We start from the raw sequence: 132,540 nt of genomic DNA, 5'->3' as shown, positions 1-132,540 counted from the left end.
ATTTTTCATTGCTCACTTAAAATTCAAGGAAAAAAAAAACAAGCAAAGGAGAATAAAATAAGTACATTACAGCAGGAACACGTTAGAACTAAACGGAAGCATTTTTGTTCGTTTCCGCTTGAGTTATTCACTATCTGAGGCCGATATCTTTAAAAGCGTTGAAAACTAATAAAAAGACACTCTTTTCAGTACTTAAAACTTTTTGCGGAATCGCTTTGTGCGAGAATGACAATTAGTAACAGAAATGAAATGTGTAATTAAATGTTTACTATGTAGCAGGTGTTCCCTGCTTGTTTTTTAAAAGAAATGGGCGCCTTGAGAACTCATCAACAAAAGCAAATTAAAGGGATAAAGATTAACTCTTGGAGTTCTGTTAGCGGATAAGAAGGTTGAAATAGAGATGTATTGCCGGTTTTCACTGTCACGCTATCAACATGGGGGCCGAAATCCGGATTCACTGTTCTGCGCATGTCCATAAATCAAAATACTTTTTCGCCTTTGTTCGCTAATTCGTTTTTTATGAACCACTCGGAAGGGAATAGGTAACTCGGGTGGTATTTTTTTTTAATATGAGAGCCTTATTTTGCATGCAAATAACTGTAAAAACATTAATCCTTCGGGTCAACACTAAATTCAATATCGACAATATGGGTACAATCTACTAGCATTTTCTGTGAATTTTGGTCATCAGTCATTTTGCTTGGACTAATTATAGAATGTGATTACTGAAGGACATGTGAGTGGGATTTTTAAGGTCATAAAGTTGGTAAGAAAGAGAAAAAAACCATTCAGATTCATGCACATGCGCTGAAATGTGAACCCCTCCCTTTAACTGTACTTTTGTCAACAAACACCGCTTTCGTAATTAGCACAACAACATGAAAATAACGATTTACTAAGAAAATAATGATAAATTCCACTTACCTCGTGATATATCAAGAACTGGATATTTCAAAATATATCAAGTTGCAGTTTCAGCAGGTCACAGCCACATTTTTTATGATTTGTTGTGCGAAATCACTGTAATACACTTCAGCCGTTTAAACTGAGTTGAACTCTTTAAATCCGTCAGCTGCGTCAGGACATGTATTTCGACTCATAAGCCGCCCTGTGCAAGGAGTCAAATATGGCTTATGAGGCGAAAGACAATTTTTTGGGCTGATGGCTGTCCTGACGGACAACTCAGTTAAACGGCTGAAGTGTATTACAGTGATTTCGCACAATTCAATTCAATTCAATTCAATTCAATTTTATTTACCCTTATTACAACGAAATACAATATATCTTACAGTAAGATAAAAAAAAATTAAACGTACAGAGCAATTTACTTAATGATTTTACTTTCTACGGAAGAAGTGCGTAGTGGCCAAAGGAGTAAGGCTTTCGTGTTGGCCACTACCTCTGTGCAGTTAAATAAAATAGGGGGAAGAAGAATTGATAATACTGGTTGAAAAGCTCTGCTAGTTAAATTAGGCTTGGGTTACGAAAAACAACAGATCATCACAACAAATCATCAAAAATGCGGCTGTGACCTACTGAAACTATAACTTGATATACCTTACTATAGGAAATAAACGCCTGTGTTAATTAAGGTATTTGAAATTAACGCGGAATGAAGGAAAAATTACTTCCCAATAAAGGAAATTAACGCGAAAGAGCTGCTTAAATTTCAAAATGAGGGAAATTCAATAGGGAAGAAATTACAAATTTTGTAAAAACAAAATCAGATCTCGATCAAATTCTCAAAAAAGCCCCTCAACCTAACAACAATTACAAACATTTGCTTGTCTCAAGTAATGAGTTTTTGTTCGGATTTGTAACGTTTTCTTTAAGGCAAATTGTTAAAAGTGTGCCCTAAAATGGCCGCTGAAAGCCCTCTCAGAGCGGCAAAACCAAGATGGTCGCACTAAAGCTAAAATACGAATCGAACTGAGCTGAAAGTTGTATTTATGTGAATAACTTATATAGACCATTCTTATGAGATAGTTTGAGGGATTTCATTTTTTCTCGTCCAAACGACAATAGTCGATATTTTAACAGAGGGCGGTTCTTACATATTCTTAATTCGTCGATCAGTAGGGGGTGTATCCAATACGAAAATATATTAAAGCTATTACTCTTGTTCTTATAAAATTAGGGTTTGATAAAAATAATAAAGAAGAAATATACAGGTCTTTTTTTATTACTATTTTGTTGTCATTCAAGCATTTCGATGACAGAAGCCACAGCCTCATGCACCTACTAGGTACATATTAATCTTTTTTTGGATGGAGGTATCTTAAAGCAAATATACTTGGAAAAGAGGAGCAAGGGAGGGGAGGACAAGAACATGAAATTGGAAAAACAAAATGCAATCGGCCCCACTTTTGTGACAAAAAGTGAGACACCTTACCACCCCAGCCGTCTCTTACTTACTTTCAGTTGAGGTTATTATATGGAACTTACGAACGCAAGATGGCAGTTGCAATGCCAACGAAAACGTCACTTGAAAATATATCTTTGTTTTTTGCTACTTCGCAATTATCTTAAGTCGCTCCTGATAAACGTCTATACAAACGACAAACTACCCAGAATCCAAATTGGTAGGAGAGGCGTTCAAGGTAAGAAAGAAAATGAAAAATTCACCGTCTTGTGTTCACGTTCTCTACAAAACCTTGATTTTGGTCATTTCACGACGTTTTTTTTTTACAGAACACAGCAGAGAAATGTACCAAAACTTACAACGCATGTGCAAAGCGATTGTTTTTGCTCATTAAGCCTTTTGTTTTGTGGCGTTGTCGTAGCTATCGCCGTTCGTAAAGTCCCCAATAACGTGGCCCACCGTACGTTCAAGTTGACTCGATAAAACTGCTGTGTCAAGCGATGGCTCTAAATTTAAACTTGTTTTTTCTCGTTTCCTACCAATTCCATACTTCAGTGCCACTTTCATGAAATATATCACTCTTTTTTCTTATCACACCAGTTACAGTACTCCAAAAGCTATTCTTTCTCCCTTCACTGCGCCTTTCAATAACATACGGACTCTGAAATTCAAACCCAAAGTAACGATATACGTGTTTTACTTCTGTCAATCATAATTACGGCGAAAACAAGCTGACAACAAAAATGCAAAGTGGATCGAAATCCACCCGGCAATCACAGCGAACATAACCTTTTGAACCCATTGAGCGAAACGTTTTTGTTTTCTTAGAGGTCCGCTGAGTGATTGACGGCGGTGAAAAGCGAAACGGTTGGCTGAATCTTGAACTTCAGAGTCTGCACGTTATTGAAACGCGCAGTAATTTGCTTCTGCTGATGAGTTGGAAGAAACTTGCCAAGAACACCTGCTACATAGTACAAATTTACTTTCACATTTCATTTGTGTTACTAATTATCACTCATGCAAGCACAAAGCGATTCCGAAATCAAACCTTTTAATTCCGAAATAACGGTCTCGTTTCATTATGTTGAACAACGTACGCTTTTAAAGGTGTCGCCCTCAACGGCTGAACTCCAGCGGAAGCGAACAGAAACTTTCCGTTTTATAATGGTCCTTGGAAGTTATTTTCTCTACTCTCTTTTTAGTTCTGACGTCTTCTGCTGTGATGTACTTCTTTAGTCAAAGTTTTCTTTTTTTCCTTTAATTTTAAGTGAGAAAAGAAAAAAAATGTAGTCTACCTATAGCTGCAGTGTCTTCGAGCCCCAGACTTTGTAGCTATGCAATGTTTACATCGTCGTAAATTCATTTCCATGGTCTGAAGCTAAACAGAATAAGAAATCTATACCACTTTAGGAGACATAATAAATTCAGTATTTTTATACTGAAGACAACAATTAATCTCAAAGAACTTGACGCGGATTTTCTATCAGTCACCTCTATTGGACATTGATTGCACTTGTTCTCAACGCCTACTATTGTTTTTATTCACCAGTACTACACTTGTCACCTACCAACAAAACTACCCTAGAAACGTTGGATTGCATTTAATTTGTTGTCGCCTGTGTCGAGGTGGAATAGCGCAGGATTTATCCCTGAGTATGATCCCGCCTTTATCGCTATGTTTGGTTCACTAGCCATTTTGAGATATTTAAATGTATTTGTCCTCATTCCTTATGTTGCTGGAGAGCAGTCTAAAACACTGAAAGGATGTTTGAGATCTCATGTAGAGAACCATGCTGAATTTATTGAGCACGTTCATAGCTTCCTCGACATACCACCCGTGGGTTCCATCAAAGTACACGACTCAATGACTTGTACTCTTCATTGCCTTAGGAATGAACAATGTTACTCCGTCAATTTTGCTGTCGACTTTGATGACCAGGGCCATGTTTGCAACTTGTTGCCGTCAGACAAATATAATTTTCCCTACAAGATTCAACAAAATGTGGACTCTTTTCACCATTACAGCATTGCGGTAGGTTATTATAGTGTGTTTCCTGAACTGCCGGGGAATTGTCTTGTTATGCTGGTGGAAAAAATTACTTATTCAAGTTATCTTAAGGAGCTTAAGCAACGACCACGGCAATGGCAACGAAAACGTCACCTAAAAATATATCTTTATTTCATTTGTGCTACTTCGCGATTGTATCAACCCGCTCAACTCTTAGAAATATGGCGAACTATCCACGAACCAAATTGGTAGGAGTGGTGAACAAGTTAAGAAAGAAAATTAAAAATTCACCGTCGTTTGTTCACGTTCTCCAAAAAAACCTTAAATGTGGTCATTCCACGTTGTTGGTTAGCAGAGGACGGCAAAAAAAAAAAATGTACCAAAATGTAAAACGCACATGCCACATGGTAACGCACACACAATTCAATGGCTTGTACTCTTCATTGCCTTAGGAATGAACAATGTTACTCCGCCAATTTTGCTATCGATTTTGATGACCAGGGCCATGTTTGTGACTTGTTGCCGTCCGACAAATATTATTCTCCCTACAAGTTTCAACAAAATGTTGACTCTTTTCACCATTACAGCATTGCGGTAGGTGATTACAGTATGTTGCCGTAAAGAATTAGCACACTCTTAGATTAAAATGCATTGGGAATGTTTTTGTGTTGGCGAGAAAAATGCCAAATTCAAGATATTTTTCCATTTTTTTTGAACGACGGATGAGAAAATTAATAAACGAGAGACCATTACATGAGCGCGCCCTCAGCGGTTACTGCTTTTAAGCATTAACTTAAAAGTTGCGTTACAGTATATTGCCGTGAAGGATTAGCACACTTTTATGTTAAAATGTACTGCGAATTTTCTTACTATTCCTATGTTGGAATAAAAATATATGAAATACATATATTTGAACGACGGAGGAGAGAATGAAAAAGAACATCAGTTATGAACGCAACCTTAGCAGTTACTACTTAAGTCCCGTAAAAAAACTGCGATGATCACTCCATCGTTTCATTAATGATTTTTGTTTTGGGTTAATAACTTTAAAGAAAGCGAAGGGAAGCTATTTATTTATCACGAGGCTTACCAAAACCAGAACAAATTAAAACTTATTTTTCATCCAAAACGCAGATATTAGATACATATACCCCAAGATTAGAAGTACCGTAGTTTAATATATGGCAAAACATGCAGTCCACTCTTAAAATTATACCGCTTTGTTTAATTACAAAGTTCTTCATTAGTGTGTTTGTGCACATTGTAACCTTCGTTTATCTCTACCAGGCGAACCGAACGATTCATGTGGGTGGATATTTGCTTGGCAGGCTAATTCCTATCAGACATGATAACTTAGTTTAAACTGAAGAACATCTAAAATCAACTCTCTTGTAACCGACCACCCTTGGTGCACGACAAAGTGGTCGCTTACGGGAGGTGGTCGCTTACGGGAAAGATCAACAAAATTAGCGTAATCTTACCTTAGCAGCTAAATTAGGCAAATAGAAACTAATTTATTTGATTTTTTCACATTTATTCATTCTTCTGATGACACTTTGTATAACATTTCGGAACAGATCTGTCCCGTTTACCTACAGATCTAATTATGGCCATCTTTTCTGTCTGTAAACTGTTATTATCTGTCAGCAGTCCGTTCAAAAATTGAACTTTTGTCACTTTTAAGTAATGATTGACTAACGATCATACCTGATTATGTTGGGTGGTCGCTTACCGGAAACAGAAAACAAAAAAATATGTGTAATTTCTGGCCTAAAAAGTGGTCGCGGTCTCTAAAGAAATTGATTGGCGGTCGCTTACGAGAGAGCTCTTAAAACAGTATTTAACTGAGAAACAAAACGGTTGTTTACGAAGTGGTCGCTTACGGGAGGTGGTCGCTTACGAGAAGTGGTCGCTATGAGAGAGTTGACTGTTTTCTTCGGTAAATTATTAGCTCAAACCTTCTTAATACTGCAAAACTAATTCCATTTGTATATCTCGTTAAAATGCGAAAATTAAAGACGCCGGCTGGCATTTTCGTAGGGATATCAATAGCTCGTAAGTTCTAAAAATAAGATTCCGTTTCCTAAAACTTTCTGCTTGACTTCAATTTTCAACTAAATCGTCCAAAAAGACCATACTGTATTAGCTTCCGCAATTTGAAGGTTTAAAAACCTTCAAAAGGCAACCAAACGATCTGGGAGAACAGAAGAAAACACTTTAAGTGTTTTGCTTTGATGTTCTCGGTTTTACCGAATTCAATAGGCCTTATCACGGTTTTGGAAGTCTAGTTTTTGCCTCCCCAAAACCTCCTTACGTTCCTTGTACTATAGTCTAGTTTACCCTTACTTAATTTATTGTGTTTCTGTGTGGGGATCGACGTATCAGTCTAATTTAAATCGGATTATTGTTCTGCAAAAGAAGATAATTAGAATAATATCAAAAGTTTCTTTTGATGCTCATACCGGTGTTCTTTTTAAAGAACAGGAGATTTTAAAATTCTCTGACATTTATTTATACCAAATAGGTAAATTTATGTATCTTTTTAAAAGAAGCTTACTTCCAAATTATTTTCGTGATATGTTTACTCTTGCAAGTCAAATACATTCTTATAAAACAAGAAATTCCAACCTTTTCTATATACCTTATTGTCGAACTAATCTTCGAAAATTCTCAATTCGGTTTCAAGGTCCTTCGTTTTTCAACTCGCTAAGTCGTGAAATTCAAAACAGTGAAACTATCAGTTTGTTTGGCAAAAGACTTAAAAAATTCCTTCTATCTAAGTTAAATTGACTCTTTGTTGAGCTACACACCTTTTCTTTACCTTTTCTTTTTTTTCTTCCTTTCCTTTTTTTTTTTTTTTCTTCTTTAAAAAAAAAAAATTTAATTGGAAATTTCAATCAGTACCCTTAACTTCTATGGTTTATCCAATAGTTCTAGGAAGCCTATAGTTAATAAGCCCCCGGCTTCTATATAGGCTTCCTAGCCTTTAACACATTTATTATTGTAAATAGTCAAGTATGAATATTGTAATAGTAAGAATATTGTGTGTCGTCTATAATGTATTTATGTTGTATTTTTTTGTTAAGGGCAAATAAATTGAATTGAATTGAATTGAATTGAATTGGACGCCATTTTGACGAGTAGGCAAAATCCAAATCCGATGTCAAATAATTTTCATAAAACATCGCTTCTAAAAAATTCATGAATTGGAAATTTTTGGCACTAGGAGGAATGTAGCTGTGCCAGAAAGCGTCCAGTCGTGTTTTGAACTTTCCATACATTTCCTTGTATTTTTTTTCCCGCGAGCTATTTTAAAGCAGTTCACGGCTGGTTCGCTAACAGACAAATGTATGGAAAGTTCAAAACACGACTGGACGCTTTCTGGCACAGCTACATCCCTCCAATTTTTTTCTTAAAATCCTTTTCCTATTGCCAAAAGTTTTCAATTCATGAATTTTTCAGAAGCGATGTTTTATGAAAATTATTTGACATCGGATTTCCATACAAACACTGTTATTTGGAGCCTGTTTGCCTACTCGTCAAAATGGCGTCGAAAACCGTGATAAGGCCTATAATGTAATTATTTGCTTTAGCCGGTTAAGATTTTTTTAAAAACGGAAATAATCACCCGTTGCTAGAGAAATTTTAGCTTTCGTTGTTGAACAGTTAAGTAATACTCGAGAAGTACGCGAACTACGAAGGGTGTGATTTTCTTTATTGCTCTGGATTCTCCTTCTCTGAATCTGAAACGGCGACATTAACATCGCTGAGCGGTCAGCGGTAATAAAATACCAACTTCATACAAAATACTTTTATCATTGTCAGGTTTGGACATCGCGATTCTTAGATAAGCTCATCTTGTGAATGAAAACTAAATAAAAGTAATCACTGAGCGATCAAACTCGGTCACTAAGTCGTCAATTTTAACGTTGCTTTCTTTAAAATTAAAATAATTTGGTGAGAGGAAGAAGTAATAGAATTAAATAATTACGTATGTATAAAACATAGGGGATTCGTGCTTATTCCTTTTTTGTTTCTAACACATTCTGTTCTAACTAATTTTTACCTTAGAGTCCGTGTGAGAATGACCCTTGTGAAAAGGGAACCAAATGTCTGCCGCTGTATCGAAGCAATGGCTTTCTATGCGAAGGGTTTCAACGAAAAATAGAAGGAGGTAATATGAATGGGATTGTAATTATAAAATTAAGCTGCTCATTTACTCTAACTAGACCGGGCTTTTATTTTATTTTTTCGTCTTCCGGGGCTGGGTGGAGGATGGGGTGGATTCACCCCACCCCGCCATAACTTTTCAATTATAAAAGATGAGGTCTGAGGTCCGCAACGAGAAGTGATGCTGACGTATGACGCTGTAATGACATCATGATTGCCAAATGGCGGCCATCTTGGATCTGCGATCTTGAATTTCTGGATTTGCAGAAAACTTCAGGAAAGCGCCGAAATAGAGCGAAAAGTAATCAAAACCAATTCTGGAACACTTACATGGGCCAGTAACATAAAATGTACGGAACGAAAAGTAATTTTCTTCATTTTAAAGAGATTTTCCATTTCCTGAAAATATGACCTGATTAAAATATGTTGCCACGGCAACATCAAAGTCGATGATCAGTTACCGACTACATGAATTTGTTTTCACTCGGAGATAAATTACTAAAAAGTCCTGAAGTTTCAAGCCGTAAGCTCAAAAAAAAAAAAAACGTTATTCAGAATCAAAGTCGCCACTGGCAGAATACACGCACTCCCCTAGTCTACATAGTTTTAATCTGGAATATAAATAACATTACAGACAATGCAAATTGCGTCGGTGTGATTATTGCCTTGTTTGTTTCTTATTTACCTCGTCGTTACTATTGCTGGTTCCATTTTCCTGGTAAATGTTACATATAAGAACATGTCCTTTTCACTTGGTGAACATACGTATTTGGATTTCTCATTTTTCTTACGTAATTACAGACGTTTATTGTTTTCATTCTATACATTTTTGTTTTTGCACATATCAACAGCTAGAATGCCTTGTAGAAACTCTGTTAATAAACTACTGCTTTCATCATCAACATGATCATCATCATCACCATCATCACCATTCGTTACAATTACTCTCTAAATTTATTCAATTTCAGCAGTTCCATGGTTGAAGGTCGCTGATGACATCTGCTTTGGAGCCAAAAGCAACTCATACGCCATATTCACTATTCCTTGGAGTGGAGCCGTGTTTTCTGTAAAGCTCCTTTATGTGTCTGGTTACATTAAATGCCAACTAAAGAAAAAAGGAAGCTATTGGGGATGCCACAGAAAACAACGATTGACAACTCTAATCACAAACAAAAACAACGAAGTTATCTTCCCTGACTACGAACATGAAGGTGTTTATACTCTGCCTGATTACCATGCCAACTCAACTGAATTGGTTTTTCGCGCACTTAAGCCTCCGGTACGAGTGGCTGATGGTGAGGAATTTCGAATTTGGAATCTTCAGGACTTGCGTGATAATAGCGAGCACAATAATGTTGGGCAAACGTGTACTAATGTATACATATTGATTGCCTAAAACAAACCTTTTAACATCAATATCATTAATTTGTTCCTAGATAGGTTCTGACTTATGTTTAAGGCGATTTGCTCAAATTTTAAAAAAAGTTGTTAAGGTTCAAAGTGGGGGCAGAAAGCACTTATAAAGCGATAAACTTAACAGTTTCGAGCTCGTGTACACGCTCGAACAAACAACAACTATCATGTGAATCACGTGACAATTTAGCCTGAGCCCACAGTTAACATTTATTGCATCTCCGTTTATGGAGAAACAAAGTGGTTCAAACTTTTTATTACCAAAAATTTATTGAAAACAAAAAGCACACACCTGGGACTCGATTAGGATTAAAAAAAAAAAAAAGAAAAAAAAGTCATGACCCTTGACTTATCAGATAACTTGAGTCGCAGTGGCGTCCATTTTTCAAAACAAGCAAGGAACACCTGCTATAATGTAAAGTAAAAAATATATTTTCGCATTTCAATTAGGTGACTAATTGTCACTCGCACACAAAGCGATTCTGCAAACCTTTTAAGTCCTACTGAAGTCTCGTTTCATTACTTATCAACGCTTTTAAAGGTGTAGGCCTCAGCGGGTGGATAACTCTTGCGGAAACGAACAAATCCCGTTTTATAATGGTCATTGATAGTCTTTTTACTCCTCTATTTTTAGTTCTGGGGCCTTTCTGCTGTAATGTACTTCTTCTAGTCGTAGTTAATTTGGTTTGTGTTTCATCTTTTATTTCGTTTAATTTTAAGTGATTAATCCTCCTATAGTAGTAATCCTCCGAGAATTTATTCACGTGGATGGCGAAGCTAAACAAAATAAAACATGAAATTATTTCACACTACCTTATTCTCTTATTATAACTTTCAACCCATTGCGAAGTTAATTGCCACTATTATTACTGGAAGAAATCAAATCTGATAAGGGAAAATGGATTCAGTATTTTTTATACTCGAGACAACAATTAATGTCAAAGAACTTGACGTGGATTTTCCATTAGTCACCTCCATTAGACATTGATATTACTTGTTCTTAAAGGTTACTATTGTTTTTATTCTTTAATCCACTAATAACCTACCTACAAAATTAGGATGACATTTGTCGTCGCCTGTGTGAAGAATAGCGCTGGGATTTATCCAGTCTAATCCTCACTTTATCGCTGCCCGCTTTTTGACCAGAAAATCATAGAAATGTTAGGTTTTCACGCCCTTTTGAGATGTATAAACGTATTCTTCCTCATTCCTTATGTCGCTGGAGAGCAGTCTAAAGCACTGAAAAGAAGTCTAAGATCTGATGTAGAGAACAATTCTGAATTTATTGAGCTCGTTCATAGCTTCCTCGACATATCACCCGTGGGTTCCATCAAAGTACACGATTCAATGACTTGTACTCTTCATTGCCTCAGGAATGAACAATGTTACTCCATCAATTTTGCTATCGATTTTGATAACCAGGGCCATGATTGCGACTTGTTGCCGTCAGACAAATATAATTCTTCCAACAAGTTTGAAAAAAAATGTCGCTTTTCATCATTACAGCATTGCGGTAGGTGATTATAATGTATTGTCATAAATGATTAACACACTTTCAGATAAACTACCGGCGAAATGTTTTTTTTTTAATGCTGGTCTGCACAATTCCCTATTTAGGTTACCTTTGTCATTTTTATTTTGAAATTGGAATTTATGTAATACATATATTCGAACGATGGAGGAGAGAAACAAAAAGGACCATCAAAGTTATGAACGTAACCTAATCAGTTACTGCTTAAGTTTCGTAATTAACCGAGATGGTCGCCCGATCGTTTCGTTATTCATTATTTTTTTTTACGTGTTGCTATGGTCCGTTTTCAAATTCCAAGGCCACGGTTTGTAAATAGCCAACTGGTTGCCTCCCACCAGTTGGGATTGTTAACACATCTTATGTTCAGTTTGTATATTCATTTCATTGATTTATAGTGTCCACAATTAGCACAATAGTGCTAAATACTTCGACACTTAAATTAAAGTCATTATCATTATTTTTAATATTATTATTATTACTTATTGTTGTTGTTGTTGTTGCTATTATTATTATTATTATTATTATTATTATCATTAATATTATTATTATTATTATGTCGCCCTCTTCACTTGATTTGTTGTTTTTGTTGTTGTTGTTGGTTTTGTTGTTTTAAGCCGTTGCTGCTCTTTTTCTGTTGGGTCAGTAGGTTGAAAGAAAACGAAAAGTAGCTTACAATCACGAGGCCAGAACATATTATGTTATCATATGTTATGTTTAACATTATTTCGTTGCTGATTAGTTGAGCAATATTCGAGAACAACGTGAACCATCAGAAGTACATGAATGTTTATCGCTCCTGCTCCGTCTAAATAAAACAGCAATACCATAATTAACGTTGTTAAGCTGTCAGTGAATCTTTTAATGGCAATACAATGCCAACTTCGAAGAAAATAATTAACTATTTACACATTGCAATCCTTAGAAAAGCTCATTTTGTGAATGAAAATCTAACTTCAGGAAAAAAACTAAATGGCATGCAGATTTCACGTTAGGATTAAAAACAATTCAATGAAAGAAAGCAATAATAGAATTAAATAAATACGTACGTATAAAATATAAGGGGTGGCTTTGTTTTCCTAACGCATGCATATTCTGCATGTTCTTTATTATTTTTGTCTTAGAGTCCGTGTGAGAATGGCCCTTGTAAACAGGGAGCCAAATGTCTGCCGCTGTACCGAAGCAATGGCTTTTTATGCAAAGGGTTTCAGCAAAAAATAGAAAGAGGTAAAACAAAAAGACATTATAAACTCGAGCTGCTCATTTAGCTGGAATATAATTATTAGAGACAACGGATAACGCGTCAGTGCGGTTTTGCTTTGTTTGTTTGTTTTTATCTCCTTGTTAGTATTTCCGTTTCATATTTCCTGGTAACTTATGTTATCCTTTAGAACATGCCCTTTTTACATGACTTTGAACGATAAAACTATCGAGCAAGAAGCGAAATAATTACACTAGGTATATATAGTAGTATGTTGGAGAAACAGATGATATCCTTTCTGATAGTGAGAAAGGGTTTTGTGTAAAACGAGCGCTTTAGCTTTTAAGTAATTCGATAATGACCCATATATCTCGCACTCGAGAAATGAAAAAATGCTTAATATGAACAACGATCATGAGTTTAATTTTCACTTACTTTGTCTAACCTAGTCCAAATACAACTAGAATAAGGTCTTTAAATATTGTAACCGTTTATTTCCAATTTTTACTTAGCTTTTTGCCGCCCCTGAAGAGGGTTAGTATTGTCTAACCAAAATATTGGGCAATAAAATTATTTTAGCAGTCCGATCAGCCATTATCATTATCATCATCATCATCATCATCATCATCATCATCATCATCATCATCAACATCATCATCATCATCATCATCATCAACATCATCATCATCATCATTAGCATCATCATCATCATCATCATCATCACTTTCGTCATTACTATGATAATAATCATCATCATCGACTTCGTTATTATTTATGATCATCATCATGAGCATCACTTTCGTCATTATTTTGATGATCATCATCAACGTCATCATCATTATCATCATTACAATGTACATAGTCATAATCTCTCTCTAAGTTAGTTCATTCAATTTCAGCTGTTCCATGGTTGAATGTCGCTGATAACATCTGTTTTGGAGCCAAAGGCAACTCATACGCCAAATTTACCATTCCCTGGAGTGGAGCCGTCTTGTCTGTAAAACTCGTCCATGTGTCTGGTCATATTAAATGCCAGCAACACAAGCGAGGAAGCTATTGGGGATGTCATGCACCAAAGCGATTCACAACTTATATCACAAACGAAAAGAACGAGGTTATCTTCCCTGATTACCATGGTCAAGTTACTTATGACCTATCTGGTTACCATGTCAACTCCACTGAGGTGGTTTTTCGCGTACTTAAGCCTCCGGTACGAGTGGCTGCTGGTGAGGAATTTCGAATTTGGCACCGCCAGGACTTGCTTGATAGTAGCGAGGGCAATAACGATGGAAAAACGTGTACTGATGTATACATACTGATAACCTAAAAGAAAACTTTATTTTAATCTTATTTAGTCTGGCCGGCTGTTTTGACTTCCTGTGCCATGGACAACTTTGCTAACACCCCCCGTTCCCTTATTACCGTCTTTAAGAAATTTAAAGTTCTGAAAATGAAACTTGGAGGGGAAAAAAGCATGTTTGTTGCAAGAATTTTTAGGAAAACTAACAAAGCTTGGTATGATATCTACAAAACGAGTTATGAATGTTCAAAGTCTGCGTTGTACTTTGTGTCCCGCTGATGACTGTATAGAGTTAACCCTATCTACACCGGGGCTGGGGAAGGAGGGGGGTGGGGGTGGGGGGGCGGATTCTGCCCACAGCGACTTTGAACCTGAATAACTTTATTCTTTTATATTTGAGCAAACGGCCTGAAACTTATGGAAATTTATCTGAGAACAAATTTATGTCATCGGTTACTATTCATCGACTTTGATGTTGCCATGGCAATCAATTTTTTTTAACAGGCCATGTTTTTGCAGTAAATGGTAAATCCCTTTGTAAATTAGTAAGTAAGTAAGTGAACTTTATTTAGACAGGGTGGCCCAATCAGCTACGGGGCTGTTATCATGAGGGGCCCAGTAATGAAGAAAAATTACTTTTATTTCTGAAACTTATATGTTTTTACCCCTTATCAGTGTTCCTGTATTGCTATTTATTTACTTTTTTTACATCTCTGGACTCTCCTCCAAGTCTCATTGTTATAGCTTTTATACTTGCAAAGTTATTGAGGGGTGGGGGGGGGGGGGGGGTATTCCTCCCCTTCCCTGCTCCAGAAGACGAAAATATAAAAAGGCCGGTCTAGATAAGTTTAAAGTTTAGAAAAGTTTACTCAAAGTGCGAACAAACGGTCGGTATAAATGTCAAAAGTAGTCGAAACAGGGAGGCAAAAGTGTAAAAAAAAATTAATAATAAAACACGCACAAAGACTTTTTAAGTACAATTGTGAGCACAAAAAGGAGGAAATATTGGAAGATTTAAAATGAAGTAGTAATAACCTTTTTAAGGAATGCTTGAAATTGTAGAGACTAAGTCTCTTTAAGGATTCTTTTTCATATTACAACAACGACATTAAGCAGCGACGATGTCAACCCTAACGACAACGTACATCCAAGTTGGCTCGATAACACTGCTCTGTCAAACGACGGTTATTGATTTGAATTTGTTTCTTCTCGTTTCATAACAATTGTATACTTAAGTGCCACTTTAATGAGAAAATCATGTCCTTTTTTTCTAATCTCATTACAGAGCTCTATGAGTCATTCTGATCTTTATCTCTTTAATTTTCGGCTTATGTTGATTAATTGCAATGGCGTCCTTTTTTTTAATTTGTAAGGAACACCTGCCACAAAGTAAAAATTTATTTTCACATTTCAATTAGGTGACTAATTGTCACTCGAGTACAAAACGATTCCGAAAACCTTTTAAGTCCTACTGAAGCCTCGTTTCATTATTTTTCAGCACTTCGTAAGGTGTCGGCCTCAGCGGGTGAATAACTCTAGCGGAAAGAAACAAAAGTACTTCATGGTAGCCATTTTTTGTGTCACCTAATTTTAGTGTCAAAATGTTTAGCCAAAAAACGTATTTGTTTCAATGGAATCGTTAGAATAGTGGTTGAGGTTTGTTAACAATAACTCTACTGGTGTACAGAAAATAGTATGAATTACGTTTGGCTGCAGATGGCTAGGATGGAAATGAATTGCAACTTGAAAATATTGGCCATGTTCTCCCTTCATCAGTTTAGGGAAGTCGCTAAAAATTAATTATGGATTTTTCTTTCTACGAGAAAAACATTAATATTTTATTCCTGGTGTTGTAAGATTAATTGCATGTTACAGAGCGGTTCTTAGGCAACGATTTGGGCCGTTTTTGACCAAAATACAGCAAAATCGTTGGAAAGAAACTGTAGGTGTAGTGTCTTCGAGCCCCCGGCTGACTTTGTAGGTATATAATCTTTTGTACATCGTCGTTAATTTATTTACATGGCTTGGGAACTGGCTTAAAATTCCATACTACTATATGAGACATGACAGGCTAAGTATTTTTATACTTAACTACAACAATTAATCTCAAAGTTTTCATCAGTCACCTCTATTGGGCATTAAGTGCGTTAGTTCTCAAAGGCTATAATTGTTTTTATTTACCCGTACACTCAGCAATTGCTTACCTACAAAATTAAACTAGAAACTTTGGATGACACTTGTCGTCGTATGTGTCAAGAGTAGCGCTGGGATATCGATTCATACAGTTTAATCTCGACTTTTATCGCTGCCGGCTTTATCAATAGAAAATCATAGAAATGTTTGGTTTTTATGCCCTTTTAAGATGTGTAAATGTATTTGTTCTCATCCCTTATGTTGCTGGAGAGCAGTCTAAAACACTGAAAGGATGCTTGAGATCTGATGTAGAGAACCATGCTGAATTTATTGAGCACGTTCATAGCTTCCTCGACATACCACCCATGGGTTCCATCAAAGTACACGATTCAATGGCTTGTACTCTTCATTGCCTCAGGAATGAACAATGTTACTCCGTCAATTTTGCTATCGATTTTGATGACCAGGGCCATGTTTGCGACTTGTTGCCGTCAGACAAGTATTATTCTCCCAACAATTTTCAACAAAATGTGGACTCTTTTCACCATTACAGCATTGCGGTAGGTGATTATAGTGTGTTTCCTGAACTGCCGGGTAATTGTCTTGTTATGCTGGTGGGATAAATTCCTTATTCAAGTTATCTTAAGGAGCTTAAGCAACGACCACGGCAATGGCAACGAAAACGTCACCTGAAAATATATCTTTATTTCATTTGTGCTACTTCGCGATTGTATCAACTCGCTCAACTTTTACAAAAATGGCAAACTATCCAGGAACCAAATTGGTAGAAGTGGTGAACAAGTTAAACCTGCGTTCACGTTCTCCAAAGAACCTTAAATGTTGCCATTTTTCGTTGTTGGTTTGCAGAGGACGGCAAAGAAATGTACCAAAATGTAAAACGCACGTGCAGAGCGATTGTTTTTGCTCATTAAACCTTTTGCCGTCGTCGTTGCTTAAGCTCCCTATTCTCCCAACAAGTTTCAACAAAACGACTGTTTTCACCATTACAGCATTGCAGTAGGTGATTACAGTATATTGCCGGATAAACTGTCTGAGAATTGTCTTTTATATGGTAGAAATTCCTTATTCAAGTTATCTTCAACATTTTTATTTTAGGATATTAAGGAAATGCATATATTTGAATGACCGATGAATGAATGAATGAATGAATGAATGAATGAATGAATGAATGAATGAATGAATGAGGGACCATCACAGTTATGAACGCAACCTTATCAGTTTCTGCTTAAGTTTCGTAAATACCCGCGATAGTCACTGGATCGTTTATTCATTAAATTTTATTTGTTGGTCTATTCGCTTGATTTGTTTTTGGTTTTGTTGTTTTAAGCCGTTGCTGCTATTTATGGTTGGGGCAATAGATTAAAAGAAAACGAAAGGATTAAAAACTATCTTTCATTGACCCAAAACGCAGATGTTACATACATAAACCACAAGATTAAAAGTACAATCACTATTACACATGGCAAAAAATGCAGTCCTGTGTTAAAATTACACCGCTCTTTTCAGCTGCAAAGTTGTTCGTTAGGGCGTTTGGTAACCTTAGTATCTAGATGCATTCTAAACGGAGTAGGAAGTTGCCATGTGGCAGGCTGCTGTCCACATCAAACCATCATTTTTCTTTACAAGGGGCGCATAACGATTCATTTGGGTGAATATCTTTTCTGGCCTTTTTAACCCTCCTCAGAAATTCATATTTAGTTTAAAAGAAAATCATTAGTCTTCTGCGGTGAAATTTCCGCTTAAAATTTCGCAACACTGCAAAGCTTTCCCTTTTGTCTTCGGAGGAGAAAGCATCTTGTTTATAAAAGATTTCATAACCACCGAAAATGATGGAACAGACGTCTTACTCATTCGTCGCTAGTGAAATTTTAGCAATCGTTGTTGATCATTTGAGCAATAATCGAGAACTACGTGAACCATGAAGGGTATGAATTTTAATTGCTCTGGCTTCTCCTGATCATTAAAAGTGAATAAAACAGCGACATTATCACCGCTTAGCGGTCAGTGGGAACAAAATACCAGCTTCATACAAAATACTTTTATTATTGTTTACACATTGCGATTCTTGAAAAGCTCATCTTGTGAAGTTACTGTCATTAAGATTAAAATGTTTCAGTGAAAGAAAAAGGTAATATAAATAGCTACGTATAGAGTGTGTGCACGGCGGCCATGTTGGAGGACTAAAACAATAGAAGATATTTGCATAAAAATAGAATATATTTCCCAAAGGAAAATCGTTGTATTGTTTTGGTCCTCCAACATGGCCGTCGTGCACACACTCTATATATAAAATGTAAGGGCTTGGTTTTTATTGCTTTGTTTTCCTAACGCATTCTGTTCTAATTTACTTTTACCTTAGAGCCCGTGTGAGAATGACCCTTCTGAAAAAGGATCCAAACGTCTGCCGCTATACCGAAGCAATGGCTTTTTATGCAAAGGGTTTCAGCAAAAAATAGAAAGAGGTAAAATGAATGGGATTGTAATCATAAAAGCAAGCTGCTCATTATAATTAAGCTGGAATATAATCATGACAAGCATAGCAAAGATGCCCCATTGTAGTTTTTGATTTGTTTTCTTTGTTTGTTGCTTTTTTTATGTCACCGCTACTGGTGTTGTTTTTCCTTTAAGTGGTAAATATTATATTTTAGAACATGTCCTTTTCACTTGACAATGAACGAAAAAATATCGAGAAAAAAGCAAAGTAAACCAGTAGTGTGTTTGATATTCTTTCTGATAATAAGCAAAGGTGTTGTGTAAAAGGATCGCTTTTAATAATAATAATAATAATAATAATAATAATAATAATAATAATAATGGTGATGATGATGATGATAATGATAATTATGATGATAATGATGATATTAATAATAATAATAATAATAATAATAAAAATAATAATAATAATAATAATAATAATGGTGATGATGATGATGATGATAATTATGATGATAATGATAATAATAATAATAATAATAATAATAATAATAATAATAATAATAATAATAATAATAATAATAATAATAATAACTCGAGATTGAATGTGAAGAACGAAAGCCATAACAACAAATACCAGTAGTGATGGTAGCCCTGGGACTTGTAAAGAAAGGGATAGAGAAATTTATGAATGTTCGAAGTAAAAAAAGAAAAATGTACACTACCTTCAAACTGCACATTGCCCAAAATTTCAAATATACTCAGCCCCAAAACACTCCCCTTTCCACCCATGTGCTTTCCACACCCTACTGCAAGTACTAGCCCACCTGCACTTAGCCCTCCCGCAAGGTTTTGTGGGAGTATCAAGCTATGTGGCAGTATCAACCAAATGAACATCAAGCTATGTGACAGCATCAACCAATCCACGATTAAGCTATATATATGTGGGAGTATCAACCAATCCACCATTATGCTATGTGGGAGTATCAATAAATCCACCATTAAGCTATGTGGGAGTATCAACCAATCCACCGTTATGCTATGTGAGAGTATCAACAAATCCACCATTAAGCTATGTGGGAGTATCAACCAATTCACCATTATGCTATTTGGGGGTATCAACCAATCCACCATTAAGCTATGTGGGAGTATCAACCAATCCACCATTAAGCTAACCGTGACCGAGTTTTTACTAAATTCTACAACATAGTGGTGGTGAGTATTCGGCAGCTCCGCAGTCTTTCGAAAAAATATGGAGCCTGGTCTGAAATGTGTTAATGTTAGTTGGGCGCTTTCCATTCCGGCCTGAAGTTTCCAAAAATTTACTGCACAGATAAACAGCAAGAATACCTTGTGTATCATCATTATCATCATTATTATCATCATCATCATCATCATCATCATCATCATCATCATCATCACCATCACCATCACCATCATCATCGATATCATTACAATCACTCTCTAACTGCATTCAATTTCAGCTGTTCCATGGTTGTAGGTCGCTGATAACATCTGCTTTAGAGCCAAAGGCAACTCATACGCCAAATTTACTATTCCTTGGAGTGGAGCTGTGTTGTCTATAAAGCTCGTCCATGTGTCTGGTTATATTAAATGCCAGTCAAACAAAGTAGGAAGCTATTGGGGATGTTCTTCATCAAAGCGATTCCAAACTTATATCACAAACGAAAACAACAAAGTCATCTTCCCTGATAACGATGAGCTAGCTGCTTATGTGCTTCCTGGTTACCATACCAACTCAACTGAGATGGTTTTTCGCGTGCTTAAGCCTCCGGTACGGCTGGCTAATGGTGAAGAATTTCGAATTTGGCACCGTTACGACCTGACTGATGGTGGCGAGCGTAATAACGATGGGGAAACGTGTACTGATGTATACATATTGATTGCCTAAAACACTCCTTTTAACCCCCTCTCCCCCCCCCCCCATTCCCTAGCTTGTTACCTTCTTCAAGACCTTTAAGGCTCTAACAATGAAACTTGGAGGGTTTATAGCATGTTTGTTGCATGCAAATTTGACTTATTAACTGACACAGCTTGGTGTTATAATATCTAAAAGAAAGTTATGAATGTTCGAAGTAAAAAAAAAATGGACACTGCCCTCAAACTGCACATTGCCCAAAATTTCAAATACACTCAGTCCCAAAACACTCCCCTTTCCACCCATGTGCTTTCCACACCCTACTGAAGTACTAACCCACCTGCACTTAGCCCTGCCGCTAGGCTTTGTGGGAGTATCAAGCTATGTGGCAGTATCAACCAATCGAACATCAAGCTATGTGACAGCATCAACCAATCCACGATTAAGCTATGTGGGAGTATCAACCAATCCACCATTAAGCTATGTGGGAGTATTAACCAATCCACCATTATGCTACGTGAGAGTATCAACCAATCCACCATTAAGCTATGTGGGAGTATCAACCAATCCACCGTTAAGCTATGTGGGAGTATCAACCAATCCAGGATTAAGCTATGTGGGAGTATCAACCAATCCACCATTAAGCTATGTGGGAGTATCAACCAATCCACCATTAAGCTATGTGGGAGTATCAACCAATCCACGATTAAGCTATGTGGGAGTATCAACCAATCCACCATTAAGCTATGTGGGAGTATCAACCAATCCACGATTAAGATATGTGGGAGTATCAACCAATCCACCATTAAGCTATGTGGGAGTATCAACCAATCCAGGATTAAGCTATGTGGGAGTATCAACCAATCCACCATTATGCTACGTGAGAGTATCAACCAATCCACCATTAAGCTATGTGGGAGTATAAACCAACCCACCATTAAGCTATGTGGGAGTATCAACCCGAATCCACCTTAAGACCATGAATGTAGGGTGTCACCAAAAGTTTTCTTCCGAGTCACTCAGCCTAGGAAAGGAACCAAGTTGAATTGTAGGGGCAACTAACCTTTATCTGTTTTAATAAGCGCATTTTTTTTTACCATTTAACTGTAATATATAATGTGGACTTTTGGGAGTAGGCAATCTCAGCTTAAAAGGGTTTCCAATAAAATAGTGATGTCGTTCGGCGCTTTCTCGAACCTCTTTAAAAGCATGATCACGACGAACATCAAAATATGATGACCAAGTTTTCACTAAATTCTACAACATTAGGTCGTGAGTATTCGGCAGTTCGGCAGTCTTCCGAAAAAATAGGGAACCTGGTCTGAAATGTGTTAATTTCGGTTGGGCGCTTTCCATTCCGGCTTGAAGTTTCGAAAAATTTACTGAATGGAACGGTATTTTCCCCTAAATCGTAACCGATTTGATAACATAACCTTTCCATTCAAGAGTTTTCCTTTAAAACAATGAACTTACGTCGGATAAACTGGACTCGAGTAGGAATAGCCAAACACCCGAATAGAATGATATTTTCCGGTTGTTCCGATTTTCCGGAACGTTACGACAACCTCTTGGGGTATACCCAAAATGCCGGTATTTTATTCCAGAAAATTTCTGTTCCACTTGATTCCTAACCTGGAATTTCCGGAATTTTTGATCGAATGGAAAACGTCCCTTTTTTAAACCTATTTAGATCGGAGAGGAGTGGATTCTTCTCGCGGCGACTTTGAACCTGAAAACCTTCTTTTAATATTTGCGCAAACGCCATAAGACTTCAGGAATTTTTTCGGAAATATATCTGGCAAAAAATTAATGAGGTCGATTAGTGTTCTTTGTCTTTGATGTTACCATGGCAACCAATTTTAAGCGTTAATAGCCTTGCCTGACAAACTGGGGGCGGAATACATCGAGTAGACGACCCAAAAAGCAGGTCTTGGTACATAACTGTGACTAAGTGGTGTTTTTTACCTGGAGTAGTTCTTGTTTTGATTGCTGGCGACTAAAACTGAGAGGATCGTGAAATTTTGCTTAAGCTTTTTCAGTTGAAAGATGAAAATGTCGCCTGCTGAAAATGAAGGCGGAGGGAAAGTATCCACCGAACTATACTTAGACACCTTTGGACTTAAGAAAGTTTATTACTTTAATTATCAACACTTCCTAAACTGTAAAAGGAGCGGGGGTGGGGGGGGGGGGGGGTTGCCGCGACGACTTTTTAACAAGAATTTTTTTCTAATATTAAGAAAAAAAAAATACACACTCTGAAACTGCAAGACTTTTTCAGAAGTCAATGTGGGAAAACTATAATGTGGTTGGTTAATTTTTTATTGACTTTGATGTTACCATGGCAACCAATTTTTGACAGGCAGTTTTTGTGAAAACGGAAAATCCCATCTAAACAAGAAGAAAAGTTTCTTTCTAGTGTTAGTTTTACGTTTATAACTATTGTCGCGATCCTGGGTGATCTTATTTCGCTGGGGCGACGTTATTTTGCTGTTGTCTCAAAATGGCTGTTTCTGACTGGTTCAAGCATGTAAGCATGGCAGCAAGGCAATTAATGGGTTCGTCGCGCACTTTTCAAAATTTTACTTCTGTAAATAAAACATGCGACGTTGGATGGTATTGCATATTATTTTTTATTTGAGTGTACAAAGCTTCTGACACTATTCAAGGAACACTAATAATATTTGTCTTGTGGTGAACATGTACCATGAACAGCGGATACAAATTTTTTCTTGAAGGAAACGATAAAGAGTGATTATAAATTCGATGAAGAGAAATCTGCTTAAAAGCCCCTTTTCCTTGCGTGTAAAAACGCCAACGGTAAATAACAATGAGCTTAAATACCAATAAATTATGGCATTTTGAAAGCAAATGAATCTGATTTATTTGGCCTACTTCCCTTTTCAGACGCTTTGAGATGCGACTCCACCGAATACGGAATATATTTTCTCCCAACTAGCTGTCATTATAAAGCTGTAATGTCGTCTCAAAATCGAATTTAGTTTATAGTATCTCTTTAATGGTTTTGATTACTATCCGTTCAATTTCGGCCGTTTCCTGAAGTTTTGGGGGAATTCCAGAAATCCAAGATGACGGATACAAGATGGCCGCTATTTGACATTCATGACGTAAGTACCACGTCATGTGGCGTCATCACTTTCCGTTGCAGGCCTTAAATAAAAACAAATTTGGACTCAATATTTATTCTCCAAGTCTCATGATCATTGTCATAGCTTTTATACTTTAGAAGATATGTAAGGGCGGAATCCGTCACCCTCCAGCCCAAGAAGACAAAAAAAAAAAAAAAAAAAAAAAAAAAACAACAACAAAAGAAGTGACCGGTCTTGATAGCGTTAATAAATATTGTTAGACCTAGCGCCACCAACCACAATTCATGACTTTCTAGGACATTTATCTGGAAACAATTTGGTGAAGATAGTCAATTTTCATTGAATTTGCTGTTATCATTGTAACCGATTCATGTTTTCCTCTTTTTCTGATTATTTTTTTGTTATTCTGTTGGTTTTTGATTATTTGTTTTTATATCCATGGGATTGGTGGCTTTTCGAAGCTTTTTAAGAAATTTAAGATGGTGGATCCAGGATGGTCGCTGTTTGGAAATCTTAACACCGTGACCATACCATAAATGGAAGAAATTCTGTCCAAAACTCAATGTGCAGAAAAACTGGGACTGTCGAGAAATGGTATCGTATCGTTGTGTTATTCTTCTCTTAAACTACAATACGTACGAGGCAAACATGATAGCAAAAATATGAAAGGAAAACGTTGTTTAAAACTGGTAACTTTATTGTTAAACACGCAATACACTTAACATGTTCTATATTCTGAAAGTTAATGTTTTTATACGACAACCTGTGTTAATAAAAATGTCAGGGAGATATCAAACGTTCAACGAGCTATTTTTTCAGTCAGTGGAAAACAAAAATCCGAGTTCTCCCAAAAGTTGTCGAACCGATTACTAGTTCGGACGCTCTACCACTGAGCTACAGGAGACTCGTGGTGGGGGAACTAGCTATAGGCCATTAAACTAGGCCGCTACAAGTGACAAACCGATCCTGCTTAGGACCATGGGTTACTTAAGCATAACGTGGTTCTACTTCGTTACATTTGCACCAGAGGTGAACGTGTATTAAGCAATAATGGCTAAGTGACTGCTTTTAGAATAAACGTCAGACGCAGTAAAAATGGCCAGGGATTTAATTTTATATAACGTTTGATCACTTCATGCACAGTCTATGCACTGAAGCTGGTGACTCACGAAATCCCTTACTCGGTGAAAAACTGCATAAAATAGTATGACAATGGAGAACATGGTATATAAACGGAGTAATAAACATTAACGCCGAGATTGTACAGTCAGTATTGCAAATCATTAGAAATTCAATTGCCTAACACGCTACCACTACGCTTACCATATTTGAGAAGTTTCCTTTTAAAACAGGCTAAGATGATAGAAACAGCTCGCTGGGACTTAGTAAAAGGCGACAGTGACTGCTTAATAGAAATGACCGTTTAAAAGAGTTCAGAATTACAGTAACTAAGGGAAGTAATTTTTCGGGACTTTGACAACTGACCGCTTAATACAGGTTCGATTGTATTTGTTTCGCTGGAAATCTCATGACTTCCTCTATACAACAAGGTGTGAGAAAAAAAAAACGGAAAGAAAGAAAGGATCCTTCACTTGTACAGTCCAAAAACATCGGTACATGTATGGCCATCGTTGTCGTCCTCAACGCCATCTTTGAAATCTTCATGGTACCAAATTCTAAACTCCTCGCCAGCTGCTACCGTCAGGGGAGGGGACATTCTGCTAAACACCAGCTCGGACGAGTTTGGATGGTAGCCATTCAATGTGTAGGAGATATTTTGATACCCTTGTGGGAAGATTACTTTGTTATTCGCATTAGTGACAATCGTGCCCATGATTGAACCATTCTTACAGGCCCAATGGCTTCCATACGGGGCATTCTTTTTGTTGCACGTGACGAAGCCTGAGCGGTATACGAGCTTCAACGCGATCAGAATTCCACTGCATTTAATAGTGAAATTCCCGTACGAGTCGTTCTTTGCACCAAAACAAATGTTCTTGTTGAATTGAACCCATGATGTAGCTGAAGAATCGAATAAAGAGAGAAAATAGATGTCAAAATAGAAAACATTTTCCCAGTGCCCAGTGTAGTGCTATAGCAACACAAATAGGCGTTTGAGAAGAAGATAAACTCAGTGCTTAATTATAGCTGATGAGTGGTCGGGGGAAAGGGGGGGGGGGGGGAGGTGGGGGTTCCCGAGACTCCACCCGAAAGGGGTACATTTTCAATTAAATAAAGAGAATTGAGTATTTCTTGATCTATTTATTGCGCGCGTCTCAGTACGTTTTATCACACCGTAGCATTTTGCATAAGCGTAGTTGTGTATCCTTAGCGATGAATTTTAAGATTCTTATCATTATTGGTCTAAAAGTAGGTTGCTCGGTTTACGTGGTCACCGATTATGGATTAGTTTTACAAATTAAAAATTTACCTTGTTCAATACTTCCAGGAGCCCGTTCACATAAAAACCCATCTGTCGCATATAGCGGTCGGCATGTTGCACCATTTTCACAAGGTTTGTGTTCACATGGGCGCTGAAGTAAAGAAAAATTAAAACAATTGGTAAATGTTTTCTTCGTTTACTTGTAACCATAGCAGCAAAACAAATAACTCAAGTGCCAAGAGTTCCAAAAGTAACGAGAAAGGAGAAGGCAAAAATTAGGTGTTCAGAATACAGTCAACTCCCTTTATTGCGGACACCCTCGGGACCGCGAGTTTAGTGTCCTTAATAGCTGGCTAGAGTCTGTTAAAGTGGGAATTTATTTGTCAAACTTCTGTAATTTATTTTTGCGGGAGATTTAACTGTAGTCCGTATTATCGGGGTGTCCGGCGTAATAGCGAGGTGTCCGTAAGGCGAGAGTTGACTGTAACAGTGCAATACGAAATACAAAGAAGCTAGGCTTCACATTTCACACGCACTAACAAAATATGACAAACTGCGACTAACCACATACAGGGACCAAACAATTACTTCAATATAATACCCCTGATGTAAACCTACATCCGTTTTTCTTGAAAAGCTCGTCAGACGTATAACGGCAGACATTAATAAATTCGCCAAGGATTTCACCTCTTAATTCGCCGGCTTTTGATTGAACATTAATTTCAATATATATTTTGGGGGAAAATAGAAAAAATTATTATTCTTTAGCAAGTATTATACGACCTACCATGATGCTGTAATGGTGATAGAAGGGACTTGGCTCAAACCTGTCCGGTATATTGTACTTGTCTTCGTGTAGCAGTTTGCAATTATCGATGCCAAGGTAAATGCCGAAGTTAAACGAAAAGCAAAATTCTCGTTTAAGGCACTCTAGGGCGCATGCCGTGGAGTCATACGTCGTGAAAGATGCGCTCGGCAGTACGTTTAGAACGAAATTGAGCTCTTCTACGAATGTTAATCCTTGGCTTCTTTCCTCAAATGAAGGATCGACGCGTCCAAGAGAATTTCTCGAAAGAATTAAAATTGTGGTAATGAAAATGTAACCGTACAAAATTCTTCTGTTAAACCATATAGGCGACATTTTGCTGGCTGATTTTTGAAAGCTTCTTTCTGAGAATCTTAAGACACTGGAGACTTCACGTCAGAAAAAAATAAAATAAATTAAGGTGTAACTTAAATAAATATATAATAATTGAAAATAACTGACGTGTGGAAGTCAACCGAAATTAGTGGGCTATGTAAACAATTGACATAGAGATGTGCTGATATTTCTAGATATTTCAGTGAGGTCTAATGCAATTTTATTTTTCGGATCGAGATATTCCGATGAAGAATAAAACGCAAACGAGAGCATGAGAACCACAAGAAGTAAAAGGCAATAAAATAAATAGAAAAAGTGAATGAACAAAGAATGACTTGCTCACCTGGCGAATGTTCTTTGTTTTGTTCTGAGCTTTTGAGCAAGAACTACAAACACAGCGACAGTAATTTTTTATCAGTTTCGACGTTTCCTTGATAGCTTGATATGAGCAAACGCTCTGAGTTTGATTTAAAATATATGCTGCATCATGGACCAAACATTTTTAGCGATTACGCTGCAAGGTCAATGATTTTATCTTCCAAGACTTCAAAGAATAAAAAATAACCTATACTAGTAATAATATAAAATACAAGGTAGTATCCCTATGCTATTAGTTGCAGAATTTTCAAGCATCCCAAAAACCTTTTAAATATATATAGTCAACATTTGAAATGACTTCTCAAAAGAAGCCACCTTCATGAAAACGAGAATGAAAAATTATGATAATTAACGGGAAGTTTTTCAAAACCATTGTAACGTTTACAGATCGTTATCGAGTGTGAGAAATAATTAAAATTAAATATAGACTGGGACAGATTTGGACGTGTCCGTCAAATTTTGTAACCAGAATTAATGCCAGAGTCACTTCAAAACTGAAGCGTGCATAAAAGGACCACCTGTTTTTGCCCCGTTCTTGAGTATTGTTGTCTGTTTTCCATCACTCTCTTCTACACTCAGTCCCTTCCTATCCTTCCTTCCTAGTGGTAAAGGCCTTAGCTTATACCCGGAATCTCGGCAGCCGCCGTCCGCATAAGCTCCCCGTCACACAAGCTCCACTTTACAGACTTCTTTTCTCCCAGGCGTTAACAAAAGCACAAGTGCATGAAAAGTTTAGCAAAGACAATCGCTCTGCTCGTACGTTTTTACATTTTGGCTCATTTCTTTGCCGTCCTCTGCAAGACAGCAACGTCAATGACCAAATTCTAGGTTTGGTGGGCACACAACGGTGAATTTTCCATTCTCTTTCTTAGCTTGAACGCAACTCCTATCAATTTGGTTCCTGCAGTGGGTAGTTCACCTTTTCTTTATAAATTTGAACGAGTTGAAATAATCGCAAAGTAACAAAAGTACATTTGATTTATATTTTCGAGTGACGTTTTCGCTGGCGTTCCTGTTGTCGCTTCTAATGTTTCCTATTATATTCCACGTACGCCCACTGACCGGTTTAGGATTAACTCTTTTGTACAATCTTCGTGCAGCAAGTAGCCTTCTGAACATGTTTTAACGATTTCTATGTAATCAATAGATTTTAAGTTAGCTTATTTTATTCATCCTTGCTTTTTAATCGTACACTGCAGGGTTTTCGTTAGTTAATAGGCTCCTTTTGACATATAAAAATTCAGCTTGACAATAAGGCCAAGAGGACACAAACAAAGAAAATTCGATAATCATGATTATTTATTCTGTTGTTTGTGTCCTCTGTAACTTGATATCAAGTTAAATTTTAATATTTCGAAAGAACCCTATTAATTATAAATTTGCGCAATTCACCCTATTTTGGGCTATAATGTGACTGTTATTGTTATAATTGAACTACCAGCTACTACTAGAGAGCTGTTCCTTGGCCCCTAGTGTGGGCAATCTCAGTGTTCTGACGTCACTGAGTTCAGGATGGTAAGTCCAAGATGACGGATCTGGGGAAACATTGCCTAACTCAAATATAGATATATTTAGGGTAATTATATTTATATATATTAACTAAGACTTAGCCGCGCCCGTTCTGATTGGCCCTTGTCCATGATCTTTTGAAGGACATACATACAATAAAGCGATGTCATTACGTGTGCGACGTGGGCGCGATCAGGATCCAGAGTCCAAGAACCGATCCTGACAAAGATTCAAGAAAGACCCTCGCAGTATTTACACAACTTAAGCAGTTGCGAAAAGAGAGCCTGAAAAAAACAGTTGAAATATATCTTTCATTCATTCACATTAATTTAGTCGTCCTTCACGGGTACCCGCAGCTCCCAGTTGGCTTGATAGCTCAGTTGGTAGAGTACTGAACGGGCATCGCAGAGGTCATGGGTTCAAATCCCGTTCAAGCCTGAATTTTTTCAGGCTTTTTTTCGCAATTGCTTAAAGTGCCCCTAACCCTTCAATTTGTTTTCTTTTGTTAGATTTCCATATCTTTCAAGAACTGATTTTCGAAAAAAAAATTGAAAAATATTGAATCCTTTTCTTTTTACGAGCGGTAGAAGTGAAGGCAGTCTTGTCGACATTTTCACCTATCGTTCGCATTAGTCCCCCACTCGGCCAAATGTGTCCAAATATGGAGCGTGACGTAAGAAAAGGACATCGTGCAAAAATATCCGAAGATTCGCGGTAATGCTTCAATTGTGAACAGAGAAAATGGTTGAACAATGTGTGGTTTTTGGATGTAGCAACTCTTGAAATGTAGAGTGAAGGAAACAGCATGCATAAGATTCCTTCTGAATCCCTCTGGTGTCCTTTTCTTACGTCACAGAAAGTGTCAAATATAGGACGCTTTTCATTGGCTCGTTCCTAATGAGCCCGCGAGACCAATTTTTTTTCCAGCGGGGCTTAAAGCGCGCAAAAATTAAAAAATTTCAGTAACTTTTAGCGCTCGTAAAAAACAAAGGATTTAATATTTCTAAAAAAATTTTTCGAAAATGAGTTCTTCACAGATATGGAAATCTAACAAAAGAAAACAAATTGAAGGGTTAGGGGCACTTTAAGTTGCTTACCTGTGAGGGTCTTTCGTGTTCTCATCACCCGACTGACCAAATTTTAAAAACCATAAAGAATCCTGGATTTATTGCCTCTGCTCCCAGAATTTTCTGTTTGTTAATGTTTTTTTTTTTGTTATGAGACATCAAACCGGCAACTGTCTAATGTCTTCCGGAAGCAAGAACGGATGACGAACAACAGCGCAATGTTAGTGTTGTGACCTGGCAATGTAAAATGTCGGGCATTCATTTTGTAGAGCGTAGATGTTTTGTGAATCTTGTCCTCCAGGCCCCAGTTGTTCAAAGGCCGGATAACTTTATCCGCTGGATAAGGCACTTTTCAGCGTCTAAAATATACTTCACGTTAAATGTTGTAGGTTTTCGTACACTCCCCAACTAAGCTCTGGTTAGAGTATGCATATTCGCCTGTGCACGGGGAAATACTGAAATCTTTGCACAGATTGAAACTGTCGGATAGTGACTTATCCACTGGATAAAGTTATCCAGCCTTTGAACAACTGGGGCCAGGCGTCTTCCTGTCTCTCCAATATAAAGCTTCCTGCAGGCATGATAATTAATGTAGGTACATTTGTTTTGCTTGCGCGGCTCTTTGAAGGATTAACCGTGGATAAACATAGTACGACTATGACTATAAACAGGTGATCTAACAGTGATCAGCATCAAATTTCTCCTTGTAGTATCACTGCTTATTCAAGCTTTGACGTCATGAGAATTAAGGTTATGATCACCCACGGTTAATTTTCTTGATATTTGAATAACGACAATAACGTCTCCCCAGTACTTTCGTAAGAAAAGTATGGGAACGAGATAGGAGAATTTGGTCTTTGATATTAGGGGTTAAAGGCCTCCCTTACTCAGGTCAGATTACCGGCCTTTTGTTATGTTTGAGCATCAAAAACGACATGAACCGTCCATCAAGTTATCACAATATTTCAGTTTATTTGACAATTTAACTCAATACGTTACACGTATCACCAAAATCAATCTAAATAACGTAATTTAAACTCTTCTCATAACTTAACCACATCACATTACGTAAGGATCTACATGTAAAATGGTTCCCATTATAAAATCTTATATATTAAGCATATACCCAATTTAAAAGGTAACTTATAAAATAACCTCAAATGAGCGCGCGCTCTGATGTGTGACTCCCCGCTTTAATTAGAAATTGTTGCCTTTTAGACCAGACCATTAAACGTATTCAATGTAAAATGAAATGAGTTTTTCAGCCGGATTTATAAATTCTTTGGAAACACGATAAATTTTATAAATTAGAAGTAGGAAACACTGTAGAAGCATGCACCTAGGGCTCGATTCCGTAACACTTCGTCGAGTTCCCAAACTTTTAACAGTGTTTCCATCACTTCATATAAATAGTTTCTTAAAAGTCTAACTCTTCCAGCCCTCATGAATGCAATATAAAAGTTTCCCTTTATGCATCGATCCCAACTCAATGCGTTCAGTCATACACGATAAGTAAATATCTCAGGAAAAGGTGGTCACTCCCCAGTTCGCTCCTCAACGACGTGATTATCACTTTGGTGGAAAACTGGTGTTAAAAGAGCTAAAAGGAAATAGAGTTACCAGGAAAAGTAGATAAGGGGCGCTTCCACCATTTGATCTGACAAATTATTAAAACCAACGGCACCAATCAACGCGTAAAATAAAACTAGGATCACCAGTTCTTGACAAAATGCAAAGGGAATTTGTTTCCCTTTTCCAGCTATAATACAATCCCCACCAAAAATCCCTCTCTGCTTTGTACCGGAGACCACGCCGTATTTTTTTTTTTTTTCAAGTCTCGTGATATAGACGCCAAGAAACAGCAAAGCGTGAACGCTCAGATCGACCAACTGCCGACTTCATATCGTTACAGGGCTGCTGTGATGGGGATACAAGGTCACAGAGGCCAGATGGTTGTTAGCCATCACCTACAGAAGAGAAACGTTAGTTAAATATGATGACAAACGCGAAATAATTTAAACGCGTTGAACTCTCAAAATTTGAAGAACCTTTAGGACAGGATTATCACAAAACTAAAGATGGCTTTAGCCTTTTGCGGACACTCAAATTGCCATCGCTTTTTCGCGGAGTTGTTTTTTTTTTAATCGTTTGCAATAATCTTTTTCTTGGCGGACTATCTTCCCTTCGTTCTCCTTATTCTGAACGCTTGAAACAGATTACACTGAATACTAACTAGCTCCTCAGTTAAACTTGAAATGAAGTGCGGTTAACACCAAGTCAGCTGTTCAGCTCTTTCGCAAGGTTTAAAACAAGCGATTGAGTTAGCGGTTGGGCATGCTAAGCCTGGCGAATAATGTCTGGTACAACAACAAAACAACAACAATCTCAACAACTGTCTCCAGCGTGTGCCTTTGTCGTAAGTGTCGTGTTCTACTGTAAGTAGGGTAAAAATCGTATCGTTAGTGTTGTAATTAGCGTAAGTATGATAGTGTAAGTAGTGGAAAAATTGTATTTGTAAGTATTTTAAATACCGTGTTGTAAGCAGTGTACGTATCACAATGTAATTATTAAACGTAAGTATTTTAAGCAGTGTAGGCATTGTAGTGTAGTGTACGTAATTTCGTATTGTAAATAGTGTGTTTGTGCATAGTTAATAAAGGTAATGGTTATGAAACCTGACAAACTTCTTTTGTTATATGTTTTTGTTTGCCTTTTTGGCCTTGACCCTACACAAACAACAATAGAATTTGGAATGTGTTGGAGCAACTGACCAATCGAAACGTTTTTGTTAGGATGTTCAACAGTAGTGTGAACGTTAAAACCAAGGGTTGTGCAGGGTCGCGGCCCTTCCAACATAAATTACAGCACCATTGTTTTCATGGCAAGTTTTCCTAACCAGTCCCTCAATTAACTGTATGGTTTGTGTGTCAATTAAAAACAACAACAACAGCAACAACAACGACATCCAAGCACCACAAACAACGAAAATAGAAATAAAGAAAAACAACTAGTATGAATACGTACCTCAAATATCATGTGTTGCAGGTTGTAACAGAAGGTAGAACCGAACGGGTTGGTTGTGTTAGTTGAAGAAGATCTAGGAAGAGAGCAGAAAAAGATGGATTACTAGACAAGTGGACAGCACCAACAACTAGTCTGGTAAAGTCACTCTAAACTAAATCCATTTCCTTCTTCGATTGTCCTTCATCGATGTCTGATTGTATAACTTGAAGGTGGGAGTCTTAAATAAAAATCGAACGAAAACTACCAATTGTTGACAAATACGATCGAGAGCAAGGGGAAGAATGAAATCTTGGAAAATGACAATTTGGCCTTTCCTTATCGTTTTAAATTGTCTTAATTCGTATTAACTTTTTTAACCGGCTTTTTTTTGTAGCTTTTCTTTACATCGAAAATCAGTCCACGACCGACAAATCTCATATTTTCCTGGCTGGTAAGACCAAAATAGAATGGCGTTCTCCTATGCCGAACGTAATAATAATAATAATAATAATAATAATAATAATAATAATAATAATAATAATAATAATAATAATAATAATAATAATAATAATAATAATAATAATAATAATAATAATAATAATGAATAGGTTTTTAATAGCTCTTTTTATATACTTTTAACTTGTAAATAGCAATTTGTGTGGAACATTTTAATAAAGAATTTTCATATTTTTTTAATAATAATAATAATAATAATAATAATAATAATAATAATAATAATAATAATAATAATAATAATAATAATAATGGTATGTAAGTGTTAGTACGCTATGACACAAGTCTCAATGAAAGAATGAACTGGTATTTAAATTCAGCACTTGGTCTCAAATATCAGTGTAACGTTGATCGTATTTGACCGCGTTTCAGTCTGTTCTTACCTGTTCAATACAACTGGAGCTTCCACTGGTTTACCCAGATAATCCTGCACGCTATCCCACTAGGAGAGACAAGAAAACATCGTGAACATACGCTGGGATCAAAGTAGCTTCCTAAACATGCATACATTCTTCGGCCTCTGAGAAAACAAATTGTTTCCTGATCCTGTCATTTGAAGTTTGGAAATTAAAATTAGCTTTCAGGATCTAGATAATCTAACGCGTTAAAAGCTTTTGATTCCTTCGCGACAGACCGCGTCTGGAAAGGAGACTGCATGCTCCCATACCCAACATGAAGTGGAAGGTCACCCTTTCGAAAAAAATTCCGCGAAGGAATCGAAAGCTTGAAAAGATTTATTTTTTTATTAGTTCATGAAAGCTATAAGTTTTTAATTTTGTTTTCCATTCTTCGGCCTCGTTGCGCAATTTAGAGGCGAGAGGAGAAAACTTCCAACGTTTTTTGCAACTTTTTTTCCTTAAACAACTTGTAATATGTACAAGTATTGTAATGTACAACTTGTAATAACTTGTCAACTTTTTTTTCCTTAAACCAAACAAACAAATAAAAGACAAGCAAACCAAAAAGCACGTGTTGTCAATCACATAGTTACCTTAGTGCACGGAGTCAGAACAAATGGCGTTCCGTCATCAAGAACTGCATCTGCAAGAGGAATAGAAATTAAACGACGGCCGGAGAAAACGTAGGCTGCTAAACAACAACAACAACAACAACAACAACAAAACCCGAACCAATTTTCAGAGTAATTCTCGTTCATATAGTGCAGTATTTTAAAATATATAACATCTAACTTTATCGTAACTTCTGGGTGCTACTTGGGGATCTTTTTCTCCGCAACTTTACGATGAGTGAAGTAAACCAAGTACCTTTAGAGTCTCTCTGAATCCCAATCTTAAATTCACAGCGATGGTACCTGCAAAAATTTCAAATTCGTATTAAAAAATAAAACGGAGCATACATTTCGGGTTCCTTAATAATTAGATAGAACATACTCCATCGAAGCTGATGTAAACCCATTGAGCAAAACCTACGTAGGATTAACCTAACATCAACTTTATGTTGTAAGTTTGGAAGGCTGGCGTTGTTGTCGCTATTAACAGATAACAAGGTATGAAAGTTCATGAACCCCCATCCCCCAAAAAACTTTTTAATAACCTACGATATGCTGATTTTAAGGCTATGTTATCCTACGCATTTTTGACTTTTAGCTCGTTGCACAGTTTTGTTGCGTCGTTGTGAGACAAGTTGTAGGAAACGAGTAGTGCAATTTTCGCTGAAACATGTCTCGAGCGCAACGTATTTGCTGCAGTCAGCGCATGCTGCACGATGTAGAATCGAGATCTATGCAGTGCATTTGCTTCTCGCAAAAAACTACGTATTTCGCGAACCTTGCGTCGCTGTCCCAACATAACTGCGAGACAAGTTGCAGGAAAAATTGCCTAGCATGCCGTTTGACATTAAAAATACCGCAGATTATAATAGACGCATTAATTGACAGTTTTCTCTACTGACATGTTGAAATTGTAGTGTCCAGGGAAGTTTGTGTGCAGAATAAACTTCTTTACCAAATGACTGCAAGCATCAAATAAGATGTCCTGAAATGAAAAACAAAAGGAAACAGAAAATCATAAAGACAATTAGATAAGCTGCCGTCGGAATGTTTAAGATTAGGGAGCTGAAGCTGCGACGACGACAACGCCAACGAAAACGTCACTTGAAAATTATATAACTTTATTTCTTTTGTGTTAGTTCGCTATCATGTCAACTCGTTCAACTTCTACAGAAACGGCGAACTATATTAGTAGGCGTGGCGTTCAAATTAAGAAAGAGAATAAAAATTCACCGTCGTGTGCTTACGTTCTCCACAAAACCTTGAATTTGGTCATTTCACGTTGTTGCACAGGACGGCAAATTAAAGAAATGTGCCAAATTTATAACGCACGTGCAGAGCGATTGTTTACGGCAACGACAACGCCCCAAAGCAAAAACAATCGCTCTGCACGTGCGTTTTACATTTTGGTACATTTCTTTGCCGTCCTCTGCAAAACAACAACGTGAAATGACCACATTTAAGGTTTTGTGCACGACGGTGAATTTTTCATTTTTTCCTTAACTTGTACGCCACTCCTATCAATTTGTTTCCTGAATAGTTCGCCATGTTTGTAAAAGTTGAACGAGTTGAAATAATCGCCAAGTAGCACAAATGAAATGAAGATATATTTTCAGGTGACGTTTTCGTTGCCGTTACCGTCGTCGTTGCTTAAGCTCCCTCTTATCTCACAGCAGCCGCGATACTTACCACTCCTAGACTGAAGTAATTAAAGAAGTAGTCAGAACTTTTGGACTGAGCGAGTTTGTGTGGAGATGGAGAGTGAATCCGCATCTAAAGCGAAAAATAAATATTAAAAAAATTTGGCCATGTGATGGACTAACATGATGACTCGTATAGAAATTCAGCGGAGAGCAGTAAAGAATTCTTAGCATAGTTGGCTCACGCTACAGAAGCGCAGCAACAGGATTGGCAGGTGTGCCTGTCCACTGAAGTTTTTAATAAGAAAACATTCTTGATCCATACCTTGTCTTCAGCCTTGTAGAAGACTTTACATGGTGACCCAAGAGAACTTATTACATCCTACAAAACATTAAATAAATAAATGAACAAATATTTTTGAAAACAAACAAACAAACAAACAAACAAAAATGTTGAAGAAGAATAAAAAGAAGAATTTGGTATAATTATTTGTATTTATTTATAAATTTCATGTTATTATTCTTATTAAGTACAGCTAATTTATAAATTAAAACAACAACAACAACAACAACAACAAAACTGTTTACTTAGTAATCAATGCCGAGATCAATTCCCACCTGACATGAATCTCCAAACATGATGGTCCTTTCAAATGTTCGTCTTCTCAGCTCCAAGATCTTACCAGGACCAGTGCCTAATGGAAAATAGCAAAAACAAAGTTAACATCATTTTGATAACAAAAAGGTAAACTTTTGAGAACTGTCATGGATTTTCAAAGCGTTTGGACCTCAGCAGTTGACATTGACTCACATTAGTGTACTTCATGCACTTTTAACCAGCCAAGTATATTGAAAAAAATTGAATTCCATTTTAATGATGCAGTACTTAATACTGCCAGTTCTGCCAAAATCACCCAGTACATGTACCTCACCCAATTTACTGAAAATCGGCCCCCGTCTGTTTTGTGCTCCGATTGGAATTAGAATCATATTATGTTCACTTTTGTGGTTGTTGAAATAAACAGTTAAAAAAAAAAGGCTTTGTACATTACTTTAAAACATTCTGAGACACAGTACTATCATTAGAAATAAGAATAGCAGTGGTAAAGTGTAATTTACATGTACTAGTCGACAATTATTGTAGTGTTCAAGCATGATTATGCACCATTTGTCCAATCAGGATAAAGCTGTTATGGTTGTAATATATTCATAAGCGAAGTGCGAGTTAACGGTCGAGTTGTTGTCATGTAATATTCTGTGTGTGCGGGTGAATTAAAATGCTGATCTTAGATGCTGGCGGTCCGTTTTCATTTGAGAACTTGTACCAGCGTTCTACATTGGCGACGAGGATTTTTAATTCCAGGATTAATTCGAGAATCGACGGGTCATAAATTTAACGGTCAAGCAGTTAAAGATGCTGAGTGGTGAATCGGAATCAAGTAGCAGAACGGAGTCGAGTGGTTCGGTGATGGTTTCGTTAGATGTCGGTTCGTTGGCGGCGTTCGATACGAAAGGTGATCCGCACGGTTTGAGTCAACGGTGGAGAAAGTAGAAGCGCTCATTTAAGTTATATCTTACCGGAAAGGGAGTTACGGACGACGCACAAAAACGAGCTCTATTGTTGCATACGGCGGGTGTTGACGTCCAAGAAATATATTTTACTCTGGTCAGCGAGGACGACATTACTACTTTCGAGGCCACGATGAAAGTGCTGGATGATTATTTTATCCCGAAGGCAAACGTTCCTTTTGAGAGACATTTGTTCAGACAGATTGCACAGGAAATGGGCGAAACGGTTGATCAGTTCGTTTGCAGACTTCGCCAACGCGCGGCTAGCTGTGATTTCGGGGATAACGAGGACGACTATATTCGCGATCAAGTCATCGACAAGTGTCATTCGAGTGTTATCCGTCGCAAGTTTTTGGAAAAGGAGGGAGCGGTGAGTTTAGACGATTTGTTAAGGATTGCGAGGTCACAAGAGGCGGTCGATCGCCAGATGAAGGTGATGGGAGCAAACGCGAGCGCCAATCAAGTGAATGCAGTCGGTGGAAAGTCGAATATGAATAAACATTCTGCTAGAGTCAAGATATGTTTTGGTTGTGGTCAAGATGGTCATTTTCGTGGAGACAAGAAGTGTCCCGCGCGCGATCAAGCTTGTCGAAGGTGTGGTGGTATTGGGCATTTTATGGTTAGATGTCCACAGCTTCAAGGTCGTACTAGGGGTGAGTTTAGAGGTTCTACAAGTGGAGGCCGAGGTGTTACCGGTCGGGGCAGAGGTGCGGCTAGTGGGGGCGGAGGTCAAACCCGTTAAGGTAGAAGTACTGCTGGTGGAGGAAGATTTAGACCTGGTAGAACAAGAGAAACAAACCAAGTGGGCGGCGGAGATGATGGTGAACAATTTACCGGACCAGTTCAGCAGAGTCCTGAGTATGCATTCTTGGTAGAACAGTGCATCGACCAAGTGAAACAAAATAGTGGTTTGATAACTCTGGTCATCGGAGGAGTGGATTTAGCGGATGTCCTTATCGATTCACGGGCTACTTGCAATGTGGTGAGTCAACAAACCTGGGACTTGTTGAAGCAGAGAGGAATCAGGTGCGAGTCTCGCAAGTCAGCTAAGGCACTTTTCGCTTATGGTGGCACAGAACCATTACCAACTCTGGGCACTTTCACTGCAGATGTTATGCTCTCGGGCAGCAGTAATGGTTGTACGGCTGACTTCGTGGTTGTCAAGGGCAACGGGCGAACGCTGCTAGGTCGTGGAACCGCAGACGAGCTTGGTGTCTTACACATCGGTCCTTTCCAAGCAAATAATTTGAGCGGGCGAGCGGAGTGTGATATCCGTGAGAGATACAGCAGTTTGTTTTCGGGCGTTGGTCTCTTAAAGGGGTATGAGCTGAAACTGCACATTGACGACACTGTGAAGCCTGTAGCACAGCATGTGCGTAGAATTCCGTTCGGGTCGCGGAAAAAGGTCGATAAGAAGCTTGACGAACTACTGGAGCTTGACATAATAGAAGAAGTACCAGAGGGGCCGTCGGGATGGGTCTCACCTTTGGTAGTTGTGCCTAAAGGAGACGGAGACGTGAGGGTCTGCGTGGACATGCGCCGTGCAAATGAGGCGATTGTTCGAGAACGGCATCCGATCCCAACGGTGGAGGAGCTTCTACATGATTTAAACGGAAGTACCGTCTTCAGCAAAATTGATCTCAAGTGGGGCTTTCATCAGATTCTGCTCAGTGAAGAGAGTCAACACGTCACAACGTTTGTCACGCATCGCGGGCTTTACCGATACAAGCGGTTAATGTTTGGTGTGACATCAGCACCGGAGAAATATCAACAAATTATCTGTGATGTTTTGAAGGGTTGTGCGGGAGTTGCGAACATTGCTGATGATCTCATTGTTCATGGCAAGGACATAGAGGAGCATGATGTACGTTTGTTTGCAGTGCTTGGCAGGCTGAGTGAAGTGAGGCTGACTGTGAATGGAGACAAGTGCCAGTTTAGACTGACAAAGCTTCGGTCATGAACTAACAAGTAACGGAGTTAATCCAAGTGAAGAGAAAGTGGCTGCTATTAGAGACGCAAGACCTCCCAAGGACGCAAGTGAAGTTCGATCTTTCATGGGTTTGGTCTAGTATTCAGCGAAGTTCATGCCTGACCTAGCATCCATAGCCAAGCCCATTCAGGAGTTGACCAGGAAGGGCGTTACGTTCAAGTGGGGTGCGGAACAGCAGAGATCATTTCAAGAGTTGAAGAAGCTGATTACACAAGCCGAGACACTGGCTTATTATCAGGTGGGCTGCAGGACAAGAATTGTTGCCGATGCGTCCCTAGTGGGGTTAGGGGCAGTTCTAACGCAACAGCAGGGAGGCGTGTGGAGAATCATTTCCTATGCATCCAGAAGCTTGTCTGATGAGGAATGTCGTTACAGTCAGACTGAAAAGGAAGCACTCGCATTGGTCTGGGCGTGCGAACGATTCAGCATGTACGTTACTGGTGAAAATTTTGAACTGGAAACGGATCACAAACCCTTAGAGCGCATATATTCGCGTACGTCAAAGCCTTGCGCGCGAATTGAGAGATGGGTGTTGCGCTTACAAGGATTCAACTTTACAGTGGTGTACCGACCAGGGAAGACGAACATTGCTGATGCCTTATCTAGGTTAAACTCTGTGGAGTCATGTGACGGTGGCGAAAAGTATGACTTCGTCAAAACCATCGTAGAGAACAGCGTGCCTGTTGCTTTGTCACCGAGAGAAATTGAGAAGGCGTCTTACAATGATGAGGAACTATGTCAAGTGAAGAACTGTGTACGTTCTGGTAACTGGGAACGTTGTACACTCTCCTCGTACGTTCCTATCAAGGACGAATTGTGTATTTATGGTGAAATTTTGCTTCGTGGTACTAGGATTGTAGTTCCCAGGGTCCTACGGGACAAGGTCGTGAGATTGGCGCACGAAGGTCATCAGGGGATGGTTAAGACGAAATATCGACTTCGCAATAAAGTTTGGTGGCCGGGAATGGACAAGGACGCAAAAAAGGTGTGCAAGGTATGCCATGGCTGTCAGGTTACTTCAGGTTACGACCCACCTGAGCCGATGTCTCGTGTGTTGCCTTCTACCGCCCCGTGGCAAGATTGCAGTGCGGACCTGCTAGGTCCCCTGCCCTCGGGAGAAAGTATTCTGGTGGTGGTTGATTATTTCAGCAGATTTCTGGAAGTGGCTATCTTGAAGTCTACTACGAGCGCAAAGATTATTGAAGCGATCTCCCCGATATTTGCGAGATTTGGTGTTCCGTTTTCCCTGAGGACAGATAATGGTCCACAATTTGTGTCCGAGGAGTTCGAGACGTCTCTACGTGGTCATGGTGTTGAACATCGAAGGACTACTCCATTATGGCCGCAGGCCAATGGCGAAGTCGAGCGTCAGAATCGTTCTTTGCTCAAGTGTCTGCGGATCGCACATTTGGAGAAGAAGCTGACCTGCGCACTGAATTGGTTACATGGTTGACGGCGTACAGGTCTACCCCGCAGGTCACGACCGGGGCCACACCCTTCTCTTTGATGTTTGGAAGAGAGATGCGGTCCAAACTACCGGAACTGAGAAGAGAGACGGTGGACGTTTCACGGCAAGAAACACGCGACAAAGACTGGTCGAGCAAGTTGAAAGGGAAGACATATGCGGACGACAAGAGAGGCGCCGTCCCTAAGTCTATCAGAGTCGGCGATGCAGTGCTTCTAAAAGCAGAAAAATCGAACTAGTTGTCAAGTAATTTTCATCCAAGCCCATTTAAGGTCGTTCAGAAGACCGGAATGACGTGGGAGTGGAGTTCAAGCGCAACACAGCGTTTGTCAAGAAATACAATGTACCGGAGGGTGCGTCTGCGTCCGTAACCAGTGATGGCGGTTGTTCAGCTGATCGTGAAGGAGATGGACAGGAGCCAGGGCCAGCAGAAACAGCTGATCGTGAGGGAGACAGACAGGATCCAGAGCCAGCAGAAAGAGACAACGGACGAGATGAAGGACAAAATGGACCTAAACTGCCAGAACCGGAAGTCCGCCCGAATGTTGTCCGTAGGTCTACTCGCCAAGTCCAAAGACCTTCGCGGTTCAATGACTTTGTTTTCTCGTTAAGGAATTAGTTTGCGGTTTAAGGACAATGTTATGCCATCAAGTGTTTATTCTGCTTATATCGTGACTGCTAAGCTAGATTTTGTTTTGTTTTGTTTTGTTTGCTTGTAACGAATCTAATTATAAGGCTTTCGTTTTTTTTTGTTTAGCCTTGATACGTAGCGTTGATTAGGTTTCGTTTAAGAAAAGGAGGGATGTAGTGTTCAAGCATGATTATGCACCATTTGTCCAATCAGGATAAAGCTGTTATGATTGTAATATATTCATAAGCGAGGTGCGAGTTAACGGTCGAGTTGTTGTCATGTAATGTTCTGTGCGTGCGGGTGTATTAGAATACTGATCTTAGATGCTGGCGGTCCGTTTTCATTTGAGAACTTGTACCAGCGTTCTACAATTATCATAAGAGATCTCATTAACTAGTGATGTTTCCTTTTGCCATCATTTCATAGATGAACATACATTGTATTATTCCCTGTTTTGTCCTAGTTCTTACCTTCAGCAACAAGAAAACACTTGAGGCCAAAAACTTTCCCATCCTTGTTGACGATTTCAATGCTGTCAGCAAAACAGTTACCATGGAAACACTGAAGAGGCAGTGGTGGTGCCCTGTTATCAATAACAAGCTGAGTCAGAATAATGCATCAAAACTCTTAGCTACCCATTTGTCTAGTTTAAGGTACATGTGTGCAAGAACATTTTATGGGAATCCATACAAATTGATTACAATTTAAAGTGTAATGAGAAGGATGGATTGTAATTTACATGTATTATAATTTCTAAACATTATGAAATGTTACATGTAGTTCCAAAAAACTATTGATTCCATACCCCACGCTATGGAAGGGATTCAATTTTTTTTTGGCTTTTCGCCCCTAGAATTTCCAGTCCCTTTCAGCCCCTCCTCTCCCTGGAAGGGAGCTTCTTGGGAAGAGTGGGGGAGGAGGCTAATGCCATATTTTCGTGAACTACTGGGGCTATACACATTATCAATGATATTATGCCATAACAATAAACTCTTTATTGAACTAGCTTGGTCATCCTGCATTGATTTATATTGCTCTTACAGTAATCCCAACACACTTACATTTACTTGTAAGTTAGTATGTACGTATTACTTCATACAGCTGTATACATGTAAATTATATAACAAGATACTAACTTAGAAAATACCTTTATTTAGTCATTGATAATAACTTACAATGTAGTTTTATTTGAATTAACACTAAAATTATTTTTAATAACAAAAATCCAAGTGGCCTCACACCTTGCATCTGTCAGGCTGTTTCCATGATAAATTGACATACGTGACACAACTGGTGATGATCCGGAAGAGAACTTGAGAGATCCTAATCCATGAGTGTAGTAAGGCTATAAGAAATTAATGGCCAGATTATAAGAAAATGAAACCTGAATGGTTAGAGACATAATTGCATTGGTACAATGTCTTATTTTAAAAGTATGTCAGACTTTTATCTAACAGATTGGAGGGTTTGTGGTCTGAGGATTAAGGTAGCAAGGTCTGGCTGCACTTTCCGTTTTTAACACGACTAAAAATAATGACTAAAATCGTGTCTATTGCCGCTTTTTGTTTTGTTTTGTTTTTTGGTGGTTGTGGGGACTTTTCAAGCATATGGAAACATGAAATATTATGCCACTCAAGCCAAGAAATTGGAAATCAGTCATCCAAAAGGCATCTGGATAAACATTTAATTTAGTTATTTGATTTGATTTAATCTCCCAAAAAAAGATTCAAGCATGTTAGATGAATTTAAAATTAAAATGAATGCAGCTTTTCAAAAAAGCAACATTCATACGATGCCTGGATGCTATATATTTCTGGCTAAAACCTTGCTGCCAGATCATCCCCTAAATGATTCCGGTTAATTGCCTCCCGCCATGCTAGACTGATAACATTTCCCATCATGGAAACTTTCCCACTCTGTGACTTTGTTCACCATACACAGCCACTGCAGCAAAACACTGTCTTTTTTGGTTGCTTACTTCCACAATGGTAAATGTTCCCCTCTCCGGCCCTCCAATCTCTCTATCCCAAAGCCAAAGCGACAATCACATACCTCAAACTTTGAGTCAATAGGAAAAGAAAATGAAAGGCCTCTGAAGTTCAGAATAAACAGCTGGTGGTTGGGATCATACACTGAAATAATAAAAAAAAAAATTAATAGTGAAATTAGAAAAGAAAAAATTGAAAGGTCAATTACTAAATCTGCACACAAAAAGGACTTGGTGTGCATAGATAAATGAAAGAAAGTGTTGTATTCTTGCTATTCCAAACTAATAACCCACACCTGACCACTGAAAAGTTTTGTTTAATATGATATAGCTTGACCATTAAATCATCACAGATATTCAGATTTCTTCCACAGACACAAATTAATTTTACAAATCATGACTCAAGATTTAACTCTAGGATTGAAGGCAATAACATAGGTTCCATTAAAACCTTAACCAACAATTTGATCTGTTAAATTTTACTGAAATTTTTATCAATTAACACATTTTTAATTTAAGTAATTTGACTAATAATTTGCAGAAAATAATTATATTTTGTATAATTGCTACATGTATGATCAGGTATTCAAAGAGAAAAGTCAAGTGTCACCATTACTATTATTATTGTTACAACATAAATAATTATTAGATAAATTTGTAGTAAAATAATACATTAATTACAAATGAAACAAACATGTTATTGACAAACCTCCAGGATGTGTAGCTCCAAAGGACATGTCGATCTGTTCAATTGTAGGTTGGACTTGAGGAGAATTAAAGTGAACTCCACTGAAAAAACAAGAAAGTAAACAAACAGTTTTTTGATTTTAATAAAAATAATGCAGTACTATGGTTTGTTATCAGAGTGATCATTAGAGTTGCTGTCATGGCCAGATGTCAGAAAAAATAAAGTATGACTTTTAAAATCTGGAAATTCAATTTCTGGGAAAGAAGGAATAAAGACAGTCCTGATAGTCATCAAACACCCATATATGTTCTTATTACTTTGTAAGCGATCTTTATTCAAGTGCTCTGGACATTTAGGGGAGTAGGATTTTTATTTTGTCAAGTAGAAAATGTGCTGCCACTCTTAAATTTTATGTCAAATGGTTCTAAATGGATTAATTTAATAAGAGATAGTCATACCAGTATTTCAGCTTGACTTTGTTCATATTATAAACCTCAATTATCTGTGTAAGTAATGACAATGGCAACATTAGCAAGGGTTTATAAATTAAATCTTAAAAAAAATCAACCACACAGGGAAATAACTAGATTTATATCACTTAAATTTAAAATTATCAATTTATTCATGGATAACTATTTAAATTAATGAAAAATAAACAAAAGTTGTTTTCGTGTCCACTGCTCAAGCTGTCAATTTTAATATCATTATGATAAGCGAATTATTACCTTGAGCCTCTGAGATACAGGATCAAAGACAAGCCGTATTCCATCATTTGGAAGTTTTAGAACCAGATCCATGGCGAGAGGATTCTGATGTTAGAAAAGTGAACGGAAAAAACAACAGTGAATGCATTGCATTCTTACTTTTTTCCAAAACAGTCATGAAAATATTCTAAAATGAGAGGACTTTCATAAAACATTTTTAGCTACAAATCATTGGCAAAAACGAAAGCAATTGCTGCATTTAGAATAGCACCATCTGTGGAATTAGAGACCGAGAGTTACATTAACCAATGTATACTAAATTAGATTTCGGTAAGACAAGCTTACCGCCTCGCTGTACATAGCCTGCACGGATTTGATAACACGGCATTGTCGCTTGAGAATCTGCACGCATTGAGCAACAGGCATTCCTATAAACCACCAAAGGAACGCTGAGTATTAAACAATAAACGAGAATGATTCTTTTAACGTTAGGATGGAGGTAAGAGTAGATATCAGAAATGGGCGCGAAAAAAAGGCTTGCATGTACAAATTACGTTTGCAACTCACCGAGTATAAACTCCCATTGTTCGTTCCCCAGTGATCTTTCAGGAACAACCTCGAGATCCAACATGGCTGCTCAACTTCCCTCAAATATACAGGAAAGATTTCCTGCTGTTAAAACAGCACAAAATCGGCTGATTTTTGCAAAATCGTTTCCAAAATTGACCATAAATTCATGACATCATTCGTGGACATTCGTCGAAAAAATAAATTTTGTCTTGTTTACGTTGCGTCACGCATAATTTGTCAGGGAAGACAGATGACCAGATAACCATTTGCAGGCTCGCGATAGGAATTGGTAGCCGCGCCGCTTGGAAATAAATAGCTCTACAAAATGGCGGATTCTGAAGAGGAAATGGAAACGCTTCCTCCACGTCTAGTCGCCAGCGATTTTGACGTATTCGCCGAAAAGCTCTTGAAACACCACCTCCTGTTAACTGCGCTCGAGTTGCATACTGAATTAATCGAAGCAGGACTGGAGATTCCTCGTTTGCGCGATTTTTTCTCCAATCCTGGAAACTTCGAGCGTCAATTTTTGAGCAGTTCTAGGGATGCTCTATCTCCAGTAATTCGTGAGTATTTCATGTGTAATCGTTCCTTCATCTGTCCTTCATTTAGGGTTGGCAAAAATTTATATTCGCTGGGTCTTAACGAGAGTTTTCTTTGGGAGAAATAAACTGCTGCAATTCAAGTTATCGTGCAAGCCGGAAATAACAGAACGGCCAGGTGGTCAATATATTTTGGTGATTTTTTTCCGTTCCACGATAATTGGAAAACGAAAAGAAAATACATGTAAAAACATTTACCTAAGAAAGTAACTTACGCTTAGATTTTATTCCATAGCTGGCCGGTGCTTAGTAAATATATTTAATGGTTAAAAACATTGTCAATATTTGTAATTGATCATTTCTCCGCTTCCCCATGGCTTGTTTATATTACCTCAAGCTAAAGCCGTCCTATGTTTTCGTTTTGACGGTTTTAAAAGTTATATTTTCATCGCTTTTGTTCACCGTGCGTATCTCTCAGCTTTAGATTTCAGCAGGGAAGTTCTGGATTTCAGTGTTATTAGTGTAATTATTAACTTTTCTTTAAGTTTTGTGTACATTTATCTTGTTAGAGGGTGTAAACAAGGGAGAAGATTTTACTGTTAATTTCTAAGGGCTTGGTCAAGTATGTATTCTTCAGTAGGGAACTTTGTGTCCTGTTGTTTTTGCACCTGCCATGTTACTAGGGAAATCTGCAAAAAAAAAAAAAAAAATAAAAAAAAAATAAATAAATAAATGAACACTCATTCTACATTACACAACTACCCTCAGTGATTGTTAGATTCCAATCCACTTTTTTGCTTTCTTATGTGTTACTGGATGACCAAAAAAAAAACAAAGGAATGAACAAACAAAAAAACAAAGGAAACTGTGATCTGTATACAGATTACAGGGAGGCAGCGTGGCCGAGTGGTTAGGGCGCCGGACTTGAAATCCAGAGGTCCCGGGTTCAAGTCCCGCTCTGACCGCTAGCTGGAGTTGTTTCTCGGCAGCCCCAAGTTCAACTCCTCAGCCTCGCTTGTAAATAGCCAGTTGGTCCACCTCCTGCCAGCTGGGATTCTTAACCATGTTATGTTGTATTTGAAATATTTTGTTTCTTCCTGTTTGTTTCATTGTCCCTGAAAAGCCCCTTATGGGGAGAGAGGATAATCAAGTAATTATTATTATGTAAGTCTCATTAACATTCTTTTTGTACAGCTCGTACTTCAAGTGTTGCCACACTTGACTCTCTGGATGATTATGCTCGGTATTCTGACGATGGTAACAGAGACACTGATGAAAGAGTTGCAGGTAGGAGTGACAAAAATGTTTACAACAATAACTGAACCTTTTTCGGTATAATATGGTGTGCTCTTTTACGTTTCATTATGAAATGAACTAAAATATCAATAATATTATATTCAGTTTTAGAATTTGAACTGAGGAAGGCACATGAGACAATTAAAGCTTTGAGAGGATCTCTGACTGAAGCAACTGGTAATCTGATGGTCATTAAACAAACATTAATTTTAACAAAATGGCAACATCAACTAATTATTTATACGTAATTAAGGCTTACCGGTACATTTCCATGATTTACACATAGTTGAAAACCCTGAAAGACAGCTTTGCTACAGAAATGCACCATAAGGTTCCATCTACCATCACTCACACTGGTACAGGTAGAGGGGTAGGGTGGGATCCCATTCTGTCATGAAAAGGTTTTATTTGGAAAGGAAATCACTTGGTACAGTACATGTATCAGGCAATTTTTTTGTGGGTTCAAGTGAACATTTTTTGGGGTACTGCTGAGAGCCTGCAACATTATCCTAAATGGCAGAATTTTGGTAATATTATTATTGTTAATTTGCCCTGGAACCCAATTTTGCTTAGCAAGTGCAGAAATAACAAATTTCACTCACCAAACATTTGTTCACTTAGCCATTTGAGGATTTAGGATTATGGACTATTGCGATTGACCATCATGTAACTTTTGACAACTTTTGTGTCAAGGTTCTATTTTAGTATTCCTTGGTTAAAGTAAATTCAAGCTTATGTTTTTCCTTATATATGAAAGTCCTGGTCTTTCTTCTCCTGCATTGCACTGTGTGTGATGGCTAATGTATTGCTCAGCTATTAGAGTGTGAGTTTTATTATTTGGTTTTTCAGAAACTGAAACTCCGGCCACGGAAGGAAGTAAGGGAGATAGCTTGGAGAATGAACATGCATCTGGTGGGGTAAGTAGATGGAGACTGCAGCTGTTTTCAGTGTTTAATCTAGTGAAGGTGTGACTCTGAACAGTTGTAAAATGTCCCATAAGGCATGAGGCATGTAAAAAAGAAAAGCTTTGCTAAGTCCTGGGGCATGATACATATGTACACATCAGGCAGGGTATTTAAGACTGAACATCATTCTACAAACTGTCTATGATATATGATTTAATATTAGGGTAAGTTAGCTTTTGTTATAAGTACAGTACTTAGTGTCTACAATAAGCAGCAATTTGTAAACTACTTTGACACTTAAATTAAAGTTCAAATCAGTTCATCATCATCATCATCATCATCATCATCACCATCATCATACTAACTAGTACTACCACAACTAAGTTACATGTAACATGTTGTATTTTAATTTACACATACTTAGGATTCTGTGAGGCCTCATGAGAAGCGAGCCTTAAATTTCCTGGTTAATGAGTACTTACTAAAGAATGGCTACCGCATGACGTCTGTTACTTTCTCCGATGAAAATGCTGATCAGGTTTGTTAAAGGATAACTATTTAAGACTGCGATTAAATTTTTCTTGCTTAGCAAATCCTATTTTTTCTGACATTTACAAATGTAATGGTTTCTTTTTATTTTTGAAAAATTGTCAGTGCAGACATCAAATGTCTTCTATTTTGGTCTGTTTGATACAAAGGGTAATCTGTTAAAGGGTTTTTGCAATTTTTGAACCCTTGTAGAAACCCATTTACATGCATTTGGTACGGTGCTTGTCTCAGTCATAAACTTGAGGCCTGTTTAATAGCATCGGTGCTACATTTCTTACAAAATCTGATTGTGAACTTTAAATTATTATTTTATCTCTGCATGTACATCAAGGCAAGGTTCTGTATTATGCAAAACTTTAAATGAGAACTTTAACTGAAGCCAGCTTTAAATTAATACTGCATCTAACTTGTTGCAGGACTTTGAAGATTGGGATGATGTTGGTCTTAACACTGCAAAGCCACCAGATCTTCTCCATCTTTACAGAGACTATGGTCACCACACTGTGCCTGAGGTTATGCTGGTCTTGAAATCGGTGAAGGAAGAAAAATCAAATCTAGAGGCTGAACATGCTAAATTACAAGAGGAGTGTAAGCAGCTGCGAGACGAGATTGGTGAATTAAGATATGAGAATCATACACTGACCGAAACAGTGGACAAACTAGAAAGGTAAATGTTGTACAGAAATGCAGTGATACAACACTGTTTCAAAAATTCAAATTATTGTGAGATTTTGTTTTTAAAATACAATGTACATGTAATTGTCATTGAAAGCTGTCAGTTATTTATTGTTGCCATGTATCTGTGTTGAGGTCAATCATGCAGTGTTGATGTGCCATTAATGATTTATGTTGGAGACGGAGAAAATCATTAATCGTCATTATCATCATCATCATCATCATCATCTTTGTCATCACTGTTGCCATCATCATCATCATCATCATCATCATCATCATCATCATCATCATTATCACCATCCTCATCATTGTTCCTTTCTCTCTTTGTGGAGAATACATTGTATACTATAAGTAGGGCCCAATTCACTTATGTCGTCCATTTACACAGTATTATACATGAGCATGTTCTGCAAAATGGTAGGTCTGTTATTTAATTACATGGTGATGGTGGATTTAACGCTGATCATGTTTCATTCTCAGATTTTGTGACCTTCCTACGGCGTTCTTTCGAGGGTCCGTGCATTCCTGCATTGATACATTAAGTTTTATTCATTTGATATGTATTTTTCTGCCTTATGTTTTGTTGCTATTGGTAGTGAAAGGAAGGAGGTCGCTAACTCATCACAGCAGACTGAAGTCGGTTCTGTAAGCCCCTTACAAAACACTGTTGTAATGGAGTCAAGCACAGATGGAGTAACAGTGGACCAGAGTGAGTTTACAACAGAAATTGGTGCCGACGAGGGCAGTGAAGAAGCCAATATCGCTGAAGAGGCTGAAAATATATCTGAGAATGAATCTCGCAGTCCTGCTTTTGAGGACACAACTGAAGGCAGTAGCAGTGCGGAGCTCGAATCAGGACTAGCTGATGCTAAAGCTGGAGCTGATCCCACTGAGAATAGTCAGGAAAATCCTGCAGATGTCAGCCCAGAATCAACGACAGAAAAGGTGAGGTAGTGATAATTTATACTCAGTGTAGTAAAGGTGGCATCTTCCACGAGTATCACGAACTCACAAAATGACTAGCTCCCAGCTCCACTACTGCACTGGTATCACAGAGGTCATTGGTTAAAATCCTCTTGAAGCCTGATTTTTAGCCTTTCTTTTTGCATAAAGTTGCGTATTTACTAAACTTGCTTCGATTGTCATCCATGTTTTAACCTCTCCTTACCAGGTCCCAGTTGAACACATGGTCCGGAATGGCCTTTTCAATGCAACTTGTGCGTTCACCGATACTAAAGAAAACAGTGCTGAGATCAGCTTGCACTGTTAAATGTGTTATATTACATGTAGATGGTGTAACAGTTGCGTGGAAAATTAAGCTCGATTATAGCAAACATAAATTATGTCTAGCCATCGTAAGTAGTAAGTACACTCAGCAGACAAGTGTAATAACTTGCGACGTCATTTCAGACAACACTTAAACCATTCTGTTATACCTCATGCTTTGCGCACTTGTTTATTCTACAGCGAACAGCATGGACTTGAATTTTACTTATAATATAACATGGTAAAAACGCTAGTACAACGTATAAGGAAAATGCATGTATGGTACAAATATTGTACAAGTAAGGTTTGTCACAGTTTTCTTAGCGGAGATAAATAGTTATTAGAATACTAATCTTGTCTTTGTTTATTTCTTAGCATGACAGCCTTCAAACCAGCCCGATAAAGTTACCTTCACTTGAAGACAAACCTATCGAGAGGGAGAAGGTATCATCAAGGTACGTATCATTTAGGACTTGCTATTTTACAATTTTAAAATGCTGATTCCACACAGATGTTGTTCTTGTATCTTCTGTTCACAAAGACAGTGCGAAGCCTCTCATATTATTTCGCTCTTTAGAATGACGTCATCATTGTTCCGAGACAAACTATTGTCTTTCACGCATGTGCAGTTGGAGAACAGGCTGTCCAATGAGGTAAGCCATATCTCAATCAAACTGGTTTGCTGGCTAACCAAAATTCATTACTTACGATTTCAAGAGGGTTAAAGGGGGCCGGACGTAATTAAAATACGGATTAAATGGTACAAAAATAAGGACGCGGTAAATTTGGATTTCAATATTGGATTTGGCGGCAAAAATTAACCCAATTTCTAGATTGATGTTGAAATTCCCCTGCTTTGTCCCCGAAAGTTTTGCTATGAAATCTCCTGATAAGTTGACAACGAAAGTGGTTTTATGGTTAATCAACTGAGGCCTTTTTTGAACAACTTCTCAATCCATAATTGGTCGTTAAAAGAGGCATAATTGTACTGCAAAAGGAGTTGTAGCAAAAAACAAGCAAATTTGTTGGGCCTACTGAATTAAAAGCGTTCTGCCACTTTGTAGTGCAGTTATCATGTTTGTTTAATGAAGTCTTGTCTTTCATAACGCAAAATACATGTACACAAAGTATATGTTATTGAACTAGCGTGAGGTCCGTTTTGGAAAAATATTGGTCGAGGACGAGAACAATATTTTCTAAATAAGGACCGAACAAGCTTGTTCAGCTAAGGTCATATTACACAGGCTTTCCCGCTTATTGTTTTCTAGTCCGCGTGAAAAACTTGTTTGTGGTCTAGCTTTGTTTTCTTCGTCGAGTTTGTTGTTTTCTTGTTTTCAGAGCTTGCCTCGTCTGGACAATAAAAATCGTCGCTCTCGAAATAAAACTCCGACATGGTGTTTTAAACAGTTTCTATTTAATTAGTTTAATAATAGTTTAAAACATCTTTTGCTTTTTTTTTTTCTTTTTGTCAAAATTGAAACAGTTTACTCCTATCAAACGTACGTTGTAACTCAAGCTACCCGTCATAGCGATCCGTATAGGAAGATTCGGACCGTTCTGAGAGCCAATGAAATGTGCGTTAGAATTTCAGGAAAATATGTCAGAGCAACAGTTTAGTTATTAGTATTTTTTTTTGTTATTAGTTGGAAATATTTCCGAACATGATCAGCTTGCCTTATTGCAATTGCTATTTCTGACACTTCTATTTTTTCAAGGTTTGTAAGCTGTCCAATGCAGACGAGAATGTTGTGCTTATTCTAGCAAGGTGTCTGCCCCATATTGTACCCAACGTACTGTTGAATAAAAGAGAGGTAACTTATTGCATTCGTAAAGGCAACACCATTATTTATCTACCCAGATTGCGGGTTTTTTCACGTTTGTTATGAGTTCTTGATATCGTTTTATAGTATCCGTATACTCTAATTCTTGGAATAAAGTCAACCGATTAAAATCACACGTTTCAAGCAACTGTTAAATTCTGCAAAATGCAAGCCAACAACTTGATACATATTGAGATAAGCAACATTCTGAAATACATGTATTATTAAAATCATACAGTAAAGTAGTCTAGCTTGAAATTTTCTAGCTTTATATCAACACATGTAATAACTTCAATTTTTCAGGAATTGATTCCAGTAATTCTGTGTTCAGCCATTCACCACCCAGAAGCTAAAGAAAGAGATAACCTTCTTCACATGCTGTTTAATCTTATCAAAAGACCTGATGAAGACCAGAGGTAACAAATAACCAACTCTTGTTTGCGATGATCAACTCGCTATTGACGTGTGAACTTTCGTTTACTCGTGTCTGAAAGTTGGGTGGCGCCGTGGGACATACGAGCTGAGCGCGTAACCATGGCAACCCCGTGAGCGACAACCACCCGACAACGTCACACTGATAAAATTGGTACTTACCATGGGAAGTTGTTTTATATACCTAGACTTTCACTCAACAAAACGAGTATTGTGATTGTTTGATTCTTGGTCACGTGCCCCTGATCAAATACAAATGTTTCCCGACCGGGATACAATTCCGCAGTTGTTACTCTCTCAGTTGTTTGTTTGTTTGATTGTTTTGCTGTGATTGTTGAAGGGAAAGTCTAAATATATAACAAAGCACTTAATGCATGATCCTTCGGGGAACTAATTAATTTTGTTTTCCCTCGAGTCCTGATGTTTCCCTCGACTTCGTCTCAGGAAACATCAGGACTCTCGGAAAAACAAAACTAACTGTTTCCCTCGGGACCATACATTAAGTGTATAATGTCAGCACACGAAAGCGAGAGGGAATGTTTTGCCGCGAACAAGCATGTGCAAACCAAGGTTATAGAACATTTGCCCCGGAGCTGTTTTAAGAGATTTTGTAGTCATGCGAAAGTACGGGTTTGGCTTCAGTTTGCCACGGACATTACAGACCTGTTGTAGTTTTATTCGTTAAAGAATTTAACCGCTGCGTGCGTTTTTGTTGTTGCTTTCAGGCAGATGATTATGAGCGGCTGTGCTGCGTTTGCGCAGGTTGTTGATCCAACTCGGATCGAGGCTGAGCTTCTACCACAATGGTGGGAACAGGTAAACAGTACACATAGGCCATTTCCGAGCAGCTGTGAACCTCATTATAAAAGCGAGGCTAAGTGCAAAGTTTTTATTATGAAAATTAGTTTTGTTTGTATATGAATGAAAACTTATTTTCATGATAAAATCTTTAAACTTAGTCTCGCTTTTAAAATGAGGTTCACAGCAACTCAGAAATGGCCTATAGTCAGCGTAAAGTGCTCGACGTCATTCGATACATGCATGAAATCATCAGCAAATGATTTCTAAATGTTTTTCTGACGCACAGATAAATAATTTCTTTATTCCTGTTTTTTTTCCTGCTATTCACCATGTTTGAACGTTGTTGGATGGAATAGAGCTACTTTTAATGCATTCAACTAGGTTCAACACGTTGTGCCAGGCCTATTTTAACGTTCAAAGAGCATATTTGTATGCAGCGTTCGTTGAGTACGTTAACAACAAAATAATGTTTAACCGTGTGCCTCTGGTTTAGGGGACAAAATGCTTTCCAACTGTCTGTTGTCCAAAAGGCTGTTATGTTTCTTTAAGGATCGGTAGCTTGCTTGGCAGTACTGAGATACAAAATGTGTCCGCTTTTGTTTTTGTAGATCGGCCACAAGTATGTTGAAAGGAGGCTTCTTGTCGCTGAGGCTTGTGGTGGATTAGCGCCATATTTACCGGTAAAGTCTGGTTTTCGACAACTTAGTGCAAGAATACATTCTGTCTTTTAAATTAAGCTGTAATTAAGCCTTACAACAGATAATTTCCCAGTTGCTTTTACTGCAATTGTTGAAAATAAGGCATGCATTGTGTTATTCAGTTAGGATCAGGAATGATTCCATTTGTTCTCCTCGTCTTTTTGTTAGGATTACATTCGCAGTTCTTTAGTGTGGTCGATGTTAAAACAGATGCTAGCTGATGACCGAAACGAGGCTGTCCGAGAAGCTGTTACCAAGAGCCTGGCGCTGGTAGTGGCTTTTATAGAAAACGTGGATAAATACGAACAAGTAAGCGGTTTGGTAACCACGGCTTTTCAAAGCAGCGGTTTTATAGAATTAAGTTTTAGCAAGGGCAGACATAGGTGCATTAGGTAGAGCTTAGGCAGACGTTAAATGTTGGATAGTAAATAACTTCATGAATGATCTCTTCCGTCAACGAATTTAGGCGCAAATTTCATTTTATGCCGCGCGCGCATTGCAGTCGCGTCGATCTAGTTTATTTCCGGAAAAAAAAAAAAAACTGGCAAAAATGCCAGGGCGTATTCTTCTGGGACAATTATTGTTATTTTTATTCCGAATCGGGAATAACTGAATACACGGTTTATGAGTTCGAAAAGAAACTCAATTCCTTATATTCCTTTTAACTTGAAACGATCTCAAAAGAATACAATTCCTCTTATTCTGAGTAAACGGTTCTATTCTGTCTGTTCCAAAAACAGAATAGCTGCCAAAAGACCGTGAATAGAGCCTGTGCCGTGTGTTATTTTTTTCGGAATAGTCCGACAGAACGTACCCTTATTAATCAACCCAATAGCTACGTAAACAACAAGAAGGACTCTTTAAGTTTAGAGGCGAATTGCTTATGAGTCGAACATAGTGCAAATTCGATTCTTTTCCCTATCTAAACTCGACGCGACTGAAGTGAGCATTATAAACGATTCCTTGCAGTAAAAAGGGTGATACACGGCACAAATGATTCGGTACTACTGTAGCAAAATACACTGTAGTCTATTGAAATAGCAGCACTATTCTTAATGCTAATGAGCGATGTGGCTAACCCTCCCCCCCCCCCCCCCCTCCTTACCCCACAAAACTATTACACGATGCACTATGGCGCATGTTATTGTGCAGAAAACTGTTGACCGCAATACCAGCGTAAGGACCTGTTCATATGGAGAAACGTTAGCCTGCTTAGGCGGGGCACCCTCCAACAGGAAACAATACGGCAATGCAGAGACAAACCAAACCTGTCCTCGAACCACCGACCAAAAGTCCGACTTGCTAACCACTGCTCCATCGTGCCCCCACTATTCAAGTTTTTGTTGGCCGTAAAATCAAAGGAAATGTAAACGCAAAGAATCTTGGTACTTCAGTTGTCTTGTCAAATGTCATTTGAAACATTTTTTTCTTTCTCTCCCAGGCATATGAACTTCTTTTAGACACGTTGTTCGACTCATCAGAAAAGGTCGCCAAAACATCCAAGGAAGTGTTTTTACCATCATTTGCCACGTGGTCACAGGATCTTGGCAGATTGGAGTCTCATCTTTTTACATCGCTGTTATCCAACTTGGAAAATACCCTCCAAGTAAGTTTGTCGGCTATTCTATAAGGATGCATGGCCTGAGGTAGTTATCTCACCATGAAGGGTTGCTTTTATGGCTGTGTTTTGAAATTGTTCGCCGGAATTAAGTCATGCGACCTGACCAATCTGAGGAATTATTATTATTTTTGTTTGTTTGTTTGTTTGTTTTGTTTTATTTTTGTTGGTCCTTTTTTTACGAATTAAGGAGGTGGCGTGGCTCTGTGGCAAAGGCGCCGGACTTGAAATCCGGAGATCCCGGGTTCAAGTGCCGCCTCGGTCAGGCTTGTAAATAGCCAGCTGGTTTGTCTCCTGCCAGTTGGGATTTTAAACACGTTATGTTCGATTTCATTATTATTTGTTGTCAGTTATTTCTGAGTGGAATGCCTGTAAACTAGCTTCGGGTAGCTAAGTGCATTTCCACTATAAACAAAGCATATATATTTTTATTTTATTATTTATATTTATTTTTCGAAAGTCCCGATAAGTACATGTAAGTTTGTCGGCTATTCCATAAGGAAGCGTAGCCTGAGGTAGTTGCTTGATGTTTTGAATTATTCGAATTAAGTCGTGCGACATAACCAGGCTTAGGAATTACGTTTTTTTCTGTTTATTGTTGTTGTTGATGATGATGATGATGATGATGATGATGATGGTTCTTTTTACGAATTAAAGGCTCGTTTTTCGAAAGTACCGATAATTTAACACGACCGAAAATTAAGTTTTGTGCAAAATGTTCCTTGACAATGTTTATTGGATAGGTTTGAAAAACTCCATAATTTATGACACACCTCAATTACTTATCGGGACTTTTGAGCAGCGGTCCCAAGGCGGTAAAACGAGAACCAAGCCGTTGTGTTTAACGCGTGTGCCGATGCTGGGCCCTTTTTGATTGGATGACTGATATTTGTTAACAATATGCGGTTATTTAATAATCATCCTGCGAAATTTACAGAATATCGCCTGATACTTAGCCGATGAGGCCGTAGCCTGATTGGGCTAAAATCAGGGGTTATCCCGCAAGATTGAGCAGGACAATTGTTTTATTATTCAACACATTGATAACAAAGCACACTTTTATTGCAGAAAAGCTGGAGACGATCTTTATTTTGCCATTTTTCTCCCCGACACATGAAATTACGTATATCGCAGGATATCTGTTGGCTACGGACGACGAAAATTCAGTGCACTATGACCATGTTTGGGTAGTGTTTACAATGCGTTAAATAATAAACTTGCTAAGCTGTAGCAAATGAAATGTAAAAATCTTCCTTCTAAAAATAATTGTCTGCCATAGGATTTACAGCAGGTTCAGGAGCTCTACAGAAATTCAGAAGACATTGAGAAGGCTCACAAGACATTACAAATTATTGAAATGAGACTTCCTCGCTGCATTCAGGTCCTCACGCTGCTTATTCCAGCGCTGTTTGTAACAGTTATGCGGGCAGGTAAACTTTGAGATTTATAATTATTTCCAAGTTTAAACATTACGTGGACAAAATGTGTATGTGAAAGAGAAACGATGCTATGTTTGAAGTCTGGTGAATAAATGATAGGGGTAGCTTAATGACGTTAGCTCCCACGAGCTCCAATAGCTCAGTGGTAGAGCACCCGAACAAGTGCACCTGAACTAGTAGTAAACCTAGTAAAGGTCTTAGGTTGGACTCAGTGATAGTAGCACTCGGATTTTCTTTTTCCGGGTATGCGTGTGTCACTTACTGAAAATCATTAAGGCGTAAAAAGACAAAAACAACACATAACATCATACAGTCAACTCTCTCAAAGCGACCACTTCTCGTAAGCGACCACCTCCCGTAAGCGACCACTTCGTAAACAACCGTTTTGTTTCTCAGTTAAATACTGTTTCAAGAGCTCTCTCGTAAGCGACCACCACTCAAATTTCTAAGGGACCGCGACAACTTTTTATGCCAGAAATTTGACATATTCTTTTGTTTTCTGTTTCCGGTAAGCGAGCACCCAACATATTCGCGTATAATCTGAGTAAATAATTACTCAGAAGCAACAAAAGTTCAATTTTTAATGACGCTATCCCGGACAACTGACAGTTTACAGACACACAAGATTACTATAATTAGAACTGTAGGTAAATGGGAATTGTTACAGTGATCTGTTCCAAAATGTTACACAAAGTTTCGTCAGAAGAATGAATAGATGTGAAAAAATCAAATAAATTAGTTTCAATTTGCCTAATTTTAGCTGCTAGGGTAATATTTTTAGGTAATTAATTTATCAGTCCAGCATTAGGATAATTTTATTGATCTTTCCCGTAAGCGACCACGTTGTCGTGCACCAAGGGTGGTCGCTTACGAGAGAGTTGACTGTATTTGTTTCCCGTATTCCAGTCATTGACATTCAAATCCTAGGAGTAAGTAGGATGTTTGTCACATGAACCAGTCAGGTGGCCTAGCTCCCACGAAGCTCAGTGATAGAGCATCCGAACCGGAAGGTTTTAAGTTCCACTCCTCTTGGGAGAACTCGGATTTTTTTTCCCGATTAGACCTGTGTCACTGACTGAAAAAATACATCAATCAAATAGGTATATTTTATTACTCTCACAGCATCTTTGTAAATGAGTTGTTCCACTGTATGATTTATGTGAATGTTAAGTTTTAACCTTGTGTTTCATTTCGTTGGTTTTGCTTCTCTCTAGCCCCATTTGCTAAGAAGCCAGAAGAGGTTGAACGCTACAACGTTCCAGGTACACACACTATACGGATAAAATCCACGAACCACTCAAATGAACGTTAATCACTAGTCAGCACCTTTATATCGTGCGCTTTCGTTTTTAATGTCAATCTGACATTTGTAATTGCGTTCGACGCCGAAAGAACGCACTCCTGATACAGATTGGAGTCGAGATTGTATGGGACGACGTCGATTGGATGAATGGATCTTGGGACGCGTATCTGGCATCCTCCGTGGATTTTGCAGGGCCGGATGACACAATCACCAATTTGGCAAAGGAGAGAGAACCTGGGATCGAGATCATCGCACGCACTCCCTAATCTTTGATTATTACTAGTAATAGGTGTTTTGGGGAATTGATAAATTTATACTGGTTGCTTTATGGCTAAGATTTCTTTTTTCGTTTGTTTTATTTTATTTCATTTCATTTTATCTTTTAATTTAGTTGCGCCAGATCGATTTTTACCAGCTGCGTCACCGCTGACCGATATCGAGACGATTTTTGGCGGGAACCAGGCTGTCGCGTTTCATGCTCGTCGGTTTGATAAGCACATGTCCGAAGATCAGTCTGATTCATGGGATAGCTTGTCTTGGGTTCATTACGAATGGTAATTAAGTTCTAGTGTTATCGAATATGAATTAACCTTTTCTCTCTGTAGAGTACTATAAATAAGTTTTCTCGCTTAGCGGAACATGTCTCTTTCCAGATCTCAATTAATATTCTAATAAACGATAAAAATTCGCCTCAGTTTTTTACAGTTAAAACACTGTGGGCTTTATATCCCCCACATGTTTAATGCAAAAAGCACACGGCCGTTTTCAAGCAAAACTAACGTTGGAGTAAATTGCACCAATTCGTATTTTTGGCTTCTTTGTACCTTATACGAGCACTTACAGTAAATAAGTTTTTGAGGACAAATCTAGAATCATCTGTTTGCATGGACACCGTATCCGAGCAAATTTTAGAATTCGTCGGACGGTTTAGACGGAAATACGGTCAAACAATGTTCCATGACCGACGTTTATTTCCAGCCAGCACTTTTCCATGTAGTCTGCAGTCTTTATATGTGAGTAGTAGCTGTTGCGACTCTGTGCTCACTTGTGGAACCTTCCTAGCCTGAGTATCAGGCCTTCTTACTCCTCTCTTCCCCCTCTCCACCCCCCCTCCCCCTTCCCCCTGAAAGGCCTGATACTCAGGCTAGAACCTTCCAAGCGCCGTTATTGGTGGAAATCGAGTTAAACTCTAAAGGTCCACTGCCGCGTAAATGCTACGTGCACACGAACGTGAATTTAACTGCCTTTACGTAAGTAAATTACATAAGTGCGATGTATCAAGGTCTTGCCTAAACGTAAAAGAGTTGATCACTGTTCAACTTTTTATGCCTACGCAAGTGGCTGACACATCGTCTCTTATTGAAGTTACTTACGTCAAAGACAATTTGCTTTTCATTAGACATCCACCTTAACAGAGGTATAAATTATTGGCTTGGTGTTTGCCTTTTCCAACTACCAACTTATTTGATTAAAACTCCTTTCTTTTCTTGCTCTTTCTAGTTTACCGAATTTATGTCAAATCGCAGGTGAGTGCAGTATTGGTGCGAGCTTTTTTTTCTTTTATCTTTTTATTTTTTTTTTCCTGTGCTACATGTAAAAAGATGAACTAAATTACCTTGCATTTGTTCTAACAGGAAAAATTCACGTAACCATGACGGAGTGCGTGCAACAACTCATTTCACTTTTTCGTTCATTGTGTATGACGTTTGGAAGACCATATGCGGAGAAAAAGGTGAGAATTTTTTTTTACTTCAAATCGGTCGAAGTGCTAAGAACGGCGCGTGAAGAAATGGGGGATGGATTATTTTGTCACTAAATGGCACCGCCCACACGTTTTCCATTATATATGTTACTCCATTTGACGACAGATTAGGGTTGGAATACGATGTAAAACGAAGATTTTCTCTCCTAAAGAGGACATTTTCCGAAAACGGAGGAGTTATCGTTTATACGTTGGTATGGGTGGCAATAAAAGGCAAACAAACGATTGAAAATGATGGCAACATTGGAACAACGGACCTTTGCAACTGCTTATGTGTGGTCAGAGAAACGAATGTAAACGGCCACGTGTTTACGGAACGCGTTTTGAAAACTGTCTTTCAAAAAACGTTGCTTTCAAATTAAAGCGACATCGTATACGCATGTACATGTACAGCTGTACGTGTGACCGGGGCCATAGAGTAACACAATAATGAAATTTAATGTATAGCAGTATTTGTGAGTCTATTCTTTCTCTCGTTCAAAGATCGTCCCTTTCTTTTTTCTTTTTTTCTCCTCTTTTCGTATACGAAATAAATCTTCTGCACTGCTAAGCTCGTTTGCACTGCTTATATTTGCAGATAATACCGTTTTGTATGGATAGACTTAATGTTCTGACTCTGACAGACGGTAAGGTTTGCTCTTCTTATCACGTGGAATTAGTTTGGTACCTCCAAACGCGGGATCTCGAGATCTCGAACGAAACACATTCTAACACCATGATAAAATATCATGACTTTTCTGGTTTTAGAAAGAAGAGAAAGCTTATTATCCAGTGCCTGTCTTCCCGTTTTAGCCGCTGGAGTCCTGGGGTGCTTCGACTTGGTAAGCTGAAAAAGCAACCAATCAATAAATACGGACATGATTCATGGTGTCGTGATGTCTAACTTGTGCCAACCAGTTTCTCATTGCTTTATCAGGAAGAAGATATGTCTGAATTGACGTCATTATTACGTCATTCAGTCATTGCTTTGGCGGAGGCCTCGGCTCCACTCGATGGTCCTATTATAATATACCAGGAATTAAGGTAGGTGGCAGCTTTCGACAGACTTGATGCTTATGCACGCTTTTGCTAAGATTACTGATTTTATTGAGCTCAAAAGCTGAAATACAACTTTTCCGTATTACATGCACGTTGTCTCCTTAGTTGCCCTCGATTAGTGAAAAGTTTGAGAAATTCCTTAAATTATCACCAAGTAAACCTAATACAGCATGTACAATAACTTTTAGTTTGTTCAAGTAGAATTAGGCAAAGCAACGGCTAGACCAAAGGACCAACTTAGCTGTCTGTTCGTAACGCCTTCATTTAGTTGTATTCCTTTGATGCTCTGTCAAGCATTCCCACTTGATTTACCGTTTGGACTTTAATAATAAAGCTTGTTGTTCTAGCTGTCTTTGTTATTTTTGTGGTTAAAATATAATGATCATTTATCTTGTTGTTTTAGTTCATCACCCCGATATCATCAAGTGCTGATTAGTGTTTTATGGCAAATTGTCGTTCACGCAGAAGCGTCTGTTCGCAGTTCGGCAGCGCCGCTGTTTACTGTAAGTCAAGGAGAGGAAACAGCAATAAATTTACATAACCCTCTATTTCACTTTATTTATTTATTTGTGTATTTTTGTAGCTTTAATCCAAGAATATTAATTTCACTAGTTATATCTTTTTGTATTTTCTCCAGGTTTTAGTTAAAGGTGTTGATCTGGATTTAATAAGCAGACAGGTTCTACCAGCTCTGGTTACTTTAGCTTCAGATTCACAAATGTAAGTTCATAATTCTTTTTTGGAGAAGTTTATCGTAATCCAGTAACCTGCGACCTAGCTTCACGCACTTGCCTTATGCATAAGATTAAGCCGCGATACAGGTCCCCTGTTCAGCATTTGGGCCGAAATAAACATGAGCGTGAGAAGCCTGCGCACAAGGTATACAAAACAACACAGATCCTCGGAAACTCCTTTAAATTGATTTTCCCCTTGAAAAGCCCATTTTACAGTTGTGCTTAGTGACCTGGCATTTGGATGGAAGCGAGGGTAGAGTTTGCTTTGTTTTGATATCAGCCTCACTGCTTTTCAAATGTAAAGACAAACTAGTTAGCATAAGGACAAAATGATTGTCATATGAAAAGCAGTGAGGTTTGTATCAAAAGAAAGTCAACTCCATCCTCGCTTCTATTCAAAGGCTAGGTCACTAAGCACAGAACTGTAAAATTGGCCTATTTGCACTTAATACAGCTTATTCTCTTTACACACAAAGATCGCGGTGTCGCTCACTCAACACGGAGAGTCTGTGTTTGCACTTAACTCTTGCAAAAGGAAAATGCGCCACCAGTGTAATGATTTTTTCTATACTTTATTTACTTTTAAAGGTCAGTAAGAACAGCGTCCATTCCTGCATTTGCTGCTATAGTAGAAAATGTTACGGATAAAACGGTAAAGAAACGATCGCGTCTGTTTTGTTGTTGTTTTTGTTTGTTTGTCGCCCACTTCTTCTTGAAATAACGCACATGCATGATGAATTCAGTTACGATAACCTACTCTTGTCATACGCTTTTTTCTCTGCAGATTTTAGAGAAAGTTTACGTGCAGTTTCAGTCTTTTCTTGAAGACCCGCAATACAAAGATCAACATGAACTACAAACTACAATGATTAGAACGTTTGGAAAAGTCGCGCCTCACGCGGAACCTCACTTCAGGGATGAAGGTACTGCGGTGTGAGTCATTATTCAGTTACAGCCAATAGTTCAAGGTTTTAAGATTTTAGAAGTTATATAAAGGTACCGTGGACATTGTGAAAACGACTCTTTTTGTAGAAAGTATTTTAAACTAACTTTCACATTTCGCCCTTATTGGAAAAAAGTGGTTTCAAAACATGCACACAATGCAATTCAACATTCAAAGAGTTCTTTGATTTCCCTTCCCCACCTCCTTTACACCTTTTTTTTTTCTAATTTCTTATTTGCGGTTTTCTAAGACTTCAAAACGAATAAAGTTTTTTGATCCACCCGAAAATTGCCATCATTAAGCTATCGTTTATCATCTGTTTGTTGCAGTTCTTTTGCCGCGGTTGGTGGTCATGGCAACGATAAACAACCAATTACATGACGAGGGAAGGAGGAGGGAGATTGCGCTCGAGTTAATGGAAGCTTACGTGTCCTTAACATGTTGTTGTATCTTTTTAAACTTATCTGTGTTTTAACTGTTGTAGTGGCCTATTTTTGCTTCTTCACCCCTCTGTTCTGTGGAAACGATTAACTTTTTCTGTTCCCATTTCACTTTCGTCTTGTCCAAGAAGAAAACTTTTTCGAGAAAGTCAGCGACTTGATTCCATGCTGGGTCGTGGCATTCTCTTGCATGTGTTTAGTGTTTCTGTTACCGCATGCATTTTTATGTATGGTTTTCAACCATTCGGAGAAACATTGAATGCCCCTCTCAAGTCCCAGGAAAACGAAATCGTATTTTTGTTTTGTTTCCTTTTCCTCGTTTCTCGTCCTTTTTTTTTTCTTTTTAAGTTGCTCTGCGTCAGGAGCAGCGGAAGATTCGTGATTCTCAATTCTCGCTTTGCACGTGTCATAATCTTCGAAGAAAATAGGGGCTGTTTGCAGTCTTATTTCCTGTTCATCTCCTTGACCATATTCAGTCATCTCTATTGATGTACTAAATGACTACATCATCCCAGGGCTGCGGGCAGTCAAACAAGACATCGAGACACTGGCTCCAGACTGTGAGGTAAGACCCATCAGTTATAACTACAGATATCACAACACTCAGAAAATAGTTAAATTCAGAAAATAAGACCTCCCCCCAAATATAGGGTGTGCTCACGGCAGCCAAACAATAAAAGATATTTGCGTAAAAGTAAAATCTATTTCCCAAAGGAAACCATTCTATTGTTTCGCTCCTCCAATATGGCTGCCGTGAACACACTCCATAAGACCCCAACGATAGGCCATTTTACAGTTGTGTGCTTAGTGACCTGGCCTTTATTAACAACACTTTATTAAAACAGAGAGTTACAAGTTAGTTATATACCTACCCGCAGATAGCTAAAACTAGTCTAGGCGGGTAGGTATGACAATACTAAACTAATTGCAAATAAATTTGGTGTTTACAAATTGACAGCAGCAACCAGATTAGACCTTAGATTGGAAGCAAGGCTGGGGGTGACCTTGTTTTGATACAAACCTCACTGCTTTTCATATGTAAATGCATACTAGTTAAGAACAGCATGATCTACTTATGAAAAGCAGTGAGGTTTGTATCAAAACAAGGTCACCCCCAGCCTTGCTTCCAATCCAAGGCCAGGTCACTAAGTACACAACTGTAAAATGGCCTATTCCTGAAATAGCGTTCGTACCTACGGTGGTCCTTCGTCTATTTAATTATTTCTTTTTTCTTTCAGGAAACCGTTCTTGTTCTTCTTAAAGAATGTGAAACTAAAGTTGAGCAGAAGTCAAAGTAATTAATGTTTGTTTTCTGATCTTCAACGAAGAGGAAAGTGTAAATTTATTAATCACTTTTCTTTTCTTAATACAGCCTTCCTGCAGGCAGCAAGATTGGACAAGAAATCAAAAGCACCTTTATCAGTGGATTTCATCGCTTAAAAGATGCCCCAAGACCTAAGATGGCGGACATTTTCAAAAAGAAAGATCGCTGCGATTCATGACATGGGTCAAAACATGTTACGTTTAAGCGAGATTGGTCAGCGGTAGTAATGCAACCACGCATGCTTGGTCCCCATGTCCAGACATCATTGGTCAGTTATAGTAAAAGCTGAAAAGTAGTGAATAGAGGTAGAACGGACAAGAAAGCGTCAGAGGAGAGATACCAAGGAATGGTTACCGAAGGTTGGCACAGCTGAGCCTTCAAAGAAACCATTTCGCCAAAATCACACGGAAGGGATTTAGACTGCAGAGGTTGCTAGAAAATAAATTTGTTTGACATCCTGATTCCTCGTGGAGCAAAACAGGAGGCAAATTATAAAACAATATCTCGGTGATAAGTTCAATGCTACGGTTATTTATTGAGATGTTGATGTAGAGTAGTGACATAAAATTTAATATAGGTTACCACATCGTGAAGAATACAAAGCGGTAATTATAATGAACATCAAATAACGATCATTTTGTTAATACTTTCCGTCAACCGATATATATCAAGGTTACGCTAGTTCGCATGGGAACTAACTAGACAATGCTTTGAAATCTTGCGGTTATTTTGTATTTTTTCGGACTACATCGTTGAGGTAAGTACTCTGTTTAAATGCTCAAGATAAAATTTAGACTCGGTACTTTGTAAGTGTTTTTGTGGAAGCCAATAGCTTCATAGTTGCCGCATCCATAGACTCAAAAGGTAGAATCACCTTGTAGAGCGCAATAAGCAGGAATGTAGGAAATTAACGATCCATGATGGTTAAAAATTGCGTTAATTTAAGTCTCGATAATTTCTGTTCATGTTAATTTCCGCGACCTTAATAAAGTGGAGCTTTGACTTCCGTGACTTTTAGAACGTTCTCTTCCAATTATTTGGGTAGGGACAATTCTAAAATTACACGGCAGCTGTTTTTGACCTCCCAATACGTTATTTTGAGGTCAACTTTTGTGCTTCTCTGTTTTCGTTTCATTGCATTTGAAGCCAAATGGATTTGGAATCATCAATGTTTTGTTACTTGATAGAATGATAGGAGACATCTGCACTCGCGTTAATTCCCTTCATCTGGAAATTTAGCCATTTTCGTTCGTGCTAGTTTTGTTTAAACTATAAACTAGTCTGTTCAAATGACATTCCCTCACATTTCACGTTAATATTAAATACCTTAATTGCCAAAGCGTTATAAATGGTCACACTTTACCATTTCATCCACCGACTCAACGGGTAGAAGCAACCTTCACAGCATCGAGAGAATAAGTTACACCTTCATTTAAATGGTCACACTATCTTTAGAATTTCCTACATAGACGCAAAAGCTAGAACCACCTTGTACAGCATAATGACAGCACCACAGTAAAGTTTGCTAAATTAGGCTTTAATTTTATTCACCGACTCAAAAGTTAGAGCCATCTTGTACAGCATAATAAACAGCACCACAGGAAAGTATTCCTCAGTACCTTACATTAACTTGAATAGTTTATCTTCCAGATTTCATGCACAAAGGTTAAAATCACCTATGTATTCAGCACAGTCTACGCTCCACGCTTTCAAGTTATACACTAGATCATTATGAATTTTATAGATACATAATTACTTTACGAAAAGCATATAAACTAATTAGAAGAAAGATTATGGTAGACTACCTCTTGTTCATCATTTGAAATGTCCAAGCTTTCTGAAAGCACAGAAAAAATTACCAGATTGTGCGAAACAATGCAAATAGTATGAAGTTACGGTCTAAAAATAATGAAAAATTTTAATCAATTTGGTGAAACAAGTATCCAATTCGGAAACTTAGGTAAGCTATGTTTAGCAAGAATTAATTTTTATTTTGGCTACATGCATTCATGGGAAGACTTGGAAAATTTAAAAGTAGATATTTTGTATTTTGGACTGTAAATAGTAACAAACTTACGTCAAGGCAATAAATGCAAAATACTTGTTTTGAACGGTTGTAGTTGTATCTTTCTGCGGGATAGTTTAAATGGAATTATAGTCAAAGACTGGCGTGTTCGTGTTTAAGGAGATTTGAAAAGTGTATCCCTATGCAGCGTGGGGGAGGGTGTGAGGAAGGAGGGGACATAGACTTCGAGGTTTCATAACTTTTTCTGGTTTTTGTTTTTGTTTTAACCACCAAAGTTTAGACTTTTTCTGAAATATATCTCTGAACAATTTGGCATGAGATTTAATTGTTCACGTTTATGAGGTTTCCATGGCAAAAGATTTTGAGAGTCGTGGTTTTCGCAATGTGGACTTTTTTTTTCTGAAAAAAAGTTTAGTTTATCGTTTCCTTTCTTTCTTTCTTTCTTTCTTTCTTTCTTTCTTTCTTTCTTTCTTTCTTTCTTTCTTTCTTTCTTTCTTTCTTTCTTTCTTTCTTTCTTTCTTTCTTTCTTTCTTTCTTTCTTTCTTTCTTTCTTTCTTTCTTTCTTTCTTTCTTTCTTTCTTTCTTTCTTTCTTTCTTTCTTTCTTTCTTTCTTTCTTTCTTTCTTTCTTTCTTTCTTTCTTTCTTTCTTTCTTTCTTTCTTTCTTTCTTTCTTTCTTTCTTTCTTTCTTTCTTTCTTTCTTTCTTTCTTTCTTTCTTTCTTTCTTTCTTTCTTTCTTTCTTTCTTTCTTTCTTTCTTTCCCCCCACATTTTTGTTTTATTTAGGCTATTTTTAGGTCAATTTGAACGGTCTTTATTAAATTTTGGAAAACTTGACAAATCGAAGATGGCAGCCTTGGAGAATCAGTGACGGAATTCCAGCGACATGAAGTCATCGTCCCATTTTCCGACCAAGCTAAAGAAAATCACGATAATCCCAACGGCCTTTGGAGGTTTTGCGGGTTTTTCTCTTTTTAGGATTGGAATTTTAAACTTATTTTCGTACAATTTTTATTGTTTTGGAAAAGTATGTTAGTATCAAAAATAGGCTATTAGTACCAAGCACCAATATCATTTTCAAGCCTGAAAACGTTCTTAAGATGCTCTCAAAGTTGTTTGGTATAGTATTTCAATTAAGTCAATCCGAACGTGACCAGGAAACCTATCAAACTGGTGCATTGCTTGCTGTGATGAGGTATCAAGTTGCTTGTCACATAGTTGTGCGGCTTGCTTTGATGCCGAGACTACAAACTGAGTTGTTCCTCAGTGTATCATGCAATAAGAAAACCACATTGTTAATTTTAAAAAATCGTCCTTAAGTATTTGAGTTAATTGTCCTGTTAGACTACAGTTTTACATTTCTTTTACCCCTTTATTTATACTACTCACAAAACAAACAAACAAACAAACAAATAGCAAAATAACATTGGGGTCATTGAGGGCATTGATGGTCATTCCTATGTTTAGTGAAGTAGCCGTAAGTAAGGGGATCGATTAGCGGTGGTTTTGCTTCTTCAGATTATTTCTGAATTTTATTTCCCAATTTAGGCAATCGATCCCTTTTACTGTGTGACATCAAGGCGGCCCTCCTTTTACACGAACCAAAACAATGAGACACCTGCATGCATTTTCTTTGTATTGATGCACATTTTGGCGTCGGTGAATACATCACATCACCCGATAAAGGTTCAATTCCTGTTTTCAAAGGAAGAAGTGGTGAATTGGAATCGTTTTAGATTAAAATAATGTAATTACAAAGGGAAATAATTTAGACATGCTAATTTCTAATAAAAGCTAATGCCTTTAATGTATGATTTCGAGGAACGTTTACACGCAGATGGTTAATTAATGATTCTAAATGTCGACTGTTTTTCACAAGAAAAACAAATTTAAATTGAATTATTGTCTGACAACGAATGATTTTCTTCGATATCTCTTCAGAAAATGTTTATTTTCGTGTATTTATGGATTCACAAAGTGAGGGTGCTCTAGTTGACGTGTGAAAACTCAGCCGTCAACAACTCTGAAATCTGAAAATTTCATACATCAAAAGCTTGGCACTCATAAAGAAGGAAATTATAATACAAAATTTAAAGTTTAAAGCAGCTGCAAGGTGCTCAACTCATTCTGACCGGAGCGTGCGATTATCGTAGTAGTCCTGCTCAAGACACCAACTATTGTTGTTTTAAGGTATTTAAGAATTCATCCTTCACCTGATCTTTTATTAATATGGTTTTCTTTCAGTCTGGCAAAATGAAAAAGCCATCAACAAGCTATTAAACGAGTTTAATTAATTAAGCTCGCTCACACGACGGCAAATATTACAGTTGTAATTCAATGAGAGAAATTCGTGCTGGCCTGGATATAAGGAATTTAAATAACAAGAACATAAATTTCAGTTCTATTACTGACAGAGTTCAAGCCGGTAAATGATGCTATCAATGCTCACCTGATCGAGTCGAGATCGCTCGCGAACATAAAATCTCGTCCACCGGAACAAAAACCAGCCATGATACCCCGAGATGTCGAAATTCTCTACGAAGAGAAGTAGCTTGTCTTACTCTCGAGCAAAAAGTTTAATCCTCAGTGATTGTGAACGACTTCATTGCTGGCTCCATTCAATGTCAAGTTAGCAAAGAAAGCGCTTTGATGGAATCCAGCAAAAACAACCGGTAGCGTCGTATTCGACTGCAGGTTCGGCTTCGATTTCTTCACAGGTCGTTTTCGGCTAGCAAATTCCACAATTGTATTTTCGATATAAAGTGCTGCTCCAATTGAACACGAGATAAAGGAAGAGAACGACAAAGCGCCGGCTGTTTCGTTGACGGCAGTTTACACTTTTTATGGAATTTTACAGTTTTTCGCTTTCAGTGATCTTTAGCTTCAAGTTGTTCTCGAGAGGTAGTTAAATTCCCTGTAACCTTATCCGCCACTTGTATCTTGCTTTTGTCTTTCAGGGAATTAAACAAGTTTACTTTCCTTTCAAATGTTTTACCTTTTCCCCAAACAAACCCTTCGACCTGAAGCGAAATCTGACGTGGAGATTTTGGAAGCCAACTGACAAACTTTGACGTGATTGACATATGACAGAATGGCAGATCCTGCCGATTCCCGCGAGTGCAAAAAATATTTAAAGGATAATAAACACAATAGCCTGCATTTGACTTTAAAAATATGCTCAGATATTTGTCCTTGGACATTATCTGCTCCTCGAAGCTCATAGTTTTCCTCGAGCTTCGCTCTCGGAAAACTGTTCGTTACTCGGAACAGATAAATAAATGTCCGCGGACAAATATCTGAGCATATTTTCGCGCCAAATGGAGGCTATTGTTTATATATAACTTTTCCTAAAATTTGTCTGGCAACAATTTAGGATCACCATTAATTGTTCACGTGACATAATGTTTCCATGGCGACGAGTTTTTTTTTTTTGAAAGCCGTGGAATTGTTTACCTTTCTAAAAGTAATGTTCTTATTCAGGGCCCAGTTGTTCAATGTTCATAAATGCAAGCTTCATGTTAAAATACGTGTTTCACTGTCAATTGAAAATCAACTTTGGTGCTTTATGAAATTAGGCAAAAAGAAAGTTTCTAAAACAAAAAAAATAGAAAAAGCTTTTACAGTTTTAAGCGAGTCTATTTTGTATTAAAAATACATTGTGACAGATGAACGAAAATCAGGCGCGAAACACAACTTTAACTTATTGGAGTTTTCCACATCAAAAAGACTGATTTAAGATAGTGGACATCGGAATAAGTTATGTGTCTTAATTAACTTCCGAATCGAAGAGTGTCTCGAATATATCTTGGTTATCTTAAACATTTAAAACGGCCACAGGTTGTAGAAGTACAAACAATTTTGCTCTTCTTTCAAGGGGAATAAAAGTTTCAATATACTCTAACCCAAGTGCGGTGTGCCTGCATTGGAAACATATTGAGCAGGGATATACAATGAGCTCTTTTTAACCCGAAGAGGAAGGTTACCTCAGATCTGAAGAGTAAAACTCGGTCCAGGTATGTGAGGAAGCGTTAGGAATATATCACAAAAGCTGACTAATTGCTGACGCTCTAGGCAAGAGATAGGAATGCAACGGAATTTACAAATCTGATTTTGAGAATCCTATCAACCTGACTTTGCTCTTAAAAAGAACGCCTGATCGCAAATTATTTGTGAAAAATGCTCTTTTTCCATTTTTAATGATCTCCTAGACTGAAGAGCAGGGATCGTAAGTGACATGAAAAAATCGCTTTACCTGACGAGTAATCAGCCTCTAGGTTATCCCTACACATAAATTAACTTAAGTACTGGTGTCTTTTTGTCGTCTCCCGATCGCGTGTTGCAAATACTAATAGGCCATTTCCAAGTGGCTGTCAACGTCATCATGAAAGCGAGGCTAAGTGCAAAGTTTTATTATAAAAATTAGTTTGCATTCATATGCAAACAAAACTAATTGTCATATGAAAAGCTTTACACTGTATATACCCTTAGTTTTTAGCTTCTTTAGTTTACTTGTAATTAGTTAATTGCAAACGACCCCACAAGCTCATGTAGCTTTAATACTCATCGTTTTAAAATAAAGGCTATCTATCTATCTATCTATCTATCTATCTATCTATCTATCTATCTATCTATCTATCTATCTATCTATCTATCTATCTATCTATCTATCTATCTATCTACACTTAGCCTCGCTTTCATAATGAGGCTCACGCCAACTTGGAAATGGCCTATTGTTCTCTATTGTGGCGAAATTCAACCTCAGCCAGTACCCAATAGAAAGCTACTAACCACTAGAAGATGAAAAAATAACAGTATTGTCAGATAAATTAACCAAAGTGTCGTCTAGCCTGCGAATACTGGTGACAGGAAGTGATGAATTCTAAGCGACTGTATTCGCAGGCTACGTTTCGGCGCAGAGTTGGTGCTACATTTATGTTAGTTACAGCGGTTATTATAAAGGTTGTGAAAACTTTGTTTTACCTATGATAGGTCATTTCTGCAGCTAGCCATCGAATAACGATTTTTTTCGTTATTTATTCGAAATGACATTTATTTACATTTCAGTTTAAACTCTTTTTTACAAGTACTTCGGGCTTTGTCTTTCAATGTTTCACAAAAGGACTGCTGATTTTCGATTTTTTTTTAATGACAAGGGCGAACAACTTACAAAGCTCGCCTTTGTAAAGGAAAAGAAAACAAACGAACACAAACAAGCCAAGATGTACGTAGAATCATTACGTTTAAACGCAGAAGCTTTTCGAATCTTCACCGACAGGGAATCGGGATCCCACGTCTTCAACAAAAGCAAAAATTAATGCAGTTTAATTGGTGCAATACAGTTTACCAAGTTTTACATCTACCACAAATAAAATGAACAAAAGAACGAACAAAAAACAAACAATTGACAAAAAAGAGTACGTATCCTAAAGGAGGTTAGTATTTACATAAATAATGGTTGGCTGTGTGCGTAATTGAGCTCCTTGGTAACAAATTAGCGACAAATTATTGGTCTGTTTTTAATTACAACTTCCCTTGCCCTTAATTTTCCTTCTTGCTGTATTTCCTGTCTTGTTTTCTGTCTGTTGTGGGATATTGTTTCAGAGGGTTTCTCGTTTCTGGGCTTCTTTTCATGCAAGAACTTTGAAAACTCACACGGGTAAGTGAATGTGTTTTCGGTGGTGCATGGACCTGTCCGGCAAATGTTTAGATTTCTAAACCATCGTTTAGGTAGTTGTGCACAACCTATTGAGGTTGATCAAAACAGGAATGTCATCCCCTGATATACGCGATCGAATTAGTGCCTGTTCTCTGACGGCCTTGTTGGTCTTGATAAGTTAGCACAACCAACAGTTAAGCCAAGGATCATTTATTCTATCGTTGGCGGTCGCGAAGTTCGATCCCAAATTGATTAATTTACTTCCAGATCACTTTTAAAAGATACGTTCGGCTGCGTAAGGCTATCTGCCAGTTGGCGAGTTATGAATTTATTGTATATTTTGTTCAAAAATTGTTTCCTCACTAACCGTCGCACAGACCACACAACAGCTAAAAAATTATATTGTAGAAAGAAGCTGTGAGAAAATCAACAAGTTGAACTTTTCGCGAAAAAGTGCGGATCTGTCATGTCGCCTTTGCAGAGGGTAGATAAGTGCGATTTTCGCCTCGCGGGCGTCACGACGTTTTCATAAACACTGATCGCGTCCCTAGTGTAAGTTACAACAAACAGAAAAAAAAACGAGAAGGAGATTTTCCGAATTCCAGAAGTAGCAGAACTTTATTACTGCAGATTTGCTAATCTTACCAGAGACTTTTTTAAGCATGCACCTCCACATTTTGCAAAAGTGATGCTATGGGCCGTCTTTTTACATGTTCGAGTGTCCCTAAAAATGAACATGCGAGTGTCTTTCCCCGCGCATCTGTCGTTTACCCTACTGCTTCTTGTGAATGACCGCTCTGACCAGGTTTTGTTCAACGATTTGCAATTCTGTGAATAAGGAATTTGAAGAAGGAATTTGATCGCCGGTTAACTGGCCAATCAGCTGCAGAGGGTAGTATGTTTAGTCGGCTTTCCGGTTTGAGCCAATAACGGGAATTTCATTATGACGAGCCAATGTTTGTGATACCAAAAATGTAAATGTTTGAAAATTTCGTTTCTTTGTTTCCCAGTTACTAGAAAGAGAAAATATAATTTTATTTGAAATTAGAAGAAAGGACATTCTAGCTATTTTATGGCATGCTTACTGGCGATATTTTCCGCAGGAAGGTTCCTGATGACAACGTAAACGTAGATTAAAATGGAAAGGAAGCTGGTTCTGAGTGTGAATGCTTTCTCAAATTGGTCCATGAACGTGACGTGGGCAACCAACGACAAAGTTGAAGTAAAATACTTGAGTCAAATATCATTTTCTGTCTTCCAAGCTTGTTTTCAGAACTTATAAAGTGATGTCTGATCTAGTCGGATTCTTTATAGGTGAATTTTCAAAATCGGTTCAGGGAACATAACCCCATCACCGAACCTACGAGCTGCTGTTAAATTTCTGAAAATCTTAGCTGGTCTTTATATCTCGCACTCCAAACAAAAGTTTTTGTCCATTCCAAAACAAGAGAAATCAATCTTCCTATGCCACTAAAATTATAATAGACACAGGCATTATACTGAAGACAACACTAGTTGTTCCTCATAATTAAATCCGAATTTCGCTGCAGGCGATTATGACCCTTTGAACACTTATTCCACCGAAAAAGAACCATTGTCGTAGTGTTGCTTAAACAAAGAGCAAAACTTTAGTACCACAGCAAAATGGTAACGAAACCACAGACAGTTGGTAATATTCTAGACATGCTAATTTCTATCGAAAACTAATGCCTTTAATACGTGACTATGAGCGACCTTCACACGCAAATGGTTAATTTGGAGTTCCGAATGTCGGCTCTTTTTCACAATAAAACAAAACAAATTTAAATTGCATCATTGTCTGGCACACTGAATGATTTTCTTCGATATCTCCTCGGCTTTTAACTTTCAAATATCAACAAAAGACAAAATGATATCTTCGTGTATTTATCGGTTTACAAAATAAGGATGCTCTTAGTTGATATGGGAAAACGAGTGTTAAAAAGTTTGTAATCTGATGGGCGATGAAAATTCCACATAACAAAAGCTTGACACTTATAGAGGAGACAAAAAATATTATTATGTCAGTTCAAATGGCCAACAATATCAATTACTTTGCAAAAGCTTCGATCGACTTGGAAGCTAATATCAAAAGCACCGGAAAGGTGTTTAACTGACGGTTCAGGTTTTTAAATTTACTCATTATGGCTGACGCATTCGATTGTAGGAGTAAGCCTAAAAGGCTTGACACTTACATATGAGCAAAGTATATTATCATGTCAATTGAAAACGGCTAAAACGATAATTGATTTTCTGTGGTTAAAAGCTTCAACCTGACAGCTAACAATGAATTCGTTGTTCCTATTGTGGTTGTTTATACTTATTCAAACAGACGGTTCTCGGAGTAAGACCAGCTCAAGACCACAACTATCATCGTTTCAAGGTATTTATTTGAAGAATTTATCTTTGTGATATTATATCATTTAAAAGTCGCGATTTATTTTTCTACAAAAATTTGAAATAGATAATTTTATATTCCAACTTCGAAAAGTACAATGTTCATAATTATGAAACAATAATATTTTCCTTCTCGTCCAAGTGGGAGGTCGAGATGTTTTAAAATTTGGTTTCTTAATTTCCTACTCACTGGCGAAAAAAAAATAGTATTTTGTTCGAAATTACACGAAATAAAAGAATCCAGCTCTCCCATAGCTAGCTTGCTGGCGAAATAGTCCGCTGAAGGTTCCTGCTGACAATTCGGAGTGTGAATACTTTCCCAAATAAGGGTGTACCCAACGACAAAGTTGAAGTAAAATATCTCAAATATCGTTTTCTGTCCTTATGCTAATTTCTATCGAAACTAATGCCTTTAACAACTGACTCCGAGCGACTTTTACACGCAAATGGGCTTGGTTGATTTGAAGTTCCGAATGTCGGCTCTTTTTCACAATAAAACAAAACAAAATTAAATTGCATTATCGGCTGGTACTGAATGGGCTTGTTCGACATCTCTTCTGTTTTGACCTTTAAATATTAACTTGTTATAAAAAGGGATTGAGATGAACAAACCACAGAAAATCTTTATTTTCGTGTATTATCGATTCACAAAATGGGGGTGCTCTTAATGTGAGAACTCAGCTGTCAACAAACCTGTAATCTGATGGCAAACAAAAATTATTATTATGTCAATTCAAACGGCCAAAAGCACAAATTACTTTCTTTGCCAAAGCTTCAACCTGAAAGCTAATATTAAAGCAGCTGCAAGGTGCTTAATTCGGTTCAGGTTTCATACAGTAGTTATTCTGAGCGACGCGTGCGGTTATCGGATTCAAGACCTGCTTAAAGGGCGATTTAGACGGTACGATTTTCTCTTACGACTGTCGCATGCGATTTCTAGAGCGCGCGCTGCTTGCGTCATGCAAAAATCGTACACAACTCTCGCCACTCAACATTGCCTTTACCTACGATTGTCGTAGGATTTTTAAAATCCTACGACATTTTTCGTGTTGTGTGCGTCTGTCGTAAGGATGTTGTACGTTGATTTACACGACGCGATTCGTGTTGTAGGCATGGCGTAAGCGTGTCGCATGCGACAAATCGTAGGCAAAATCGTACCGTCTAAATCGCCCTTAAGACGCCAAATATTGTCGTTTTAAGGTATTTAAGAATTTATTTTCTACCTGATCTTTTAGGTCTTTTTGGATCTTTGCTTCCTAGTTACTTGCGAAAAAAAGTATTTCATTTGAAATTATACGAAAAACACAAAAACATTCTAGCTCACCCATGGATAACTTTGTGGCTGAAATTATCTTTTATTTGATCTTTTAGGATGTAGAAAATCTCAATTTATTTTAACTAAAAAATTGGTAATATTTTTTTTATTTTTACACCCTAACTTCGGAACAAATTTACATTAATAACATTTTTTTTTTTCGTGTAAGTAGGATGACATCACGTTTTAAAATTTGGTTTCTTTGTTTCCCAGTTACTGGTGAAAAAAAAAGTATTTCATTCGAAATCACACGAAAAAAAAAAAAATAAAATAAAATAAATAAAAAAATGAATAAACGTTCTAGCTCACCCATGGCTAACTTTCTGGCGGTATTGTCCACAGGAAGATTCCTGTTGACTACGTAGGCTAAAATGGAAAGGAAACTGGTTCGGAGTGTGAATGCTTTTGTGGTCTTTGAACATGGGCACCCAACGACAAAGTTGAAGTAAAATACTTCAAATATCGTTTACCTGTCTTTCAAGCCTGTCTTCGGAACTTAATGAAAAATGATATTTCTGCATTCTAACACAGTTTGATCTGTTCAGATTTTTTCAGTGTGGGTGAATTTTCAGTCCGTTTAAAGGGAACATAACCCCATCTCCCGAACCTTCGAGCTGTCGTTGACTTTACGAAAATCCTACCTGGTCTTTATATTTCGCACTCCAAACAACAGTTTTTGTCCCTTCCAAAACAAGAGAAATCAATCTTCCTATGCCACTAAAATTATCATAGACACAGGCATTACACTGAAGACAACATTGGTTGTTCCTCATAATTAAATCCGAATTTCCCTGCAGGCGATTATAAATTTTAGAGAATACTTATTCCACCGAAAACAACCATTGAGTACTGCTAAAACAACGCGCAAAACTTTAGTACCACAGCAAAGTGGTAACAAAACCACAGACAGTAATACTCTAGACATGCTAATTTCTATCGAAAACTAATGCGTTTAATATATGACTACGAGCAACTTTCACACAAAAATGGTTAATTTGGACTTCAGAATGTTTGCTCTTTTTCAATCAGTAAAACAAAACAAATTTATCTTGCATCATTGTCTGGCAAAGAATGTTTTTTTTTTTTCGTTGTCTCTTCGATTATTTAACCTTTAAATACTAACAAGTAATAAAAAGGTTAAAACGAACAAAAGACAGAAAATGATTTATTTCGTTTATTTATCGATTCTCAATATGAGGGTGCTCTTAGTTGATATGTGAGAACTCGGCTGTCAACAAATCTGAATCTGATGGACGGTGAAAATTCCACATATTAAAATCTTGACACTTATAGAGGAGAAACATATTATTATGTCAATCCAAAGGGCCAAAAATAAAAATTACTTTCTTTGTCAAAGCTTGGACTTGAAAGCTAATATCAAAAGCAGCTGCAAGGTGCTTAACTGGCGGTTCAGGTTTTTTACTCATTATGACCGACGTGTGCGATTATCGGAGTAAGATCTGCTCAAGACGCCTGTCATCGTCGTTTTAATGCATTTATTTTAAGAGTTTATCGTTCTTCTGATTTTTTATGATGTAGAATGTCGCCATTTATTTTTTCATAAAAAATTCGTAATAGATTAAGATTTACATCTTAACTTAAGAACAAAGTTTATACAGTGCAGGAATAATATTTTGTTTCTCGCCCAAGTGTAATGTTATGATGTTTCAAAATTTGGTTTCTTTGTTTCCCAGTTACTGGCAAAGAAAAATAGTATTTTTTCGAAGATACGCAAAATAGAAAAGAATTTTAGCTTACTCATGGCTAACTTGCTGGTGGTGTTGTCCACGGGAAGATTCCTGCTGACTACGTACATGAAGGTTAAAATCAAAAAGAAAGTTCGTAGTGTGAATGCTTTCCCAAACTGGTCGTAGAAAAAGGGCATCTCACGACAAAGTTGAAGTAAAAATATAACTTCAAATATCGTTTTCTGTCTTTCTAACTTGTCTTCAGTTTAATAAGTGATATTTGTGTATCCGTATACAGCTTGATCTGTTCGGATTTTTTCAGTGTAGGTGAATTTTCAATCCTTTTAGGGAATATAACCCAATCCCCCGAACCTACGAGCTGCTGTTGAATTTCTGAAAATCCTCCCTGGTCTTTATGGCTTCGTACTCCAAACAACAGTTTTTTGTCCATTCCAAAACAAGAGAAATCAATCTTCCTATGCCACTAAAATTATAGTAGACACAGGCATTATGCTCAATGAAGACAACACCGAATTTCCCTGAGGCGATTATAACCCTTCGAACACTTTTTCCACCGAAAAGAACCATTGGGTGCTGCTAAGACAACGAGCAAAATTTTTAGTACCACAGCTAAATGGTAACAAAACCACAGACAGTAATACTCTAGACATGCTAATTTCTATCGAAAACTAATGCCTTTAATATATGACTACGAGCAACTTTTACACGAAAATGGTTAATTTGGATTTCAGAATGTTTGCTCTTTTTCAATCAGTAAAACAAAACAAATTTATATTGCATCATTGTCTGGCAAACAATGATTTTTTCAATATCTCCTCGATTAATTAACCTTTAAATACTAACTAGTAATAAACGGGTTAAAACGAACAAAAGACAGAAAATGTTTATTTTCGTTTGATTTATCGATTCACAATATAAGGGTGCTCTTGGCTAGTTGGTATGTAAGAACTCAGCTGTCATTAACTTTGAAATCTGATGGACAGTGAAAATTCCACATATTGAAAGCTTGATACTTATAGAGGAGAAAAACAATATGTCAATTCAAATGGCCAAAAATAAAAATTACTTTTTTTGTCAAAGCTTCGACTTGAAAGCTAATATCAAAAGCAGCTGCAAGGTGCTTAACTGACGGTTCAGGGTTTTTTACTCATTATGACCGACGTGTGCGATTATCGGAGTAAGATCTGCTCAAGACGCCTATTATCGTCGTTTTAAGGTAGTTATTTGAAGAACTTATCGTTCTCCTGATCTTTTATGATGTAGAAAGTCGCCATTTATTTTTCCACAAAAATTCGTAATAGATAAAGTTTTACATCTTAACTTAAGAACAAAGTTTATATAGTGCAGGAAAAATATTTTGTTTCTCACCCAAGTGCGATGTCATGATGTTTTAAAATTTGGTTTCTTCGTTCCCCAGTTACTGGAAAAAGAAAATAGTATTTTATTCGAAGTTAAACGAAATCGAAAAGAATTTTAGCTCAGTCGTGGCTAACTTGCTGGCGGTGTTGTCCACGGGAAGATTCTTGCTGACTACGTATACGCAGGTTAAAATCGAACGGAAAGTGGTTCGTAATGTCCAAACTGGTCCAAGAACAAGGGCATTAAGTAAAATACTTCAAATATCATATTCTGTCCTTCCAGCTTGTTTACAGAACTTATAAAGAGATATTTACGCATGCTAACACAGTTTGATTTATTCGGATTTTTTTGTATGTGAACTTTCAATCCTGGTTTGGGGAATCTGGTTCGGAGTGTGAATGCTTTCCCAAATTGGTCCTAGCTGGAAAAAGGGTACTCAACGACAAAGTTGTAGTAAAATACTTCAAATATCGTTTTCTCTCTGCCAAGCTTGTTTTTAGAACTTATAATGTGATATTTGTGTTATTTTCGGATTTTTTTGTAGGTGAATTTTCAATCCGTTTCGGGAACATAACCCCATCCCCCGCACAAGCTGCTGTTAACTTTGTGAAAATCCTAATAGGTCTTTACATTTCGTACCCCAAACAACATTTTTAGTCCCTTCCAAAAAAAGAGAATTTATCTTGCCATGTCACAAAAATTGTAGTAGACGTTATACTTAAGACAACACTAGTTGTTCTTCATAATCAAATGTGAATAGGTGATTATGACCTTTTTAACAGTTATTCTACCGAAAAGAACCATTGAGGTCTGCTAAAACAAAGAGCATAACTTTTAGTGCCATAGTGAAATGGTAACGAACCATAAACAATTACTCCAGACATGCTAATTTCTATCGAATGCTAATGCCTTTAAAATAATTGACTACGAAGATCTTTTGCACGCAAATGGTTAATTTGGAGTTCTGAATGTGGGTACTTTTTCACAATGTAGCGAAACAAATTTAAATTGCAATTATTGGTTTGTACTGAATGATTTTCTTCCATATCTCGGTTTTTGACCTTCAAATGTTTACTACTAATAAAAAAGGTTAAGATGGATAAAAGACAGAAAATCATGAGTTATTTTCTTGTATTTATCGATTCACAAATGAGGGTGTTGATGTGTCACAACTCACCTGTCAACAACTCTGTAACCTAATGGGTGGCGAAAGTTTCACATATTAAAAGCTTGGCACTTTTTAAGAAGCAAAAAAATATTATTATGTCTATTCAAATGGCCAAAGGCATTAATTACTTTCTCTCTATGCCAAATCTTCAACCTGAAAGCTCATGTTTAAAGCAGGCGCAAGGTGCTTTAAAACTGTTATTGCTTATGCTCGCTCATTGATACCGACTATTACCGCGGTAAGAACTTCTCAAGACGCCATCAATCGTCGTTTAAAGGTATTCATTCATTTATTCTTCTTCCTGAGCTTTTATGATGTAAAAAGTTGGGAGTTTTTTTTCCACAAAAATTGATACACAGTTTTACATCCTAACTAGTTCAAACAAAGTTCATATGCAACAATAATATTTTCTTTCTCGTCCAAGTGCGCTATATCATGATGTTTAAAAATTTGGTCTCTCTGTGTACCAGTTACTTGCAAAGAAAAAAAGTATTTTATTCGAAACTACACGAAATAAAAAAATTCTGGCTGTCTCATGGCTGGCTTGCTAGCAGTATTCTCCGCGGGAAGGTTCCCACTGACTACGTAGGTAAAAATGGAAAGGAAACCAACGAGCAAAGACTGCCCGAAAAGGCCTAACTCGAATCATGGGTCCAACAATATGTTCGAAGATTTCAGTTGTTATTTCTTAGTTCAATTTAGTCGCCAATGCGTCTTTATGCCGATTAACCTTTTGTAGGTAGAAAAGCGTTTATTGACAAATGATGACTTGGCCAGTATTTGAGTCCAAAATTAATTCAAACACCGGGCCTTGCAATAAGTGTCTTTAAGCTCACTTATTTGCTTCGGTTCAAACAGTTTTGACCTGCCTCCTGCAGTTTCGCCGTCAAAACTGAAATTGAAATCATCAAAATTACCACAAATGCCTCGTGAAAACGTGTCCTCAGGATATTAGGGAAATGGTAGCGGAGATTAAAACAGCAGCCATTCGATGGAAAGTATACATGAATCAATATTACGAATATGCCAGAACGTTCCCCGTACTGAAAATGGGACGAAAATGGAAAAAAAATACAGTCAGATAAGATGTTCAATATTTTTTATATTGTTAGTAATGTGAAAAAAAATGTAAACTTAAGATTATAGGTACGAGCTTTTTCTTTTCAGATTTGGGGGATTTAGCTGGTATAGAAACCCTACAAGTGTTGCATTTCAATTTCCCAAACATTTGTCTAGCGAAAAATTGAAAAAGAAATGTGTGGGAACTATTTCATGCTTTCTATCAGAGCTACATTCTTCATAATTCCCTAGTTGTTAGGTGTCATTGGGCTACATAGAAATGAAGCATTGTTGTTATTATTATTTGTTGTATGAGTGGTCGGCAGCATAACACTAACTTACTTCAGAATCTATGATACCAGAAGTCATTACAGAAAATAAAAGGATTCGAGAGGTCATATGTTGTTACGTGACCTTTCAGGCTTTTTTTTAAGCTGAAACTATTTAAAGCACAATGGGAATACTTTTTTCTTACTTCCTGGAGTCTACGGAGTCTGGAGTCTGTTAAAGTATTGTGTACATCACTTACACTCTTAGAACTTTGAGCTAATTTAAATTAAAGCTATCAAACGTCAAATATTTTAATGGGGGAGGGGGGACTGGGTACTTGTACAAAACATTGTTTACTTTCACAACTAACGAAAAGTTCAATAATTTTCAATGGTACCTGTCCGGTACCATTGAAGTTAAATTACCATTCGTTTAAACTGTTCCCATTTTGGTGACGTGACCTAAGTTGCATACGTCACACATATTCAAATGATAAGACTGATTTGCAAACCTTGGTCCGCCGATATCACCATCTGACTTTTTGGGAAAAATAACTGCCTGAGCCGTGCCTTAATTAATATACTTCAGTTGATCTAGCGATTTCACGGATAATATGTCCAGCAAATGACCACACTATTCCTGATTTCCAAAATGGCTGATCAGATTTTACCAGGAATAGCTGCCTCAACTTGTTTATCTAGTGAGCTAATAGCCTTATGTCGGAGGCTTGGTGACGATGAGTCGGTCCTGATCATCTCAACGACTGAGCGTCAAAAGAGACTGGGGCTGAAGGTCATTAGAAGGTGCAATCTGTTTAACGAATTCAAGTGCACCGTTTCCCGTATGTGATCATGAATCATTTAGATTGTAGTCTAAACTTGGTGTGTTGCTTAATGTAACATAAAGTCGAAATTATACGGACTGCAAAAGAGAACTCCTTGAAGACTGCAACGATTGAATAATGATATCATAATGCTAAGGGATTGATAGGCATCAAATCAACTTATTATTGTAATATATGGATATCTTTTTCAAAGCCCGCAAGATGAAACTAAAAGATAGACTGTGCTTCTTCCAAAGATGTAGCGATAGCTTCTAAATTGAGAAGTTCCCGTCTGCATTTACAAGTAATCTGATCGATCTTTCATTTAATGGAAGTGCTTTTTGTTTAATTATTCATAAATCGCAGGTGCTTAACGAAGTAGACACCGAAACACAGTGCTGCTCATTACGCATGATCACTTTCATCAGCATGACACCTCCCGCTAGTAGCTGGTGTATTAAACACCACAGTTCATTAGTCAAAATCTGTTAAATTTCCATTCGCCGCAAAGGGGCTTGATCTCATTTATATTCACGACAGCAAGGGAAAAAAGGTTAGTGTAGCTAGTGTTTGGTACAAGCCTATTTACGTTTTTATGTTTGTTTGGCGTAATTTTAAACTATATACTATGCAAATCCACAATTTTGTGTTTACAAAACACGATACAAACTGTCGCAAATCCGGTTGTCGATATGATGTTAAAGCTTTTGTGCACTTGAGAAAAAGGAATTTGAAATGGAAAAATTGCATCAGCAAGCGCTGTACAGACAGTGTTTTACTGAAGTCATATTTTCCATTGTCAGCCGGTATTTTATCCACTGCTTATCGAAATCTAGCGTTCGCTCAATGGGCGAACGTAATTTTGCTACTTTTTACATGTTCCACATTTATTCATTACACTGTTTTTGACGCTGAAAACCAAAAAATGCAAATAAAATTATCGATCGTTCCCAAGACAGGACAACACGAAATGAACGGCTTAGCTTGAAACAGGGTAAACCAAAATTGTGAAAAATACATACAAGTTATATCGAGCAGTAATAGATAGCAAATGCGGTTATTATTTCATAACAACGCCTTCAATCAGCGACACAAAAACTAAACAGAGCTGTGTCAGTTTGTGATGTGGATGCAAATAATTTGTCTATTTAATAACTATTTCTTTAGTGGAAGGATAGTAAAAAATATGAGGGCCACAGGATAAGAAAACATGAAAAGTCTTTTCTGCTGATTAACTCCTCAGTTTTTTGTTTTGCCTTTTTTTAATCATTAGTGTATGTTATATAGGTTCCCCTTGAGATTTCATTAGAACGGGTTGGTGATCGCCACTGATGTCCAAGCCTGTCTGTGAACGAAGCTTCGAAAATCTGAATTGTGTAAATAAAGGAAACGTTTTTGTGTTTCAAAATTGACAGCCATAAACTTTGGTTGACAATATTCTATGGTCGCGAGTAGGATAATACTTTTTTATGTTCAAATAAAGTAAAAATAGAAACACGGCATTTGAGAAAGAATGTTTTTTTAGTTTGGAGACATATTTATCCGTGTTTCTGCCAGTTTTCTAGAAACGACTGAGAAGTATAAACGGTATATAATTTTTTTTCGCTCCTAGAAATTCATCCTTTTTATTGCTTTGGCGGACGTGACTTTCCAGCTATTAACGTCCTATAGTTTTCATTGACATTCATGTTGGCGACAATGAACTATAAAATGTATGACTTAACGTGTGCATGTTTACTGCTTTTGATTTTACCATTATATTAATGTAAGCTTTTGATGATACGGTTCCAATTTTACTTGAAAATTGCGATATCAGATAAAGGTCATCTCCGTTTTCGGATATGATATTGGTTTTTTGGTGCAGACCGAAAAGATATTTTACTCGAGAAAGGTTGTTTTTTAGTTGGCAAGCACGTACGCCCGATCGATCGTGTGTATGAAAGGTTTGTGGAAACAGTACAATAAGCATAACAGTTTATTTATTTTTTATCTTAAAGAACAGCATATTTTGCTTCGATAGCATAAGGTAGCATGCTTCCTCTAAAGTTTATTTCCTGGTGATCTTGAAAATTAGAAACGCATAACAAACATTTTCAAACCCCAAATGCCTGTTTTGAAATTATATTATAATTCTAGTATAAAAGCTATCCTTTCCATTCCAAAGAAAAACCGAACACTCCATTTAAAAAAACCAATAGAATGGAAATGTTGCTGGAAAAGCGTTCTCGAAAATCTCGAAAACAATTGCTTTAAAGAACTGAGAACGATTCGACTACAAAACCCGAAATTTCGAAGCAAATGGAACTAAAAACAAAAATGTTTTTTCAAAAATTTGGATGGAAGCCATTACGTTTGGGTCCGTGTTAAAGTTTTGCGTTTCAATATCTGTTGTTTTGGTCGAATATAGAGTTTTATGTAATTGTATATCGGCTTCAGGGAAGAAAAATGCGTCTTAGTTTTCATTGTATATTTAATTTTTTGAAAAGCAGGTTTTTATTCCATTATTGAGAAATATAAAGAAATCGAAAACAATTCAACTCACAGTCAATTCTGGAAAGCACATTGAAAACATTATAAAATTAAAAATATTTGAAAAGATAATTTTCATTGTTTTTTCTTCACAGCTGCTTCGCAATTAACATGCTCCGTGCAATTCATTAACGCTTTTTGTAATATTGACATTGAACTACAAATCAGATGGCAAATTTAAAAACTTTATTTTAAAAGGCAGGCCCCACTCTAACCTGTTTGCATTTAAAGAACGTGGATGTTGACACCTTGAAGTGGGACAACGAAAAAATAACTCAACATCAAGTTAATTCATCTGTTATTAGAACTGAGGTGAGTAACACAATTTTTCTGCTTCTGACAATGTTTGACGACTATAGATTTTCAAATAGGTTTGTATATTTTATGCCTAGAATTAACACACGGTCAATTGGAATTGCTTGTATTCTTTATTGAACAACGACGGGACTCGGTAAATAACGATTCAAGACTTCCTATCTTCGTTTTTCTTTTCATCGTACACAAATTATATAACAACTAAATAACAGTTTTATTATAACTTATAGTCTTCCTTTTCCCAAAAAAGTTCAGCATCATAATTTGAAGAAGTTGAATATAAAAATCCTTTTCACCTTTGTACATTTTGTTACTATTAATTTTTACATTTTCTTATCTTACGAAAGCTAAATACTTTTCTCGATGTTTAAATGTGACATACGGTTTTCCATTTTATAATCCTGTCTTTTAGCCATGGATAGTCAAAGTTACAAAATTTGAGGTTTATTTATCCGTTTCGCTAGCTACTGCGAAAGTTTGACAAACGCGCTTTAGTTTGCTGTAGAAAATACCGTATGAAGTGGACAGTTTCCTTTTGATAATACTCGTGAATAAATTCTAGCCATCCACAACTTTTGCTAAAATTGTTACCGACTGGAGAATAAAGTGAAGATGAGAAAAGTGCTTGCCAATTTCCTTTTCAAGAAACGCGACCATAAACTAATTTAATTGTGCATATTTACCGGCCTCTGACTCTATTTTTATTTGTAGGCTGTTTTGATGGAACGTACATATGATCATATTCCACTGGAATTGCGCGATACAAGCAATAAATATGATTTTATTATTGTTATCGTAATTCAAGATGCTTACAACAAATGATGTTAATGGTTTTTATAATGTGTTATCATTGTGACATCTTCTCGCCGTCTGATGGTTGGTTGGTGCCTGTATTTTGGCATAAATAGTATAAATATAATCAAATAGAAGCAAGATCCTCGCAGTTACCACGCAGCTTAAGCAGTTGCGAAAAGAAGGCCTGAAAAAAATTCAGGCTTGAACGGGATTCGAACTCATGACCTCTGCGATGCCGGGGCAGTGCTCTACCACTGCTGAGCTTTCAAGGCAACTTGGAGCTGGTCATATTGTGAGTTCTCACCAGATCCCAGTTGGCTTGAAAGCTCAATTGTTAGAGCATCGCAGAGGTCATGGGTTCGAATCGCGGTAAAGCCTGATTTTTTTTCAGGCTTTTTCTTCGCAACTGCTTACGTTACGTAGTAACTGCGAGTATCTTTCTTCTATTTGATCTTTCATCCGCAGTTCAAATATATGTTTCATATATTTACATTTAAGTATAAATATAAGTTGTTTTTCACTGAATAAATATTCAGTGAAATAGACGTTGCATTTTTTTTTTCGTAGCTTCTCGTCTTTCTTCAGTACACGGAATTAGCCAACTCTAATGCCTAGGGTTGCGAACTTACACAAAATGCTACAATGCGTAGCAAATGCTTTTGTTGATGCTCACTTGGGTGAACTTGACTCAGATAATAAATCTCTGTAGTTAAATATCCAAAGCAAAAATTGATTGAACACGGCAATGGACGTCAGTAGTGAAGGAGCAAAAATGCTTCTTTCAATTCAGTTCTGCAACTAAAAATTCAAATCTTCTATTATTTCAGGCTGTGTGCCGATTTTTTTGTAAAATTGGACGCCGTATACTTTAATTTAGACTTTCTAAAAATCAATCACCTTTCTGTTGCACTCTAGAAGGTCCCCAATGGCCCTCGATTTTGATTTTCTATCTGCATAGCACAGCGCGATTGGTTTTGTTTCTATTTAATTGTATTTTTTGTCAACGCAATAGTTCCTGGGCTCGACGTGTGCTAAAGCTACCTTTAATTTAAATGCTATCTAACTTTTATTTCAGCTTAACATGTTTTGAATTCTTTAGTTAAGGCGATCACCTAAGCAGGGTCGATGAGGCCACCCAATATATACGTCGCCTAACAGAAACTGAAGACTGTATTGTAATAATTACTCGCGCAATTGGTTTGTTATGCGTCGCACGTTTCGCTTCATTTTTGGTCTAATGATCATATGTCATTTCACACAGAATATGTCGGCAAAAAAAAAAAAAGATGATGACTTTTCAATTTGCACTATGTCAAGCTCATTCTGATTGGCTCTTAATTTATAAAAATAAACCGTATCATTAAATCTCCAAAATGTTAAAAACTAAATGTAAATACTTAGATTCTGTAACAAAAATTAAAATTTCCCTTGAGATGTCGTTTCGCACATAAGTAGGATCACCTTGCGCTCAATATCAAGATTATTTCAGGACTCAAAAATTGTAAGTAGCAGCTATTTCGAACGAAAAAGATAAAAAAACTAGGGTCTTAATACTGTCGAATATTTTAATCTAACAAACGCCACAATATTTCAAATGGAAACTGTGTACACAAATGGAAACAGGTGAAGGCGACTCTATAGCATAAAATGATAGTTTTGGAGGACAGTCAAATATCAAAAGTTTGCAGCTGAATGACAAAGCATATTTTTAATAAACAAAATTGGAATATTAATATTATTAATGATTTGAGCTTTCTATGCCAAACTTTTATATGCTAAACCTTCGAATGCACTTAAAAGCAGCAAGGATTAAGTGTTAAGGTAATGTTCTTATTGAGATTAGTGAAAATCAACATTATTTGAATAAGTGGAGGAGTTGCTTTTCGTTTCTTTCCTTGATTACGTATTTGAAATCATACACTATTAATTTTGTCAGAGATTAAATACAATGTCGCCATGAAATTTTGCAAGAGAGCTGAGAATGAAACAGAAATATTATTTTACTAGTGAAAGGGAACACAATCTATTTTTTTACGCTCTAGATTTACATCAACATGCTCAGGAAGAAGGAAAATTGTGCTTTTATTTACTATAACTGTCGGCATACGTATTTATTATAAATACCACTTCGATCGCGAGTTCATCAACAGTAATCCATCTCAAAATGGTAATACGATGTGTGACCTGCATTGTGACTTATCTACTATGTCATTTGTTGTTATTAAGGGTATAAGTTGGCTATATACTGCTTTTATTTATAACAGTTTTGAATGACACCTCCCACTGTTCGGCGGTGTATCTACTGTTACGAATGCTTGTCCAGTCTGATACTGTTTTGTCCTGTTTTATTATGAAAGGATCGTTGGAAAATGAAAAAAAAAGTCAAATGCTATAATGGAATAAGGTTAAGCCGGGTATCCTGCAGTTAATGCAGATATATCAGCGGTAGAGAAATTACTTTCATTTCCGCCGTTGTTTCCTGCTAGTAGCTTAGTGTATAGTCGTTCATTGAGAATGTTATTGACAGTGTTATACAGTGAATGACACAGGCATACTCAGTGAAAGTAAATCCGAGTGCTCATATCAGGAGTCGAACCCAAGACATGATTGCCTCTCACTGAATAACACACTTAATTTATTGCCATTTATTTACCACGCTTAAAATATACCATCGCAATTAGTCGCTCCTTATTTTTTCAAACAATCCTTCTTTGAAAAGGCAGTTTGAACGTTTCTGGCTACTTTACCGAAAAGCTACGCTACATTTAATGTCCGATTAGGTTCTAAGATCTGAGTACAAATAAACGACAGAAAAAATGCTGTATGAAATTACATATTTTAATGAAAAATGTCACCGAATAACAAATAACTGGTTGGTTTTTCAGGCAGTAGCTCTTTAGAGATGTTGGCAACGTGTTCTAAAAAAAGCGCAAATTGTTAGAATGTTAACATAATTTTCCACCATGTGAATTTACTGGACTTCATTGCCAAAAACTTTTACGGCCTTGCGTGACTAAAAACCGAATTTCTAAAAAACGCAAGGTACAAGGTAATAATAACCTCTTTTTGTTTCTGTTTACTAGTCGTAGTATGGTAAAAAGTCTTATAAATTCAAATGCTTAAGAATTGATTGTTTTCTTTCTTTTTTTCTTTTTTTTTTTTCTCTTTCTCTACGGCGTTTTGTTTAACCGCCAGTTGTGGATACAAAGTACCTGGCAAGACCCACACTTGACGTTGAGGATCTACTCCATAGGGTGTGATTATATTTATATCAAAACATGATTAATAGTTACAGCTTAAGATTTTGGATGAGAAATTGACTTTTCGTGAATTTATTATTCGAATTCAAAAACCATGTTGAGCTGTACGTAAATTCACAAAGAGAATATACCGAATAAGAATTAGAATTTTTGTGCTAGTAAAGCCAAGTGCCTCCGGGCGTCAACGACCTCTCATTGGATGTTTAGCTACGAAAAAAAAAAAAAAAAAACAATAATGCTAAATGGCTCCGGGCGTCGCGGCGAGTTTTCATTTGATGGTTAGCTACGAAAAAAAAGGCATAAAAGTTAAACCTAAAGTGCTCATGGTTACGCTAACTTTAAGCAAATAATAAATTTTTGAAATCATCTGAAGAATTTCACAATTGTTCGTTTGGCGAACGGTTTTTGTTAGGTATCTTTCAGATCGGACTAGCCCTTCGAGCACTCGCCCCTCGCACCGACGAAGGGATATCGATAGGAACGTCAGCTTTCTAATCACTTCACGGTGACTAAATTACCTTATGGAATCAGTTACTAAAAACGAATACTCCGCTACCGACGCAACACCACAGCTTCTTTAAAAACTAACCCCCTTGTACCATATACTCGAGTGAGTATATCACGTTGGGGGAAATATATGTTACGGACTGCGACTTTTATTTTTAAAATATTGACAATTGGGGTTGTTTAATTCTATACCATTCTAGGTGCAGATATGCATAAACAGGCATTGTTTGTCTCGTCTCTGTAAAATAATTTGAATATTACGGCGCCTTGTATTTACGGAAGCACAGCGGGAAACAGTATTTGAAATATACACCAAATTTCACCCTCAAAGGCGGCACTAATAATAGAGAGCGAGATAGTACTTTTTGGGCTTAAGTATTAATCGAACAAGTTGTCTTCAGTTACTCAGAACAGGAGTTCCCAGAGGAAAGTGTCTGTTGCTTGGCAAATGGTGATAGTCGGGTACGTCACTTTTGTCGTAGCTCAGTGGTCGGTGCGACCGTGCAGACGGAGTTCTCCTGAACGTACGGCTTTGACTCCAGTAGGGGACTAAAACTTTATGTCTGTTCTTAGAATCCTATTTTAATGAAACACAGTTTTCTAATATCAAGTTAACAGTTTAAGAATTATAAATAATTAGTTAGAAAGGACTACAGTTTTAATACATCCACTTATCTGCTATCATCACTGAGGGGATCCCGTCAAACTGTACCGTAAAAATATCATTAATATTATCTTTTTAATTTCTGTTTTATCTTTAATATTTGGAAATGTCCCTTAAGACTGAGCGTTATTTTGACGTGAATTTGCCTTGCCAACAATAAATTTGTTTGGAAATTTCTAGATCTTTGAGATCTTTATCAGGTCATGACTTCCTTCAGGTTTTAAAACGTAATTTAAATTCAAATTACATCCTAAAACAGTTTAGTATTTAACCAGCTGAATGTCAAGGTAATGGACAAGAATTTTCCGTTTAACATTTAACACGCGCGAAATATTTTTATTTTCTCATTTTCTACAGAACATTTCATGATGAACAACAGCTCTGCACACAGCACACTGCATCTTGAGAACTTAGGAGAAGATGCCTTCCCACTAACACCGGTGGTAATAATCCTCTCGTTTCTGTCTTTCGGTACGATACTTGGCAACAGTCTTGTCGTCACTGCTATCATCATTCATCCAGCTCTCCATAGCGCCACGTATTTATCAGTGTTCAGCCTGGCGATCGCAGATCTCTTCGCTGGAGTGGTTGCAATCCCGAGCTACATCTTAAAAAAGTTCTCTCTTGGGGATTCAGTCGATATCATCGTCTGCGATGTTTTCCGTTTTTCATATTTTCTCACAGGCTACGCCTCCATTCTGAGCTTATCCGTTATCAGCGTAGAGCGCCTGCTCGCGGTGAAATCTCCGCTGACATACACGACAACCGTAACACATCGTAGAGTGATACTAGGATTGCTATTTGCGTGGTTTGATGCATTGGTCATATCTTCTCTTCCATTTGTCCCATGGGATCCAAACGATCCTTATAAGGAATGCCACTACAATCCCACACGGTGGTGGAGCATCATGGTTATCATATGCAACGTCATCGTTCCATTTATGGTCATCGTTACGTGCTACACGTACCTTTACCTCACGGCAAGGATCCATATAAGGAAAATACTGAGTGACAGAAATAGCTTAGGAAAAGGTACGTTAAACCGGGCTAGGCCAACCAATGAGCGTCGAGCGAGCATGACTATATTGATTGTGATTGGAGTATTCGTGGCATCCTGGTTTCCTTCCTGCTTCTATTACTTTCTGCAGAAAACTTGTCCACAGTGTTTCTCGGAGACCTTCCAATCGAAGCGGAGCATTTTCAATGCCTTTGTAAAGATTCTGACTTTTACATCATCGTTTGCTAATCCCATGATCTACTGCTGGAGAAGCAAGCACTTCAGAAACGCTTTTCTCAAGATTTTGAGGAAGATTTCTTGGCGATTCTCCCAAACGCAGAAAAACGATCCAACTATTGAATTAACTATGCGTTTTAGAGGTAGCACAATCAGTGAAGGCGCACATGATTTTAAATCGACAATGGACGAAGGAAGATATGTGCGTACATTAGAAACGCAGTAAAAATTTTGATTAAAGACTGGTTCAGAGGACAATCAGCTGTAAACTATCACAAACAGAAAAATGAATGAAATATAACTGAGACCAAGGCTCATTTTCGCCCAAAGGACGGAAAGGAAGCATAGCATTCAGAACTGTTTTTCATTGTTATTACAGACTATATAACTTAAAACCTTTAGCAAGCAGACTGAGCTGCAAGGTGCGTGTACAAAAATACAACTAAACCAGTAACTGCAAAATTTTAAAAGCCATTAGTTTAAGTGGCTCATAACCGTTTCCAGCACTTAATAAAAGCTATTCCTTTAAGGTAGCTCACAACAGTTCACATGCCAGTGAATTGACTAATTAAATTAAACGCTTTTTAGCACTGACCAATTTATTGCCATATGTACAATTTAAATGAGGATTTCAAAGGTGAGAAGAGCTCTTGTTATCCACTTTTGGCTCAAAATTAATAGTCATGGACTGCAATCATATGCACACAAGCAACCGCCTGCCTGAGTTTATTTGCCTGTGTACACTGTTGTATTTTAAGTTTCAATTTAAATAATTCTTTTGGTCCGACAAGTTAGCCATAAAATAAACAAATTGTCAGCATTAGCAGAAATGATGAAATGACAGGATGTCATCGAAACGTCGAAATCTCTTTGCGTTAGTTTTTCTGATTAATGACAAAATAGTTGTTTTGGAAAAGAAGTTCATATTCAAAGCGTTTAAACGAAGCAAAGGCAGGATCATTTCCTTGATATACAAGACTTTGGCAACCTGTCGCACAAAAAGGTTGATACTTACGAACTTGCAATAAAACGACTACAAAGCCGTAAATACATTTATTTATGACAATTTATCTTTAATTTCGAAAACATGAATACTAGTTACAAGCCTTTATATTACCGCACTCGACTTTTGTAGGTTGTACATATCATCGAGTCGTAACCAGTTATAATCAGCCATTTGCTTTTTCGTAAGATTGAAGTAAACAGACCAAGTATGTTCCTCGTGGAAGGTTTTTAAGCTGTGTACCTTTGCAATTACCCGGAAAAGAATAAAGGAATTAATGTAATTAAGAAGAGACGTTTAATTGTTATATTTTAAAATTTCGAATTAAATCCAATCAAACATAAGCCCATCCCCACCCTACCCCCTACAAATGAAAGCCCCTAATTCCTATGCGCTAAAATACTTCCCAAAAGAAAGCCCCCAATTTATATTCCCTTACGCTTAAAGCCTTCAAGTAGTAAGCCTCCCAATTCCCATGCGCTAAAATCCTTCCCATAGTTTGCCCCCAATTCGTATTTCCATACGTAGAAACCTTTCCACAGTAAGCTCCCCAATTAGTAAGCCCTCAAATTCTAATACGGGGATAATAAGCTCTCCGATCCGGAATATAAGTCGGGGTATAAATTTACCGCCTCCGGTTACCTTTCTTTTTTTTCGTCAGTCCCTGCAATCAGTTTGGTTTCTTTAATGCTACCCTCCCCTCTTTTTTTTGGGCTTTGTCTTTTACGAACTTTGGGACTGCAAAACATCGAAAGAATGATTTGTTTAGATTTGTTTATCGTGGGAAAGTTCCTTTAATGCATATTGTTCACTCAATTATTCTTTATCTGAACATTTTTTGCTAAGCATTTCCCTTTCATTCTATTTGTTTTTTTTCTTGAAAAGTGGTGGGTGGGTGGGGAGGGTGTCAGGGCGCGGCAACCCGAAAAAAAAAAAAAAAACAGGGAGCGGGGAAGTTGTAGGGTAGGCGGGAAAGAAGAGGGCGAAAGCAGGAATCTCAAGGTGGTGAGAGAGGGAGAAATATGAAAATTACACAATATTGCGCAAAGAAGCTCAATCAACAAAAAAGAGAGCGTGGACAAATTCGGATTCCCCCCCCCCCCCCTAGCATCCACTCCCTCCCCTCTCTCGAAAATGTCTTTATTGTCGAATTAACTTATTTAAAACTCCGGAAACGGTCCATTTGCGGTTGAATAGTGACTATTTAATAAAATGGACGTCATTATGACGTCAGTATAACATTTTGATGAATTCTCACTGGTGGTCATTCGTGTGTATTCTTAGACACGATCTGAAAAAAGGGCATATAATAAAAACATCTGAAGAACTAAGCTTGATCCAGTACGTGTGAACGGATGCGAAACTGAGAGCCGGTTCGGACAAGATCCACTTGGTACCGGCCACGCATAGCCACATTTATATCGGATACAAAATGAATAGATCCATGCATGTTTCACCCGAGTTGTCTCCTTCTGAATAATCAAACAGATCTTCTACAAACCAGATCCTTCCAGAAAACGAGACAGGGGAAGAGGGTGAGCTAGGATTAGTTATATTAAACAACAGCTCTGGTGATGTACTACTATAACCTTGCAATGTGTAGGTGTAGGGTTCGCGGGGAGTGTATTTTAAGGGAAGCAAAACGTTGTTGCCGTCATCCGTTAGGACGGTCAGTATTTGGTGGGATGGATTTCCCCAGTTTGCTCCTGAAGTATTCTTTGAGTTGGCCACAGCGCCTGAGACGTGAACAAACTTTACTGCAACAATTCCACCTGCTACCTGAATAGTGAACCGTCCAAACGCATCGTTCTTTGTTCCAAAGCAAATAGGGCCATTGATATTGGCTTTTCCCCATCCTGGACCTGACAGTATAATATAAACAAATTTTGGAATTGCTAAAAGATAACATAACATCTTAATTAAAATAACGAGGGACCTACCGCATGATATCAAAACAGTTCCTAAAGTTTAAATTAATTCACGCTTGAAAACACTGTACTGAGAATTTGTTCAGCAAGCGGGAGCATTTTGACCCGTTAGTTTTATTGTCCGATACACAATTCCCCAAACCGATACTTGCGCCTTTGTATGCCATGGTAAATTGAGCTCAACGAAATTTCATGCTGAAAATTCATACTAAACTTAAATCAATTTTGGGCAGTAGAGAAGTTTGTTAACAGGATAAGCCAACCTATTGAGAAAGGAGATAAAATGGAAATTGTAACAAAAGGTGTTTAGCTTTACATTAACTTTAGCCACTCGGTTAATCATTGATTGTGGAAACACGTTTATTTAAACTTTCAACCTAAATTGATAATGACCATTCCATACCTATTTCACAGCATTTTCCTCGGCGGCCAGAAACACATTCACACGTGAAGGTCCCTCCCATGTAATCTGGGTGGCAAGTTCCACCATGCTGGCACGGCTGACTAAAACATGGCGATGGCTATAACAATACAATTTTACAGAAAAAAATCGGGTCTTTCGTCTAGTAACTTATCTGTTTCAAAAATAGAAATGGAAGTCAAAAGAACACTGCAAGGACTGATCAAACAACGTGAAAACGCTTGAGTGTATGGTGTATGATATTTCGACTGGCCAATACCAGCCTTCCAGTGTATGGTGGTCAAATGACGAAATCTTTATTAGTTGTCCTAATAAACCTGATAAAGACTGGTATTGACCAGTCGAAATATCGTACACTCAAGCCTTTCCATGTTGTTTGATCAGTCCTTGCAGTAGTCCTTTTGACTTTCATTTCTATTTTTATGGATTTTGACTGATCACGATCCTGTTTGATCCAACGTAGAACAAGATTGATCGTTTGCGGTTTTTGCAGTGGCACTTAAACCTTAATTTACATTGTTTCAAAAAAGATGTTTTCAACAAAATATAAAATCGCCCAATAATTGTCCCTTGAAAATATAATGACTGAAAATGAAAACATCTTGTAATCGATAACTGACTAACTGTAAGGAGGTTTGCTGAGAAGAGTGGTGGTTTATGACTCAATTTAAAGTTACTTTATTTCTTTGCAATATATATTTTTTATCGTTTCGCCCACAAAGCATCATCGAGTAAGATTATCACATTAAAGATGCATATATACTAAAATAGAGAATGATATGTTACTTACTATGGTGGTAAAATGATGAAATCTGTCGCTTGGTCCAAAATAATCGCTCTTGTTATATTTGGTTGCAGACAACAATTGGCAAAGATGGCGACCCTCGACGTTGGAAATTATTTCAAAGTTGAGTGACAGACACTTGGAGGTACTTATGCAAAGGAACTGACAATCCTCAACATTTTCAACAAATTCAGAGTTGATGGTCGATATGTTAAGCCTGTTATTAAGATGGCTAACAAAATTTAAGAAGGCGATTGGGTCGCCATCTGAGTTTTTCAACACCCCAACATTAGAACTTTGCTGTCCATCTGTAACTGAGCTGAGGAAGAATGCAAAGAAAATTATATACAACCATTTCGAAGAAAAAGAAGCCATTTCGATTCTGAATCTTATTTTGATTATTTATAGACTGGAATAAAAGCAAGCCTACTGTGTACAGTATTTATTTGCTGGTGTTAAGAATGTCTTCGTGTCACTTTGCTTCGTCAATTTTGCTTTAATTGTTCTTGTTATTTTTCTTAAGTAGGCGGTTTTGTGTATATACTCAATACGTACAAATTACAAATTGGTGAAGGGTACAATATAGCTCATTTAAATTTTTGAAACGCCTACCTGATAGTTGTCAGTAAAGAAACGAGAAAACAATCTCATAAGTCGGTTCAATTTTCTTTGTAAGGAACAACTATTTCGAATCTAAAGGCTTTATATTATTTTTTGTACGCTTTTAATTACCTGAATACAGCAATATTTCAGCTCGTTTTCTTCAGTTGAATTAATTAAACCGAGAGATTTTGGAACTTAAGGGCCGGAGGGGTTGTAAAGGTTTGGTTATCCAATAAAGAAACCATATTTAAGGTAGGAGATGGGGACGGGGTACAAACGGGGTACATTAAATCAGGGAAGAGTGTTTCATCCACATTCCAAACACCGAGAAGTTGCTTTAAAAATCGAGGCATAGCGAAGTTTTTTTTTAAGTGGTTAGGAGCCTTTTTTCCATGAAATTGTCAAATTTCGAGTCTTTCACGTTATAACGAAGATTGAAGTCATCTACAACATAATCTATCATAAATAATATTTTCCCCATTTGTTACATTTTATTTTATATTTCAGAGATGAAATGAAATCTCAGACACCTTTCTTCTAAAGCAACATCTGAAATTTACAAAAATTAACCCACAGTACTTACTTACATGATACCTATATTCAAGTACACATTTACAATATTAATTTACAAGATAAAACTTACGTAAGTTATGTACTTTTTCACAGAAAAAATAATACATGCAACAAGAAGTAGCTGTATACGGTATTAAAAAAAAAACAACAACGTAAAACTGATTTTACTAAGTGAGGGTGGGGATTTTTCAATGAAATCAAAACCTAATGAAACGATTGTTATTAATTAGTGTACTTTAATACAATAGTTAATGGAGTCAATCGAATCATCAGTATTTTCGGTGGTTGATTAACGTTTGGTAGCCGAGGCTCTATTGTCAAATTTCACCACGAAGAGTTAAGAAATTTCTTAAGTAGCAAAGAAAACAAGTTTATCTTTGAACGCTTTGCGTTACCGTTGCTAGGTAACAGCTGCCACTTGGCAGTAATGAAATTTGATCATATTTTGAAAAGGTGGTTTAGTCAGGGGGAAATAGAAACATGCCTTCTATGCGAAACCTTGATTTGAAAACATACAGTAAAAGGCGAAAAACCATCGCAAGCCTCCTGAATAACTTTTTGGATATTTGAGCAAACGCCATAAAATTTCTAGACTTTTCCAGAAATTTTTCTGGAAAAAAAAGCTGATGTGGTTGGTTTGTGTTCATTGACTTTGATGTTACCATGAAAACCAATTTTTGATAGGCAGCTTTTCTCACTGTAACTTAAATTTATGTTTTTAGCTCATATTACAGTCAAACCTGTACTAAGCGACACTCTATTAAGCGGTCACCCCCTATAAAACGGACACTATCTAAATTCCCCAAAATTGGTCCTTTTTTTACTGTAAATTTGACCTCTATTAAGCGGTCACCTCTATTACGCGAACGCAGTCACCATTTAGAATTCCCAATTGGCTAATCGAGTTATAGTATTTCACTTCTATTAAGCGGTCACGTAGTCATTTACAATGCGATATTTTAACACGACGACAGGCAAACCATGTTCAGTTTCTTTTAACATGCTCATCAAGCAGAACATAATATTCATGTAATCAGCCTGAGAATAACAATAACCGATTTTTTTCACTACATGTTGAATGGCAAAACAGTACGTTATTACAGCGTAACAAACTCAACCAGGGCCACCCAACATTGATCAGCCAATGACAGGTCACGTTTACAACAAAGGAGTCTGGCTTTGGTAGTTTGTAAACCAATCAAAAACGAGAACATTTCTTTAAATTTCAAACTGCCGGTTTTTTCGGTGGCCCCGGTTGAGTTCGTTGCACTGTAATGTGGTTTACAACAAACACGATTGCCTTACAAACAACATTAGAACTACAGGCTGAACTTCCTTGACCATGCAATGCAATTACTTGATGTTTTCTCATATTTTGAGTTACTGTTGTTGTTAATATAACCGATATAATTTATGCATACTTAGCCTAATTTCGTTTTTACCATATTACATTCAGTAGTGTACTAAGGTTTGGAAAACCTCTTTTAAGCGGTCAGTTGGCTATTTTCCCAGGGCGACCGCTTAAATAAATAGAGGTTTGACTCTAGTGTTAATTTAAATTTATTGGTTTTGATTACGTTTTGTTCAATTTCAGCGCTTCCCTGAAGATTTGGGTAAATCCAGAAATCCAAGACGGCGGATCAAAGATTTCTGCCATGTTGCAATCATGACCTATATACCACGTCATATGACGTCATTACCTCCCATCGCAGACCTCAAAGGACTCATTTATGGACGTACTATGTATCTTTGCAAGTCTCATCGTCATAGCTTTAATTTTACGCCTTCGAAGCTATGGAAGCGGGGGTGGGGTAGGGATATTGGGTTTTATTGTAATTCATGCCAGATCTTAAATAATCTAAAAAAAGAGCAAGGCTGATTTCACGGTCAGGGAAGTATATACTTCCCTGACCGTGAAAGGTTTAAGGTTTAAGGTTTTTATTATTGTGCACTATTTCAATGGCTCACAACAAAAGGAAGTTACAATATATAAGAAAAGCAATATAAAGATAGCATCAAATTACATAAATTTGAAAAGTAAAATGTGCGCAGTGACCAAAGGAGCTTAGGCTTTCAGCCTTGCTCTTTTTTTAGATTATTTACATTACAATTTTTTTGCTGATTAGATCCTTCACTACAGGATCCGGTACTTTTTTTTGTCACGGTGGTCCTTGCAAACACAGTTTATCACTGGTTTTTACTGTACATGCCAGATCTTACTGGATGAGTTAGAAAAAAAAACCATATTTATTTGAACCTGGAGAGCTGAAGTTCGTCCATCTTTGGAATTGTTCCGATCCCAACTGGAATCAGCAACTTTAAAACATACAGGCCGTTTCATTTTTTCTATCGGAAGTGGTTATTGAGCTCGGCTTTTAATTAACCGACGAGCTTAAGAAAACATCGAACGTACAGCAATGGCATGAGTTGGCAAGTGGCCATTACTTTGCTGATCCTGATACTCGGTTTAACTCTGTTGAAGCAACTAACCATCCCACAAATGGACAAATAATCAGTGAAGAGGAAAAGTGGCTTATTGATTTCTTGTTTTAAAAACATCTGACTTGCTCACTTTGATCCAGTACCGGACCGGTTCCATGCGAAAAGTTGATAAAAGCAAGGTTTTAACTATAAACCGGTCACAACCGGATCCATTTGGTACCGGACCGGCGTAGCATCAGTTACATTGCATACAAAACGAAAAGATCCATACATGCTTCACCCGAGTTATCATGCTCTGAATGATTAATCAGATCTTCCACAAACCAGATCCTTCCAAGAAACGTGGAAGGTGGAGGAAATGAGCCAGGATCAGATAAATTAAACAAGAGCTCTTGTGAAGTGCTACTATAACCTTGCAATTTGTACGGCTCGCCGGGAGTGTAATTTAATGGGAGCAAAACGTTGTTGTTTTCGTCTGTTAGGACGGTCCTTATTTTGGTGGATGGATTTCCCCAGTTTGCTCCAGATTTGGCCCTTGAATTGGACACAGCGCCTGAGACGTGAACAAACTTTATTGCCATTGCTCCACCTGCTAACTCGAAAGGGAACTGCCCATATGCATCATTCTTTGTTCCAAAGCAAATAGGACCATTGAGATTGGCTTTTCCCCATCCTGGACCTGAAATTGTGATATAAATTTTGTTTTGAATTTTCAAAAAGTAACCCTTTGCGCGGGCTTACGTTATTTATCCGGTAAAACGCTACGCTGAGTGAGGGTTAAAAGAGGATTTTTCTTACGGTTTATCTCGTGATCGCTAGAAGCTCAATCGGCATTAACCCGAGCAAGGGAAGCGTCTAAGGGTAGAAAGAGGGTTACAGGAAAAGTGTATTACGACTGATCATGTATAAAGTTTAATATCATAACTTTTGCACAAAAAAAAAACAAAACAAAAAAAAAACAACAAAAAAAACAAGGAAAGACTAAGAACTATTTCATTTTGAGCAAATTAAACAGGAAATTCTGTTATAAATGGGGACTGGCCTAGCCATTCTCACCATTAGAACGTAAACAACTGGCAAACAACATGTGTCTTGCTACGACCATTAGTTGGCTTAGCTTTCAGAATATATACTGAACATGTTAACCGAATAAGAAATCGGTGTATTCACAACAGGTTCGTAATAAACTTAGTCTTTTCTGTTACTAGAGAATTTTGTCAAAAGGATATAAATTGAAATTTGTTACAAGAAGAAGTATATGAACTTTAGTGTGCTTAATCATTGGCTGTCTCAACACGTTTATTTAAACTTTTAACCTAAATTGATAATGAACATTCCATACCTATTTCACAACATTTTCCTCGGCGGCCAGAAACGCATTCACACGTGAAGGTCCCTGCCATGTAATCTGGGTGGCAAGTTCCGTCATGCTGGCAGGGCTGACTAAAACATGGCGATGCCTAATTATACAATTTTACCGAAAAAATCGACACGTTTAGTAACTTATCTGTTTCAAAAAAATATTTTTCATTAAATTTGAAATAATCTAGTAATTTTCCTTTGAAAATATAGTGAAGCAAATGAAGACATGTAGACTGAAACGATAATATAACTGACCAATGTAAGCTTTCTGTGAAGAGTTGTGGTTTATAGCTGAACTAAAAGTTTCATCGCAGCAAATATTTGTTATTGTTTTGCACACACTGAGTGCATCAATGAGTACGATCATGACATTAAAGATGCATATATACTAAAACAGAGAATAATAAATTACTTACTATGGTCGTAAGATGATGAAATCTGTCGCTTGGTCCAAAATAATCGCTCTTGTTATATTTGGTTTTAGACAACAATTGGCAAAGATGGCGACCCTCGTCGTTGGAAATAATTTCAAAGTTGAGTGACAGACACTTGGAGGTACTCATGCAACGGAACTGACAATCCTCAACATCTTCAACAAATTCAGAGTTGACGGTCGATATGTTAAGCATGTTATTAAGATGGCTAACAAAATTTAAGAAGGTGATCGGGTAGCCATGTGAGTCTTTCAACACCCCAACATTAGAAGCTTTCTGTCCATCTGTAACTGTCCTGAGGAAGTATGTCAAGAAAATTATATGCAACAATTCCGAAGAAGTACAGGTCATTCCCATTCTGGTTCTTATTTTGATTAGAATGGAATGAAAGCAAGCCTGCTGTGTACCGTATTTATTTGCTAATGATAATTGGGGGTTAATTTTGTCAATTTTCCTTATTTTTTACTTTTATTTTTTTGTTCTTGTCATTAATTTAAAGTAGGCTGTTTTTGTGTCTATACTCAAGAAGTACTAATTGCAACAAGATATAGAGTACAATACATCTTGTTCAATTTTTTTTAGCCTGCCTCATATTATTCAGTTCAAAAAAGTGGAAATGGTTTGATAGGTAGGTTCAATAATCTCTGCAATTTTGCATGAGAACATTACTGTTGCGAATCTAAATGCTTCAGAATTTTAAGTTGCTTTCAACCATCCGAATATAACAAGTTTTCGACTCGTTTTCCACAGCTGAATTAACTGGCAAGGACCTGGAGACAGAGGAAATCGTGAGAGGCTATCGCCTTCTCATGCTGTTCTCCCGGGATAAGTATTACTAACTAAATATGTATTTTTTAGATCAACAAAAACAAATGCTCTGGAGCTTCTGTTTTTAGAGGGGTTCAGCCTTTCATAGGACCTCATAAAAAATTGAAAGTGAGGTCGTTACCAACATTCAAAACCCTATAAAAGTTCCATCAACAGCGATTACGTTCAATATTTATTACACCGTTAATTAACACCTACTAATTACAACATCGTCTTCATGTTTTTCTTTGGCATTACCGCCAGAATAATTAACACTTCCTGGTTGTCATCGAGGAAAACGTATCGCCTTAATTCACATGGATCATCAAGAGAAAAGACTTATGCCACTAATATTCCATTCCAATGAAAATCTCTCGAACTATTGTTAGATTGTTTTCGAGGATCCCAAGACGGAGAGTTAGGCAGTACACAATCGCATAACAAGGAATTTATCCCAGGTCGAGCGATAGCTTCCTTTCCCTTCTGCCATATACGAACATAGTCATACTCTTCATGTGGAGTTAAACTCTAGCCTCTATAATATTTTTCCCATTTCGCGGGTAACAGAAAAGATCGGATCAAAACCTTCGTAAATGTCTTAGACTGTTGACAAGGTCAAAACCTCAACTTTGGAAAAGTAATGTTGACGAAGAAGAGGACTTGACTGGCGACTGAAAAGTCATGCCTAAATGGGGCTCAATACTCGAAAGAAAAGCAAACGTATACTTGTCTGCTTTAGTGCAAAACTCTCATCTCCTATTTCCCCTCGACATAGCCTTTGCCGTATTAATATTATCTTTCTTTGTCCCCTCTAACTGGATCCCCCAGGAAAAGGTTACCGGGTATTATCCTCAACAGATACTTCAACTCATCACTAACAACCATAGAAAAAAACCCTTCACTTCTGTTTCTTTCCGTCCTAGGAAGACATTGAATTCTTATGGAGGATAATCTTATAACGGTAAAAAGTGACGGCGAAAAAAACAGGAACGACGTTTCGACTACTCTTCAGTCATTATCAAGTTCAATGTTAAGGATACAAAGTAGCATTTATATTCTTAAATTTTTAACTTGATAACGACCGAAGAGCAGTCGAAACGTCGTTCCTATTTTTTACCGTTAGTTTTTTTTTTTTTTTTTTTTTTTACAAAACCCTTGGATAATAAGGATAATCTTATCTTGCAGTATAATTGGGCCTGTAGAGTACAAAATGAGCACAAAACTTTAAAGCGAATATTTTTTTCCTACAAAATAGATGCAAGATTATATACCACTTCCTAGGTTATTAACCGAGAATGAGGTCATTACAGAGAAATCTCAGACTTATGCCTTGATGTATTGACCGAGCAATAGCGAGGTCAATACATCAAGGCCGAGGTCTGAGATTTCCCTGTAATGACTGAACGGACGAAGTTAATAAGTTATTTATTATATGGCCTTTTTAGCGCTATTCTTAAAAAGAATACAATAAAAACACCGGAAGTAATTTTCCACATCCGCTTGCGCGCGCAAGAGGTCATTTGAGGTCGTGTTCACTGAACCGAAACGAACCTGGCGATGCTATCGAAACCAAAGACACAGTTTCTTTGACAATAAGACAATTTTTGTCTTTATTACGTCAAGATCTAGGGCAAATTTCACCACTTAAAAAAAAAAAAAACACACTGACCTGTGTTTACAAGTGTTTGACCCTAAAAAATTTTAGAAGCTACAGCAAATCTACAAATATCCAAAATTTTCGAAGCTACTTGCATGCTGCTTCTTTTCTTTGAAAGCATGAGCCATGGTTGGCAGTCCCTAATCCACTCCTAACAAGATAGCAAGGTACATAGCTAAATAAAAGTGGTTTCTCAACATATATCACAAAGAATACCTTAGTGTCTGTTCCTCTGTCCTTGTGCTGTACTTTTTTTCGCTTGCCAGCGTCTGTCTTCTTCCTCTCCAGACGTCAGTCATGCGGTCTTCATGCACAGTTCTTTTGTCGTAACGTTCAGACTACAGCAGGACATCTTAACAAGAATGTTTCTATTGATCATATGCTCTAACACATTTCAAAATATATAATGACTCAGCGGACACGATCAAGGCAAAATACTAACAGTATAACAGAATTTTGTTTGGGTTCAATTAACGGTTGCCTTAATCATGATAACGTATGTACTACTTGTGTATATTGTTAAGAGGGCAAATTTGAAAAATAGAAAAATATGTCTTTTCGACTTAGGATAAACGATAACATTAGCAAACAGTGTTTCGATGTTTATCGACATTATTGAACCTTATTGATAAGAAGTCAACGAAATCCTGTCTCTAATCTGGAAAGCCGGTAAAAAGACTCCTCTATTAACTCTTGGAATTGAGTCTTCTCCAACTCTACCATGCACAACGTAAAGCATTGTGATGAATCGAAAGCCTAGTTCCGGCCTTTAACTATAAATTGAAAAAAAAAAAAGGTTCCTGCTTTAAGTTGAGCGTATGTTAAGTTATGGACGCACTTAGTTTCGGCTACGCTAACTCTCTCTCGTGCTCTCCAGACTCCCCCATGCATCCATAACTCGATATACGCACGTTAAGCATGAACCGATTCTCAACTATAATTACTATGGTGGCCCAAAATACTTGCTTTTGCTATTTTTGCTAGCAGACAGCACTTGGCAATGATGGCGACACCCGTTGTTAGAAATTGTTTCAATTTGATTGACAAACTAAGAGGATAATAGTGCAAAGGAACTGATATTTCTCGACATTGAAAAAAAAAATAATCCGAGATGGATGACTGATGGTTTAAGGATGCTATTTAAGATAATGGCCAGTGATCAAGGAACAAAAGCAAGCAATTCGTGAATGGATTTTCCCTAAAGTGCATGCAAAAGTGCACGAAAAGCTTTTCCGGTTTTGCGATCGACATGCAAAAACCTCTCCTACAGATACTTGTTTTAACTTGTAAGAAAGCTTATTTTGATCGAAAGTTTAAATGGTAAGATTTTTGAGGTAGGGTCGTACGGGTGGCTTTTGATAAAAACCGTTTTAAAGAAGTAAAGCCAAGACCTCTGACGGCCACTTGTTATTAGCCTCTTCTAGCAAGAGCATGGGGAAAAATAACAAATACCCATCACCCATTGTCTTGTGTTATGATTTTGACTTTGCATTTGTGGTCTGTTCCCTTACGATGAGCACCAGAGATCATATTATTGAAAGCATCTGGTGACCCCCACAAACTGATGTAGTTAGCCACCTTAAATGGCCGCAGTTTGAAGATTAAGGAGAGTGGATATCGCCTTAACACGCTTTTCTCCCCGTGGAGGTAACCAAATATGTCATCTTTGGATCAACAAATTAAAAATGAAGTGCTCTTAAACTCCTTTTTTTTGGAGGGGTGGGGGATGTTGGTTCAGCACTTTATAGAAACGTCATGCAAAGTTCAAAGTAGTTAAAGTGACGTCGTTACCGAAACAACCAAACCCTATAAAGCTGTAATTGATACCATCAATTAACACCAACTAATGTCGTCTTATTTTCTATTCACAGCGCACACTATCCCGTCAAATAATTAACAACTCCTGGTCCTGGCTGTTGCCTTAAAACACAAGGGGTCGTCAAGGGGAGACTTATCTCCCTACAAATACTTGATTCCAATCAAAATGGCTTGAACTATTTTAGATCGCCAAGAAGAAGTCCAAGAGGGTTAGGCAATAGACAATGACAGAGCAAGAGTGTTACCCGAGGTCGAGGTCGCGGGTAATGCCCGCGAAATAAAAGTTGTCGTGAAAGTTTTTTCAAACTTTCTCTGATTGTTCACTACTATGTACTATTTCGATAAATGAAACAAAACAAAAAAAAAAAACATAGGCCACCATGTCCGCGAACGAACTACGATCCACCCAATTTACCCCACAAACGCTTGCAATATTCGTTTCCAAACAAGACGGTTGCTTTGATCACTTCTTGCCATGTCTGGTGGTAACAGGAGTTCTATAAATAAAGTAGAACTTAGAAAAAGCGCTATACATAGAATGTATGAAACATAATCAGCAACTAAAGGTGAATTTCTTAGCAGGAAAGCAAAATTTGAAACAGTATCGACCCAAAACGTTTCTCGCCTGCGAGTTGTCAGTATCAGTACTTTATGCCTGCAAGTGGTGGGCAGTCTGTCGTCAATTTTTTTTGCTAAAAATTGTTAAACATAAAGAGGATAATAGCGTAAGTTAAAATAACGAAATAAGAAAGGTTGGTCACAAAGCTCGTTTAGGGGGAAATAGCCATTTGGTTATTTACTACGCAGCATATAGGAACACAGACTGTTTTCAACGCGAGCGCCTTTATGGCACAAGAAATTATGCGCACTTAGAATGCGCACTGCGATAAAATGGAATTACCTTAACAGTTCGAATCAACCGCGTGAAAACGTGTCGTAACGCGCGTTCCTGCCCATGTAGAACTGGTACGTTCTAAAAATAACTTATGGTGATTTGAGTATCTCTAGAAACAAAGACGTTGAACTTGCTTTGAATGTTTCCTGTCTTGGACTGTTTTAATAGCAATGACCTTCTCAGGTGAAATTCCAGGGCCACCCGACAAATTATTTCGTCCGTTCGGAAGTGCCAAACCTTATTCGCCTCGATTTGGGATTAGTTGTGAATAAACTTTGGCGAATATTTAACCAGTAAAAGTTTCGTCGACATTGGAAACTAATTATTATTATTAATATTATTATTATTATTATTATTATTATTATTATTATTATTATCATTATTTTTTTTTTTTTAGAGTGGCAAATATGTCTATTAAAGTGAGAAACAAGGCCAATCTGTATTTTTCGGAAAGCCAACAGAAATGCCTACTTAGGAGAGAATTTTGAACAAGAAAGCAAATCCGCTTTAGAAATGAACGAAGTGAAAGTTATGAAAGCCTAAGGCACAATAACATTCTCACGTTCACATCAGTAAAGCGACATAGTTTACCAAAATCCTGGTCTAAATAAAGAAAATAGTGCCACTCCACTCTCTACGTACGTTGAGAGCTCCAGAACTTGGATGCGATCTTTTTTTATATATAATTTTGTATTTATTAGCTACCTACTTTAATTTGTACAATTGTTATTCATACAACATTCAAGTGGCAAAAAAACCTTTGACTTTTCGGTAGTATACCGATGTTTAAGTAGAAATTATCTTTGATTCCATTGGTTTCCATCTCGGTTTTAGTTAAGTAGGATTTCTAAGTCACGTGACGAATCTGCTTAACAATGGTATCTTTAAAAAATTTAAGAATCCCGTTATTGTTGTCGCTGGATCTGGATTAAACAAATTCTCCTTTGCTTCCTTTGATTCTTCCAGTCTTTCTTAATATATCTGGTGTTGAGGCACCCATACTGTTTTGGTCAGCATTTCGCCGAACTTTGTGATTATTAAGATAGCTGGACACTGAATCCGACAAACTTCTCTTCTTTCGAAGGCAAATCTTCAGAAAAACGCTTCTAAATTGACGACTCCTCCAGCAGTAGATTAAAGGGTTAACAAACGAAGATGTAAACGTCAGTATCTTAACAAGAGCATTGACGAGACTCTGCTTTGACCTAAATGATTCGGAAAAACATTCGGGACACGTTTTTTGCAGAAAGTAGTAAAAGCATGACGGAAACCAACAGGCCACAAACACACCAATAACAATCATTATGGTGATATTTCCTCGGCGTTCATTGCGTTCCTTACACGCGCTGATATGGGCTTTGTTGCGCTTGGCATTTTTCTTATCACTTGATATCTTCTTGATATGAGATTGGGCTATTAAATACATGTAGCTATAGCACACTACGATGACAAGGAATGGAACCATGACATTCGAAATGATAACCATAATACTCCACCATCGTGTGGGATTGTAGTTGCATTCCTTATCAGGTTCGTTTGGATCCCATGGGACAAAAGGAAGTGACGACACGACCAACGCATCAATCCAAGCAAACATCAATGATAGGATAACTCGGCGACGTGTTACGATAGTCACGTGTTTCAGCGGATTTCGGATCGCAACCAGGCGCTCTACACTGATTACACTCAAGCTCAGAATTGAGGCATAACCAGTGAGAAAGTACGAAGAGCGAAAAATGTCGCACACAATCGTCTGAAGGGGTTCATCCCATTCAAACTTCTTCAAGATGTAGCTCGGCATAGCAATCAGCCCAGCCAGCAGGTCTGCGATTGCTAGGCTGAAGATGGAGAGATATGTCACGTGACGTAAGGAAGGGTGATTGTTGATTGCGAAGCATATTATGCTGTTTCCAAGAACTGTGCCAAATGACAGAAATGCCAGAGCAATTACCACAGGGGTTCGTGGCATCTCTGTGTAGTCTTCGTCTGCATGTACTGGGCTTGCAGGTGATAGAGAACTGTTTGAAGCGTCCGACATCAGGAAACTAATAAGGCAAAGAGAAAACTGTTAATTTTTCATCATAGATTTAATATTTAGTAAAGAAGGATTTGACCCGTGCTGTGTTATTTCTTTGGAATTGATAGAGACACCCATAAGCAATTTTGGGAGATGTCGGAGAGAAACGACGCATCACATTTTTCTGCGGCTTGTTTGCCCACACCAGATCCTCGCTTCTAAAGAAGTGTACAAATGTTGCTGCACGGTTATCAGAACGTAGAAAAATGGGATTATGGCCAAACTGCTCGATCAAAATGATGTAAAGCACGGTTTGCGTACGTTCAGTGGTAATCACCTCGTCTATCACAAATTACACAGTATTGTTAGGTAGCAACTCGCTTGCAATTGCAGTAGAGGTACCAGGAGTCTTCTTTGTTTCTAATCTTTCATTCTACTAGCGGCAGCTCAGCACAGCACTTACTCTCAACTAACATCTAACGTTATTTGCGAACCTCACTATATACCATAACTGTAGACATGTTTGCGTTTGCTGACCAAGGGAGCTCTAGCTTCACACTCAACCACTTAACTCGATGTGCGAAAACATACCTACATGCTTAACAACAACAACAAGTGGAGGATCACCAATGAAAACTCCACAGCAAAAGTACAAAGTTAGTCAATAAACCCAAACAGGAATCTCAGGGCCGGTAAAATCCAAGGTCAGCTTTAATCCTCAAGCATGCCTACTTTAAAATACTACACCTAAATTCGACAAATCCTTTCAGTAGACAGTACTACTCGATCGAAAACTAAGGAAATGCCTCTACGGGCTAACTCAAGGTGGTAAAACTTGAATGACCTTAAACCAAGAACAAACGGCTGTAAACGAGAAATACCTTTAAGCGTAAACCCTTAATTGAGACTACTAAAAACGTTCTAATAAACATGATTCCTTTTCAACATCCTAACATGGCCAGAACGTAGAGAAACGGGGCTATAACCAAACTGCTGGGTCAAAATGATGTAAAGCACGGTTTGCGTACGTTCATTGGTAATCACCTCGTCTAACACAAATTACACAGCATTCTAGAAATAAAGGAAAGCGCTAAGAGGCAACACTGTTACACGACTTAAGAAAAGAATTGCAAATGGCAATAACTAATCCGTGACTCTGTTGCTCGTTACCACGCACCATAAATCTTTCCTTACAAATTGTCTAGACCACTGACCTTATCAATTCTTACTGACTGCAACAGTTGACTTCCTTATTTTAAATCGCCACAGTGTTTTACCTGATATTAAATAGTATTTCGCGAAATGGTTATCAATGTTCTACTATGTCCGATCCTCTGTACGACAGACGCTATTAATTTCAAATAACTGAAATATTTTAATCAATCATCCACTGCGTTTATCATGTCCTCAAGTGTGGCCATTCAAATGACACGTCAGTAAGGACGGTCCTTTAGACCAATGCTTCTCATTTGTTTAAATCCATTTTTCCTTTGTTTTCCCAAAGAAAATTTAAATTGCTGGGTTTTCCTTCGACTTCAGGTACATAGCAGCCCTACAGAAAGGGTTGAAGGTTAAGCGTATTAAGCTGCACTGCACTGCACTGCTGAGAACCACAGTGTATACCACTTTATTGAACAACCCATGTTGATTTCCAAACAGTGTTCATAAACGTTATAGAAGTCTAAACGGATTAACTATCTGGCTGAACCCGTCTAGTGCTTCATCTAGTCCTTCCGTGTTCTCCTCCAAATTTTATAAAGGAGTTCTGTTCACTCTCTAAGAACTTTCGGCATCCACCGTTTGATCTTTTTTTTATTCCAATTCGTGACTAACCAAATTGGATTTTCCTTTTTTTTTTTCTTTAAGTGGGCGAAAACATAGTGATAATAACATAATGTCAACAATTTACCGACCAAGGTTATTAAAATGAGAGCTAGCCGGATACCTATCGATACAGACAACAGGGTAACTTATCTGGTTACGTCCAAATTATTTCTTACAGGCTTGTCACCGATTAATCAGCCTAGCATACCGGGCATATCAGGTGGATTTATTAGCGAGGCAACTAAACCTCAAGAACGCAAGGAGTTTAAGTGTACAGTGCTTGAGAGCATGGACGTCTACTTGTGGTGACATAAAACGCTCATAGCAAAATTACAAAATTATTCAAGCTTTTAGTTGTTAGATACGACAACCTCCCAATGCAACGACAGCAAGTTTGTTACTTGTTCAAATTGCTGTATGTGTTTTTTTCTTTGTTTATAATAATTATGTTGTTCGGCGGTGGATTTTTAAGCCGCCAATTGTCTGTAACACGGACAACTGATGGAAGATAACTACTGGCGCTGCTGGCTAATTGCTGATCATGACAAAATCGCGCCTTTTCACAAACCACCATTGTCAAGTCATAAACAGAGTAAACATGGACATTGTCTACGTATGTTGATTCAATTTTCGCGCTCCAGAAGCGAGCAAGCCGAACTGTTTAACTCATTATACGAAAGCGATAACTAATGTGGTTTTGATTTTCCTGCCGTTCAGCGCTTTCATCTGGTGCTTTATTCACCAACATGTGTACGGCTGACCATTTTCTTGTAACTCCCGAGTCGATGTCGGAATGAAAATTTATCTTAAAGTAACAATTTTCTGGCCCGATACTATTGTAGGTTTGGAAACCGAACTGCAATAAATTATCGGCATGGACATTGTTCCTGAGTGTTGCATGTTGTTTTCATTGTTTCATTTACTCGGCATACATACTTATCTAGTGAATCATACACTCTGTGTACGCGATTTAGAAGGCCAAGTTTATGTTTACGTCACATAACTGCACATACATCAGCTTTAGTGTTAATGTTTTTTCTGTTAATTACTATGTTCACATTCCTCCAAGCCATCCACGAAACTCAGGACTAGATCGTAATCATGGTCTGCCGATTTAATTCTGGTCGTACATGTCCCAAAACGCTAGCGCTAACTGTTAGCAGTTAAAATAGCTTCCCGAATCACCTTTCCATTGGTCAAATCAGGGCTCCATTCAAGGCTATGCTAAACTGGATTTCACTCAGACTGTATACATATTGACTGAAATAAATATTTAAGTAGAATTGTAATATAACGAAATTTCCGTCCAAAGCGAGTACGCTCCCGGTCTCGGGACGAAGCAATATTTATAACAAATCGGAAAGGACTTACCGGTTAGCTCGTCCGGTCACAAACAAAAATATTGATCCTATGTGGCTTGTAGCCGTCGGATAACCCTCTCACATTCGGAGAGCATTTGTCACTAGAAGTAAGAGCCTGATCAACCTCTTTCTAGCTTCAGTGAGCTGATAACCCCTGGCTACTGAAGTTTGACCGAAGTGAATACCTTCACTAGTAGACTGTAAATCTCTTTATCAACACCTTGTTTTGATTAATTTCTTAGGTAGAAATTTGATCTGCAGCTTATTAGCGCCCTGCTGATCTTTTAAAAATAACATCACGTTTTAAATTTGAAATAAGTTAATGAGAATAAACAACGTTTGCCGTAAACGTAGATGATCTACGTTTACGGCAAACGTTGTTTATTCTCATTAACTTATTTCAAATTTAAATGTTCAAACACCATTGTCTCCGAAGACAAAACGGCAAATAGACAAAACAGCAACAGACAAAACCGCAAATACCATGTACCATGTACCATGTACCGTGTAAAGTTGTTGAAATGGAAGTTACGGAATTCGATTCTAGACAATAAATTTTCCATACAGTTCTTGAATCACTAGGCCCTTAATTGACGTGAAGGAGAAACTTCGCTTTGCTTTTGCCTCTTGAAAAGTCGGACAATCCTTCCGGCACAACATTCGTCAGTTGATGGCCGAGAAGGTTCGTGACATTTTACGGCAGTGTGTGTTTTATATAGGATTACTGAGGTGCTCAATTAAATTATAGTTTTTTTCGTTAGTTCTTTTTGTTTTTTAGTACCTAATTCTCATAAGTGCATAATTAATTACATTCTGACAGACAAGGTGATTGAGCTCCCGAAAATTCCACTCCAGGTTATTTGTGAACATATAGCCGAGTCTATACATCAGATTATCCAGCGTTATAAGTGCCAGTTGCAAGAGGCCAGACACTAACCTTGAATAAAACAGAGAAAGAGAGGAAAGGAAAAAAAAAAAAAAAAACTCGGTTAGATTTGGTGCAAACTAAAAATATGTGGTTGACATTCGCCGCCGTGAAATGAAAAGCGTGAATCTGATTAATTAGTATACCCAATCGTATCAGTACTGCTTGTTGATTTGTGAATGCAACCTAAATGATTGAGGTCACTAAGGCCCAAACGCAATATATTTCATATGCATGCTCAGAAAAGAATACCCCCCACCCCCACCCCAACTAAACCGTTTAAATGTTAATTATAATCCATGAAGTGAGAGCTGCCGAATTAAAGCGTATAGTTTTGGGGTTTGCCCTACACATGAGACGACACTCACTTTGAAACTATTTTCTTTTAACTCATTTTGAAACAAACTTTCATCAAAGCCAAGATAAAACTGAAACAAAACTGAATGGTCACCTTAAAATAATAAACGCTCTATAAGCCTTCCAATGCTATATCACCGTACACGGGCACTAGTTATTAAAATATTATTCAGTCTTACTAGAAAGGGGATCCGGATTTTTCATGGCTGGAACGAGATTGAATGCTAAGACTATTTACCTTATCTTAAAAACTCTTATGGCTTCTGGAGGATTCCCTGCTCCTATTTCAGCAATAATGCGATTGATACAATTGGCGTAAAAGTTCGCGTGGCAAAGGTTAATAAAATAACATCGACAGTCAACTCAATGGGCTTCTACGCGAGAAACGTTTTTCTTCCAAAAGCCATCTTGTCAGATCACGAATGAGACACTAATAAACTGGAGACTAAATGGCATGAACCTTTTGTAGCATGCCGAAAAACGTCAGTTTAGACTGTCAGGGCACTAAAGGAAAGGGACAAAAAGAAAAAAATCTAGCCTCTTCTAGGCGTTCGGATAATGAGGAGCGGCGCGGGCGAAAACAAAACAAACAAAAATAATAATAATAATAATAATAATAATAATAATAATAATAATAATAATAATAATAATAATAATAAGAGAAGAGAACAACTCACACCACCTTATTACCATAAGCCCGCATAGCAGTTTTCTTCGCGCCACTCTCCCCTAGCCACTAGCAGAACGCCTGGAACAGGCTAGAATAAATCAAAGCCTCTAACAAGAGACAGGACTGCGTTGACATTGACAACACTGACAAAATATTGCATTTAGGTACTTATTATATATCAAGCAATTCATAACTCTATTACTGTTATATATTTTTTATTTATTTATTTATTTATTTATTTATTTGATACCGGTTGTTTCAGAAGGCTTTGCCGCTCGACCCTCGAATATCGTGCTCGCTCAGTTACTTACGATTTTTTCCCCGCGGGGTTTCGAGGAAAAGAGAGACTGCGCGCGCGCATTCTAGCATCGTTAGCGAAAAAAACAGTAAAAAAAAAAAAAAAAAAAAGCAAGCATGGCCAAACACGCAGAACAGACTGAAATGTTCAGTCTACTTCCTTTAAGTTGATTATAATTAATCTATTGTTTTTTCGACAACATCATCAAAACAGATGTATATGTCATCTGACGTATCTGAATCAAACGGTTTTTTTTTTTTTTGAATGACTGGCTTTGAAACAACGGCTTGAAAACAACCGCAATTATCAAAATAAAAAGGCTGTCAAACAGTTAAGGGATATTCATCATTTTTATAAATATTAAAATCAAATCATGAAATATTAAAGCACTCCAAACAGCTGTCAGATACGTTGGGAATTTTGTCCCTAGGCTTGAAACAGATCCCTTCTTCCCTCCTCCCTCCCTCATTTACATTTTTGGTATCACAAACATTGGCACGTCATAATGAAATTCCCGTTATTGGCTCAAACCGGAAAGCCGACTAAACATACTACCCTCTGCAGCTGATTGGCAGTTAATCGGCGATCAAATTCCTTCTTCAAATTCCTTATTCACAGAATTGCAAATCGTTGAACAAAACCTGGTCAGAGCGGTCATTCACAAGAAGCGGTAGGGTAAACGACAGATGCGCGGGGAAAGACACTCGCATGGACACTCGAACATGTAAAAAGACGGCCCATAGCATCACTTTTGCAAAATGTGGAGGTGCATGCTTAAAAAAGTCTCTGGTGAGATTAGCAAATCTGCAGTAATAAAGTTCTGCTACTTCTGGAATTCGGAAAATCTCCTTCTCGCTTTTTTTTCTGTTTGTTGTAACTTACACTAGGGACGCGATCAGTGTTTATGAAAACGTCGTGACGCCCGCGAGGCGAAAATCGCACTTGTCTACCCTCTGCAAAGGCGACATGACAGATCCGCACTTTTCGCGAAAAGTTCAACTTGTTGATTCTCTCACAGCTTCTTTCTACAATATAATTTTTTAGCTGTTGTGTGGTCTGTGCGACGGTTAGTGAGGTAACAATTTTTGAACAAAATATACAAATTCATAACTCGCCAACTGACAGATAGCCTTACACAGCCGAACGTATCTTTTAAAAGTGATCTGGAAGTAAATTAATCAATTTGGGATCGAACTTCGCGACCGCCAACGATAGAATAAATGATCCTTGGCTTAACTGTTGGTTGTGCTAACTTATCAAGACCAATAAGGCCGTCAGAGAACAGGCACTAATTCGATCGCGTATATCAGGGGATGACATTCCTGTTTTGATCAACCTCAATATGTTGTGCACAACTACCTAAACGATGGTTTAGAAATCTAAACATTTGCCGGACAGGTCCATGCACCACCGAAAACACATTCACTTACCCGTGTGAGTTTTCAAAGTTCTTGCATGAAAAGAAGCCCAGAAACGAGAAACCCTCTGAAACAATATCCCACAACAGACAGAAAACAAGACACGAAATACAGCAGGAAGGAAAATTAAGGTCAAGGGAAGTTGTAATTAAAAACAGACCAATAATTTGTCGCTAATTTGTTACCAAGGAGCTCAATTACGCAAACAGCCAATCCATTATTTATGTAAATACTAACCTCCTTTAGGATACGTTCTCTTTTTTTGTCAATTGTTTGTTTTTGTTCGTTGGTTTGTTCATTTTATTTGTGATAGATGTAAAACTTGGTAAAATGTATTGCACCAATTAAACTGCATTAATTTTTGCTTTTGTTGAAGACGTGGGGTCCCGATTCCCTGTCGGTGAAGATTCGAAAAGCTTCTGCGTTTAAACGTAATGATTCTACGTACATCTTGGCTTGTTTGTGTCAGGTTGATACGATTCTCAAAATCAGATTAGTAAATTCCGTTGCATTCCTATCTCTTGCCTAGAGCGTCAGCAATTAGTCAGCTTTTATGATATATTCCTAACGCTTCCTCACATACCTGGACCGAGTTTTACTCTACAGATCTGAGGTAACCTTCCTCTTTGGGTTAAAAAGAGCTCATTGTATATCCCTGCTCAATATGTTTCCAATGCAGGCACACCGCACTTGGGTTAGAGTATATTGAAACATTTATTCCCCTTGAAAGAAGAGCAAAATTGTTTGTATTTCGGCAACCTGTGGCCGTTTTAGATGTTTAAGATAACCAAGATATATTCGAGACACTCTTCGATTCGGAAGTTAATTAAGACACATAACTTATTCCGTTGTCCACTATCTTAAATCAGTCTTTTTGATGTGGAAAACTCCAATAAGTTAAAGTTGTGTTTCGCGCCTGATTTTCGTTCATCTGTCACAATGTATTTTTAATACAAAATAGACTCGCTTAAAACTGTAAAAGCTTTTTCTAATTTTTGTTTTAGAAACTTCCTTTTTGCCTAATTTCATATCGCACCAAAGTTGATTTTCAATTGACAGTGAAACACGTATTTTAACATGAAGCTTGCATTTATAAACATATAACAACTGGGCCCTGAATAAGAACATTACTTTTAGAAAGGTAAACAATTCCACGGCTTTACAAGACCAACAAGGCCGTCAGAGAACAGGCACTAATTCGATCGCGTATATCAGGGGATGACATTCCTGTTTTGATCAACCTCAATATGTTGTGCACAACTACCTAAACGATGGTTTAGAAATCTAGACATTTGCCGGACAGGTCCATGCACCACCGAAAACACATTCACTTACCCGTGTGAGTTTTCAAAGTTCTTGCATGAAAAGAAGCCCAGAAACGAGAAACCTTCTGAAACAATATCCCACAACAGACAGAAAACAAGACACGAAATACAGCAGGAAGGAAAATTAAGGTCAAGGGAAGTTGTAATTAAAAACAGACCAATAATTTGTCGCTAATTTGTTACCAAGGAGCTCAATTACGCAAACAGCCAATCCATTATTTATGTAAATACTAACCTCCTTTAGGATACGTTCTCTTTTTTTGTCAATTGTTTGTTTTTGTTCGTTCGTTTGTTCATTTTATTTGTGATAGATGTAAAACTTGGTAAAATTTATTGCACCAATTAAACTGCATTAATTTTTGCTTTTGTTGAAGACGTGGGATCCCGATTCCCTGTCGGTGAAGATTCGAAAAGCTTCTGCGTTTAAACGTAATGATTCTACGTACATCTTGGCTTGTTTGTGTCAGGTTGATACGATTCTCAAAATCAGATTTGTAAATTCCGTTGCATTCCTATCTCTTGCCTAGAGCGTCAGCAATTAGTCAGCTTTTATGATATATTCCTAACGCTTCCTCACATACCTGGACCGAGTTTTACTCTACAGATCTGAGGTAACCTTCCTCTTTGGGTTAAAAAGAGCTCATTGTATATCCCTGCTCAATATGTTTCCAATGCAGGCACACCGCACTTGGGTTAGAGTATATTGAAACATTTATTCCCCTTGAAAGAAGAGCAAAATTGTTTGTACTTCGGCAACCTGTGGCCGTTTTAAATGTTTAAGATAACCAAGATATATTCGAGACACTCTTCGATTCGGAAGTTAATTAAGACACATAACTTATTCCGTTGTCCCCTATCTTAAATCAGTCTTTTTGATGTGGAAAACTCCAATAAGTTAAAGTTGTGTTTCGCGCCTGATTTTCGTTCATCTGTCACAATGTATTTTTAATACAAAATAGACTCGCTTAAAACTGTAAAAGCTTTTTCTAATTTTTGTTTTAGAAACTTCCTTTTTGCCTAATTTCATATCGCACCAAAGTTGATTTTCAATTGACAGTGAAACACGTATTTTAACATGAAGCTTGCATTTATAAACATATAACAACTGGGCCCTGAATAAGAACATTACTTTTAGAAAGGTAAACATTTCCACGGCTTTACAAAAAACTCGTGGTCATGGAAACATTATGTCACGTGAACAATTAATGGTGATTTTAAATTGTTGCCAGACAAATTTTAGGAAAAGTTATATATAAACAATAGCCTCCATTTGGCGCGAAAATATGCTAGGATATTTGTCCGCGGGCATTTATTTATCTCTTCCGAGAAGCGAACAGTTTTCCGAGAGCGAAGTTCGAGGAAAACTGTGAGCTTCGAGGAGCAGATAATGTCTAAGGACAAATATCTGAGCATATTTTTAAAGTCAAATGCAGGCTATTGTGTTTATTATCCTTCAAATATTTTTCGCAACATGCGGGAATCTCGCGGGAATCGGCAGGATCTGCCATTCTGTCATATGTCAATCACGTCAAAGTTTGTCAGTTGGCTTCCAAAATCTCCACGTCAGATTTCGCTTCAGGTCGAAAGCGTTTGTTTGGGGAAAAGGTAAAACATTTGAAAGGAAAAGTAAACTTGTTTAGTTCCGTGAAAGACAAAAGCAAGATACAAGTGGCGGATAAGGTTACAGGGAATCTAACTACCTCTCGAGAACAAGCTAAAGATCACTGAAAGCGAAAACCTGTAAAGCATCGCATTCCGTAAAAAGTGTAAACTGCCGTCAACGAAACAGCCGGCGCTTTGTCGTTCTCTTCCTTTATCTCGTGCTCAAGTGGAGCAGCACTTTATATCGAAAATACAATTGTGGAATTTGCTAGCCGAAAACGACCTGTGAAGAAATCGAAGCTGAACCTGCAGTCGAATACGACGCCACCGGTTGTTTTGGCTGGATTCCATCAAAGCGCTTTCTTTGCTAACTTGACATTGAATGGAGCCAGCAATGAAGTCGTTCACAATCACTGAGGATTAAACTTGTTGCTCGAGAGTAGGACAAGCCGTTCTCTTCGTAGAGAATTTCGACATCTCGGGGTATCATGGCTGGTTTTTGTTTCGTGGACGAGATTTTATGTTCGCGAGCGATCTCGACCAGGTGAGCATTGATAGCATCATTTACCGGCTTGAACTCTGTCAGTAATAGTACTGAAATTTATGTTTTTGTTAGTTAAATTCCTTATATCTAGGCCAGCACGAATTGCTCTCATTGAATTACAACTGTAATATTTGCCGTCGTGTGAGCGAGCTTCGAGCTTATTAATTAAACTCTTTTAATAGCTTGTTGATGGCTTTTTCATTTTGCCAGACTGAAAGAAAACCATAAATACCCTTAAATCAGATGGGCTAAAACTTTTCGCCTTTCATATTTTTCAGTTTTACCACATTTTTAATTCAAGGACTGTTAAACAGAGTTCAAACCAAGAGAAAATGTCGCAAATACGAACTTGAGTATTTCAACATTTCGTTTACGAACAGCTTACCGTCAAAAAACGTTTAGAGCGTATGTTGTTTTCTGGTACTGGTTTATCGACCAGCAGGTTTATCTCTTCTTCTGTCACAAAAGCAAATCGTTCCCCCATCTTGACATTCATTTTAATTGCAAACTTGACGCTCCTTGAAGTTTTTGAAATTGGGGAATATCACTTGGGGAATATCCTCGGATATTCCCCAGTTTTAGCTGGGGTATATTCGGTCACGTGAGGTGTTTAGACCAATCGCGCGCGAGTGAATATATATTTGATGGATTATAAAGTTTGACGTTGACACTTTTAGTGCCCAACGAATTTACCAGTCGATGATTATGCCAATATTTTCGTATTGCGGCTATAATAGTCTTGGTTGGTCGGAATCCCGTAAACGCATGATCCGCTCCATTGAGAAACGAAGCCTCGAAATCATTTCCCCGAAATGCAGTCCGCAGAACCGTGATCTTCGGTTTTTAACAATTGACAACTTTTTACAAAAGAAAGCATGCTGCCTTGTATTTGACTGCCTTAATGGAACTGTATGCTCTCCTTTTAAGAATTATTTTCAACGAGTGAATCATAACGCTTTAAATACTAGAAACAATGGGAAAGCAGCAAAACTGCCCAAGGTCAAACTGGATTTTGCACGCCGTAGTTTTTATTTTTTAGGTGCCTCGATATTTAATTCTTTGCCTTTAAGTCTGAAAAACATTAATTCTAGATTTTTATTCAGGAAAGCCTTGGACGATTTTTATCTGTAAATTTTCACTGTAGTTCTAAATTAGTGCATGTTTTGCTTTTACATATTTTAATTATTCTAATTTGTAAGTTTTTAATTCTTAGTCAACAGGACCCCAGGGTTATCCTGTATAAATATTCGATTATTATTATTATTATTATTATTATTATTATTATTATTATTATTATTAGTGGCTTTTGCTTAGCCATGAATGTGGCTAGTAAATTGTTTTTTGACGTGAATTTTCGGAAACGCACGCCGGATTAATTTAACCGTGCCACACCACCCTTTTAAAGGTGGCTATACCTCTATATATTCTTTCTTCTCAAGACATTCACGTGTCCTTGACAAAAGATAAAAATGTCTCACAATTAAAAGGAACCTAAAATACCATAAGAAAGTGGATAATTATTGAAATCTGCTCCTTTTATAGTTACTTTTGATAATCGGCATTGGAAAGAAAAAATCCTAATGAGTCACTTGATAGTAATCAGGTAAATCTATAACATCGAAAATACAAAGTAGTCCCCGCGACGTAGGATAAATTCATTTCATTGTTTGTTGTTTCCTCTCAGATATTTCCAAAGTTTAATTTTTAAATACCTTAGGCAGCAACATGGCAAGAAAAAGGACAATTAAAACTATAAATACGTGCCTTAATCTTGAGTGGCTTTAAACAGGTGTTTTCGGAGCTCGGTTTTCGTGCACCTCGCCGGTTTTTTGCTTAATGTTCTTATAAACTCTCTTTGTCTGCGTCTTATCAAATAAACGTGACAGCATTGCTTTTAGTGAAAATTACTATCAACATGTTTGATTTTATTTTGCATATGGAGCTTACTCTCATTAGCACTTGAATAATCACCCGGAAAAGTCAATTTGAAAGACATCTGCGCCGCTTTCCTCACGAAACGGGAAACGAAAAAGAAAATGTGTTTATCTGTTTCTGGGCTTAATACTTAATTTCTTTTTTACCTTAAAATTACGGAAAGGAGATAAAAAAATAACATAATATCAAAATGATGATATTTCTTTTATAGCAAAACAAAATCTTATCTGTCAATTTTATTACGTTTCGATCGAGTGGTAATGGTAATACAATTTTCGTTTCACAACCTCTTCTTTTTCGTGAAAGTGTGCTGGTCGCCCGGTTAAGGAAAATTAGAAAGAATTTAGAGAAAAAAGCGTTCGGGAAAAGAAAAGATCGCTTATCGACAATTTATAAATAAATAATTTCAAGCGAGCTTTGGTCCTTTTTCTCCATCACTTCTACTTTGCACTTGGAAGAACCGAGGGTAAATAAAGATATGATGATGACCACCATTGCTTTAGTTTTAACGCCCTTATGAAGATTATTTAAATGTCTTAGTTACTTTAAGATGCATACAAACCAGGTTAAAAATAGTAGAAAGCTTTCTTTAAAGAAAAGGTGTCAAGGCCTTTTCTCGTGCCTGTTTTCTTTTTCTTTCTTTTTTTTTCCCTGTACGAAAACCTTTTGTCGATGTTATGTAAACATTTGTAGATCCGTTTCACTCCATACTTATATGTCGACCCTTTTAAAGCATATCCAATAACTAATGCATACCTGCTTATACCCAGTTATAGCACACTAAATAACTCACCTCATACCTTGATCCACTTCATTTTCTAAATCATCCTTGCTTAGAGATATGAACTAGCTAGCTAGTTTAAAATAGAATCATGCATGCGTGACCCACTGCTGGTTTGTTTTCGAACTTAGCCGTGATTTTTACTGAATCCAATCTCCATACACCTCATTAATATTTTGAGCACGCATAAGTTTTTCGTTAGAATAATTAGCAGTTGTTAAAAGGAAAACAGAAATCTTTTTTGCTTCAGACCTGTATTAATCTTACGGGCTACATGTTGTTTTTAAACGAAGAATCAAATTTCTTATATTTTCATTGAAGGATTACGTGTGCTCGAATTTCGCTGAAGCTTAGGAAAGCAAGCGAATGCACCTCCAAAGCCGGGAATCTATTTCCAACTGCATCAACCATGTGCAATTAGGAGGAGCAATTTCTCTTCGAGACAGGTGTTGGACTCTGCAACCGTGAGAGTTTGCTTACATTTGGAGCTGTTCTTACTGGTACTTTCTTGCTGCTAATAAAAGCAAGTTTAGCATTCAATGCTTAAATTCTACTTACACCACGAAGTGGTACTTCTAGCTAGAATTGCGTTCAAATGAAATACGAAATGGTGGAAAAAAATTGCCGTAATATCACTAATGCACTGAATTTTGATTAACTATGGAGCAGGTTTATTAGAATTAATTAAAAATTTTAAAGTGGCTAACAAAATTAAAAAAAAAAAAATTCTGTGAGTGAGAGTCAATAGGACGCCATAGAAGCGATTTTTCTTAATTTTGTGATCAGGTCTCTAAATTGAACATTACTAAGAAAATTTTCGATCCCAATTAATAGCATGTTTTTTTTTTTTAATTTTATTTTTTTTCTTCCATGATCGTAGAATTACCATTAATATTTGGTAAAGATCTCCTAGTGATTCGCCGGTATACGCATTTATACACCAAGGTGAAGAGAGTAATGTGAAGCAAGGTTTTTGGTCTAACGAAACGATGAACAAGCTAAGTTGAAATGGAACAGGCACAAACTGCAACCTCTTTGTCTGGTCATATGAAGAACGTTATAATGAAATAAGGAAATCTCAGATCGCAGCATTGTCTTGAATTGGTTGCATTAACTAGGTGAAATCTGAATTTCGGTCTTCCCTTTTTAAAGGATCTAGCCTGGGAGAGTTTTTACTATTTTCTATTTATTCATGCCGGTCTCAGTTAAGTCCTTAGAATGGAGACTTCTCGCATCCCCACATTCCCCTCACCTGGGTACAGGAAGAAAAAAAGAAAGCGAGGCGGTCCGCGGGAGACATGGAGATGGACAGCGGAAGGAAGTTGGACTAATTAAGAGGGTGGACAGAGGCAGCGTCGGCAACAAGACGATAGCAGAGCCTATCATCATCATCAACAACATCATCATCATCATCATCATCATCATCATCATCATCATCATCATCATCATTTATTTGCCTTACTAACAAAAAATCATTCTCTCCTGGAAGGAGAGAGCTAGCCTGTTCCAGGCTCCTAGAGAGACGCGCGAAGGAGAGGGCCTGGCTAGGAGAGAGCTCACGGCCTAACTCTCTGAACGAAGAAAATATGGAAGACGATGATGATGAATTGAAACAACACAAGCCGGATATAAACAGAAATTTTCTATAGCTACCTTCAAAGGAATCGACAAGAGACTGCTCACTGAATAAGCAATTACTCATTCTCAATGCTAGGACCACTTAACGGAAGTACATTCATGAAGATACATGACTGTAAAGATTAACTGGGACGTTCTGCCTGGTGATGCCCGAATTGATGGCAGGTATGAAAATAACGAGAAGTCAATATAGGAGAAATCATCTGATATAAAAATCTGTCACCTTCTCCAATCTGATTAGTCAATGATAATAGCGCCATGCCAGCTGGCACGTCACCATTTTCTCGCGTTTTTCAAACCCCTTGCTTTGTAATTTACAAAAATATATCTTGACACTTCCATGAAAGTGATTTTTTGCATGATTGCAACATTCATAGCTACAACACCAGATTTGTATCAAACCTTAATTTTCATCGGCCTAGGATAATGAATAATTACGGAGCTGCCACTTTTGCATTTGCAGGGTCTAAAATTTGGGGAAAATTTCCTTTAAATTATAAATTGCTCTTATACAATAGCTTCTACAAGCAGTACAAATTGTACCTTTTAAATACCCAATGAATATTGGGTATTTAAAAGGTACTGCCCTCACTATTAATTATCATTTCTATTGTTTTTTATGTAAAAAATTGTAGTATGTTTCTACTATTGCACTTTTATTATTCTTTCCTTTTTTTTGCTCTATTTAGTTGCACGTTATACGCCAGTTAGTTGCACGTGGCAGGGACCAACTCGGAAGCCTAAGCTCCTTTGGTCACTGCGCACATTTTACTTTTCACATTTATGTAATTTAATGCTGCCTTTATGTTACTTTTCTAATAAATTGTAATTTCCTTTTTGTTGTAAACCATTGAAATAGTGCAAAATAATAAAACCTTGAAAACCTTGTAAACCTATGATACGACTAGTTCTTATTTGTATGTATGGTCTGTAGTGCTCCCGCTCAAAGTTTGATGAGAAACTTTGCTAGGCAACCTGGCGCGTGCAGCTAACTTGTTCGCGTAATGCAGCGCGCGTAATTTAGGGACCGTCTATAACAAAACTTTAATTGAGCAACGGCTTCCTACTTCTCCTAGTGTTTTAGCAAAGTAAACGTTATGAAATACCTGCTGATTTTCTTTTCTGAATACGATAGGTGAGATATTACCGACATTTGTAGCGACAAAGTGATCTCATTGAAAATCACAATCTACCGGAAATGTTGAATATGCGGGGTAATCATGGTATATATGGACACGTTCCCAACACATGACGTCCCGTTAAAACTGATTTTTACTAGTGAGAGGATCTGTGTACGAGAGGAGCAATTCTACTTGACATAAGACTGTAATGTGCTCAAATTTGATTGGCTATTAAAGAGTTCAAGGGACGTAGGGACACATTTCTTCCAATGACGTCCGAAGTTACTTGATGTTGTTGGATAGAGTCATTTTGCAGAACGTTCTCTCACGTTTCATGTGCATTTAATTTTCGCATAAAGAGAAAGCTGTTTCAACCTTTAAAACCTTAAGAATTTGCATTTGTTGTTTTTTTATTTGGCTTTCGTTTTTGATCTTCATATTTTTGAAGCACTTGCATGCGTAGACAAAAATTTTACTCACACGTGGGTTAAGATTCGCGGACGGCAAATTACAATCTTCAAAAATCATTTATTTCTCTCTGCTATGTCGGCCAGAAGTCAAATTTAATCGACAATGACAAATTTATTCTGAGATTAAAATGCTTGGGGCTCATTTTTAATTAAGGTTGATCAATTCACGTAAACTTTGTAATGAAACCGGGGTAAAATATCCTCGTTTGAGCCGCGAAAAATAAAAATACTAGAGGAGGCACTACAACACAGCGAAACGTCAATTTTTTTCTTCTCACCTTTTTTCTCGAGTACCTGCTTCCACATAGGATTGATGTCTTAGTGTCCAAAACAAAATAAACCGCAACATCATTCCAATTTGACTAATCTTGTATTGGTTTGATTTTTTGGTCTTCACGTGCACGTGGTTACGTGCGGTTCCTTGGTTACCAAGACCTTCGCAAATTCTCGTCCATACATTCACTCAACATTGTCGACAGGGTAGATATTTTTTGATCACGCACAGCCAAATTGTGGATACAGCTTTGGGAAAAATAGTTCAGCAATATAACACTGGGTCGTTCCGAACCAAAACATTTTTTGCTTCAAACTCTCATTTTTTTAATAGATGATTTTTAATTCTAGTAGATCTAACCACGGACGTTAGTTTCAGTTGATATAAATTCCACTAAAATCTAGCACATCATATGCTCATAGAATATAGTTTCAACTATTTGTTTTGAACAACAGACATGACATTTCCGTTGCGTAGAATAGGTTGATTACCGAAACAAAAGAAAATTTGCTCCCATAGTTTGCATAAAAATGGAAGTTAACTCGCAGAGGAGAAAATGTTCCTAACCACCAACATGGCCGCCATGACGTCACATGCAACCAACCTATCTTGCTACCTACAATAGGTAGTATGGTTTAAAATAATATCATACAAAGTTTGTCATGTCCTTTTCGCACACCCAAACGTTCTCATCTTCTATGACCGAAAATTCCCAGCACCTGTTCAAATGTGGTATCATGAATTTCAAAATTACCCATATAGACAAAAAGGCTTCAGTAAAACCACTATGTTTTTTAAATGCCGGGCTAACATGTGCAAGGAATGATGCACGACAGTAACCGATGAGATTATCGGTAACCGATGAGATTATCTTTTTATCCTACACGCGCATTAAAAAATAAAATTACAATAATCAACAGTGCTGCGTCGCCTGGATTGTTTATCGACAAACATTGGTTATTGAACGGCGCCAAAACCTTTTAACGACTTCTTTCATGAAGTGTGTGAGCAATATTTTTAGGGCACGAAAAAGCTAATATTCACCTTCAAGTTTTTCTTTTCATTTTTAAAAGTTTTGATAAAAAAAATTGTAATTTACCCTTACATCCGTGGCCTTCTAAAATTTCTTGACCCGTTTTAAGAATGACATTTTTTTTTTTATCAATTTTCATTAAATTGCCTTCCGTGGGCTAAATTAGTTTCACCAAAATAAACTGAATATTCCTTCGCCCTTTATGCGTTGACGCCGAAAAATAACAGATGGATTTTCTTTCTGCCACGTAGTTAAAACGGTTTAAGATAAGACAGTAACGACGCCAGTTTTCTCACGCAGTAATACGCGTTTCAAAATTGCTATCTTCTTAGGTAGCGCTTTAGGGAATCATCGCTAAATTTGCATGTATTTATTCAAATTTTCGTTCAAACAAGCAAGAGAGTTTTCTCTTAAAAAATTAAATGTAGCTAACATGTGATGCAACTAACATTCCTTCTCCTGGAATGATTTCGATGATTCAGCGTGGTGAAGATTTAACATATAGCTCAAATATATTTTAACGTTGTTTTGGTATAATTTAAGCTGTGCGCGCTACTAGTATCTAAACGAAATTAATTAAATTTCAAAGAAGATTAGTAGCCTCTAGCTATAGAATCTGTATGTTTTCTTATCCATGCCAAAGTCGTGTATAAATCAAAGAAACTTTATAAATGTGGTCTAAATACAATACACACAGCTTACTATGATTTTTTGTGTGATACTGAAAATACCAGAGGCACGTTTCGTTGTGCATATCTGTTCGACGGTTTCCGTTTTCCGTTGCACACTCGAAAATTCAGTATTTTTGTTTCCAGATTACCGAGAAGAAGAAAAAATTGCAAATAAACCGTGTTAAGTCTGTGATTATCTCTTTTTGTTACCAATACCAACAGAAACTTGTTAACATGACATATGAAGTCATACCTCGTCAATCGTGGTCTTTTGATGTCAAATCCGTTAGTAGTAATTATAACTTCAGCTTTGCCAACTTTCTCTCTCACCCTCCAATCCCTTTACTTTTCCTTCCAGGTCACTTAAACTGCCGCTAGTTGTTCTTTAGCGCGTGATACATGATTCACGCCGACTGCAAACTTTATTGAGTTTTATTCTTTTTACGCGAGCAGGTGAGGCTTAATTAACTTTAAAATATTTCCCAAATAAAAATTCGCTAATGGATAAAGAACAACAAAAATTTAAATAATGACTTTATACTGGATGGCGCCAAAAAGTTGCACACAAAGCTTTTAAACAATTAGCGATCTCCAGGATTATGTGCATTCATCAATCAGTGCGGCAAACCATTTGTTGCAAACTTAACATTACTTCTCAGATTGAACCTTTTGCTTCATTATCTTGTTTCAAACATATTCTAGTCTATAGTCCCTTTCGTTCTCCTTGTTTGTTTGATTGTTTTTTTTTTTTGTTTGCTGTTGTTGTTGTTGTTTTTTTGTGGTTCAGACTATTTTATATATAAATATATATAATCAAGCGTTTGCTTGTTTTCTGTGGCTCAACCAATTCGTTCTTTCTTAATTTTTAGTTTTACAACCAAGTTATTTAGAGCATCGAAACTCAATTTAATCCAAATCGAGGGGTAGCACTAATCTGTGGAACTGCAGACCGCGGAACCGCGGAACCTGCGGAACCCGTGGAACCGGCGGAACCTAGAGAAATAACTAGTTTTTTTTTCGCAACTTACATACCAGGTATAAGGATACAACTGATTTCATTGCTGTGTATAGACCCAGATTTTTTTTACACGATTCGACCAAGAGTCTAACTCATTATTTTTCCTTTGTTTGAAGTCGAACAAAGTTTGCAGTTACACCGAAGTACACATAAATTATCTCCCTTAAAATTCCATCTCTTCTAGTATATGCTGGTATAAGAAATGGCTGGTTTCCAAACGTCCCAAGCTTATTGTTTTGCTTTTCTGAACTTCAGCTTAGGGTGATTGCCAAACAGAGAAATGAATTCTTGAGGGCAACATACTGTCGTTTTATGGCTGATTATACCACGGCAAATGTTATTGCCGTCCTTTTCTTCTCTTTCGGTTCACCTCACCGCGTTGCCGATGCAATCTACGGATTTTTGAAACAGATACGGTACTCTTAAAAAAAAACATTGGTTGTTTCCTTTATCGAGCTCCCGTATAAATATTGGTGATAAATCACCCGCCACCTCAAGTCCTAGTGCAGAACCTTCATGATTTTGTGAGTTCATTAATGAGCTTGGTAACCTCTCGCTCGAATCATGACGGTCGAATCATACTGTCGTGTCAGAAAAAAATCTCACTTTCTCTTGGTCGAATCATGTAAAAAAAAAAATCCGGGTCTATACACAGCAATGAAATCAGTTGTAACCTTATACCTGGTATGTAAGTTGCAAAAAAAAACAACTAGTTATTTCTCTAGGTTCCGCAGGTTCCGCGGTTCCGCGGTCTGCAGTTCCGCAGATTAGTGCTACCCCAAATCGAGTAGTTGCAAAGATTAGAAGAAATGTAACATTTTAACAAGGATAAAATCTTTATAACATTAAAAAAAAAAGTAGATAGGAGGGAATCATATTTAAGCATGAAGAACTTTCATACAATTTTTGCAAATCGACAAGATGGCTGACCTACATCGACGTGTTCACTTTCATCCAATGCATACCAGGAAATTCACCAAAACAGAACATGTAAACCCTGAAGGATGAAATTAAGCCGCATGCAATCAAAAAAAGGTTTACTTCTTAATATTTTTTGTAAGTTTTCTTTGGATTTGGAGGTGAGAGATTGCTTGCTATTCTGTGACGAACGTCTTTGCTTCAAAGCTAGCACCTGTCCATGATTTTTTTTCAATTAATGGAATTTACCTAAAAATTTATCATAAATGAAATATGCCCAGAACTGTCCTTCAAATTTGTCAGTTCTGTTGTCAAAAAGTCTGCAAAATTTGATTAAAAATGTCCACGAAATTCAAATAGCCGAAGTTGTTCATGGGTGAGCCCACGATTAAAAAACTTTGTCACACAAGTTGGTGCTGAATTTAGATTGGATATATTATTCAAATGAAAATTAATTTGTGCTTTTTACTGGTTCGATTACTAATACTATGTAGTTTAAAGACCATTATGACTTAAGCCTGTGCCAGTAAGTAAAATTGAAAAAAAAGATCGCCAGGCAAAATGCGGAAAGGGGAATGTTTTCGAAGCGGGACTGTTATGAGGAAATTTGTGGGTGAAGATACGCGTGTAATATTAACCCTAACCAGTCCCCCACCTCCCCTCTCACTTCCGTTTCCGACCGCAACCTTCCTTTCACAGAAATACTGCGTAACGAGTTACAGGAAAAGCAGCTAATGTAATTGTCGTTAAGTCTTGAGAAGAATTGAAGCGTGTAACAACAACCACGACGGCAACGCCAACGAAAACGTCACTTGTAAATAAAATTAAGTTCGGGTTTATGCTACCTCGCGATTACTCCAACTCGTTTAACTTGCACAATCAGATCACAAACAGAACAGGTGCATGTGAACAGCGTTAAAGTAAAGCAAAGAATAAAAACTTCACTGTCGTGTCGTGTGCTTATATACGTTCTCCACAAAACCTTGAATTTGGTCATATCACGTCGTTGTTTTGCCGAGGACGGCGAATAAAAAGAACCAAATTCACAACGCACGTGCAAGGCCGTCGTTTTGCTCAATTAATCATATTGTTTTGTGACGTTCTCCTTGCCGTCTCCGTAGTAGCAACTTGCAACGCAAAGCCCTCGTCAGCATAGAATTGTTCAATTGCCTCCTGGAACGTCAAAGGCTTATTTACAATTTTCTTGTTCTTGGGGGGCGTCGACTGGTATGATTTCTCTAAGAAATCCCTCCTCTGTTAATAATATTTCCTTAGTACTGAAAGATGAAAAAAACAAAAATACTTACGTTGTTCGTTGTGTTGTGTTCAAATTCTTCGTTACGTGAGAAATATTTTCGTTCTTCGAAGAGAATTGCTCAAGTAATGTGCCCGGTCTTTGACTTAAAAATATGTTGCTCCTTCCAAGTTAATGGCTCAACTAAATGCGCTCGGCTTGATCTGTCAGGTATATTGTAAAACGGGGACAACATGCGTTATTACAGAATTGTTGTTACATACAGGTTTCCATAGTGACGTAATGCGATTGTTGCTTTCCCGATAAAGCGTCAAATAAAGCAAAAATGAAAAAAAATTCCCCCATTTCCTTTCTAATTACTCTTCGTGTTTCGCCCTAAGATCGGCTTAAACCGTTTCAAGGTTAAAATTTAAATTTCGTTGATTTTTTTCATGTTATTATTACTATTTTCGTGAGATTTCTAGAACGGCAGAACGCTTAATATCTAAATATCTAATCATTATTTAACTAAATATTTAATCAGGCGGCAAGACTTTTATCAGTAATATTGCACGTCTTAAATTGTGTCTGTGCCGCGTCGATGTTTAGGAACAGAAAACCGTGAAAATGTGGTTAGTTTCCCTGGTATAGAGCCACATAAAGCTTGAATGTTAACAAAAGATATATGTTTTTGAGAGCAACCGAAGCTAATACCAACGGAACGGCAGAACGGCAGATCGCTTGTCTAAATATCTAATCAAAATTAAACTAAATATTTAATAAGGCAGCATGAATTTTATCAGTAATATTGCACGTCTTAAATTGCGGCTCTAATGACTCAAGTAATTGAATCGTCATGCCGCGTCGATATTTAGGAACAGAAAACCGTGAAAATGTGCAAAAAGCCTGAATTGTAACAAAAGATCTGTTTTGTGAGAGCAACCGAAGCTAATTCCAAGTTAAACGAAGACAAACTGTTGTGGATTCTGAAAACCGATATACCTTATCTGATTGGTTATGTCTGATCGATAGCTGCGTTCCATTTGAACATCAGAATACTATGGTTTGTTCCGCCAATGATTTAGAATCAAGATATATTTAAATTTTGTTCAAAAAGGGCAGTTTTCCACGAAAACGATGAAAATAATGCTCCTTTTTTTTTAGGACCTCCTCTCTTGGTTGTTTAATAGACAATTGGTTGCTCTCACAAAACATATCTTTTGTAAAAAATTCAGGCTTTCAGGGCGGCTCTAGACCAGGGAAACTAACCACATTTTCACGGTTTTCTGTTCCTAAATATCGACGCGGCACAGCCGCGATTTAAGACGTGCAATATTACCTATAAAAGTCATGCCGCCTAATTAAATAGTAAGTTAAATAATGATTAGATATTTAGATAAGCATATAATTGTATAACGAGTATAATTGTAAAACACCAAACCATTTTATCTAGTTCTAACAGGTGTACGTATTTGGGCCAAGATAGACTTGTTGCAAGAGACCACCGTTCATATTCTAAGAAAGCACACCACACTTTTTAAATTTAAAAACATGTTTCGACAGAAACTTCTTTCATCTTCAGTTTAAATTACAAAGCACAGCAGAGTTGGATATATAGTGTGAACCAAAATGCTAATTAACTACAAGCACAAAGGAAACATGACAATGTAATATATTACAGACCAATGTGAGTGCTTTTTCGTGGGATAACACGAGAGATTTCCGAAAATCTTCACGTTCTAATCGATAACAACTGACAATTCAGGTCTAATAACTCATGTAAAAACAAACAAAGAGAAATCAGTTTGACCAGATAACAGTGAGCAAATACACTGTTTCCTCTACTCCACTGAATATATATTAGCTGATATCAGGGCTGTCACGCAACCACTAG

The 132,540-nt window shown here is 37.4% G+C and overlaps 5 protein-coding genes across 12 annotated transcripts; 2 read left to right on the top strand and 3 right to left on the bottom strand.

The window, feature by feature from the left end:
• Positions 1 to 24,240: 24,240 nt before the first annotated feature.
• Positions 24,241 to 27,284, bottom strand: LOC146477946 (uncharacterized). The gene is made up of 3 exons (XM_085112680.1): positions 26,726 to 27,284; positions 25,987 to 26,089; positions 24,241 to 25,577 (listed from the first exon to the last, which is right to left on the bottom strand). Exons 1-3 carry the CDS (start codon positions 27,077 to 27,079, stop codon positions 25,144 to 25,146), a joined length of 891 nt encoding a protein of 296 aa, XP_084968806.1. The 5' UTR covers positions 27,080 to 27,284; the 3' UTR covers positions 24,241 to 25,143.
• A 3,696-nt stretch (positions 27,285 to 30,980) lies between these two features.
• On the bottom strand, positions 30,981 to 46,029 carry LOC146477945 (phagosome assembly factor 1-like). The gene is made up of 17 exons (XM_085112653.1): positions 45,800 to 46,029; positions 45,578 to 45,660; positions 45,254 to 45,337; positions 44,987 to 45,030; positions 44,550 to 44,629; positions 43,906 to 43,985; positions 43,095 to 43,198; positions 42,324 to 42,436; positions 36,817 to 36,893; positions 36,524 to 36,580; positions 36,248 to 36,331; positions 35,461 to 35,543; positions 34,815 to 34,861; positions 34,541 to 34,590; positions 33,933 to 33,991; positions 33,058 to 33,130; positions 30,981 to 32,000 (listed from the first exon to the last, which is right to left on the bottom strand). Exons 1-17 carry the CDS (start codon positions 45,861 to 45,863, stop codon positions 31,932 to 31,934), a joined length of 1,251 nt encoding a protein of 416 aa, XP_084968779.1. The 5' UTR covers positions 45,864 to 46,029; the 3' UTR covers positions 30,981 to 31,931.
• Positions 46,030 to 46,103: 74 nt separating this feature from the next.
• On the top strand, positions 46,104 to 67,495 carry LOC146477944 (RAB11-binding protein RELCH homolog). The gene is made up of 31 exons (XM_085112621.1): positions 46,104 to 46,365; positions 47,536 to 47,628; positions 47,743 to 47,814; positions 48,487 to 48,554; positions 48,967 to 49,080; positions 49,508 to 49,758; positions 50,363 to 50,711; positions 51,408 to 51,487; positions 51,610 to 51,685; positions 52,748 to 52,843; positions 53,156 to 53,268; positions 54,010 to 54,100; positions 54,694 to 54,765; positions 54,952 to 55,092; positions 56,225 to 56,389; positions 57,681 to 57,831; positions 59,055 to 59,102; positions 59,535 to 59,697; positions 60,644 to 60,669; positions 60,778 to 60,875; positions 61,483 to 61,531; positions 61,653 to 61,726; positions 61,822 to 61,928; positions 62,347 to 62,446; positions 62,581 to 62,663; positions 63,266 to 63,329; positions 63,462 to 63,600; positions 63,950 to 64,066; positions 64,537 to 64,625; positions 65,299 to 65,354; positions 65,433 to 67,495. Exons 1-31 carry the CDS (start codon positions 46,128 to 46,130, stop codon positions 65,560 to 65,562), a joined length of 3,513 nt encoding a protein of 1,170 aa, XP_084968747.1. The 5' UTR covers positions 46,104 to 46,127; the 3' UTR covers positions 65,563 to 67,495.
• Positions 67,496 to 75,220: 7,725 nt separating this feature from the next.
• Positions 75,221 to 93,772, top strand: LOC146477943 (adenosine receptor A1-like). 6 transcript variants are annotated; one of them, XM_085112659.1, is made up of 3 exons: positions 75,372 to 75,464; positions 85,806 to 86,022; positions 91,609 to 93,772. In XM_085112659.1, the coding sequence occupies exon 3, from the start codon at positions 91,617 to 91,619 to the stop codon at positions 92,709 to 92,711; it is 1,095 nt and encodes a 364-aa protein (XP_084968785.1). In that variant the 5' UTR covers positions 75,372 to 75,464; positions 85,806 to 86,022; positions 91,609 to 91,616; the 3' UTR covers positions 92,712 to 93,772. The 6 variants fall into 6 exon arrangements, with proteins under 6 accessions (XP_084968783.1, XP_084968785.1, XP_084968786.1 ...); XM_085112658.1 differs by lacking the exon at positions 75,372 to 75,464 and adding an exon at positions 83,582 to 83,734; XM_085112657.1 differs by lacking the exon at positions 85,806 to 86,022 and having other exon boundaries at positions 75,221 to 75,464.
• Positions 93,773 to 107,576: 13,804 nt separating this feature from the next.
• LOC146477942 (histamine H2 receptor-like) lies at positions 107,577 to 130,927 on the bottom strand. Of its 3 annotated transcripts, none has more exons than XM_085112666.1 (2): positions 130,720 to 130,927; positions 107,577 to 109,257 (listed from the first exon to the last, which is right to left on the bottom strand). In XM_085112666.1, the coding sequence occupies exon 2, from the start codon at positions 109,248 to 109,250 to the stop codon at positions 108,141 to 108,143; it is 1,110 nt and encodes a 369-aa protein (XP_084968792.1). In that variant the 5' UTR covers positions 109,251 to 109,257; positions 130,720 to 130,927; the 3' UTR covers positions 107,577 to 108,140. The 3 variants fall into 3 exon arrangements, with proteins under 3 accessions (XP_084968792.1, XP_084968793.1, XP_084968791.1); XM_085112667.1 differs by lacking the exon at positions 130,720 to 130,927 and adding an exon at positions 122,289 to 122,420; XM_085112665.1 differs by lacking the exon at positions 130,720 to 130,927 and adding an exon at positions 112,425 to 112,631.
• Between the last annotated feature and the right edge of the window lie 1,613 nt (positions 130,928 to 132,540).

The sequence above is a fragment of the Pavona decussata genome, unplaced genomic scaffold (assembly GCF_977016875.1).
Source record: "Pavona decussata unplaced genomic scaffold, jaPavDecu1.1 SCAFFOLD_67, whole genome shotgun sequence".
In the NCBI taxonomy this organism is placed as follows: domain Eukaryota; kingdom Metazoa; phylum Cnidaria; class Anthozoa; order Scleractinia; family Agariciidae; genus Pavona; species Pavona decussata.
This window is presented reverse-complemented; position numbering and strand designations above follow the sequence as displayed.

Coding starts and splice junctions, on each gene's coding strand:
- LOC146477946 (XM_085112680.1), bottom strand. CDS start 27,079: ATGTCGCCTATATGGTTTAACAGAAGAATTTTGTACGGTTACATTTTC. Junction 26,090..26,725: donor ATCACCATTACAGCATCATG/GTAGGTCGTATA, acceptor TCTTTACTTCAG/CGCCCATGTGAACACAAACC. Junction 25,578..25,986: donor TCCTGGAAGTATTGAACAAG/GTAAATTTTTAA, acceptor TCGATTCTTCAG/CTACATCATGGGTTCAATTC.
- LOC146477945 (XM_085112653.1), bottom strand. CDS start 45,863: ATGTTGGATCTCGAGGTTGTTCCTGAAAGATCACTGGGGAACGAACAA. Junction 45,031..45,253: donor CTGTATCTCAGAGGCTCAAG/GTAATAATTCGC, acceptor TTACTTACACAG/ATAATTGAGGTTTATAATAT. Junction 42,437..43,094: donor AACAGCCTGACAGATGCAAG/GTGTGAGGCCAC, acceptor TATTGATAACAG/GGCACCACCACTGCCTCTTC.
- LOC146477944 (XM_085112621.1), top strand. CDS start 46,128: ATGGCGGATTCTGAAGAGGAAATGGAAACGCTTCCTCCACGTCTAGTC. Junction 51,686..52,747: donor AGAACAGGCTGTCCAATGAG/GTAAGCCATATC, acceptor TATTTTTTCAAG/GTTTGTAAGCTGTCCAATGC. Junction 55,093..56,224: donor ACGTGGATAAATACGAACAA/GTAAGCGGTTTG, acceptor TTTCTCTCCCAG/GCATATGAACTTCTTTTAGA.
- LOC146477943 (XM_085112657.1), top strand. CDS start 75,368: ATGAATTCGTTGTTCCTATTGTGGTTGTTTATACTTATTCAAACAGAC. Junction 75,465..91,608: donor ACAACTATCATCGTTTCAAG/GTATTTATTTGA, acceptor CATTTTCTACAG/AACATTTCATGATGAACAAC.
- LOC146477942 (XM_085112666.1), bottom strand. CDS start 109,250: ATGTCGGACGCTTCAAACAGTTCTCTATCACCTGCAAGCCCAGTACAT.